General features: G+C 35.1%; 8 protein-coding genes, 3 long non-coding RNA genes, 1 other non-coding gene and 1 pseudogene across 17 annotated transcripts in view; 7 read left to right on the top strand and 6 right to left on the bottom strand.

Moving 5' to 3' along the window:
- Nucleotides 1-499: 499 nt before the first annotated feature.
- Nucleotides 500-1,039, bottom strand: LOC123886549. Its single transcript, XM_045935857.1, has one exon. It carries the CDS (start codon nt 1,037-1,039, stop codon nt 500-502), a length of 540 nt encoding a protein of 179 aa, XP_045791813.1.
- Nucleotides 1,040-2,740: 1,701 nt separating this feature from the next.
- On the top strand, nt 2,741-15,110 carry LOC123886551 (annotated as a pseudogene).
- LOC123883875 lies at nt 11,759-12,269 on the top strand. The gene is made up of 3 exons (XR_006800506.1): nt 11,759-11,995; nt 12,090-12,141; nt 12,259-12,269. It is a non-coding gene; the product is annotated as an uncharacterized LOC123883875 (long non-coding RNA).
- Nucleotides 15,111-16,433: 1,323 nt separating the features above from the next.
- On the bottom strand, nt 16,434-21,431 carry LOC123883876. Of its 2 annotated transcripts, none has more exons than XM_045932820.1 (2): nt 19,989-21,431; nt 16,434-16,611 (listed from the first exon to the last, which is right to left on the bottom strand). In XM_045932820.1, the coding sequence occupies exon 1, from the start codon at nt 21,153-21,155 to the stop codon at nt 20,001-20,003; it is 1,155 nt and encodes a 384-aa protein (XP_045788776.1). In that variant the 5' UTR covers nt 21,156-21,431; the 3' UTR covers nt 16,434-16,611; nt 19,989-20,000. The 2 variants fall into 2 exon arrangements, with proteins under 2 accessions (XP_045788776.1, XP_045788775.1); XM_045932819.1 differs by lacking the exon at nt 16,434-16,611 and adding an exon at nt 19,325-19,685.
- Nucleotides 21,432-29,257: 7,826 nt separating this feature from the next.
- On the top strand, nt 29,258-30,050 carry LOC123883877. Its single transcript, XR_006800507.1, has 3 exons — nt 29,258-29,334; nt 29,443-29,579; nt 29,977-30,050. It is a non-coding gene; the product is annotated as an uncharacterized LOC123883877 (long non-coding RNA).
- A 33,650-nt stretch (nt 30,051-63,700) lies between these two features.
- On the bottom strand, nt 63,701-64,189 carry LOC123886552. Its single transcript, XM_045935858.1, has one exon. It carries the CDS (start codon nt 64,187-64,189, stop codon nt 63,701-63,703), a length of 489 nt encoding a protein of 162 aa, XP_045791814.1.
- A 4,582-nt stretch (nt 64,190-68,771) lies between these two features.
- Nucleotides 68,772-72,720, bottom strand: LOC123883878. 4 transcript variants are annotated; one of them, XR_006800511.1, is made up of 7 exons: nt 72,633-72,717; nt 72,364-72,520; nt 70,678-70,822; nt 70,100-70,212; nt 69,593-69,743; nt 69,390-69,506; nt 68,792-69,053 (listed from the first exon to the last, which is right to left on the bottom strand). It is a non-coding gene; the product is annotated as an uncharacterized LOC123883878 (long non-coding RNA). The 4 variants fall into 4 exon arrangements; XR_006800510.1 differs by having other exon boundaries at nt 68,772-69,053; nt 70,100-70,196; nt 72,364-72,719; XR_006800508.1 differs by having other exon boundaries at nt 72,364-72,720.
- Nucleotides 72,721-75,059: 2,339 nt separating this feature from the next.
- LOC123884197 lies at nt 75,060-82,410 on the top strand. The gene is made up of 3 exons (XM_045933241.1): nt 75,060-75,419; nt 80,935-81,059; nt 81,775-82,410. Exons 1-3 carry the CDS (start codon nt 75,137-75,139, stop codon nt 82,063-82,065), a joined length of 699 nt encoding a protein of 232 aa, XP_045789197.1. The 5' UTR covers nt 75,060-75,136; the 3' UTR covers nt 82,066-82,410.
- Nucleotides 82,411-82,844: 434 nt separating this feature from the next.
- Nucleotides 82,845-100,152, bottom strand: LOC123884196 (mitochondrial thiamine diphosphate carrier 2-like). 2 transcript variants are annotated; one of them, XM_045933240.1, is made up of 9 exons: nt 100,018-100,152; nt 99,737-99,891; nt 99,413-99,604; nt 96,521-96,637; nt 96,183-96,294; nt 95,582-95,709; nt 95,296-95,448; nt 83,330-83,470; nt 82,845-83,191 (listed from the first exon to the last, which is right to left on the bottom strand). In XM_045933240.1, exons 3-9 carry the CDS (start codon nt 99,539-99,541, stop codon nt 82,973-82,975), a joined length of 999 nt encoding a protein of 332 aa, XP_045789196.1. In that variant the 5' UTR covers nt 99,542-99,604; nt 99,737-99,891; nt 100,018-100,152; the 3' UTR covers nt 82,845-82,972. The 2 variants fall into 2 exon arrangements, with proteins under 2 accessions (XP_045789196.1, XP_045789195.1); XM_045933239.1 differs by having other exon boundaries at nt 99,737-99,862; nt 100,018-100,086.
- Nucleotides 100,153-111,086: 10,934 nt separating this feature from the next.
- Nucleotides 111,087-112,399, top strand: LOC123884810 (protein SRC2-like). Its single transcript, XM_045934026.1, has one exon. The coding sequence runs from the start codon at nt 111,260-111,262 to the stop codon at nt 112,241-112,243; it is 984 nt and encodes a 327-aa protein (XP_045789982.1). The 5' UTR covers nt 111,087-111,259; the 3' UTR covers nt 112,244-112,399.
- Nucleotides 112,400-122,671: 10,272 nt separating this feature from the next.
- On the top strand, nt 122,672-124,209 carry LOC123887523. Its single transcript, XM_045936849.1, has 2 exons — nt 122,672-123,795; nt 124,044-124,209. The coding sequence occupies exons 1-2, from the start codon at nt 122,745-122,747 to the stop codon at nt 124,067-124,069; spliced, it is 1,077 nt and encodes a 358-aa protein (XP_045792805.1). The 5' UTR covers nt 122,672-122,744; the 3' UTR covers nt 124,070-124,209.
- A 13,253-nt stretch (nt 124,210-137,462) lies between these two features.
- On the bottom strand, nt 137,463-137,533 carry TRNAG-CCC. Its single transcript has one exon. It is a non-coding gene; the product is annotated as a tRNA-Gly (tRNA).
- Nucleotides 137,534-143,292: 5,759 nt separating this feature from the next.
- Nucleotides 143,293-144,179, top strand: part of LOC123886553 — a 1,762-nt gene continuing 875 nt past the window's right edge. Inside the window, exons 1-2 of the mRNA XM_045935860.1 lie at nt 143,293-143,376; nt 143,455-143,562. Coding sequence (XP_045791816.1) covers nt 143,293-143,376; nt 143,455-143,562 — 192 coding nt within the window. The remainder of the gene's footprint in view (nt 143,377-143,454; nt 143,563-144,179) is intronic.

Below are 144,179 nucleotides of genomic sequence, written 5' to 3' on the forward strand. Positions count from 1 at the left end.
ATGAAGGCGGAATATCCAACACACCCCCTCACGCTCAGGCCCAATGGGCCTGAAGCGTAGACGATGCGGGAAGCCCAACAATAGATCTAGGATAGGCTCTGATACCATGTGAAAACTGAATATATTATTATATTTCAAGTTATGAATAATTTACAATCACTAATGTGTTTATATAGACTATTCTAACCTAATGGGCTCATGGGCCGAATACAAATTACTAATAGAAGATTACTCCTAATAGTAGAATATTTACTATTTATTTAGTAAACACATAAGGATAGACTATGCCATGACATAATCCTAACTGCAAAGTGTTTTGAATGCAGTCTATAACCACAGTTACGGCCTTAATAATAATATTGTTTGAATAAATTTCCAGCCTTGGATTAATTGCTAGCAAGTAACACCTATATATGTCCTCTACAAAGGATGCCTTTAATTATTTAGTCATTTGTTTATATATAATTAGGCTTTATATTTTCTTTTTGGTACAAAATAATTAGGTATTTATCACATAAGATAACATTCTAATAATAATCTCTGCAACCAGATTAACAACATTAACATATTTTGGAAGTACAGAGGTATCCTCATAAGGAGGGTCACTAGGTGACTCTCCTGAAAGACATATAAAAGCATCAAATTGGATAGTTTTCATGCTTTCAACCACAGATTCGTAATCACCCGTCTTGAAGAGTTTATCAACATCCTCAAACGTATGAAGGGCACCCTTTTGGATACCAAAAAGTTCTGAACACATATTGTAATGGTATGTTAGGTTGAAATTACTACCACTATGTGCAATTAAATTGTCGAGTAGCTTGACGGTGTTGGTCACATTGACACGAAGCGCGTCAATGGTGTATTGTGTAAGGCTAACAAGATCGCGACTTGTCCCAGGTTTTGCATTGAGAAGATTTGAACAAAATGTATAATCTGTGACGTTCTTGCAAATGGCATCAACGTTTACAACTTTGACTGCATAACAAGACGTAACACATAGAATGAACACCACTGCATAGGACAATATATGAACCATTTTATTTGCTGATAATGTAGGAATTTCCTTTGGTTTCACTCCTTCATTTAACCACATATATATAGTTCGCATAGGAGAAGAAAAGAGAAGATTTTTTTTTTTTTAAATAAATAACACGAAAGTAGTTATCTTCTTGAACAATTTAATTTATATGTACCGTTAGTATAAAGTTATTTTACACATGCATTCAATAATATACTGACACATTATGTATGGTATTTAAAAACACATGATGTGTCACATTCATTAAATGATGTGGCAACGCATCACTAGATGTATGTGTAAAGAATCTTTACACCGACAGTGCACAACAATTAAACTCTATTTTGAAAGTTTTTGGTCAAAACGTGATAATTATGTTGACTCAATTCAAAGAATTTTCACTCCTTTAATTAATACTCCATCCGTAACACTATATAAGCAAAAATCATTTTTCTAGGTTCATTGTATAATTAATGTATTGGTATATATTATAGACCAAATACATTAGTTATACAATGAACCTATAAATGTTATTTTTGCTTATATAGTGTTACATATTTATTTTGAAAGTTTTTGGTCAAAACGTGATAATTATGTTGACTCAATTCAATAATTATGAATCCATAAAAGCTTATAAATCTGAAATATTGACTTTTATTTCATCTAAAACGGGTAGATATACCAATCGTTAGTTGGTTCAGTGGTGATTGGCGCTGCACTTAGGGTTGGGAATAGGCCAGACAGCCTACAGGCGCTTTCGGCCTGGCCTGTGTAAGCCTGGCCTGGCCTGTTTATTATTAATACTTCAAAAAATCTGTTTACATAAATAGGTCAAACTCATGCTTCTAAAAAAGCCTACAAAGCCTGATATGCCGATCTGTTTATATTTAATTATTATTATTCATATAATATTTTTTTTTTTTTGCCAAAGAAAAAATATATTATTATTTAATCATATTTGTTATTTTATTAACTTTTAATTATTGTGCTATTCATTTTATTAGCTTTTTCTTAATATTGAAGAAATTATAAAAATTTAAATGTGAAATAGGATTTTAAGGCCTGTTTAGCGTATTTAAAAAGACTATATGGATACTTTTATGTAACACAGGCTTTTAAATAGGCTACAAGGTCAGGCCAGGCTTTAAAAAGGCTCAGGCCAGGCCAAAATAAATAACATTTGATAGGTCGTAGGCCAGGCTCAGGCCTGAAGAAAAATTGTAGGCCAGACCCGAGCCTCAAGGCTTGAGCTGGCCTGACCTGTTCCCAACCCTAGCTGCACTTGATAGGAAGGACTACGGTTCGATCCTCGCAACTGCGATAGGGAGAAAGCTGAAATCACTTGATGTCAAAACTGACCATTGAATCATACTAGACGGTCTAGTGGGCCGCATATTAAGCTTTGTATGGCCGAAACAAGCGTAGTATATGTTGTTGGTGTGAGCTGTCAATTATAAAGAAATATCAGATACACTTTATTGTCAATATCTCCCTTTAAATGTCAACCGTGATATTAGCCTTAGAATAAGCATCTAGTCTTACTCTTTGTATATATATATATATATATATATATATATATATGTAGTGTATCAGCAATTGTTCTACACACAATAATACAATAATAAAAAATCATATTATTCCTTTTTGACATGGTATCAGAGCAGAGATCTTAGGGTTTCTATTCTGCTCCTTGCACCAACTCCTACGGCCATTGAAACCATGACTGGAATCGATGAGGAAGTAGAGTCTAGTAGGAATAACGACACAGAAATTAAAGATATGAAATCAATTATGGAAGACTTGACATCAAGGATGACACAAGTCTTGAATCAAAACCAGACGCAGACCCACTCAACAAACAGTGACTCTTCCACGGCGCAGATCGGCATCAAGTTGGATGGCTCTAACTATCCACTATGGTCCCAATTTGTTGAGATGTATATCTCTGGCAAGGACAAGTTGGGGTATATCAATGGAGATCTCCCACAACCATTATCGACAGATCCGGGTTTTCAGAAGTGGAGGACTGAAAACGCAATTATGAAGGGGTGGTTGATCAACTCCATGGACACATCTCTGATTGGCAATTTCATTCGATTTCCAACAGCAAAAATGGTATGGGATTCTATAGCTATAACTTATTTTGATGGTTCTAACACATCTCAAGTATTTGATCTAAAAAGGCAGGTGACCAAAGTTAATCAGGCTGGAGGATCCATAGAAAAATATTACAATGATCTTCAGCACTTATGGAGAGAAATTGATTTTCGTCGTCCCAACCCAATGGTGTGTCCGGTCGATATACAGAAGTATAACTCTATCATACAATAAGATCGGGTGTATGTCTTTCTTGACGGATTAGATGACCGACTAGATAAAATTCGAAGTGATGTACTTCAATTACAACCATTTCCTACTGTTGAACAAGCTTATGCTCATGTGAGAAGAGAAGACATTAGACAGGCGGTAATGATAACAGGAGCAGAGAACAATTCTGGTGTTGTCATGGCCTCTAAAGGAGTCAATATTGGAAAGCAACCACTGCCTTCGCTTCATATATCTCATTCTCTTGAAGGTAGAAAGAAAATTGCAGCCACTAAGACCAAGGCACCATCAGAAGATGGAGGATGCACCCACTGTGGAAAATCGAGACATATTCGGGAAAATTGTTTCAAGTTACATGGATATCCAGAATGGTGGAACGAATACAAGGCTAAGAAACAACATGAAGCTACTACTAGTGGAGGGTCTGGTGGTCGAGCTGCATTAATGAATTCAGAGCCTCAGTTATCTTTCATTTCATCTATAGAATCTCAAAACACTGAAAAGATACATCATGAACAACGTAACTGTGGTTATGCATTTCTTAATTCTAACCAGGGTACTGATAATGGTTGGATAATTGACTCAGGAGCAACTGACCACATGACCTTTGACCCCAATGAGTTTATCAAAATCACTCCACCAAGGCGCACTTGTGTTGCTAATGCTAATGGGGTCATATATCCCGTTACAGAGGCTGGAACCGTTTCTTTATCACCTTCACTTTCTTTGTCCAACACTTTGCTAGTTCCATCACTCTCAAATAAGTTGATGTCTGTAAGTCAAGTCACTGAAGAGTTAAATTGTGTTGCACTAATTTATCCTTTTTTTTGTCTTCTTTAGGATATTCTCACCAAGGAGATCATTGGGCGTGGTACTAAGAGAGGGGGGTTATATTATATGGATGATTTCAGTTCTGGAAGAGCTAATAATATGCATCACATTACCGGTATTAAGGAAAGACAAATTTGGTTGTGGCATCATCGCTTGGGGCATCCATCTTTTGGTTATATGAAGCATTTACTACCTGATTTATTTTAACATGTACACGATATAGACCTAAAATGTAATACTTGTATTTTATCCAAGAGTCATCGTGTATCTTATCCAATAAATTTGAATAAAAGTAATATTCCTTTTGCATTGATCCACTCTGATGTCTGGGGGCCTTCCCCTATAGCTACTTCTTCCGGCATTCGTTGGTTTGTGATATTTGTTGATGATTGCACTCGAATGACTTGGTTATATACATTACACAGTAAAGATGATGTCTTTGGTGTTTTTCAATCATTTCATGCAATGATTCAGACACAACTTTTAGCTAATCTTAAAATTCTTCGCTCTGACAATGGTGGAGAATATATCAACAACAAATTTCAAGCTTATTTCCAACTCCATGGACTTATTCATGAAACTTCTTGTGCTCAAACACCACAACAAAACGGGGTTGCAGAACGGAAGCATCGACATATACTAGAAACAGCTCGTGCTCTCTTGATTGGTGCTTGCATGCCTCGTGGTTATTGGACTGATGCAGTAGCTACCGCGGTACATTTGATAAACCGTATGCCATCTAAATTGCTGGATTTTAAGACTCCAATGCAGGCTCTTTCTGAACTTGTTCCACTGCCTACTGTTTTGATGATCCCTCCACGAGTCTTTGGTTGCGTTGCCTTCGTTCATCTACATAAAAATCAGCGCACTAAACTCGATCCTTGTGTTGTTCGATGTGTCCTTCTAGGATATGGCCCTCATAAGAAGGGATACCGTTGTTACAATCCAACTACAAAACGGACCTACATCACCATGGATGTCACATTTGGGGAATCTGAATACTTTTATTCCTCTTCACCCATATCCAATTCTCCTCTTCAGGGGGAGTTGCAAGATGAAGACCAAAATTGGGTAAATTTACCACCATTTGAAGCTGACACTATGAGTGAAGAAATGAGGCCAGATGCGCCAGCTTTAGAATATGTTGAATCTGACCTTATGATGATAGATGAAGAGCAAAACAAAGGGAATGATAGCAGTACAATACAAGTTGTTGAACCAAAAGTCGAAACTGAAAATGAATCAAATCATGAACCCCCTTACTCCTTAGTACATAACGGCCCGTCTCCTGAGAATTATCCTGAGGTAAGTATTTCTAATCCACTTCCCTGTACAAATGATTTAGATACATCTGTCGGTTATAAATTTCCTGATAGAGACTTGAATGTGAAAGTGGGCCTTGACTTTGGCCCAAGACTAAGGGAGGAAAAAGGGAATAAAAGAATGATGACGTGGCTACAGGGTGTATGCATTTCATGTGATAGTTACTATATATTAGGAAGCAAGCAGGCAGAGGGAAGGAAGGATCGAAGAATTCTGTTGAAAAGAATGGGTCACCATCTTCGTGATTAGGGGAGCCTTTGAGCTCTTGGGGCTGATAGCTATTGTTATCGGTTTGTTGTCTTTGTTATTTTACATTCCACCATTGCAGTACTTGTAATTGTTCACAGATTTCATTAATATATTTGCAATTTCCTTTTCATACTCAATTTTACTCTGTTCTTTGATCTGAAACCCATCAATTGGTCCGACCTGCCGGATCTACATCCCCGGAACCAGTGATCGTAAGATGTCACGACAACAAAAAATGGGAGATCGAATTGGAGCTTTGGAAGAAACAATGAGTGAATTGGAATCAACGATGCAAGAGTTCGCTCACCAACTGCAACAAAGAGGCTTGATTCTAAGTAAATTGTGCAAACAACTTGGCTTGAAGGAGACATCGCTGGAAATTGAGAAATCAATTGAAGATAACTCATATGGTTCACTGAAGAATCCATCAGAGCAATTAGATCGAAAATTGCCGGCGACACCTATGGTGACACCCTCAGTCACGAAAAATCACACGATTGTGGTTGACGTGATAAAAGAGAAAAACGATGGGTCAAAGGATGGTGAGGATGAATCGGTGCTAGAGGTGATGAAAAAGATGGAATTCAAACCAAGGTTAATACCTCAGTCAAAGAAGATCACTGAGAATGAAACGAAGAAAGTAGAACCAGATCAAAACAGATTTGAGGGTCAAAATCTTTGTAACGACATTGCAGGAAAAGAGGTGATAGCGATTACTGAGTTCGTCACAACAAAGAAGTTGGAGAAGAATGAAGAAATACCACAGGATAAAGAGAACGGTGGAGAAGAAGCTTGCATCAAAGGAAAAAAGCTTAGCAAGCCACCGCCGGAGCCGTCGGATGTCAGTCCACCGGCGACGACACTACCACGGCGATCCCCACTTCCACCGGAGCCACCGGATGTTGTACGACATGTGGCTCTTCTACTGTCACTGCAACCGCCGGAACCATCGCACGCGGGTTCACGAGGGGCGCGTTTCACCATTGCTGAAGGACGGAAGGGTCTAGAGAAAGCAAGGGTAAAAGGGGAAATTAATGGTAAGCTGTCCAACACTAGTGTAATCCACGTGTTCCCCTTAATTGGTGAGTTAATTGCTTCTCTTAATCTAATAATAATGGGCCCTATGGATATTAATAATAATATTATTCTTAGTTTGGAAATTGCTTTTTTCGCCCTCCATGTTCCTCTTAAACCCCCCAAAAATCCCAAAATAACCTTGAATTTGGGGGGTTTAGGAAGCTATGGATCCTAGGATCCGAAATATATTATGTGTGGTTCGTGGGATCCGAAACAAGCTAATTATAGATGGGAACACGTTTTGGGGGGGGGGGGGGGGGCGAAAATTGTGCTTATACGTTGGTTTGGAGTCTACAATCGAAAACCAATTATGTTTGGATTCTGCGAACCGAAATGGTCAAGAAAATCACAGGTTTGGATCCTGCGAACCGAAATGGTCACTAAAATTACAGGTTTGGAGTGTACAGTCCAAAATCAAGTTTTCTGCAGAAATTTTTTACAGTTTTACAGGCCAACATTATGCATGTTCGGAATTTGCTCTTTTGCACTAAATTAAAAGTTAAAAATAACCATTGTCATTACATACGATAACTTCAAACATAATCAAATAAATCACAACTTCAAACTCTAAAACGTAAATTACAACTTCAAACTTAAAAAACAATTCAAGCAAAATGAGTTCGTCTTCATTTGGCTCCATCTTCATTTGTCTCTCACAACTACAGGATCATCTTCATGTCACCTTTTTCATTCTTCATGAGTTCGTCAAACTCAACCATCCGGTCCATAAATGTATCCTCCCAAGTCTCAGCCTCTGGCACCCTATGATTTTTCCATTCCTTACAAGTTGGAGGCAGTGGACATCCAACCTTCAATTTAACATACACAAAATGGTTTGGAACCATACCAACACACATAATGCGTGCAGATGGATCCAACGGTGGACGACCGCGCAGTGGAAAATAGGTTTCACAATAACCAATCTCGTGTTTAGTTAATAAAACTACAACGCGGTTGTAGGCCGTTGCAAGGATATGCCCCATATCTGATTTCACAATCACCATAGTAAATCCAGCTTTTATAGCCTCTTTTTTGCACCATTCGATCATCTCATCTCGGACCTTATACTTTTCACACTTAAAAAAATAATTGGTAGTGTTAACCAAAATATTTGCGGGTTCAACTACATTAGGTTGTGCAATGTCGGGTTCATCGATGTTCGGTTTCATTTCAAACGGTGGTTCGGCCATCACAAACCCTACATATCACAATAAATTTCAAAATTTTAAAAAGCTGTCCAGTTTGGCATGTGGGATCCGAAATGGGTTCGGATTGTATGAGCCAAACGCGACTGCAATCATAAAACCATGAAAATTGAAAAAATTAACGGTTTAAAGTGCTTATTACCTCTTGTATGACTCCGATTGAGTATTGCGCCCCTCTTTGAGTGAATAAACGTTGCTTTCAAGTCTCTGATACGCCAAAAAAATCGCCCTAGCTCCGAAGCTCCCAATTGAGTGTCCAAGTGGTTATGAAAGTGCAACTTCTGAAATATAGCCTATATAGACTCTATTCGGATCCTACACACCGAATATGAGCGTTTCCGGTTGGTAGAATCCGAAATGGGGCAAAATTTTAAAAATCAAAGCATTTCGGATTGTACAGTCCAAAATCAAGTTTTCCTGGGCAAATCATCAACGATGTACAAGTCAGGCATAGCCAGCCAATGGCTTGTTTAAACTGGTTTCGGATTGTATGGTCCATATCAAACAAGTTTCGGCTTCCATACTCCAAAACCGTTAAAAATAAGGACGTTCGGATTGTACAGTCCAAACCCAGGTTTTCCAGGGCAAAACATCACGTACAAGGCAGGCATAACCAGCCAATTGCTTGTTTAAACTGATTTCGGATTGTATGGACCATAACAAACAAATTTCGGATTCTAGAGTCCAAACGCATTTATAGGGTCAAAATGGTCACTTTGGGGGGCCTTGGAGGAAACAATGGAGAAAAAAAGCAATTTTCTATTAGTTTGCTGGGAAGGAAGATTGCAATTCAGGCTGAAGAAATATTGAGAAAGAAGGCCCAATTTAAAAATAATATCAGGCTCATGGGTAAAGAATACAGATATTTTTTCTTCGGGCCCCCCATGTATCTTTTATACCCCTAATATTCCAATTTTGCCCTTGATAAAAATTTCGGTTCGCAGAAACCGAAGTTTTTTCTAGTTCAAATTCAGGAAATTTTCGGTTAACAGAAACCAAATTTTTTTTTCAAGGCAAAAAAAATTCGATTCGTAGAAACCGAAGTTTTTATTGAAGGGCAAAAAAGTAAAATCCGGAGGGCGAAAAAGAACCATGGAGGGCCTAAAGAGAAAATATCAAGAATACAAGCTCTTTGATATCCTACTTTAACCTCAATGGTTCCTCTTAGTGAACCTGATCCAATTTCAAATGGTGCATAGCGTTGTTGAGTTGTTCCCCATAGATATAGAAATACGTGAGAAGTGCCAAAAGGTTATTATACTTTCTGAATATGCTTTTCTGTTGGGCAATTGTGCTAGGAGGCAAGTTAAGGGGTTTATTGTTAAATTGGAAGTTGATGTTCATGACAGGGAGGTGATCGAAATTTTTAATACATATTTTATGTGTGTTAATTGGACTTTTCTGTTTGAGATTTTCTATAAAAGAGAAGGATGGAATTTGATAGCTTCCTTCCAATGATGCATGCTCTGATGCGCGTCAATGGATGGAAAGGGAAAAGGTGCCACCAAAATCAACAATTTGGAACTCATGGATTGATGAGTTTGCACAACAAGGGCTGCAAAGGGAATTTATTTGTGCTTTGAAATGGTTAATTGTGATGAAGAGACATTATGGGTTCCAGGTGAGTAATAACTATGATCCTTATTACGCCTTAGCCAAAGTGGAAATGATGTTTTTATATGCATTTGTTTTGAGAATAGCATGGGATCCGGGAAAATTCAATGTTTTTTTGTCAAAGGCTGCTTATGAATTTTGTTGGAGAATTGTCTTCATTTCTCATGGGGCTTGTATCCTTATTGTTGTAGAACTGTATGACCTTGCTTTATGGAATACAGTTATATGGGGGTATGTAAGTGAAAGAAACTGTGTACTTTCTTTCAACATGATGTCTTGGCATTCATCACTTTTGGTGAAGCAACAGTACTTAATAGAATTCAATTTTCCTACTGATTGTGCTTTGATAAAGCCATCAAGAAACCACGTGTTTGGAAATATAACAATTGCAGTATGTTATGTTAGGTGTATTCATAGGCTTATAATGGAAATAAAAGAGCAGGATCAATTAGTAACAAGTACAAGGTCTGTTGTTGTCATCTATTACCTGGTGCCCAAAACCCTTTATCAATGCAGTAATGAAGTGGGGTCACTAGACTTGGAAACTATGTGATTCAAGAAAGGGGTGAATGCAATATACGATACCTGTTTTAGTGTTGTCACCAGAATAATCCATCAGGAGTTTCCATGTGTGGAGATGCATGCTCTAATAGAACATACCATGAATGGTGGTATGATTATAAGTGTTGAAGTGAGTCCAAGAAATGTGGCAAGTCAAGAGGTGTTGATCCGTCAATGGAACCCAGGTCTCTATTTTCCTATGGCAGCTATAATGTGTGACTATTGCTGGAATGGTTTGCTTATTTTTCATGGACTGTTCATCTTTGTATTTGATATAGGCAAAGTTGGATGGATACAAATTTCAACCTTGAGGACAAGGTTGTTTAAAGGGGTGGGTATTGATAGAGACTTGAATGTGAAAGTGGGCCTTGACTTTAGCCCAAGACTAAGGGAGGAAAAAGGGAATAAAAGAATGATGACGTGGCTACAGGGTGTATGCATTTCATGTGATAGTTACTATATATTAGGAAGCAGGCAGAGGGAAGGAAGGATCGAAGAATTCTGTTGAAAAGAATGGGTCACCATCTTGGTGATTAGGGGAGCCTTTGAGCTCTTGGGGCTGATAGCTATTGTTATCAGTTTGTTGTCTTTGTTATTTTACATTCCACCATTGCAGTACTTGTAATTGTTCACAGATTTCATTAATATAATTGCAATTTCCTTTTCATACTCAATTTTACTCTGTTCTTTGATCTGAAACCCATCATTGCCTTACAGAGAAAACCGTGGTAAGCCCCCTAAACGGTACTCTCCGGATTTAGAAAATAAAAGGTCAAAATATTCAATTGCAAATTATGTATCTACTCAAAGGTTATCTGAACCCCTTAAATCATTTGTGCATACTTTGTCCTCTTGTCATGTTCCTAGTGGAATACAAGAAGCCTTAACAGATCCAAAGTGGGTACAAGCTATTAAAGAGGAGATGAATGCCTTACAAAAGAATAATACATGGTGTCTAGTTTCACTGCCAAAAGGAAAAAAAACAGTAGGATGCAGATGGGTTTTCTCTGTTAAGCACAAAGCAGATGGATCCATTGAAAGATATAAGACAAGACTTGTGGCTAGGGGATATACCCAAACATATGGTGTGGATTATCAAGAAACATTCTCACCAGTAGCAAAACTAAATACTGTTCGTGTTTTGTTATCATTAGCAGTGAATTTAGACTGGCCATTGCATCAATTTGATGTGAAAAATGTATTCCTTTATGGAGATCTCGAAGAAGAAGTCTATATGGATATTCCACCAGGATACAACACATCCTCAAAGGCTGAAGTAATGTGTAAGCTACAACGAGCATTGTACGGGCTAAACCAATCACCCCGTGCATGGTTTGGTCGATTTAGTTCAGCTATGAGAAAATATGGTTTTAACCAAAGTAATTCTGATCATACCTTATTTTTGAAACACCGTTTAGGAAAGGTGTAACAACCCGGCTTTAATTACTAGAAGAAAAAAATTAAAAGAGAGAATTATCCGAGTTAAACGAAGAATAATTACCAAAGTATGAAGAAGTAATCGAAGGTCTTGTAGTAGTGAGTGAAGGGCAAAAATGTAAGTGCCAATTAGAAGAGACTATACATGCTCACATGGGCCGTACAACAACTCATGTTTTATTTGTTTCATTTACCCAAGGTCAGGACCTCTTCTTCTTCTCTCCACGCCATCACCACCAACTACCACCATTGTTCTTCTTCTCCATAAAAGAATTTACTATTTCCAATCACCCAAAATCACATGCAAATTCTTGGCTAAACTCCTCACAACCCAAGGATTAAGGCAATTAAGGTAATAGAAAAATAAACTCTTCTTTCCTCACCAATCTCTCTGCCTCTCGTACTCTTTCATTTTCACAAACTCCAATTTCACTCTCAATTCTTAGTTGCATGTGCTGTTCATTCAATCATAAGGATATGGGCCATTGGAATTCTAAGGTAAGAGTAGTAATTTCAGTTTCATTCCTTTTCTCTATGAACCCTAAGACCAATATATGTCCCTACCCATTGGATTGATTGTTTGTACATGATTTTATGTTTTGGAACACTCATGAGAGCTTGAGACCTGCATTGAACAAGAAAATAGGAAAGAAGAACATAAATTGGAAACAAGCAAAAATTGGAATGAGCCTAAGGAAATTCGTGTTTGGGATATGCCTGCAGTAAAACAGTAAGTACTCTCTCCCTGTAACTCAGAATTGAGTGATTTTTGTTTCTATGGAAAGCTGACGCAATTTCCTTCGACTGAGTACCAATTTGGTAATTTTTGGATTAATAATGAAGTCTCAGTCCACGTTTGAATCTAGGGTACTTGATGCTGTCAAATTCTGGGTTTTGGATTGCGAGTTTTACGCGCTCGGATGCTCGAGAGTGTACGGATCAGTTCAGTGATGCTGGATATCTCAGGTGGGTTTGTTTAAGTAGAGACATGGCAACCATAAGTCCAAAGCATAGGAATTTATAATTTCTAAGTTAGAAAAATTGATGAATTAAATTAGAAATGCATACTTTGAAATGCTTGAGTAGTTTCCTTTTCCATGCTCAAATGTGTTGTGAATACGTTTGGATAATTGTAGTTTCATGAGGTATAAGTTAGGAGTCATTGGGCATTGTTAAAAGTGATTCAAGAACTTAATTTTATGAAGAAAAAGAAAACTACATTTGTGCAGTACCGATCAATTGGCATGTTGTACCAATTGATTGTCATCTTTAAAAACACATGAAAAACTAGTTTTGGACTGTACCAGTCGATTGGTCACTGTAAAATGGAGAAAATCTGTTGTTTTAAGTCCGGATGACTCCCGACTCGTACAATAATGATCCTCGATTATTAGACATGTTCACACACCATTTCAACATCAATTTTAGAACAATATAATAACAATTAGAGCTTATGACTTGTGCTGGTTTTCCCATATTTTAGACATGTTAACGCCATATTCGATTGTGGTATTGTATTGTGGTAATAACTTAGAGTTGACTGATTTTCATGACAAATAAATTGTGTTTTGGAGCTCTAAGTGATTAGTACAATGTATGTAAACCCTCGAACGTCTAATGTGAGTTATCATGTATAGACGCATGAGAACATAAGTTGTTTTAGTTCCCCGGGACTGGTTGTTAATTAAGAATGTTAGAATTAGTATAGTTGATCATATTGTGGTTAATCCCAAACCACAATTCAGTATAGCTTATGCTATAAGAGGATTTCTGCATATGAGTAGAAATTCGTTAAGTAATTATTGTGAGTAAGACCAACGTGACATAGCTATGTCACAACGGGTAGTGGAGAACATCATAAGTGGAGAACATCCCAAGAGGAGTACATCCTTAGTGGACCTTTCGAGATATACTCACCTCGGAAGCTTCCTGTAAAATGAACAAGATAATATTTGTGTGATACACTTTTATTTATATTATGTTATTCTTTAATGAATATAAGATTATTAGTGATCAACTATTTTCAGGACCCCGGTGTTAGTACACCAAGTAGAGGGTAGTAAGAAACTCACTAAGGCTTAGTAGTCTCACCCCACGATTTATTGATTATAGATAAACAGGTTGCTCAAGGCATGGAGGCTGTGAGCTAAGTGGAGCAGGAGGCATCTAGAGATATTAATTAGATGTTATCTGTTTCAATTTATGTGTCATAATGGTTGTACAATATTTTATATGTATTAACCTTTTCAGTCCTACCAAGTTAGGCTTGTCTGACGAATAATTACCTCGTAATTTTACCATGTTAGACAAAAGAATTCTGTAATTTTAATGTATCCCGATTCAGTTATGTATACTCTTATTGATATTCTAGATAAATTAATATGGGGTGTTATAAAAGGTAACAGCCTTAATAATATATGTGGATGACATGATCATTATAGGGGATGATATGGAAGAAATCTCAAAACTTCAAGAGCAATTGGTGACTGAATTTGAAATGAAGAATCTTGGAGGACTTAAATATTTTTTGGGCATTGAAGTAGCTAGAACCAAACAAGTTATATCTCTTTCTCAAAGAAGATATGTGCTGGATTTGTTATCTGAAGCTGGAATGTTGGATTGTAAGCCTGTTGATACTCCCATTGTTCAAAATCATAATCTTGGGAAGTGTACAACTCATATTCCGGCTAATAAAGAAAGATATCAGAAACTAGTTGGCAAGTTGATTTACTTATCTCATACTCGTCTAGATATTGCTTATGCAGTGAGCATAGTAAGTCAATTTATGCATTGTCCTAGTGAAGAACACATGGATGCAGTTATCCGAATTCTTCGTTACTTAAAGTCCTCTCCTGGGAAAGGGCTTATATTCTCCAAGAATAATCATTTAAATATTGATGGCTACACTGATGCAGATTGGGCAGGTGATGCTCATGATCGGAGATCCACATCAGGTTACTTTACTTTTGTAGGAGGTAATTTGGTCTCATGGAAGAGCAAGAAGCAAAAAGTAGTGGCATTATCAAGTGCCAAGGCTGAGTTTAGAGGAATGTCTAAGGGTCTTTGTGAACTACTTTGGCTTAGAAGATTACTATCTGAAATTGGCTTCCCTCCTAGTGTTGAAATGAATTTGTTTTGTGATAATAAGGCTGCTATTGCTATTTCCCAAAACCCAGTGCAACACGATCGTACTAAATACGATCGTACTAAACATGTGGAGGTGGATAGGCATTTCATCAAAGAAAACCTTGAAGGCAAAATAGTTAAATTTCCTTTTGTCAAGTCTGAAAGTCAGTTGGCAGACATGCTTACAAAAGCAGTCTCTAGCAAAGTTTTTCATAGCTCACTTGACAAGTTGGGCATAAGTGATATATATGCACCAACTTGAGGGGGAGTGTTGGTGTGAGCTGTCAATTATAAAGAAATATCAGATACACTTTATTGTCAATATCTCTCTTTAAATGTCAACCGTGATATTAGCCTTAGAATAAGCATCTAGTCTTACTCTTTGTACATATATATATATATATATATATATCAGCAATTGTTCTACACACAATAATACAATAATAAAAAATCATATTATTCCTTTTTGACATATGCGTTTCCGCTTCTTCTGCTCAAAATCAGCGGAGTTATAGTAGACCATTCAGACAAGAGCAATCGAGATCTAGCAGCTTTTTTCCTTCATTCGCGAGTGAGGTTGACCGTGGCATTATTGACTACAAATTAATACATATTACTCAGCCATTATTTTCATCAAATTTTGGATTAGTGCTACAATATAATGTTCACAAATTTTTCAAGCGTGGTTACAACTTAGCTGCCACCATCGTCACATTACTCGTTCTTGTCCAAACATGTTACACATTCGTTGCCTATCACTTTCCGAAGTAAACCGCTTTGTATTAGTAGTTTAATAACCAAAAGTTATTAGTTTGATATCTCCAATTACAAAAGAGCATGAATTTCATCCTGTATCTCTGTTATCCTCTGTCATTATACAAAAATTAGGCTAAATTATATATTTATTCCTCAAATTTATTTTATGTTTCACTTTAGTCCCTTAAATTTTCTTTGTTTCATTTTAATTCTATAAATTACAAACACTGGATTATTTGATCCTTTAAGTTTTTTCGTTTTATGGTAGTCTTTAATTTTTTTCGTTTTATGTTGGTCTCTAAATTGTCTAAAGTTGGTATCTGAAAGTATTAAATTGTCCAAAATTCAAAACTTAAGGGACTAAAATGAAATAATATTTTTTTTAAGCAAACAAACTTCAAATTAATTTCAGGTTAGTCATTTCCGTTAGTTTTGTCAGTAACACCGTTTGAACAGTACACGTGTCAGTGTGTCTAAGTGTCACGTGTCAGTCCACATATGCAAATTGATTGCTATGTGACAAAATTGACGGAAATGACTAACTTGAAACCTAAAATAAACGTAAGAGACCAAATTGCTACTTTTTAAACGTAAGGGACCAAATTGAAACCGAAAATAAACGTAAGGGACAAAATATTTAGTTAAGCCTAATTTTTTTTTAGCAACCAAACATTAATTGATACGCATAGGTTAAAGTTAATTGATAGCAAATTTAAGAATTTGAGTCACTCAATAAAAGAGGGAAAAAATGATATAACACCCCAACTATTTTATCTAGAATATTAGCCGAGACATAAATAAAAGGATTGGGATACGTTAAAATTACTGAATTAAACTCGTTGTATATACCCATAAAACATAAAAGCCTTGTCATTATACAAGTATTGACTAAACTGAATTATAACATTCCTGTCATAATGTAACTTAAAACTTACATCAGAGCCATAAATAACCAATCAATACAAATATACTATGACACTAACTTATACAACAACTTAATAGAATATTCAGATAAACAACGCCAATAACATCCAATGCCACTTTACTTCGACCAGTCCATAGTTCTCTGCTCAACAACCTGTTTATCTGTATCAAAAGGGAGTGGGGTGAGACAGTCACTTCGTCTCAATGGTTTCCTCGCTACCCATCTAGGTGCAACTATCCCTTACGAACCATTTTTGGAATCGATCGTTAATTCATTACATTCATAAGAATGGCTTAAACATAATAATTCGCTTAATAGAAACTAAAGATGTATCACACAATAGTTATCTTGATTCATTTTATAGGAAGCTTCCGAGGTGAGTATATCTCGAAAGGTCCACTAAGGATGTACTCCTCTTAGGATGTCCTCCACTTAGGATGTTCTCCACTACCCGTTGTGACATAGCTATGCCACGTTGGTCTTACTCACATTAATTACTAAACGAATTTCCACTAATATACGGAAGTCATCTATAGCTTAAAGCTATACTGAACTGTGATTTGGGATTAACCACTAACTTATCAACTATTCTAATTCTTAATGTTCTTAACTTAGCAGCCCATCCCGGGGGAACTAAATAGAATAGCTGATGCTCTCATGCGTCGATACACATTAACACACATTTAGACAATTTAGGATTTACTTATATTGTGCTAAGCACTTAGAGTTCACGAATAGATTAACAGTTACAAAGTTCAGTCAACTCCAAATGATCTCCACAATATAAACCAAAATCGAATATGATGTTAATGTGTAATCTATGGGACCAAATTGAAACCTAAAATAAACGTAAGGGACCAAATGTGTAGTTAAGCCAAAAAATTATTTGCGTCTATATTAAGCTAACCCACATTCTTAATTTTGCTATCAATTAATCTTAATCTATGCGTATCAATCAATGTTTGGTTGCTAAACTTTTTTATTTGCGCCTATAATAAATCAACCTACATTCTTAATTTATACATGTCAATCAACGTTTGACTGCTAAAAAAATTGTTTTGCGCCTATAATAAGCATAATTTTTGCACCACACATGTTGGAAAATTTTACATTAGAAAATTCTTAGTTAACTAACCTTCATCGATTAAAGAAAAATTTGTTTATTAGTTTTGTAATTATTTTTATAATATTTTTTTCAACCCGCTACCTAATTTTCAACCCTAATTCTTTCGGATACCTTTTCATTTTCCACATTAAACTAAATAAATTTTCACTAGAAACTTCCACTATTTAATTCAATTCCAAATATTTCAAATATACAATTCCAAAATAAATTTAAAAAGATACGAATAAAACTTTCAATGTAATCTATAAGAAAGTATTTCATAATATAACATAATTTCGGTTGTATGAATTTTATCCAAGTATTTTTTATTGTTACATATTATGACTGATTAGACCCGTGCACCGCACGGGTCGAAGTTCTAGTACAAATCAACAATAAGAAGAAATCAAGATAAGATTTTTATCCAAAAAATAAATCGTCAAAAAAGATATTATAAAATAAAAATAAAAATAAAGATATGATAAAGGAATGGAGAGAGAGAGAACGATATTTACGGCAATTGATTTTTATAGAATCTAACTAATAAATACAAAAGTTTTAGTAAAAAAGATATACTCCTTTAAACTTTTGTCAAAAAAAAAAAAAAAAAACTTTTCATAATTAATAAGAAACATTTTTTTTTTTAAGCAAATTAATAAGAAACTTCCCTAAATAGAAATATATAAATATGTGGACACTCATTCATTCCACTGCACACTTTTTATAGAGACAAACTTTGTTATCTTTTTCAGCGGAGCAACAACAATGATAACATATCATATCAAGATCACACTCTTTGTACCATGCAATGAAATCGAAGATGATGTTCCAAGCAAGGCTCTTACAGAAAAAGAGGAAACAATCACTAAAGTTGTTTCACATAATGAACTAATAAAAGATCTTGATGCTCAAAATGGTGCAATGTACTTGGATAAGGGAAGCACTAGTGGAGTCTCCTCTTCTAACACTGCAAATTATCTTCCAAAAGTAAAAGTTGAAGATGATGAAACTATGGTGAATGATGTGGCTGAGATCAAATTTGATGACCATGAGAATCAATTTAGCAATCAAGATGTAGAAACTTTGAGGAAGAGTAGAAGACTCCCAAAACCCTCAATGAAAGCATTAGAAGCTGTTGTTGATAAGTACGAAAAGGAGACACGTTGCAAGAGGAGGCGAGGTGCAAAAACTTTGAGGAAGAGTAGTAAACCCTCAAAACCATCAACGAAAGCACTAGAGGCTGTTGCTGATAAGTACGAAGAGGAGACACGTTCCAAGAGCAGGCGAGGAGTAGAAACTCTGAGGAAGAGTAGAAGACTCCCAAAACCATCGACGAAAGCACTAGAAGCTGTCGTTGATAAGTATGATGAGGAGACAAGTTGCAAGAGGAGGCGAGTGTAAGGTTTACAATGCATAATGAATATGACAAACTGATAAAAGTCATTCTTGTAGTTTTATTTCCTTTTACGTGTTTTTTTTTTTTTTTTTTTCTTTTTGTTGTTACTGGGATTCGATCACATCCGTCGGACAATTTGCAATATGTTACTGGAATTTTCAATTTTTTATTTGGTTTGTTTATGATTTTTCTTATTTGGTTTTGTTACTTAGAATTTGATCACTAACTAATTCCACTTCTCACCGATCCATGTGGTATATCTAATTATCAAGACATGTAAAAAGTCCCAGCTGTTCAATAAAAGATTATATCCATCGACTAATATACAGTTCACTTGTATATGTTGAGCTCTTACACCTTAGTGGCTCAAGAGTCAAGACAACAACAATGTTCAATGCATAATGTAGTCACATAAAATCCATAACATGCAAAAATATGTCAATGACAGTTAATCAAATACCTATGGACAAAAGGTAAAGACAACAAGCAGTAACCACAACCACAATACATAAGGTTAGACTACGCCATAATCCTAACTGCAAGTGTTTTAAATAATTGCAGTCCACAACCACAATTACTGCCTTAACAATGTTGAAAAGTACACAACTACCGTATTTATTTACGACTGCATTTTTCCACAATTGTTTTCACTTTCGGTATTTGAAATGTAACCACAGTTGCAACTGCACCGCTACTTGAAACCATTTTGAATCCAGCAACCTATTCCAGTATAGCTGGAATTCATGCAATAGATTATTAGACTAAACAAACATGGCGAGAGAAATTACTATCACAAAAAAGTATTCATGCCCATAAGTGCAAGCTAAAATCAACTTTCACATGAATTACTAGCCAATTATTAAGACTTATATACATCGTGGTATTGAAAAAGGTTAACAAATTTAAAAACAAAACCAACATTTGTGTAAGTAGGAAATGCAAAACGTTAACTAAACTATCTCAAACTAGCTCCAATCAAGTCCTGAACAAGTATTCAAATCGAATATGGAACACGATAACAAATTAAGGCTAAATACCTGAAAACTTGATCATGACATGCCGGTTTTGTCCATGGTTTGTGCAAGACTCAATTTTTCTTCATAAAGCTTTAATAGATAAGATGTCTCCTCCTTAAAACGTTTTATACACGTATCAAGAAACACCTGCTCAGACACTACAAATGGACAAGTTAAGCTTGCATCCTTTTTTCGCAAACCTTTCTTCAGCAGAAATTGAACAACTGAGGCCCTTGGAATGATACTTTTTTCCAAACTATTCGATAAAACCGACGGTCCTTTTGCAAGGGCAAGCACATCCCAACCCAACTGATTGACCCAAAAGCTCATCACTAAATTAATTTTATTAATGGATACCAACATACAGTGAGGTTTCTTTCTAAATGCTTCATGAGCATCTTCATAAGACCACCCCCACTTCTTAAAAGCATCGACTTTTTCTTTCCACAATGTTTTGTTTACAGTTAGTTTGGCTTCCAACGCTACACCAAAAGTTGTTTTTGAAGGATTAAACCCTAAATTCTTTAATTCCTCCACTAAATTCAGCATCTCACATTTCTGGAATACCCAACTATTCGTCCGAAGCAATTTTGCAATGCTCGAGTCTGCAACTCCATTCTCAACCAAGATTGTGATGTTGTGTGGCACACGATGCTCACAAAGTAAAGCTGGATATCGTATTGCACTAGCAATAATGTCCATGTCTGATTGCAAGAATCTATAAAGCAATTCATAGGTTGGGACTATATGATTCTCCACGCTTGTAGACAAGATTCTGGGTCTCTTACTGACAAGGTTAACAATGTCAGAGTTAGAAGCACCTTTGGAGAGTAAAAATTGAAACTTTGGCAATACCCTTATGGAGGGGTTGCAGGAAAGTAGCCCTGGTAACTTTGCAATGATATCGCGAAGTTGGGAGTTAGAGAATCCATTGGTTCTAAAGAATGTGATAACAGAATCAGGTTTTTGGGCAGTCTTAAAACTAAGATGGTAGGTTGAGCAATGTTTGGATGCAGATTGTGGGGAGAACCCAAAATTGTTTATGAGGTAGGAGACTGCAAAAGTGGTTGAATCTGAAGTGTTGGTGCAAAAATGTGGAGAAAATGGTGATGGGTATTGGTAAGGTTTTGGTGGGAAAGTTAGGTTTTTGAGATAGAGAAAAGTTCTATGAAGATTTGTAGTTAACATTTAAAGGAAGAATCAAACGAATTGAACAATGTGAGAGAGAAATCAAACGAAACAATGCATGAATCAAAGAATAAAACCCTAAACCCTATATGATAGGAACAGGTAAATGAAAGGAAAAGATAATGATTTGAAAAATTTGAACCCTAATTCCGATTGATTTCAAAGTTTATTGCAGAAAATTTGTTACCTGTTAGTTAGTTTAGTGTGAAACCAAATGGAAGCTGGAAGCTGAAGGAAGAATGAAGCTCCTCCTATTTGGAGAAGAATAGCGCAGGTTTTGAAAGTTTAAGGAAAACTTAAGGGTCTGTTTGGTTCGGGGGTTTTGGAGTGGAGGGGAGGTGATATTTTCAATTTTTTATGTTTGGTTCAATTTTTTAGGAGGGAAGGTGACGGAGGAAGGGGAGGGATTCAAAACACATTTTAGACCATTTTTTGCTTCCCCCAAATTGGGGGGATTTGGAGGGGAGGGGAGGGGAGTAGAGTTATCAAAACGGGCGGCCCGGCCAATTTCGGGCCGGGCCGGTCGGGCTTCGGGCTTCGGGTTTCGTCGGGCCGGGCAAAAAAGCCCGGATAAAAAACGGGCTACCAAAATTAGTGCCCGAGCCCGGCCCGGTACGGGTAGTCGGGCTTTCGGGCGGCCCGGTTTATTTTTTTTAATTTTTTTTTACTTCTAGTGCTCAAACTCAACCATGTAAATAATAACATTAATAATTCTCCCGCGTCCTATTTTTTACTCATCCGCTATATATATATATATATATATATATATATATATATATATATATATATATATATATATATATAATAATTCTCGCGCGCCGTATTTTTACTGATCCCCTATCTATGAGTTTCTCGCGCGCTCTATTTTTACTCATCCACTACCTACGAGTTTCTCGTGCGTCATACTTTTACTCATCCGCTACCTAGTACCTACGACTTTCTCGCGCGCCCTATTTTTACTCATCCGCTACGTACGAGTTTCTCGCGCGCCATATTTTTACTCATCCACTACCTACGAGTTTCTCGCGCCCTATTTTTATGCATCCGCTACTTACGAGTTTCTCTTGCGTCATATTTTTACTCATCCGCTACCTACGACTTTCTCGCGCGCCCTATTTTTACTCATCCGCTACGTACTAGTTTCTCGCGCGCCCTATTTTTATTCATCCACTACATACGAGTTTCTCGCGCGTCCTATTTTTACCCATCCACTACCTACGAGTTTCTTGGGTGCCCTATTTTTACTCATCTGCTACTTAAGTAGCGGACGGTGTTTTATAATTTATATTACAAACTAATTTCAAATCATCAAAAATTAAATTATTTATTTTTATATTTAATTTATTTTTTTAATTTTAATTTTTTCGGGCTTGCGGGCCGCTCGCGGCCCATTCTGGCTAGCCCATATTTTAATCGGGCTTTGTCGGGCCGGGCTAAAAAGCCCGGAAATAATTCGGGCTATGATTTTCAAAGCCCGAGCCCGGGAAAAAATCGGGCTTGGCGGGCCGGCCCATTCGGGCTAGCCCATTTTGACAGCTCTAGAGGGGAGGCATTAAATGTTATTACAATTTTAATTATGTTGACATAATTATCCTTATATTTATTTTTAAATACCAAAATTATCCTTACTTGCATTTTTAATGTTGCTAACTTGCTATTTTTTTGTGTCAAAAAAAAGACTTGCTACTTTTTTTTATAAAAAGAGAATTTGCTATTTGTTTAGGTTTTTGCTTACGTTTCTTATTTCCACACAATTTTCAATCTGTTGCATCGAATATACAATTTTGTCATATAATTATTTTGCCTAAGTTTATATTTTATTACATGTGATTAATTTATTTTATATAACTTTTTGCCTTTGCCTTTGCCTATTACGTTAAATGTATATATATAATTTTTTTTATAAGATTAAATTTTAAATTTTTGTGTGCAGTTTAATTTTTATAAATTATTTATTAGATTCAATCAACCATCAAGATAAAAAAAATTAACATCAACAAATAATTACATTTGTGGAGTTTCGAGTCTATTGAGTTCTTATATTTAAATATTTATAAAGTGAATAATTTTAAAATTATGAGACTCTTATAAATTATAAGGATAAAAAAGTAATTTAATTATATCATCCCTCCCCTCCCCTTGTGAACCAAACATATTTGCAATTAAAATCTATCTTCTCCCCCTCCCCTTCCCTCTTTTGAACCAAACACATATGCAATTAAATTTTTTCCCTCCCCTCCCCTTCCCTCCCCTCTCCTCTATAAAAATCCCTCCCCTTCCCTTCTACTCTTTTAAACCAAACAGACCCTAATGGATAGTGTTATTTTTTTTTTTTTTTAATAATGAATTGGGATCGAACTAGAACCTATAATATACTAGTGACTTAGTATCGTGTTTTTTTTTTTTGTTTACAATGAGTTGAGAATCGAACCCATGACCTATAATATACTACCCAAACTCCTCACCACTAGACCAAATCTAGTAGCCTGACTTAGGATCGTGTTATTCTTTAAGAAAACTTAATCTATATAGATTTGATTAAAATAATAATAATAATAATAATAATAATAATAATAATAATAATAATAATAATAATAATAATAATAAAATTGTTGTGGGTCGGGGAATATTTTATGATATTTTATTTTTTTTAGAATTTTAAAAAAAAAATTAATTCTATAAAAAAAATTGTATTACCTCAAAATATTTTTTTGGTACAAGATGAAGAAAAAAGGAAAAGACAAAAAGAAAATTATCTAGAAAAAATAGTCTCACTAGCATCAGTTAGTAGGAGAAGACTCATTCCATCCGGTAGTTTCAGTAGATTTTGGATTGAAAATTGTCAACTTGATAATAAAAATTGCAATCATTTAATTTGGACTCGATTTCAATCATTTATATTTTGGTGAACACTCTGGTACAATGTTCAAAACCTGTTGGCGCCACGTCACTTCTTCCCGCCACGTCATGTTGTCTCACCATCTCGCCTACTGAGTCTTCATGGATCACTTTTGATTCGCTTTGCTAATTTTGGATTTAATGGGCCTAACTATATTTTCTTTCTAGTCCATTGTCCGGTCCACAGCCACCCAAGCACGAAGCTCGGTGAGGTGAAGTGCTTACATGAGAATTGAACGCATGTTCCTATTGCATCTCTGAAGATAAATAATTTAGCATGTTTTTCACATCCTTCTTGCACGTTCTTTCGCGCGCCATTTGAAAAACCACCTCGCGTGCCATTTCTCTCTTTTCTTCAATCATGTCAAGGTTTTCTTCTAGGACTCTGTTATTTTCTTCTAAGGTTATTGTCTCTCTACGCCAACTTGGTGGGTCTATCTCAACTAGGATCATTGCATCTGAACCGTAAACCATTGTAAACGGTGCTTCTCTCGTTGAGGACTGAGGCGTGGTATGGTACGACCATAAAATGGGCGAGATATGAGCTACCCAAGCATCGCCTTTACTAGATAGTCTTCGTTTCAAACCTCTCAATATGACTTTGTTGGCGGATTCTGCTTGACCATTTGCTTGAGGATGTTCAACTGATATAAAAGTGTTTTGGATTACCTTTCCACGACAAAATTCAATGACCTTCTCACTGGCAAATTGAGTGCCATTGTTTGATACTATATATTTTGGCAATTCAAACCTGCAGATGATCTTTTTCCAATAGAACCTCTTAACTTTATCTGCCGAAATACTGGACACTTGTTCCGCCTCTATCCATTTGGTGAAGTAGTCCATAGCAACAATAATCCACCTTGCTTGCTTATAACCATTGGAAATGGACCCACGATATCAACGCCCCACATGAAGAATGACCAAGGAGATAAGACAGATTTCAAAGGTTCTCCAGGAGCGTGATGTAAATCAGCGTGACGCTGGCATTTGTCACAGTTCCTAACATACATGGCGGTGTCGTCATGTAGATTTGGCTAGTAGAAATCTGCCCTTAGGATTTTTCCTGCTAATGATCTTGATCCAATTTGACTTCCATAGGATCCATCATGTACTTCTTCCATAATCCGCTTCACCTCCTCTTCGCCGACACACAACAACATGGGCGAGGCAAATCGTCTTTTGTATAACTTCTCACCAACCATGGAATACCAAGTCGCCATCTTCCTTATTTTGAAAGCCTTTTCTTTCTCGCTTGGAATTCATCTTTCTGTAAGTAGCGGATTATTGGTGACCTCCAATCTTCCTCTTCTATCACCATCATAACCGCTGCTACATCAATGCTAGGGGTTGAAATAGTTTCCTGGATAACAGTTATGTGGCTTCCTGGTCTCTTCGTGCTTGCCAATTTGGACAACAAATCAGCTCTTGTATTTTGCTCTCGAGGAACATAGACCAACTCAAAAGAATTAAAATGTTTGGCTAACCTTTGAACTCCTTCCAAATACTTAATCAATTGTGGTTCTTTGGTTTGAAATTTTCCTGAAACTTGGTTTGTAACTAGCTGGGAATCACTCATGGCTCTTAAGTCCTTAACCTCCATTTCTTTTGCCAATTTCATTCCAGCAATTGACGCCTCGTATTCAGCTTGGTTGTTGTTGGCTTTAAAGGCGAAACGTAACGATTGTTCGATCATTACGCCATCTGGACCCTCTAGTACTACACCAGCCCCACTGCCTCTTATATTTGAGGCTCCGTCCACCGATGAAGTCCATGGCGATGTTTTTTCCGTCATTGGTGGAGTGGACATCTCTAAAACAAAATCAGCTAACATTTGTGATAAATAAAAAACTGTCATGGGTGGGTCTCGAACCCTTGACCCCTTGGTTGGTTAATCATATAATAAAAAAATATATATATTTGTAAAAAAAAAAGAAAAAATAGAATGTAACAAAAAAAAAAGAGGAACCCACGATCCCACAAGGTATTCATTCCCAGCCATCTCCTTTCTTCCTTTCCAAAAAAAAAAAAAAACCAGCAATCTCAAGATGCTTCCTTTCTATCAAATTTACGCGCTCACGATTTTGTTTTCCCGCACTAATTTCCCACTCTCCCAGCAATCTCAAACCCACGATCTTCAACCTCAAACATTGAAATCAAACCGTAAAAACAAAATCAATCTATTTCTGTTTCAGGTGCTCTTTTCTGCAACTTGATCTAAGATGTTGTTTTTGTTCTTTGATTTTGTTTTTCAATTTTCTTTCTTCCCTCATAATCTTGTGACCGTGTATTTTTTCAATATTTATAATTATAGTGTTCATATGTATAATTACAGTGCTCTGCAACTTAGTAATTACAATCTTTTAACATATAAACAGTCATATATCTGATTGGTTAATATTTTTCTTTTCATACATTATTAAGTTCCTACAGTACTAAAAACTACTGATTGGAAATATACATTATTAGAAATATCAGTTTTTGAGCTCTTTGATATAAAGCACCCAATACCCTCTTGTATTTGCACTCCAATTGTAAAGTTCAACATAGAATAATGACCTTCATATTTTTAATTTTTAAGCTGGAAAAAGTCGTATTGGTGAGGTTGTTTATCTCTTGAAAGTGAAGTTTTATTAGTGATAATTAAAGTTAAAGAAAATTATATTAAGTAAGGGAGAATAAATTGCTTACATATACGAGTAGTATTTAGTAAAAAAAAATATACGAGTAGTATTTAGCGAAATTGTTTTGTAACAGAAATTCGATAATGTTTTATAGCACTGACCTTTGCTCTCCCCGAATGGTAGATTATTGTGACTTGTGAGAATGTAAATAAAATTGGAAGTAACATGATACTTATAAGATATTGTAACTAATAAACTCATTTAATATGTAGAATGTAGATATCTTTTTTGCTTCCTTTATGTTGGGCTAACCAATAGAACATAAGCACATGCTCATGATATACAACATGTTTTTTTAAAGTCCATTGAATTTGTTATTTACTTTTTCTGGGTTAGACAAACATCCTTCACTTGGAAAACCATGAACATGAAGACTAATACTCCATTTAATATGAAGCTTAATTTTTTGGTGATATTGAAAAATTATATAAAATGAAATAACGTTTTTATTTATTTGTTTATTTTGGTCAAGTAGTATAGCGGCTAAAAATTCCACCTCTCCCTAGTAAGAAATTTGCCCTTAATAAAAATGGGATTTGGATCCTCTCCAATTTTCCCTTATGTTTTATCTACTTTTTCTTAATTCAAATGTTGATTTTTTCTTCTTTGTAATTTACTAACACTTGGATTAAGAAAAATTGAGAAAGCATGAGTGAAAAATGGAGAGATCCAAATCGATGAAAATGTAAGAAAATCTTTGGACTAAGTAATGTAACTTACTCATAACTCAATTAAGCCACATTCTGGCTGAGGTACTTGAGTTTGCGTTGAATCCAAAGTTTCTAAGTTCAGTAGCTTACCAATGGATCTAGGAATAACGATTAACTTTTGTATGACTCAGGTTCAAGTACCTTAAATGGAAAAGGTTCCCCAAATTATTAGGAACAAAATTCAACATAGATTTCTCAAAATCAAGTACTTTCAAAAGCTTGAACTTGGCAAATGCTCTGCTAATGCAATGTTCATTTAGTTCTCTGTTGTCAAAAACAAAAAGAGCGCGCAGTCTTGAGTTATTAGAGCGTTTTTCAACAATCCAATTTCCTAGTTATTCTAACTGTGACCTGTTCGTCATCTTCACGTATTAAATGGAAAAAGTTTAAATTTTTCATTTTTCTAATGATCACTTCGCGCAATAAATCATGAACTTGACAAGTTTTCACTTTACCATCAAAACCAACTTTGGAAACTTGAACCAAACTTCTATTTATCAACTGTGTCATCATGTGCTCTTCAGCCACTTCCTTCAACAATCTTTTCTCCTCATTCTTAACAACCTAGCTAATAAGTAATAACTACTTAAGTATTTACCTATAAAAGCTAGCTTAAGACTTAACTTGCAATATAACTACTTAAGTATCTATTGTGATTTCTCTACTGATATGGAGTTCAAGTTGTTATTAATCTAAATACATAGTCTTAAATTTCTATGTTGTGTGGTTTTTGTGGTTTATGATTTGTGTGATGTGATTATGATTGAGGACTACTAATTAGGACTCTACTAAATTTTAAGTTCTAAAAATGGTGGTTCAGCTGGTTTACAAAAATTAAAATTCAGCTGGTTTACCCTAAAAATGGTGGTTCAGCTGGTTTACAAAAATTAAAATTCCTTGATGATTATACGAAATATGCCTGGAAGTCGGAAACTGTGATGGAAATAAATACGGGCGATGATATATTCTCTGAGGGATTTTCTGAACATTTGCATTTAGAGCACATAAAAGAGGTTGTTGATCACGACTAGTTAAGTGCCTCTGTTGTCATCGTGTATGCTAGGTACCACTATTATCACCAATATTCTCTAATTTTGACCTACAAATTAATATTTATGTTATTATGTTTGGGAGGTAATATTATCAATATCTGAAATTGTTCTTTTTCATTTCAAGGTATCTCTATGACAAGCTTATTGGTCCTCGTGGATTAACATACAAGATATCATTTTTATCCCCACATGTATCATTTAATGATATTCAAGGAAAAGATATAGCAAGAGTATTGATGAAAACTAAGGTGTTGAAGGATGAAAAGATAATTCTTTGGGTAAGATTTATATTTAAATTACATTTTTTAAGAGATGTGTGTGAATGCGTTAAAAGTAAATTATTTATTGCAATATTCAAATTTGGGTGCAGGATTCATTGGGTTTTGTTTGTCATCAATCCCGATGCTGAGGTTATATATTTTTTGGATCCGCTCGGTGGCGAACCTTCAGATCATGGAAGTATAAAAACAAAGTTTGAAAAGTGAGTATCATTTCTTTTAATTCAACAGTTATATCAATATGATTATTATTTGTAATAATTACTCATTTGAAGTTAATTTAATTTTGTTAGTGAAATTCAAATCTACCGTGCCTGGTGTGAAAATAAAATTTCCAAGTCAAAGAAAGATAAAATCAAATAGAATAAAATAAAGGTATTTTCTAATTATTGTTAATTGTAAATAATAGTTATGTAGTGTAAATTAAAATTGATCTTTGCAAATGTGTTTTTTTTTTCCAGTGTCCTCGTCAAAGAAACACTATTGACTGCGGATATTTTATCATGAGATTTATGAAAGAAGTTATCATGGAATATCCAAATAAGATTCCTGATAATGTACGTTATTTTAATTATTACTATTTCATATTTTTACATATAGATAGGTATATGAAATGTAGTGTAATTCAATTCTGACTCAATTTTGTGTTACTTTTATATTTGAAGTATTTTTCTCGCCATAGACATTCTACATACTCTAAAGAGAAGCTAGATGAGGTGAAGGAGGAGTGGGCTACCCATATGGTTGAAGATGTTATCAATGATGCAAAGAGGCTGCAAAAATAATAGTTGATCATTAATTGGTAAGTTGTATCCTATAAATATTTAATTATCCAAATATATTCTGATATGACTGTTGTGCTTGGTAGAAAATATAGTTGGTATTCTTGAATTTACATATCCATTGTTAAATTTTAGAGTAATGGGGATAATTATAATGTCCCCAAGGTCATACTATTTCTCCTCTTAAAAGGATTATTTGTAAATGGGCTATTGAAACTAGGAAGAATTATGAGCATGCCTAAGCGCGTTAGTGACATGACGCGAGATCCTTAGTTGCAATACTTTAGCAATGTTTTGCTGCTACTTTGAGTTGTATGCTGAATTTGTGTGGTTTCTAAGAGAGAAAGACAATTTGTATGCTGTCAAATGATGTATTATCAAGCAAATGCCTAATTTCTTGTACATCTATATATACAGGTAGTTTGAGGGCTTCCTTTTTCGATGAAGTGGGCGGTTCTCATCAAGTGACAGGTTGCAGAAGAAAGTAGGGCTAGAGTTTGACTATCTTTTGTAGTGGTCTTTGTGTTTTGTACTAAAATTTGTCATTGATTTTCTCATTAGAAGCTATGGCCAAAGTTTGACAATATCTCTTTTGTAGTGGTCTTTGTGTTTGTACTATTCAATTCGGATTTGTCTTGTAGTCGGATTGGTTTTATTTATGAAATGAATGTATTACAAGAGTTTTTATTTTATTAGAGCTTGTGTGGTACAACACTATTTTTTTTAAAAATTTGATAATATATGTTTTGAAAGTATGTATGTATATATATATATATATATATATATATATATATATATATATATATATATATATATTGGTACTATATATTTTAAAAGTTCAAGAGCAAGTTGCCAAACAAAAAAAAAATGCAATTTATTGTTTAAAAAAAGGGTCGGGATTAGGTAAAAAAAAAATCAATACAGGACATACAATAGCATTTTTTACACGGGAGCTATTAAAAGTTAGTCCAGACAAGGAATTATAATAGCGTTTTTTAAATGCGGGCGCTATTATAGATTACATATAACATCGCTTTTACAAAAAAGAGCAATCGAAACCCGTGTCAAAAAGCGTCTTTGGTCCCGTGCAGGCAGATACAACAGCGCTTTTTAGAAAAACCGATATTACAAATACACATTTGATAGCGTTTTCAAACGCTATTATAGGCACCCAGACCTATAATAGCGGATACAGTGATAGCGTTTTTAAGCGATGTTAAAAGTTAAAAAAAATGCTATTAAACACCTATTTTTGTAGTAGTGATTGCTTGGTATTGGGCATGTCAGGATTGGAGGTGACGCCAAAAATTCCTTCAGCTGCTTGAATGCTTCTTCGCATTGAGGAGTCCATGAGAATCTCTCACTTTTCTTCAAAGATGTGAAGAAGTGAAAAGACTTCTCGCCTGCACACGACAAAAATCTGGATAAAGCTGTTCTTTCCTGTAAATTGTTGAACTTCCTTCACAGAGGAAGGGCTTCTCATATCAATTATAGCTTGACATTTCTTAAGATTCGCTTCTATCCCTCTGTTGGTAAGCATAAAACCTAAGAACTTTCCTACTTGTACACCAAAAGAGCATTTTGCAGGATTCAGCCTCATGTAGTATTTTCTAACTGAAATTCTGGTACACAGTAGACAAGTGTTGTCCACGATGTGCCGACACTTGTCGCAACACTTGTCTTAGCAGTAAGAACAATAAAACAGAGCATTAAAAACATATACTGAAAAGCATAAACGACACACATAATTGTTAACCCAGTTCAGCCTAACAGCCTAATCTGGGGGATACCAATCCAGGAGGAAATTCACTATCAGCAGTATTAATTCGGAGCTAAACTCTCCCGTTTACAACTCCTCACTTAATCCCTACCCAATGCAACTTCTACCTAGGAACTCCTAGATATGAGACCCCGTCTCACTCCCCTCAACCTTACAACCAGTAAGGATTTCAATAACAACATAATGGAGACACTCTCCTTGACAAAGATGAAGACACACTTCAATAACATCACCACCTAGCCAACGACTAAGTTCACAATTTGGAGTTGCTTAAAAGCTTCCTCCAATTACAATACTCAACTCATTACCTATAGGTTTCTGAGTGAGGACATAGTGACCATCTCACAACCCGAGTGGTTCACTTTACACCAACTCTCCTAGAGAGTGGCTTAAAGACACGAAACCCTTAAAAGACTACATCTTTGATATTCTATTTTAGCTTCAAGTTTCGGTTGATAATAAGGGTTAGCAGCACCCTTTATATAGCACAGCCTCGTGGGCTTTTCACAATGCTTCAGCTCCAAGAAATCTTCTAGATGCAAAATATATATTTTTACCAAATCTTTCTTTGCATCAAATATTCCTCCCATAAATATATTTGTTGGAAATATATTTTAAAATTAAATCTTCTAATCTTCTTGAAGCACAAAGATTTATTTGAAATAAATCTTTTATATTTTCTGCAGCAATCTTCACAAGATATATTTTTGAAAATAATAGTTCTATTTTTGAAACACAAAAATATATTTTCCAAAAATATAATTCCTTTGGAAAATAGAACTAGGGTTCAGCTGCCTTCTGAAACACATTGATCACGTGCGCCTTGTTGTATAAGAAACCACGAAATAATTCTTCAAACAGATCTTCAAAAGATTGAGTAGAAAATAATAACATCTAGCTGGCGCGCGCAGAACAGAGTCAGGTGTTGTTCCAAAGTGTAACAACATTTGTCACAACACTTGGGGTCAGCACATTTGTCTCAACACTTCAGCACATTTGTCTCAACACTTGGCTAAAATATGTTTTCGCAAAATGTAGCCAATATACAAAAACCCAACAATCTCCCCCTTTGGCAAATTTTGGCTAAAACAATATTAGACCAGTATATGGAGAGATACAGTATTATCTTTCCTTCGATTCAACATGATCACACAATTAGGAAAGAAAGTAACACATAGTAAGACTACTTCCAAGAGAGGTAAGTAGCATCAGAGGCATGCAATAGCAGGAATAAACACATATAGCCTCACAGAGCAGATAAAGAGAAATAAACTCTCATAGTGGATTCAAAGATAGGAGAAATAAACTCCTATAATCAGAGTACATCCATTCAACAAAAGATCACCAGGGAAAAATAAATTCCCACAGACATAGAACTAGGAAAAATAAATTCCCAGCCACCAGAGAATAAAGCCAAGATGTCTCAGCATCTGGCATCACACTTGTCACTTATTCATACTACCACTCCCCCTGAATTTTTGCATGATGGAGCACAAGCATACAATGTAGTCAACCATAGGAACTACAACATCCTTGTAATAGCAGAAGCATTCAATCAGAGTGATTAACACTTAATAGTTGTTGTAGACACACATGTGTGCATTCATAAATAAGCATGTACAAGTTACCCATATTTCTATGAATGTAACTAACTAAGTCACCCATATTGCTATGAATGTGACCTAAATCACCCATATTTCTATGACTGTGATCCTAAGCATAAAAGTCATCCATATTTCTATGATTATGACTAAGCACGATGAATCATCCATATTTCTATGACTATGATTATGATCATGCCCTATGCTACAAATTTAAATGCTTTTTGGAATTCTTGCAACACATCACACAGAGCTGAAGGTAACATTTACTCCACTCAGACATAGGCCTAGAAGATTAACACATCGCAGAAAGAACCGCAACAACATACACACCAGATGTCAGCACATCTGTCCACACATCACGCAGATAGATCTTACATATCACAGACACTACTCCCCCTTTTTAGCCACAAATTCTGACAAATAAAGTCAGTGTGCATTAAACAAAAGAATAGAGGCAAAGAGGTACCATAGCAGTATCAGAAGTGCAAGTTACATAACAGAGAGAAATAAACTCTCACAAAAGAACCACATAGGGAGAAATAAACTCCCACATACTGAGAAAAATAAATTCTCACATCAGATCAGGACGTCTAGATATCAGGCATGACATCACACATTAGGAACATAGCACTCCCACAACCATCAAGCACACTATCAGAGCATAAGCTATCAGAACACATTATCATGCTAGTCACACACTACTACTCCTCCTGAATAGCATTACCCCCCCTCAACACATGCATATATAGATAACTCACACTCCCCCTCAATACGAGCATAGAAGCATAAGAACATCAATACGTGCATAGAAACAGTCACCAGATGTGAGAACATCTGTCCACACACTTGTCACACACACACTACTCCCCCTTTTTAGTCATAATTTTGACAAACATCATACATATCAGAACATAGAGTAGCAGACAAACGCTTCAGAGTGCACACAATACAGACCATAATGCACACAGAGGTGCTAGAAATCCATGGCCTAGCCCACAAAAGATACGGAGAACAAAAGTAGTGGGAAGAGAACATGCGCACTTTCACCCACAATACCATGACCAAACTCCAACAGTATAGCATGAAGATCATAAGTAACAAGGCATAAACCTATACTATCTTCATCACATCAACCACATAGTGCACAGAGCTACTACAACCAAATATAACACCATGGGATACATAGTTCATCAGATATATATCAGAAGTGGAGGAACCATATCATATCCACCACATCAAACTCCATAGTCAACACTCATAAAATAGACATTTTCCCCTTGTTTCCACAACATGACAAGAGCATGAGAAACCATTGTTCTTGGAAACAACATGTACCAATCGGCAGAGAAAGCAATGTTAGGAACATGTGGTCCGACAAAAGAAATCTATAGTCAGAAGTCAAAGACACTCCCTTTTTGGCTTTGGAGTGCTTCTGATCTTTCAATCTCAAAGAGTTGTCTCATAATACTCTTAGAGATTACACCCATAAAGGTTATTGGTAGCTTCACCATAAACGTTGTAACTTGCTTCATAGTTAAAAATATACTTACCAAAAATCCAGCTTCTCATAGCATTATCTCTTTTAAAACATAAATTTCTATTTCTAGACATTTTCTTCAAAATGAATGAAACATTCTCTAAGAGGACAGAAAAGATGTCAACTTTCTTCCTGTCAAGTGACATGATGCCCAGAACATCATCCTCAATATTTGGCTCATAGTCAACCACATTCTGGCATTTGGGTGACAGATGTTGTACACAATGTTGGAACACTTGAGATAACACGATGTTGAGACAGATGTTACAACATCTCGTACCAGAACAGATAAGTTATTCAACACATATGAGTATTATTCAATTTCAATCTCAAGAGACATATACCAAAAGCATCTTCAACAATAGATATATTGTCATCACATAAGAACATCAAACTAGAGGTTTCAGAAACAGGTCTGAAATAATCACTTACCATAGTAGTAATCACCTTTGATCATCACATTATCGCATATGATCATAACACATCTGAACACATATAATACTTCTCAGCAGAATGCACATCCAAACAATCGTACCATGCTAGTTCTCTTTTTAGTCACACTTTGAGCAACAACTTTGGTCAAGTGGAAGATCATCAAGATCAGTTTCTTCTACCACATTCAAAACATCAATACTCCAAACCACCATTAGTTGATCTTCAACCTCATTAGATTGAGGACTCTCAGAACCATATAAGCATCAGTTTGGGGGATTGCAGAACAGGTTTCAACAACACTAACGGGTTGGTCCAGGATGTTTCAACATCCGATATGACATTAGACTTATGTTAGGTTCCTTTGGGGGACTCAACGACAAATTTAGTGAGGGATGACAAAGTGTCAGAACCAACAACCTTGGAAGATGACATATGCACAATTTCAACAACAATGTCATCAACAACAGCAACATTCATACTAGATCGACAGTTTGAGAGGTACATCTGACAGATGTTCCAACACTACCCACAACATTGGAACTGACAGAACCTTTAACATGAGTAATAAAATTTACCCAAGTAAATCTGGAGGAATCATCAACAACTACAAAGACATACTTCTTTCGACCAAGGTTGTCAACTTGCATAGGTTCATCAAATCAGCAATCATCTCTTTTCTTGTCATGAAGCCAGAATTTTCTTGCCAGATGTTGCAACATTATGTGGGACATTTGTCCCTTCAACTAGTCTATAGTGCAATGTGAGAGGAGATTCCCTCTTACAGACAACATTAGAGCTGATCAAAATTCTTGGATGCTGATCAAGAATAATACTACAAAATACATTGGAAATGTTGTTGGCATCTTCACATCCAAAGGCTTAGCATGCTTAGTAGTTTGAAAAATATAAGAGTCAAAATCCCATTTGGTCTTGGTACCAACAGTGTAGATAAGGTTACTCAAGCCTATAGCACTGTCAGAAAGCTCTACCTCAGCTTCAGGTTCTTCACTCCTGCCCAAAAACTTAATAATCACATCAGGTGAAAATTCAACACATCTACCCATGTCAAAAACCTTCATGAATTCTTTGCTCAAAGGATCATCACAGTCTTCAGTTTCCTGGCTTCAAGAGCTGTACTAGACTCAATCAAGTCAGTTATCATTTGCTGCCTAGTGAGAGCACCAGCTTTTGCTGGACAGATGTACCAACACCTGCTGCAACATTTGTCCCTGCAAGCAGCCTTTGCTCAATATTCAGCTTTCCTTTTCTTTTACAATTGACATCAGTGTCCACAAGAATATTTGGATGTTGGTCAAGAACAATACCACACAGTAAAGTAGGAAATGCTATGGGTAGTTGTAGAGCAAAAGATTTAGCATGTTCTAAAGTGGCATAAAAGACATAAGCACCATAATCAAACCTGGCCTTAGTTCCAACAACATAAATGAACCTAGCCAATTCTTTGGCTACATTACTGGAATGAGTGGTAGGAACCCGATTAACAACAACAATCTTATTCAGAACTGCATATAAAGGAGATAGTTGAGATGCAGAAAGTTTCATTTGACAAGGCCATTGCTTCAGCCTATTCCCAGTGATTGTTCTACAAATATTATCTGTGACTTCCAGCTCAGCTACTTCCTCATTACTTCTTCCCAAAAATTTGTTGATTATAGAGGGTGAGAAGTGAACACACCTTCCTCTCACAAAAACCTGCCTATACTCAGGGTTTTTAGGATCATCACAATTGTCACCAACATTCACTACAAATCCCCTTACCAGCTTATCAAAACAGTCACCTAGATCAGACACTGTTCTCATCAGACCTTCATTCCTTTCACACTTCTTCTGAATGTGTCACCAAATGTAGCTACACTTGTCTCCCTTTCAAAGTCTGATTTACTATAAGGGGGTTCTTTCTTTTCAGACTCTTTTTCTTCTCCCAGTAACAGATACATTATTACTCTTTGTCCTTGGTGGACCGTAAAAAGGTTTCTTCCCAACAAATCTTGTCACCTTTCATGATTTAGATTTCTGGACAAGTGTATTGACAGTTGTCACATTTTTACCAGCCCTACTTCTGATTCTTCCTACAACATTAGCACTAGGTGTCTTATCTAGTGACTTGTTACCAGCCACTATATCATTCACAATGACAACATCAGGATCATCACTCACACTTTTGTCAACAGAAGGTTTTTTTTTTTATCAGCAAACAAAGACCTAATACTCTCATCAGATTTATAGTTCACAACACAGTGATCAGCAGAATTATTACCAGTCATAATTACTTTTGTAGTATTCTCTTTCTCAGTAGTATTCATCTGGTAAGAAATATCTGAAACATTATGATCTATTATAGTTTCAGGTGCTGCAGATGTATCAAAATATGTGGCAGTTGCAGGTGCCACAAATGTACCTACACTTGGTACAACATTTGTCTCAGGGATAGTTTCCTTGAGAGTTTCACCAACACAATCACTTGTGGCCTTAGTGGAAGCACCAAAGTCACAATTAACAACAGCAGGGGGACACAAGAGGATCAACCATCAGTAGTTGATTAACCTTCAATACCAGATCATCCACACATGTTTGAACAACACTCTAACCCTTTTACTTAACAAGGACACATCTTGATCACTGTCCTTGCAGAACCACACTCTGTATCATGACCTTTTGAATAGGCAAGATGTCATGCTTAATAAGTGTGAAGTCACTCACAAACTCCAAAACTTCTTAGTTTGCTTAAAAGCTTGACTAAGATTCTGATTATCAGCCCTTTTCTCGAGTGACTTGCAGTAGATAACCAAAGACAATTATCAGACCTCAGTATCTGACAATTTTTTGCTGCCCTTACATCCACTACTAGTGGAATCAATAGTCATGCATTGCTAGAGCATACTATTAAAGAAAGATCAGAACCTCCACATTCTGATTCACATAGGCAGATAAGCTTCTTCTGACCATACAACTTGAGCACTCCTATGCATAATTCCAAGCACCTTACATGCCCAACTGTCATCCAACACGATTCTGCATAATCTGCAGGTCAGATGTACCAACATCTGGGAGCACATCAGTCCCCTTCTCAGGTACCATAATAATAGATCCTTTATCAAGCTTACACAGGAAAAGCAAAACACACATCTGCACTACCACTTACTTGGATCAGAAATAAACTCACCCAAGAAGTCAACCATAAGTTTCTAGTGTCAAAATAAATCCAACAAGATTCTGCATACTGCTGGTCAGATGTAGCAACATCTGGGACGACATCAGTCCCCTTCTCAAGGAACACACCAAGAGATCCTTTATCAAAGCCACTAGAAGTTGGCTTTTAGGGTTAGAAGCAAAAATAAATTGCTCACAACTTCGTTCAGATCTCTCTTCAACAAACTCATATATGAGTGCCTTTATGAGTGGACTTGAGATCACCCTCAAGTATCGTTGGCATCTCCAACAAGTTAGTTGAACCTCACCAGAGGAGAACAGAGTGTAGCACACTCAAAACCACCAGGAGTTTTCCCATCATATATGTATGCAGCGGAATTCAAACCAGAAAACTCCTCAACAAACTTCAGGCACACCATAATGACCTTTGCACAAACTCCACACTTCAGGTGCAACAGGTTAACATAGGTTTGAAAATAAATCAAACCATACAGTAGCTCAAACATCAAAGCTATACATCGTGCCATGAATAGTCCATCCTCCACTTCTAGGGACCATTCAAACAAATATGAACTTCTTCAAGTCCAAACAACTTTTCAGTATTTCTTACTTGTTCATAACCAGAAAGTATCTTCCCTAGGATCTCACCCAGATACAGAACAGGATGCCTGCTCTGATACCAATTGAAATTCTGGTACACAGTAGACAAGTGTTGTCCACGATGTGCCGACACTTGTCGCAACACTTGTCTTAGCAGTAAGAACAATAAAACAGAGCATTAAAAACATATACTGAAAAGCATAAACGACACACATAATTGTTAACCCAGTTCAGCCTAACAGCCTAATCTGGGGGATACCAATCCAGGAGGAAATTCACTATCAGCAGTATTAATTCGGAGCTAAACTCCCCCGTTTACAACTCCTCACTTAATCCCTACCCAATGCAACTTCTACCTAGGAACTCCTAGATATGAGACCCCGTCTCACTCCCCTCAACCTTACAACCAGTAAGGATTTCAATAACAACATAATGGAGACACTCTCCTTGACAAAGATGAAGACACACTTCAATAACATCACCACCTAGCCAACGACTAAGTTCACAATTTGGAGTTGCTTAAAAGCTTCCTCCAATTACAATACTCAACTCATTACCTATAGGTTTCTGAGTGAGGACATAGTGACCATCTCACAACCCGAGTGGTTCACTTTACACCAACTCTCCTAGAGAGTGGCTTAAAGACACGAAACCCTTAAAAGACTACATCTTTGATATTCTATTTTAGCTTCAAGTTTCGGTTGATAATAAGGGTTAGCAGCACCCTTTATATAGCACAGCCTCGTGGGCTTTTCACAATGCTTCAGCTCCAAGAAATCTTCTAGATGCAAAATATATATTTTTACCAAATCTTTCTTTGCATCAAATATTCCTCCCATAAATATATTTGTTGGAAATATATTTTAAAATTAAATCTTCTAATCTTCTTGAAGCACAAAGATTTATTTAAAATAAATCTTTTATATTTTCTGCAGCAATCTTCACAAGATATATTTTTGAAAATAATAGTTCTATTTTTGAAACACAAAAATATATTTTCCAAAAATATAATTCCTTTGGAAAATAGAACTAGGGTTCAGCTGCCTTCTGAAACACATTGATCACGTGCGCCTTGTTGTATAAGAAACCACGAAATAATTCTTCAAACAGATCTTCAAAAGATTGAGTAGAAAATAATAACATCTAGCTGGCGCGCGCAGAACAGAGTCAGGTGTTGTTCCAAAGTGTAACAACATTTGTCACAACACTTGGGGTCAGCACATTTGTCTCAACACTTCAGCACATTTGTCTCAACACTTGGCTAAAATATGTTTTCGCAAAATGTAGCCAATATACAAAAACCCAACAATCTCCCCCTTTGGCAAATTTTGGCTAAAACAATATTAGACCAGTATATGGAGAGATACAGTATTACCTTTCCTTCGATTCAACATGATCACACAATTAGGAAAGAAAGTAACACATAGTAAGACTACTTCCAAGAGAGGTAAGTAGCATCAGAGGCATGCAATAGCAGGAATAAACACATATAGCCTCACAGAGCAGATAAAGAGAAATAAACTCTCATAGTGGATTCAAAGATAGGAGAAATAAACTCCTATAATCAGAGTACATCCATTCAACAAAAGATCACCAGGGAAAAATAAATTCCCACAGACATAGAACTAGGAAAAATAAATTCCCAGCCACCAGAGAATAAAGCCAAGATGTCTCAGCATCTGGCATCACACTTGTCACTTATTCATACTACCACTCCCCCTGAATTTTTGCATGATGGAGCACAAGCATACAATGTAGTCAACCATAGGAACTACAACATCCTTGTAATAGCAGAAGCATTCAATCAGAGTGATTAACACTTAATAGTTGTTGTAGACACACATGTGTGCATTCATAAATAAGCATGTACAAGTTACCCATATTTCTATGAATGTAACTAACTAAGTCACCCATATTGCTATGAATGTGACCTAAATCACCCATATTTCTATGACTGTGATCCTAAGCATAAAAGTCATCCATATTTCTATGATTATGACTAAGCACGATGAATCATCCATATTTCTATGACTATGATTATGATCATGCCCTATGCTACAAATTTAAATGCTTTTTGGAATTCTTGCAACACATCACACAGAGCTGAAGGTAACATTTACTCCACTCAGACATAGGCCTAGAAGATTAACACATCGCAGAAAGAACCGCAACAACATACACACCAGATGTCAGCACATCTGTCCACACATCACGCAGATAGATCTTACATATCACAGACACTACTCCCCCTTTTTAGCCACAAATTCTGACAAATAAAGTCAGTGTGCATTAAACAAAAGAATAGAGGCAAAGAGGTACCATAGCAGTATCAGAAGTGCAAGTTACATAACAGAGAGAAATAAACTCTCACAAAAGAACCACATAGGGAGAAATAAACTCCCACATACTGAGAAAAATAAATTCTCACATCAGATCAGGACGTCTAGATATCAGGCATGACATCACACATTAGGAACATAGCACTCCCACAACCATCAAGCACACTATCAGAGCATAAGCTATCAGAACACATTATCATGCTAGTCACACACTACTACTCCTCCTGAATAGTATTACCCCCCCTCAACACATGCATATATAGATAACTCACACTCCCCCTCAATACGAGCATAGAAGCATAAGAACATCAATACGTGCATAGAAACAGTCACCAGATGTGAGAACATCTGTCCACACACTTGTCACACACACACTACTCCCCCTTTTTAGTCATAATTTTGACAAACATCATACATATCAGAACATAGAGTAGCAGACAAACGCTTCAGAGTGCACACAATACAGACCATAATGCACACAGAGGTGCTAGAAATCCATGGCCTAGCCCACAAAAGATACGGAGAACAAAAGTAGTGGGAAGAGAACATGCGCACTTTCACCCACAATACCATGACCAAACTCCAACAGTATAGCATGAAGATCATAAGTAACAAGGCATAAACCTATACTATCTTCATCACATCAACCACATAGTGCACAGAGCTACTACAACCAAATATAACACCATGGGATACATAGTTCATCAGATATATATCAGAAGTGGAGGAACCATATCATATCCACCACATCAAACTCCATAGTCAACACTCATAAAATAGACATTTTCCCCTTGTTTCCACAACATGACAAGAGCATGAGAAACCATTGTTCTTGGAAACAACATGTACCAATCGGCAGAGAAAGCAATGTTAGGAACATGTGGTCCGACAAAAGAAATCTATAGTCAGAAGTCAAAGACACTCCCTTTTTGGCTTTGGAGTGCTTCTGATCTTTCAATCTCAAAGAGTTGTCTCATAATACTCTTAGAGATTACACCCATAAAGGTTATTGGTAGCTTCACCATAAACGTTGTAACTTGCTTCATAGTTAAAAATATACTTACCAAAAATCCAGCTTCTCATAGCATTATCTCTTTTAAAACATAAATTTCTATTTCTAGACATTTTCTTCAAAATGAATGAAACATTCTCTAAGAGGACAGAAAAGATGTCAACTTTCTTCCTGTCAAGTGACATGATGCCCAGAACATCATCCTCAATATTTGGCTCATAGTCAACCACATTCTGGCATTTGGGTGACAGATGTTGTACACAATGTTGGAACACTTGAGATAACACGATGTTGAGACAGATGTTACAACATCTCGTACCAGAACAGATAAGTTATTCAACACATATGAGTATTATTCAATTTCAATCTCAAGAGACATATACCAAAAGCATCTTCAACAATAGATATATTGTCATCACATAAGAACATCAAACTAGAGGTTTCAGAAACAGGTCTGAAATAATCACTTACCATAGTAGTAATCACCTTTGATCATCACATTATCGCATATGATCATAACACATCTGAACACATATAATACTTCTCAGCAGAATGCACATCCAAACAATCGTACCATGCTAGTTCTCTTTTTAGTCACACTTTGAGCAACAACTTTGGTCAAGTGGAAGATCATCAAGATCAGTTTCTTCTACCACATTCAAAACATCAATACTCCAAACCACCATTAGTTGATCTTCAACCTCATTAGATTGAGGACTCTCAGAACCATATAAGCATCAGTTTGGGGGATTGCAGAACAGGTTTCAACAACACTAACGGGTTGGTCCAGGATGTTTCAACATCCGATATGACATTAGACTTATGTTAGGTTCCTTTGGGGGACTCAACGACAAATTTAGTGAGGGATGACAAAGTGTCAGAACCAACAACCTTGGAAGATGACATATGCACAATTTCAACAACAATGTCATCAACAACAGCAACATTCATACTAGATCGACAGTTTGAGAGGTACATCTGACAGATGTTCCAACACTACCCACAACATTGGAACTGACAGAACCTTTAACATGAGTAATAAAATTTACCCAAGTAAATCTGGAGGAATCATCAACAACTACAAAGACATACTTCTTTCGACCAAGGTTGTCAACTTGCATAGGTTCATCAAATCAGCAATCATCTCTTTTCTTGTCATGAAGCCAGAATTTTCTTGCCAGATGTTGCAACATTATGTGGGACATTTGTCCCTTCAACTAGTCTATAGTGCAATGTGAGAGGAGATTCCCTCTTACAGACAACATCAGAGCTGATCAAAATTCTTGGATGCTGATCAAGAATAATACTACAAAATACATTGGAAATGTTGTTGGCATCTTCACATCCAAAGGCTTAGCATGCTTAGTAGTTTGAAAAATATAAGAGTCAAAATCCCATTTGGTCTTGGTACCAACAGTGTAGATAAGGTTACTCAAGCCTATAGCACTGTCAGAAAGCTCTACCTCAGCTTCAGGTTCTTCACTCCTGCCCAAAAACTTAATAATCACATCAGGTGAAAATTCAACACATCTACCCATGTCAAAAACCTTCATGAATTCTTTGCTCAAAGGATCATCACAGTCTTCAGTTTCCTGGCTTCAAGAGCTGTACTAGACTCAATCAAGTCAGTTATCATTTGCTGCCTAGTGAGAGCACCAGCTTTTGCTGGACAGATGTACCAACACCTGCTGCAACATTTGTCCCTGCAAGCAGCCTTTGCTCAATATTCAGCTTTCCTTTTCTTTTACAAGGGACATCAGTGTCCACAAGAATATTTGGATGTTGGTCAAGAACAATACCACACAGTAAAGTAGGAAATGCTATGGGTAGTTGTAGAGCAAAAGATTTAGCATGTTCTAAAGTGGCATAAAAGACATAAGCACCATAATCAAACCTGGCCTTAGTTCCAACAACATAAATGAACCTAGCCAATTCTTTGGCTACATTACTGGAATGAGTGGTAGGAACCCGATTAACAACAACAATCTTATTCAGAACTGCATATAAAGGAGATAGTTGAGATGCAGAAAGTTTCATTTGACAAGGCCATTGCTTCAGCCTATTCCCAGTGATTGTTCTACAAATATTATCTGTGACTTCCAGCTCAGCTACTTCCTCATTACTTCTTCCCAAAAATTTGTTGATTATAGAGGGTGAGAAGTGAACACACCTTCCTCTCACAAAAACCTGCCTATACTCAGGGTTTTTAGGATCATCACAATTGTCACCAACATTCACTACAAATCCCCTTACCAGCTTATCAAAACAGTCACCTAGATCAGACACTGTTCTCATCAGACCTTCATTCCTTTCACACTTCTTCTGAATGTGTCACCAAATGTAGCTACACTTGTCTCCCTTTCAAAGTCTGATTTACTATAAGGGGGTTCTTTCTTTTCAGACTCTTTTTCTTCTCCCAGTAACAGATACATTATTACTCTTTGTCCTTGGTGGACCGTAAAAAGGTTTCTTCCCAACAAATCTTGTCACCTTTCATGATTTAGATTTCTGGACAAGTGTATTGACAGTTGTCACATTTTTACCAGCCCTACTTCTGATTCTTCCTACAACATTAGCACTAGGTGTCTTATCTAGTGACTTGTTACCAGCCACTATATCATTCACAATGACAACATCAGGATCATCACTCACACTTTTGTCAACAGAAGGTTTTTTTTTTTATCAGTAAACAAAGACCTAATACTCTCATCAGATTTATAGTTCACAACACAGTGATCAGCAGAATTATTACCAGTCATAATTACTTTTGTAGTATTCTCTTTCTCAGTAGTATTCATCTGGTAAGAAATATCTGAAACATTATGATCTATTATAGTTTCAGGTGCTGCAGATGTATCAAAATATGTGGCAGTTGCAGGTGCCACAAATGTACCTACACTTGGTACAACATTTGTCTCAGGGATAGTTTCCTTGAGAGTTTCACCAACACAATCACTTGTGGCCTTAGTGGAAGCACCAAAGTCACAATTAACAACAGCAGGGGGACACAAGAGGATCAACCATCAGTAGTTGATTAACCTTCAATACCAGATCATCCACACATGTTTGAACAACACTCTAACCCTTTTACTTAACAAGGACACATCTTGATCACTGTCCTTGCAGAACCACACTCTGTATCATGACCTTTTGAATAGGCAAGATGTCATGCTTAATAAGTGTGAAGTCACTCACAAACTCCAAAACTTCTTAGTTTGCTTAAAAGCTTGACTAAGATTCTGATTATCAGCCCTTTTCTCGAGTGACTTGCAGTAGATAACCAAAGACAATTATCAGACCTCAGTATCTGACAATTTTTTGCTGCCCTTACATCCACTACTAGTGGAATCAATAGTCATGCATTGCTAGAGCATACTATTAAAGAAAGATCAGAACCTCCACATTCTGATTCACATAGGCAGATAAGCTTCTTCTGACCATACAACTTGAGCACTCCTATGCATAATTCCAAGCACCTTACATGCCCAACTGTCATCCAACACGATTCTGCATAATCTGCAGGTCAGATGTACCAACATCTGGGAGCACATCAGTCCCCTTCTCAGGTACCATAATAATAGATCCTTTATCAAGCTTACACAGGAAAAGCAAAACACACATCTGCACTACCACTTACTTGGATCAGAAATAAACTCACCCAAGAAGTCAACCATAAGTTTCTAGTGTCAAAATAAATCCAACAAGATTCTGCATACTGCTGGTCAGATGTAGCAACATCTGGGACGACATCAGTCCCCTTCTCAAGGAACACACCAAGAGATCCTTTATCAAAGCCACTAGAAGTTGGCTTTTAGGGTTAGAAGCAAAAATAAATTGCTCACAACTTCGTTCAGATCTCTCTTCAACAAACTCATATATGAGTGCCTTTATGAGTGGACTTGAGATCACCCTCAAGTATCGTTGGCATCTCCAACAAGTTAGTTGAACCTCACCAGAGGAGAACAGAGTGTAGCACACTCAAAACCACCAGGAGTTTTCCCATCATATATGTATGCAGCGGAATTCAAACCAGAAAACTCCTCAACAAACTTCAGGCACACCATAATGACCTTTGCACAAACTCCACACTTCAGGTGCAACAGGTTAACATAGGTTTGAAAATAAATCAAACCATACAGTAGCTCAAACATCAAAGCTATACATCGTGCCATGAATAGTCCATCCTCCACTTCTAGGGACCATTCAAACAAATATGAACTTCTTCAAGTCCAAACAACTTTTCAGTATTTCTTACTTGTTCATAACCAGAAAGTATCTTCCCTAGGATCTCACCCAGATACAGAACAGGATGCCTGCTCTGATACCAATTGAAATTCTGGTACACAGTAGACAAGTGTTGTCCACGATGTGCCGACACTTGTCGCAACACTTGTCTTAGCAGTAAGAACAATAAAACAGAGCATTAAAAACATATACTGAAAAGCATAAACGACACACATAATTGTTAACCCAGTTCAGCCTAACAGCCTAATCTGGGGGATACCAATCCAGGAGGAAATTCACTATCAGCAGTATTAATTCGGAGCTAAACTCCCCCGTTTACAACTCCTCACTTAATCCCTACCCAATGCAACTTCTACCTAGGAACTCCTAGATATGAGACCCCGTCTCACTCCCCTCAACCTTACAACCAGTAAGGATTTCAATAACAACATAATGGAGACACTCTCCTTGACAAAGATGAAGACACACTTCAATAACATCACCACCTAGCCAACGACTAAGTTCACAATTTGGAGTTGCTTAAAAGCTTCCTCCAATTACAATACTCAACTCATTACCTATAGGTTTCTGAGTGAGGACATAGTGACCATCTCACAACCCGAGTGGTTCACTTTACACCAACTCTCCTAGAGAGTGGCTTAAAGACACGAAACCCTTAAAAGACTACATCTTTGATATTCTATTTTAGCTTCAAGTTTCGGTTGATAATAAGGGTTAGCAGCACCCTTTATATAGCACAGCCTCGTGGGCTTTTCACAATGCTTCAGCTCCAAGAAATCTTCTAGATGCAAAATATATATTTTTACCAAATCTTTCTTTGCATCAAATATTCCTCCCATAAATATATTTGTTGGAAATATATTTTAAAATTAAATCTTCTAATCTTCTTGAAGCACAAAGATTTATTTGAAATAAATCTTTTATATTTTCTGCAGCAATCTTCACAAGATATATTTTTGAAAATAATAGTTCTATTTTTGAAACACAAAAATATATTTTCCAAAAATATAATTCCTTTGGAAAATAGAACTAGGGTTCAGCTGCCTTCTGAAACACATTGATCACGTGCGCCTTGTTGTATAAGAAACCACGAAATAATTCTTCAAACAGATCTTCAAAAGATTGAGTAGAAAATAATAACATCTAGCTGGCGCGCGCAGAACAGAGTCAGGTGTTGTTCCAAAGTGTAACAACATTTGTCACAACACTTGGGGTCAGCACATTTGTCTCAACACTTCAGCACATTTGTCTCAACACTTGGCTAAAATATGTTTTCGCAAAATGTAGCCAATATACAAAAACCCAACACTAACTAAGTTCAAAATGTCAGCCAGATCTTGGTCGTGCTCGCCCTCTTCCATTGTTTTCACCACCATGTCCTCAATGTAAACTTCTAGATTTTTTCCTATTTGCTCGGCAAAGACTCTATCCATCAACCGTTGGTCTGTCGCCCATGCATTTTTCAATCCAAAAGGCATGACATTATAGTAATAATTGCAAGTATCGGACATGAAGGTTGTATGAGGGGCGTCCATGGGGTTCATTCTGATTTGATTGTAACCATAATAAGCATCCGTGAAACTTGGCATGTTGCACCCAGAAGCGCCATCTATTAGTCTGTCAATGTTAGGCAACGGGTATGGGTCTTTTGGACACGCCTTGTTCAAATCCGTGAAATCCACGCACATTCTCCACTTCCCGTTAACGTTGGATACAGCATCCAGTGGGCCGGGCTTTGCATTTTCTTAATCTCAGGTGGAGTTCTATTTATGGAATCTCGCCTTTTTACTTTTGCACCAAGTAGCACGCCTTTCCTGATGTTCTAGAAGGCGGCCATGACCTAGTTTTATTCCTTAAGGTTGAAACATTTAAGGAAACATGATATTTAGTTCAAGAATATGGGTGTTGGATATTCCTTTGACCAGCTGTTTTATCTAAAGCCTGGATTGCTCAACATGCCTATGCTGCAGATACTATATAAGGAAGACTCAAAGGCATGGCAATGAGGCGGGGTGGGGACAGGTTTTGCCCTCCCCAAACCCAAACCCATAAAGTTCGGGTTTCCCCAAACCCATCCCAAATTCGAGCGGGGATAAAAATGATAACCTCAAACCCATACCCAACGGGGATCGGGTATCCAGTGGCGGAGCTAGCCTAAAAAATGGGGGCGGGCCGCGATAAATATAAATCGAATATCCAAAAAAAATTACTAAAAAAACAGTATATATATATATATATATATATATATATATATATATATATATATATATATATATATATAAATAAAAGCATATCATATTTAAGGGTGTATCTAATTTGAATATCTAAAAATAGTCAAAAGATGAACCATTACAATTTTTAATAAATAAATTTTAAAAATATATTATGAAATATATTTTATGTCAATTCATGTGTAAAATTGATTCTTTTTAATTAACTTTTGTATTTATGTTTATAGTATTATATGAATCTCTTTAAAAACAAAGTTTAACAAAAGATTGATCAAACATGAATTTTTATACACTAAAACTCTATTTTAAATAAAAATTTAAGAACTTTATTACAAAATATATTACAGATTTTTTAAAACATATATAAATTATCTAACAATTCCAAATATATGGGGTTTATAATCCCCGCAAATTGTTAAATAATTTTGGGTTGTCCAAAAATGGAGAGAGAAACCCCATCAAAACTGGAGGAAAACAAACTACACGTACTATCGCGGGGGTTTAAAACCCCTGCTAAATAGTATCAAAACCGCCGCTAGAACACATGTATATGAAAAAAAAAATTAAAAATGTTGGGGCGGGCCATGGCCCTATCCAGCCCATGAGGGGCTCCGCCCCTGCGGGTATCCCCATTGGGTTTCGGGTATCCCCATTACGCCTCTTTCCATATGAATTTAGATTATATTTTAGAATTTTTTTTTATTAAAAAAAAGTTAAATGTCCAAAATTATTTTTTCTCAACAATATTTTTTTAAATAAAGAAAAAAAAATAGAGAAAATGGTTTGTTTAATACTCAAATTAAAATAAAAAATAAATATATGAACCTAATTTAAGAGATTGTTTAAGCGTTTCTAATTTAAAATAGGTGAAATCTAATTTTTAGTATAAGCGGGACGGGTTCGGGATGGGTATCAATGTACCCATTACCCGCCCCAAACCCATCTTTTGAAATCGGGGAAAACCCAAACCCGAACCCAAACCCAGTCAACTCGGGTATTCCCCGTCAAAGCGGTTATGGTTTGGGTGGGTACCCGCGGGTATGGGTTTTATTGCTATGCCGCGGGTATGGTTTGTGTTGGCCTCATTTTGCTAAAACAAATATTCAAGCTAGATGTTGGACTGAATGTTTCAACATCAGTTACAAGCAAGATGTTGGATAGAATGCTTCAACATTGGATACAACATCCAGTGGGTCGGGCTTTGCATTTTCTTAATCTCACGTGGAGTTCTAGTTATGGAATCTCGCATTTTTACTTATGCACCAAGTAGCACGTCTTTCCTGATGTTCCAGAAGGTTGCCATGACCTAGTTTTATTCCTTAAGGTTGAAACATTTAAGGAAACAATCTATTTAAGGAAAGATGATATTTGGTTCAAGAATATGTGTGCTGGATATTCCTTTGACCAGTTGTTCTATTTGAAGTCTGGATTGCTTAACAAGCCTATGCTGCAGATACTATATAAGGAAGACTCAAGACCTAGTTTTCATCACTGAAACCGAAATCAATATTTTATAAAAGGAGTCTTTTAGGGTTTTAGTCTTTTGTTGTTCCTTGTTAATTGTATACCTCTCTAGTTGCTACTATTGATTACCAAAGCACAGAGGTGGTTTGTTTTTAGTCGAGTGAACCATTCCTAAGCTTTGAAGTACGGAATTGGTCTGTATTAGAAGTGTGTCTTCATTATAAATCTGTGACGTTTACGAAATCCTTGCTGGTTGTAAGGTTAAGAGGAGGTCAGGTGGGACCTCATATCTAGGACTAGGAGTTCCTAGGTAGAGTATAGCACGGGTAGTGATTAGGTGATAAGTCATAAACGGGGCGTTTATTGAGGGCTTTGAACTAATACTATCATAGTGGATTCACTCCTGGATTAGTATCCCCCAGAGTAGGTTGTTATGCTGAACTAGGTTAACAAATAACAGTGTTATTTAGTTTCTTGTTATTTACGTTTCCTCATTGTTCATCTAGTACTCTGTTGACCTAGTGTTGGATCATCGGATCAAACATCGCAATCTAATTATAGTGTTGGAGCATCGCGTTCAACATCGTTATACTAGTGTGCTATAATTTCAGAAGTCATATGCCTTATTTTCAAGCTGGACTCGTAACATCGTTTGGCTAATAATTGATCGCCTCTAACAGTCGCCACTCCCCCATTATCCAAGGGATACTTTATTTCCAAATACAATGTTGACACGACGGCACCTAAAGCATTGAATAATGCCCTTCCAATAATGATGTTATAAGAGGTGAATGGGGTTTTGACTACTAAATAACGGACCTTGATAGTCTTGGCGTTATCCTTGTCTCCGAAAGTTGTGAGTAAGGAAGCATATCCCATCACATCCACTTGTTCCTCTGCTAATTGCATGGCCTTAAAGGCTTCCCAATACATGATGTCCTCAGAACTGCCAAAATCTATTAGGACCCTTTTCACATCACAATTTAGGATTTGAACTTGTATAACTAGAGGATCATCATCATGTGGCGCTATTCCTTGATTGTCCTCTGCCGTGAAAGAAAAATGAGGAATAGATGGGAAATGTGGGTGCCTTATAAGGTATGTTTCAGAGATGGCGCGTCGAACATACCGCTTCCTAGCAGAATTTGATTCGCCTCCTCCTTAAAATCCTCTGGCAATAGTGTTGACGGAGAATCTCGCTTTGGGCGGTTCTTCTCTACCCTCAGATAAATCCCGCGGTTCTCGCCTAGGAACTTTTGGCACAAGGACTCGCCCTTGTGCCGTATCCTCGATAAACTTTCTCAAGTGACCGCTTTTAATAAACTCCTCGATAAGATCTCTTTGTCGAAAACACTTCTCCGTCGAGTGCCCTCTACAACGATGATAGGCGCACCAAGCATCACCGTCAGGTCCCATAAAAGCACCTCTATCCCTATAGGGAGGAAGGTTAGCTAAACCGGTGGTGAGAATTTCCTTCGATACATGCACTTTGGCTTTGTTCAAAGACGTGTACTCCCTGAAGGCGGGATAGTCTTTGACTTCGCGCCTTGGTGGTTTGTAATAAGGGTTTCCCTAGCGTCTTTGCCATGACGCCTCTTGTTGGCCTCCATACCTTTGTCGCTGATGGTCGTTATGGTTGACGTATTCTTTTTCCTTGGCATCTCTCTGCCTCTTCTCTGTGTTACTTTCTTCTCCCTTGATATAACATTCTGCTCTCTTGTTTATTTCTTGCATTGAAGATGCAGGCTTTTGGGCTAAGGATTCATTGAAGTGTCCCACCCTTAGCCCGTTGTGAAAAGCCGCTACGAACATTTCTTGGTTAGGATTCGAAACCTTTATGGTGGCTTCACTAAATCTAGCCAAGTAATCACGCAATGACTCTGCGTGGTTTTGGCAAATTGAAAAGAGGCTAGTTGATATGACTTTCACGTGTTTTGATCCAGCAAATTGATGAATGAATTTCTTGTGGAAGTCAGCATAACTTTCAATAGATTTTTTTGGAAGATTCATGTACCAGCGTAACGCTACGTCTTTGAATGTTCCAGACAGCAATTTGCACTTTAAATGCTCTGGGGCATTTATCATGGCAGTTTGCGTGCCTACCGCTATTAGGTGTTCTAATATATCTGTTTTTCCATCGAAGGAAGGAGGAAGGTGAGGGACCTTGATTCCTTCTAGGACTTGAGTGTCCCATAGGTGTTGCGCTAAAGGTTGAGAGTCAACAACACCTTCTCCTTCTTCCTCCTCCGAAGCTCTTTTTGCTCTCTCAAGCTCTTTTTGTTCGTCTTTTTGTCTAGATTGATGTGGTAGGCTGGGAAAAACGTTTTTACCTCAGCCCTACGGTGGGCGCCAAAATGTTCTGGTGAACACTCAAGGGGGTTATATTATTAATAATGTGATTATAAATTTACATCAATTGATCAATAATGGACTGATAAAAAATGTGATCATTTTTACAATGAATATATGAAGCTATTTATAAGTTGCGAGTTCCTTTTTCTCCAAGTTTAGTCTCTTGATTCTTCGGCCACCACCGTCTTCTCCGGCGAGCCAGCGCAAGAATAGGGGTGGTTATTCTTTCCTTCGTCCCTAAGCTATGGAAGGTCATGTGGGTGATGATTTCTTCCACGTGAAGCTAAGCAGTTGATAGTTTGGGAGAAGAAGATATTTTGGGCGCGACACAGTGTTCAAAACCTGTTGGCGCCACGTCACTTCTTCTCGCGACGTCATGTTGCCTCGCCATCTCACCTACTGAGTCTTCATGGATCACTTTTGATTAGGCTTTGCTAATTTTGGATTTTTTGGGCTTAATTAAATTTCCTTCTAGTCCATTGCCCGATCCAAAAACTATCATGAATAAACAAAGGGACCTGATGCCAATAATTGAACACACTTAAAGATAAACCATGATTTGCAAGAGAATCAGCCACCTTGTTTCCTTCTCTAAAAATATGAGTGATTATGCCATTTATCTGTTTAAGTAACTCCATAGCATTCTGCCATCTATTTCTCAAGGACCAAGTTACATCCTTATTAGGATTAGAAACTGCCAAAACCACTGCTGCAGAATCTGTTTGAACTCTATATTGGGGGGACCAATTCATATCACAAATTTTCCAAATATCATCCATAGATGTAAATTGCAGAACTAAATTAATGCAGTTAGCAAACCAAGACCAAATTTTGACCGCAAAATCACATTCAAAAAAGAGATGAAAAGAGGATTCAACATTATTGTTGCAAAGATTGCACATTGAAGGAAGGGAGCATCATCTAAGCTTGAGATTTTCATCTGTGAGAACCTTTTCATGCATGAGCCTCCAAGCTAAAAGAGACTTAGATGGTGGAATGTCAGGACTCCAAATGATTTTGGCCCAAAGCAGATCCTGGTATTGTTGATGTTTGAACTGATAAGCTTCCTTGAGTTGTAAGTCACCAGTGTCGAGTGCTTCCATATTAGCTTATCCTAAGTAGCTGAGATTGGAATTGGAATTTGTTGAACATGACAAATCAAATTGTTATAATTAAGCTGCATCCGAGGAGGAAAGTTCCAATGGCCATTAAAAATGTAGTCATTCATTGTGGAAGAGAGAAATCGTCTAGTGTTATCTGGGACATTACATAAATCAGCAAGGATGATTCCAAACACAATTGTCTTTCCAAAAGTAAATGTCCTCACCATTACCTAGAAGCCAAATGGTGTTTTCTTTGATATCTGTAAACTCTTCTTTGATGCTACTCCAAATCGAAGATGAAATATGGTGCTGAATTGTTTTACCATTCAAAAATCACTCTATCTTTCAACAAATTGGCCCAAGAATTCTGAGAATTGATAAGATTCCAGCAAAGCTTCAAGTTGGTGGCATTGTTTAAACTAGAAAGAGACCTTATATTCAAACCCCCTTGAGAAAAAGGCCAGCAGATCTTCTTCCATGAAACAGTAACCATCTTTCTTTTTTGAGAGTCTCCACTCCAAACAAAGTTTCTAACACTCCTTTCCACCTCTTTGATCAGAGTAACAGGCCAGGAATAAAGAGAAATGTTATACATCATCATACTTTGAATCACAGATCTAACCAATTGAACTCTTCCTGCCATAGAGAGCAAAGAAGCTTTCCATGCAGAAAGTTTCATTTTAATCTTATCAGCAATTGGTTGAAGATGAATGACTTTAGGCTTACCTTTAAAAATTGGCATCCCTAGATAGTTGAAAGGAAGATATCCAAAAGTAGAAAATAAGTAGGGTCAAACGGGACTCAAAAAATGGTATAGTACATTTAAACCAAATTAATGTTCTTTGATGATAAAAATGTATCCCGTAGAAATAGAAAGTGGAGTATTAGATAATATTAAAGAAATATATATAATATAAACTTGAAATTGAAAACGATGAAAAAAGAAAAGTTGATAGAGAAAAGAAAGTAATAAAAAAATAGAAAAGTTAAAAAGAGATAAAGGGTGGAAAAATAAATAAGAATGAATGAAAAAGAAAAAGAGAAAAAATAAGTCAAAAGAGAGAAGAAATTAGAAAAATAATAAGAAAAATATGCATAATTAAGATTGGAAATAATGAAAAAAAGGAAAAAGAAGTCAAAAGAGAAAAAAAATTAAAAAAGTAAGAGAGAGATATATAATTAAGAATGAAAAATTAAAGTAAATTTATCAAAAAAAATTAATGTAAAATATAAAATGGTTATTTTATCCTTAAGAAAAATTGATTTAAAGAAAAAAATATGAATATAATTACATAGGTAATTAATGTTCTTTGCGTCAAAAAAAGGTAATTAATGTTTTTTTTTTGTTGTTAGGTAGCCTAGTGGATAGAAATTCTACCATTAAAGTGATAAGTGGAGTGTCGGGGTTCGAACTCCGACCCTTGCATATATTATGCAATATCGCAACCAACTGAACTAAGCTCACGGAAACGGTAATTAACGTTCTTATATAGATAGTAGATGTTGTTGGGAAAAACACACATAGAGAAGATAAAAGAATGCAATCACAACATAAAAATATACTGTTGAAACTCCAAAATCGGAGAAAAAATCACAGATATTGTCAAAATCGATAACCAAAGAATAAACACCATGTCAAAATTGTTACAACACCAACCAATTTTGGGGTTGGTCTAGTGTGTTGGCTTGGGTCGTTGGAGTATGCTCTTTTCAATGTCTCAGGTTCGATTCCCCCTGATGCCAATTTCAGTGGGCTAAGTCCTTACAGAGCAAAAAAAACTCTGGCTTTAAATGGGGCCCCCGCAAGTGGGCGGTGGGATTGGTCTTATTGGATTAGTCGGTCTTAGAGCCGGATACAAAGTTTTCAAAAAAAAAATAAAAAATTGTTACAACACATATATATATATATACTTCACACTCAACCACCCCATGACCCTTAGTACATCCACACTCTCCAAAGTAAATATTTGAACTACATCTCACAATACTCTAAAACAAGAGCATAAGAGAAAAACAAGAAACACAAATATATACTTAACGTGTTTTCAGATGCTAGTGTTGTTTGATGTGTTGAAACAAGGAACTTGAGGTCTCTATATATAGAATTGAGCTCCCCCAACCTTTACTTCTCTAAACAATGTGAAATTTATCCGATATAATTTCCTTAACCCTTTTTTCTTCATTAATAATGTGATACTTACATTACAATCACTTCAACAGATATTATTTGGAACTAAGTTAGACAACAATTTGTATGAATTTCGTAAAAAAAAAAAAAAAAAAAACAATTTGTATGCCAATACATTTCAAAATACTTCTTTAACTACGTACATTTAATAAGTAGTTAAAAAATATATTAAGATGTCGTAACTTATTAATTATTAAAGCCACTAAGTTTGGTCTAGTGGTGAGGGATTTGAGTATTATAAGCCACACTAAATATCCATATTAGTAAAATTATGCTTAATAATTATTGTGACGTCATTCATGCGGAGCAAATATAATTCGTAATCTTAAATCTAAAAACCCCTTTTCTATATTTTTATTATATATATATCATAAACGTTGTCTGCCCATTACAATATCGATCCCTCCCTCGCCCCCGTCTCTCTCTCTCTCTCAGTCTCGTTTGCAGACGATTTGACCGATCCTACTCCTGCCACGACATTTGCACATTACGCAGGTATCAATCTCTCCTTATTTGTACTTTGTGTATGTGTGTTCACTCATAGACTTTGTTTGTTTACATTTTTCATTTGTCTGTAATTCAAGCTAGCTTATTCATGCAGGTTTAAGGCTTTTTCATCTTCGTTTGCTGCTTCTACCATGAAGGTAACACTGTAGATCTCCTAGTTTTTTTTTCTTTTATGATTTTTCTCCTGCAGTTATTTAGCTTCACCATCGTGTTTTGATTGATGTTATACAATTTAGCGTAGTAGAGATATGTCATCAATTTTATAATATTTTTGACTGAATAATCAAAATCTTCATGGATCGCATTTGATTTTGTTTTATTTTTTTGCATTGGAAAATCTAGTGGGGCTATGTCGTTTTGATGTGTATTTTATTATTTTTCTTAAAAATTCAATATGGTTGTTACTCGATTTTAATTTTTGTTGTAAATTAATCTGAATTTGTTGAAAATTCATAGACTTTGGATCAAAGTTTGTGCTATTTCGTTTTCTATTTTACCTTTCTGCTACTCAAAGAAATGAATTTAATTTATTGGTTAGATTTGGGTTATGGTTTGGCTTTGGGTTAGAATTATCATGTTGTAACATTTTGCTTTATGTTCATATGAAATTTTTGTGAACCTTGTCGGTTTAATTATATTTTTTGGAGAAAATAATATGAAGATGATTATAATTATTTTAATTTTTGTTTTTTCAAAATTCTTTATTACTTCAATTTTATCTGTTTTTGCGTAATGACAAGTATTAGGAAATTAAAATACGATTATCTGTGTGTAAAATAGCATATCCTATATCCTTTTTGTAAGAAACTAATTGAGATAGAAATTCAGAAACAACCGTTAAGTATATATTTTGAGTTACTTATACGTGCTTGCAAGTATCTTTTGAGTTGAGTTTTGAGATGAGATTACATTTTGAAAGGGTAACCTACACCTCATTTAGGAGTGTGACCTAAGCTGACTCATTTACTGTGTGAATCGATTAATGTTGGTATCAAGCAAATGCAATATTTTTCAATTGTGTATAGTCTAAAATACTTTTTTGTTTTATTTTATGTTTTCTTGAAATTTATTTAACTTTTCTTTTACAGAAAATCGCCAAAAAAATCAAAGGGAAAAGAAAGCAAAGGTACAAGAAATCAGCTGAAAAAAAGGGTCCTCGAACCGGTGAGGCATACCAAGCAGAAATTTCACCTTTAACATCGAATTATGATTGCAACTATTCTCTAGAGATTCCAAATGAAACTTTAGAGACAAATAACTTCTACAAATATTCAAATGATACTTGGAATAAAATTGAAGAAGCAAGTTTAATGCTTGGCTTGTATATTTTTGGAAAGAACTTTGCTCAAGTGAAAAGATTTATTGGTAGCAAAACCATAGGTGATATCCAAACTTTCTACTATACAAAATTCTACAAGTCTGAGGATCACAAAAGGTGGAAAGTCTATAGGAAAGCAAGAGAGGAGGAATATGTTTATAGGCAAACACTTTTTACAACACCAACACATCAATACCTTTTATCTCGTTTACTCAACAAGGATTATGCGGAATGCTGCGAAAAATTACTCCAGGTATTTACTTAATTAAATTTTTTTGAACAAGCCAATTTACTTAATTAAATTAGTTCTAAGTTCAAGTTATTTCATCTAGGGATTTGATATGTAAATGGGGATTCCCGTAAGAATTGTCCCATTTGGGGACTTGATGATGGGGAATTTTTCCCCGTGGGAATGGGAATGGAGGAGAAAGTCTCTCCGAGAGAGATTTGGAGATGGGGATGGAAATTTATCCCCTGTTGGATCTGCAGGGATGTGGATAGGGGAAGAATACTCACTGAAATGGGAAATGGGGATAGGAATGGAAAACATTTTAGATAGTGGAAAAGGGAGTGATAAATTACTCCCCACTCAATTCCCGCTCTGTTGACATCCTTTCATCATTTCATGCATCATAAACAATACAAACACATTACTCGTAAATCATTTCTACCCTCTCCCATGGTACAATGGGGAAACGGATTTCCTGTTGTTACAACATGACGCTATAACAAGTAAGGGACCGTCTGATCACAATCATGTGGCTGATATCATTTTCGGTAATTTTATAAATGAATTATTCTGATTGGTCCGATATGATAATCAATGGCTGAGATGCAAAACAGTGTAAAACTGTGTGGTTTCCTACAGCAGGAAATCCAGATCCGTGCAATGGTATCGCATGCAATGGTCAATCTAATTAAAACTTTTAATGTTCACCATTTTATCTAAAAAAAACTTATAGCTACACCATTATACATCTTCAAATGTTTTTGGATTATGCACCATTATTTAAATTTAATTTAATTTCATTGAAATTTGTAGGATTTCAAGAATTTTCAGGAAAACAAATGGTCTCTAGAAGATTATGTTATTGCTTTGAAGGATTTGGTTGGACTTGAAGCTCTTGTCAATGTAGTTGGAATTGGAAAAGAAGATGATCTTTCAAATCTTACCGGAGATTCTATGAAAGATCTCCTTGCTAAAGTTGTTACACATCCTGAACTAATAAAAGATCTTGCTTCTCAAAATGGTTCAAATGAATCAAATTATGTTGGCGCCATGTACTTGGATAAGGGGAGCACTACGGTGAATGATTTTGCTGAGATCAAATTTGATGACGATGAGAATCAATTTAGTGATCGACATGTAGAAACTTTGAGAAAGAGTAGAAGACTCCCAAAACCATCAACGAAAGCATTAGAAGCTGTTGTTGATAAGTACAAAGAGAAGACAAGTTGCAAAGGGAGACGAGATGTAGAAACTTTGAAGAAGAGTAGAAGACCTGCAAAACCATCAACGAAAGCATTAGAAGCTGCTGTTGATAAGTACAAAGAGGAGACAAGTTGCAAGAGCAGGCGAGGTGTAGAAACTCTGAGGAAGAGTAGAAGATCCCCAAAACCATCAACAAAAGCACTAGAAGCTCTTGTTGATAAGTACGAAAAGGAGACAAGTTGCAAGAGGAGGCAAGATGTAGAAACTTTGAGGAAGAGCAGACGATCCCGAAAACCATCGATGAAAGCACTAGAAGCTGTTGTTGATAAGTATGAAGAGGAGGCAAGTTGCAAGAGGAGGCGAGATGCAGAAACTTTGAGGAAGAGTAGTAAACCCTCAAAACCATCAATGAAAGCACTAGAAGCTGCTGTTGATAAGTACGAAGAGGAGACAAGTTGCAAAAAGAGGAGAGATGCAGAAACTTTGAGGAAGAGTAGAAGACCACCAAAACCATCGACGAAAGCACTAGAAGCTGTTGTTGATAAGTATGAAGAGGAGGCAAGTTGCAAGAGGAGGCGAGTGTAAGGTTTACAATGCATAATGAATATGGCAAACTGATAAAAGTCATTGTTGTAGTTTTATTTCCTTTATCATCATCATCATCATCATCATCAGTATTAGAACTGTCATTGAGGATCATATATTTATCACATTGTTAAGTTTATTTTTGAATAACTATATCTATCTTTAAATGAATTATTTTTTGTAGGCTAAACATTATATTTTCTTTTAAGCAAGCAAACTTAGTACATTTCATTTATAATAAAAGTTTCAATATAAGGTGGACAATAATCAAAGATTTGGGGACTAACATTAAAACGAGTTGCCTGCGCAAGATCATGAGCTACTCGATTAGCTTGTCTTATTTATAGAATTCTTATTTATAGCTTGTACCACTTGGAGGCAATTAGTTTCAATTTGAACATTTGACATATTAGCATTTTGTAATCATTGAAGTGCTTCCAGAACACCTAGTGCTTCCGCGCCTCTGGTATCTCCGATTTTCCATCAAGTCTTCTTGTGTATGGACGCACAAATTTCCCTTGATCATCACGCACACATGCCCCTATACAATATATGTTCAGCTCCGTATAGCATGTTGTGTCTATATTGCATTTTAGTGCTCCCACCGAAGGTTTGGTCCAAGTATGCCTCGTCGTGACTGCATTACTACTGCTATTGTTTGTCTTTAGCAGTTGCGCCAATTCCCAATCATAAAGTGTGTCTTTTGTTCTTCTAATTACCGAAACATTATAATTTTATAAATAGTTTATGTGGGAAAAAAAAAAGCTCAAAATTTGATATTTAGGTCCAGATTTTTATTACTTTTATCTTAAAGTTTTGTTGTTTTATAATATTCATATTTTCATGTTAAAGAAATCTAATTTTATATAAAAGAACTTTTCATAATGTTCAAAACATGCCAACAAAAAATTATTCCAAAATTTAAAAGTTTAGGGATAATTAGAAGAAAAAAAAGATTATTTTTTGGGAAATAAAGAGGGCGAAAGCCAAAAGAAACAACTATAAAGCAACAATACGAGGATGTAACATCCCAACTGAATCAGAAAAAAGTAAAGAATTTATATGAACTGGAGGTTGCTCGTAAACAATTAATTAAGAGCCATGACTGCAACCCAACGCTGGTAACTCATCAGCACAAGCGTTGGCTTTACGATACGTATGACAAACCTTAACCTCCCAGTCCAATTCTAATAATTGGCGGATTCTTTTGAACCAAACGGATCCCTGCTACCCCAACCTCATTATTACTGCATAAATTCCTCACCACCACCATAGAATCAACATGCGTCTCTACCTTGCTAAAACCGTACCTCCGAGCCAACTTCAAACTCTCCAAAAGACCCCATAACTCTGCAACATATGCACTACAGTTACCCAAAAAGCTAGAAAAACCACATAACCACTCCCCTGCATCTTTTCAAATCAAATGCCAAACCCTGCTCGCAAGCCACATTGACACGCCCCATCCGAGTTAATTTTAACCCAACCCGACAAAGGTGCATTCCAACCAACCATGATTTGTTGTTTAGCATGGACAACTTCATGATTGGCAGCCCTCACTGCCTTGTACAACATGGCAAAATTTGCAATATGTCGCCATGGATGTTGAGGTCTCTCAAAACCAACACAATGCTCTTCCTTATTGCTCCACATCCAAAGAGAGTGACAAGCAGTAGAGCACAGCTCTGGCCACTTCCCAACCCCGCGGTTGCACTTTCCAAAAAATTCAAATTAAGATGCAGCCAACTGTCAAAATTAACAGTAAAAAATTGCACTCTAATATCCTCTTCAACCACCCGAACCTATACCATCATAGCCATAGAACAACCCCACAACACAAGCAAGGTAGTCTCAGGAGTGTCGCCGCAATGATGACAATTTGCATTACCAAAATGCATTTTATGTTTCCTATAATTTGTTAACAGTCTGTTGTGTTTAACTATCCACATAAAATGTCGAATTTTCTCCGGAACCTCCAAAGACCAAATTCTCTCCCAACCCTCATCCACAACCAAACTGTCAAAATCACATAGAAGCTTAGAAGTAGCTGACACTGTATAAGTACCATAATATATAACAAGCTATTAGGAATAACAACATCTAACTCTGCAATTATCAAACCAGGTTCCAGCCAACTATTATTCCATGTGTGAATACTATTGCCATGTCCCACCGACCAAAATTCAAAATTCTTCAACAGTGGCCAAAGCTTAACCGATTTTTTTTCCATAAACTAAGAATCATCAACCTTTACTTCAACACTGTCTAAACTAGAATTATTAGGCTTATATTTACCTAGCAAAATATCGCACCACAAGGCTTCTTTACCACACATGAGCTTCCAACCAATTTTCATGAGGCAAGCTTGATTCATTTCATTAAGTCTTCTAATACCAAGCCCTCCAACCTTCTTCGGACGAGCCACAACCTCCCGGTTGATAAGACGAATTTTCGAAATTTTCTTTTTTTGATCTTCATCACCCCAAATAAAAGCAGGTTGTAACTTTTGAATCTCATGCAAACACGCTTTCGGCATCATAGTGGTCATCATTGGATAAATAGGTTGTAACTTTTGAATCTCATGCAAACATTTAGACCTTGGTCAGTTTTGTGCCATGCTCAAGGTTGCACCATTTATATCTCAAGAATTCCTCTATTTATAGATGATAGACTCACAAGTGCACGGTTTTATCGTCATAATATAAAAAAGTATTGATCCACAAATTCTATTGAAGAAATAAGACAAAGGTGTCTACTATGTGTACAGGTTTAGTTAAAGATTACAGAATATAAATTGGTCGATTTGGTTTGTTTCTGCCGTGACTTTCATCAAAACACACTACGCCTATTCCAAAGGGATATGCACTCACATAACAGCCATGTATGCAGGCCACACCACACCATCACAATCCACACAGTAAAAAGTCTCAGCTGTACAATAAAAGATTATAGCCATTCCCATTGACTAATATACAGTTCGCTTCTAAATCATATGTTGAGCTCTTCCACCTTTTAGTGGCTCAAGAGACAAAACAACAACAATGCTCAATCTCATTGTATATATCAGTAACAGAAACAACACAGAATCTTTAGAAGAATACCAGTTCCCTTAAAACAACGTGTAGAGAACCAAAGGAAAGTACTCGGAAGAATTACTTACCAACCTAAAGCAGAAGTCTTTGACAGGATAGCGTGTGAAGCTTATATACATTTATGTGCTTATTTGGTATCATGGTATTTAGTAAGATCATAGTGAGTCGCCGTGATTTTGCAAAGTGCTTCAACAAAATCACAGTGCCACCATGATTTTTGTCCAATCCACCGTGATATCAAACATGCCCTATACTAATAGTTGGAATAGCAAAATAAAACACACACAGAAAAAGATAAGTTCAACAAATCAAATAACTAAGCAGAGAAAATTTAAATAATTTAAATCTTATTTGCCATACATCAAATAAAACATATAAATTATTATTCTCCCATATCCTTTTCAATTTAAAGCACTTCTCAAAATCTTATCTGCATAATTAGAAAAGTGAGTTTATTTCATCCCAAAGTCTAATATAAATCAACGCAGCAGTCCATATTTTCTTCATCGAACAAGGCAAAGGGTAAAACTGAATCAGGAAGTAAAGTTATTGATCCCTGATGATTATTTTCTTAGATGCACTTATCTGAACACAAAAATTACAACAAGAAATGGTTCCATAGAAAGCAGCTGAATCAGTCACTCAATACATTTCCCAGCTGAACATCTAAGAAATCAAATTCCTCAAAAGTAGGCATGGCAACAGAACCCACCCCAAGTTTATGCCCCCGTTAGGGATCGGGGTGGGTATGGAGATACCGGAAGCCCATCGGGTTCTGACATGGGGAAGGCAAAACCCCGTCCCTACTCTGTTGCCATGCCTACTCAAAGGTCAAACGAGCTTTGATATCTTCGCCAATTCTTTTTTATATATAAGCACAATACTCAAAACACGTTGAAAATATTGCAAGTCACAAGCCAAATAATTTTAAATCCCTTCAAAATATACCTAATAACTAAAGATCCACCCTAGTGCATACTCAAAATACAAGGATGAAGAATGGTAATTAGCATTTCTAGCATAGGAAGCAACAACAACATGAACATTCAACTAGGTTACAAATAAGGACGTTGAATTACACGAAATTTGGGCTTACAATTTCGGCATTCAATGGCTTTCAGATGCTACACCATCCTCCCTGATTTATCAAACATTCATTTTTTCCTGGTATAGCTTTAACAAATTCTGTCTTTCCTCCTTAAAACAGTGCAGATACTTTTCAAGAAATACCTTTTTGTTAACACCAAATGGGGTAGACAGTTCAACATTCTTTTCTATCAAACCTTTAGAGAACAAATACGAGACAACACTAGCCCTTGGAATGATCCTATTCTCCAAACTATACAAAAAGACCTCCGGCCTTTTCACAAGTGCCGAAGAGTTCCAATCCAACTCATTCACCCAAAATCTCATCACCTTATCAATTTTCTCCACAGATGATAGCATACACAAGGGCCGCTTCCTAAACGCTTCAAGAACCATTTCTTCCGACCAACCCCATCTCTTAAAAACAACAACTTTCGCATCCCACCAAGATTTCGACATGGCCCCTTTGGCTACCAATGCCATAACAAAATTTACATTAGAAGGATCATTAAATCCCATTTCCTTAACCACATTCAAAGCATCCCTCATATAATTATACAATAACATAGACGGTCTTTTAAGCAACAAATATCTGATATTCGAATCAGTGACCCCTTCATCAAGCAACAAATTAACATTCTTAATAATAGAATAATGACCAAAGAAAAATTTACATAGAAGTATACGTTCAATAACTTTCTCATTAGAAGGAAGGAACCTTCTTACCAATTCAAATGTGGGAATTATATTGTTCTCAAGACTTGAATAAAGAATTCTAGGGCTTCTACAAACAATCTCCACAATCTCTGAATTTGAAGCACCTTTTGAGATTAAAAATTCAAACTTTCGCAAAATCCTTTTGTTGGGGTCACAATTAACAACATTGGGTGCTTGTCTAATGAGTTTGTTTATCTGGGTATCAGAAAAACCGTAGTTTTTGAAGATATCGATTACTGAATTGGGCTTTTGGGAAGTGTCGATTTGAACGAGTTTTGAAGCTTTGAATTGGGTTTTTTGTGAATTGATTGAGGAATTGTGGTTCAAAGAGAGGATTGATAGAGAAGAATTGAATTGGGTTTTGAATTGATGGAGGGTTTATAGTCGATTTTTGGAATTGTGGCCGATTTTAGGTTTTTCTGTCGATTTTTTGAGTTTTCGGCCGATTTTAGGATTTATAGTCGATTTTTGGGCTTTTGGCCGATTTTAGGTATTTTTTGCCGATTTTTTTTATTTTCGGCCAATTTAGCATTTAGCGTCAATTTTAGGTTTTTTGGTTAATTTTAGGTTTTACGATCAATTAGTAATTTTTAAAAGTTTACAAAGAAGAAAAAATTTCAAATTCTTTAATTTTAGGTGTCAAACACACTCTTAGGGTTTTGAAGGGTATTGTTGTGATTTGATTTAGGTTGAAAAAGAGGGGTTTGGAGGGTACGGTTTTCAGCATTGTAGAATTCCATGAATTGTTGTGTGTTAGATACATATCAGAAGAAGAGGAGGATGAGTGTAAGTGAAACATCTTCAAAGAAGAGGAATAGTGCAAGTGAACATATTCAAAAATAAATCTTAAATGCATTTCTTTTTTTCTTTTTTTTGACTAAGCATTTCATTTTTTGTTTTTTACTAGTTTGTGATTTTTTATCTCGATATTCAAAATTTACATCTTCCGAAAACTTAAGTCAATTGATAAACACATCACATTATATATAATGATCGTAGTTTGAATCTCAATTACGACTCATGATATCCTTCTTAACAATTTCATAAACAACTTTTTTAGTTGAGATATGATTTATTTATGTTCATAAGATTTTCTCCTTCAAAATTATATATAATAAATTTGATTAGAAATTCAAAATACAATGAAAAATTCGAAGGTTTTTAGAAAGTGAAAAAATGGAAGTCTAGATTTTCATATATTCAATCCCAAAATTGAATCCTAAATCTCATTTGTGGTGTGTTTGATGAATGTTTTTGCATTTTGAGAAATTTGATTTAGGACATTTTGCGTTTCATAAAGCTTGTGTTTGGTGGTCATGTTTGTCTTCATCAACTATGTTTGTGTTCTATGTTGATAGTTGTTGCGGAAAAACATGTGTAAGTATACAAGTGATAAATAAGATATGTGTACCCATGAGAATCGTTTAAGGGAACTATTTCATTCAATACATAAAATAACTTTTCAGTATACGAGCAAAAAGATAACTAAAAAAACATTTTAGTGCTTCAAAAAGTTAAAATAAAATTAATTGAAAAGGTTGGATCAAAGTTGGAAGCGTGTAGAAATAGTGATTCATTAAACTACAATATAAGGTCTATGATCGACGTGTGGTTTTCTGCCATCTATGAGCTAAGAGTATCTTTAATTGGAGTAATTAAAGTCGGTAAATTAAGTTATTTTTTGTGGGGTTAAATTGTGGTAGGATTTATGTGAAGAAGATTTCTTTATTAAACTTGGCTGGGTTTTGATGATAACAAACTCACATCATAAAAGAAAAAAGCTTATGGAGGCTCAACATGAAGACCAAGTATTAGACTTAGTATTTAAGTTATTTGTAAGTATAGTTCTTATCTTTGATTTATTACTTTTAATAAATATATAATTTAGAATGCTCAGAAATTATTTTAAAATTAATTACGCATAAATTTTTAAGTTAAATATAAAAGTTCATATGAAGCAAGCTTTTAAAATTATAAAAAGCTGAGTTTGGAAAATAGGTGTCAGTACCTTTTAAATCTGTCCGGTCGTTAACCGAGTTAAAAAGATCTGTTGCTTTTGTAATCCCAAACTGTGCAACGATTGAATTTTGAAAACAGAACTTTTTAAATCGCCTGTCCTTAACAACCGATTTAATATATCCTGGACAGAATACAGCTTTTGTGAACCATTGTGATTTTTAAACATAACTTTTTATTATAAGATATTTTTGAAGAGTTGTCTTGCTTTATGGATATTTTCTAAAGTCTTTATAAATATATTTGTGATCATTACAATCGTGGATAACAACTTTCACATTCACAATATTTCTAAGTTATTAATATCACTTTTTCTCATAAACCTTCAAACATATATCTTGTGAAACTTTGTCTATATTTTCATATCCATAAAAGTTTATGAGCACTAAGATATATACATTATTAAAGTGATATTGATTTGATAACAACCATACATAGTTTTCTTCATTGTAACTTTGTATTGTTTCTTGTTTTCCAAGTTTGTGGAAACAAGTGTGTTTGAGAGAAAGTGAGGTGCTTTCTCCTTGTGTTGTATGAGAATTTCACCATAGGGTTTGGTGAAGATTCTTGTGGTTAAAGATAGTGGGGTGCTATCTTGTGTATGTTAGAAAGATTGTTAGGGGGTCTTGGGGTAAGATTGCTTGTAACAAAGATTCTAACATAGTGAATTCCTTCGCGGGGTGTGAAGGGAGTAGACGTACCAATAGGGGAACCACTATAATTCTCTTGTGTCGATTTTCTCTTTCCCTTCTCTCTTTTATTTTTCAGCATATTGTTATTACCTTCATAACTTTCAAGAAAAATAAAAGGAATCCAAAACATCTCTAAAATAACCAAAAAGTCTTAAAACCTAATTCACCCACCCTATTAGGTTGCACTCTTAAATTTACAATTTAAACAATTTATAGCTAATTTGAGTAGTTTTAAATTTAAGGGTAGGTGTTTATAAAGAACTCAAATTTGACCCACATGTTTAAAATAATAATTTTTTTGGCTTAATTAGTCTTTTGATCCTTAAAGATATTTTAGGTTTCACAATAATCCCTTAAAGAAAAAAATGTCAGGATTGGTCCCTTAAAGACACATCCGTTTCTCAATTGGTCTTTTCCGTCAATTTTTTACAAAAAACGTTAGTTTTAGTAGACTGAATTGTAAATTTCATTAAATGTAAGTGGTCCACCAAAAACCTTATTAATTTTTAAAATTTTAACCATTGGAATTTTTTATTATATTTGGAGTTAAAATTTAACGGAAAGGACCAATATGGCAAAAATATACGTCTTTAAGGGACCAATCCGGGCCTTTTTTTCTTTAAGGGACCAATCCAGAACTTTTTTCTTTAAGGGACCATTGTAAAACCTAAAATGTGTTTAAGGGACCAATAGACTAATTAAGCCTAATTTTTTAGCCTTTGAAATTTGTAGTTGCGATTCCTTATGAAGTTGCCGTGAACTAGTTTTAATTCACACACTTGTCAAGTCATATATATACTAAACGCAGGTTCTCTATAGTTTACACATCAAATAGAGTTGAGAAATGTAAACGGTAAACCTAATGAACACAACAAGTAAAGGCTAATCTTTCAATAGCCACTAATCAACCGAGTTGTGCCACCGATAGCCAGAATCGCAAGTAGGAAATGGATTTTGTGGTGAGGATATGGTAATAGAGGCACAACCAACTTCAATCAATGCAAGGTTCGAGAATGAATGCTAAACTAGGATTCGATGACTCCATAAATAGGCAGCTTCTTTGATCTTAAGCCATCTTAAGCCAATCCTAATTGGACAATGATAGTCAAATAAAATAAGACATATTCCTTTTGATTTGTACTAGGACAATCCACTATAAGTACGGGGCGTCGTCGATTGTCCATGACAGAAATCATTTGTTCTTATTAGGATGGCAGAAAAACTCAAACTCGAGAAACCCACCCGAACCCACACCAAAGTCAACGGGCAAAATCCGATCACTACTAGAAAAACTAACTTCAGAGAGGGACGAAATCCGTCACTAATGTGCCAAATTTCCGTCGCAAACACATTTAGTGACGGATTTAGCGACAAATCAAAATCCGTAAACATTTTCAACGTCGCAAACGCTTAGTGAGGGAATTTTTAATCCATCACAATTTGCGACGGAAAAATTTGTCACAACCGATATAGATCCGTCACAAATAACTGACTACTATTTCCGTCGCTAGATGGTGACGGGTTTTAGTTCCCTCACTAATCTATGACGGATTTCAAATTCCCACACAAATATTTGTGACAGACATGAGGTTCCCTCACTAACATTTGTGACGGATTTCAAATTCCCTCACTAATTCTAATTTCCTCAATTTTAATTTTAAAATGGTTTCATATAAATCATTTTCTAAACCATTTTATGCGAAGCATTTTTTTAATTGAATCCATAAGTATTGATGCATTAAAATCAGCAAAAATTATAACAAACTATACAAAAAAGTGTAAATAAATCATGAATGTAACTAGCAATTAAAGAACATTGAAATATACTAAACAAAGAATGAAAGATCAAAATAATCTACTAATAGATATAGACACAATCAAGCCTACATCATAATAGAATTACAAACAAATTACTAATAGATCCATATCATTCCCTTGGCTCCGACAAGATCCACAACAATTGGTTCCTTCTTTCACTACTATCTTCCCTGAAAATAGCCAGCATCCATCCATAAATTAAATCCAAAAAGTATTGACTATTTGTAATAATTATATGCATGGAAACAAAAATCAATCTATGTTCCTCAATTCATTACTGAAAACTTGACACTAAGCTTTTCTAAGTTCAAAACCCTACTTGAGCCTCAAATGAAGCCTAATTTAAATACATTTAAACACATTTATGTGAATCATGGAGAAACAGATACTCCATATCCTATATATGTCAGAACTACTTATGGCTAAATAATAGTCACTAAATATTTGTAACATCATATATTAAGTGGGGGGGGGGGGGGGGGGGATATGTAGATAAGACTACTTACGATTTTAAGTGATTGAGTGAACTTTCTCTATCCTCTCCCTGTTTTATTGGAAACTTTATTCGGGGGTAGCAACTTAGTTCTCGACAGTATTGATATGTCCTGCAACAAACATGAAAGCTGAAGAAAAGTTATTATTATATAGTTAAGCTCATACAATTCAGAACATAATAAGTTAGAGCCTAAATGTCAATAATAAATTATACCCTTGAAGATATTGGAGATTTGAACATAATGATCTTGTGTAGCCTTACAAGCACTGAATTTATGCTTCGAAACTTGATACCAAACTGAAAGTATCATATTTATCCAAAACAAACAGTTGCAAGTATATGTCTTTGTATCAACCTATACGCTCTGCAAAAATTAAACATAAAAAAGGTTGGAATTGTATGAAGAAAATAAACTACATTTATGAATATAAATGAGAGTAATTTAAATAGTCTGAGGACTATATAGTATGGTCCTTCATTCCATTACCAATCTTTATTATTGCTGAAATACTGTATGAATAAAGAAAATGAAGGAAAAGAATAAGAGTAAGATGAAACCACTTCCAGTAGCTACAATATTTTACATCTATTGTGGTGGTGAGACAAACTCACTGGTAGTCATAGATAACATAACATATCAAATTTTACATTATATAGACATTATTATCAAACCTAACTTTTATAAGTTATTGGACATAAGAGGAGTATTTGAGTTTATACCTTAGACTAGATGGATATCAATAACTTGAACCTTTGTGTGGATTTTCTATGTTTGAGAATGAAGAGAGTGAGAGATGTGCCAAACCTCAGTTTAATCCTGTAGCACACAAACGCTGCACAACATTAACACATCAGTTTAGTATATTTTGCAACCAAACTAAAAGAATAGGAGAAGACAAGAAACAAGGGGAATCAAAAGTCATTGAATAAATAGGAGAAGAAACGAGAAAAGAACATAAGTAACTAGTTGCCGAAGCACTTACCGCTGCCTACACATCCCAATGAAACTACATAAGTAACTAACGCAACTCAGACAAATAAGAGACAAACCATGCCACCATACACAAATGAATAATTCTAGTAAGTCTTAGCTTATAGATCAGTAGGATCAGTTTACTACTTTAAGTATTTTGTATATTTTCAATTAATAGTCAATTACTAGCTCTTCTAATTCTATCCACATCAAGCTTATGAACAATGAAATATTCATCTTTTTCATTGTCATTTATCTTATTCATATTTTTCTTAGGTTATGAAAATCAATGTAATTGACTAATAAATCAAAGTGAAATTAATACCTATCAAAAAATTCTAGAGCAGACAATGCAGCACTGTGAGGCAACTACAATGATTATATCTTGAGGAAATCTTTGTAGTGATCGTGACATCTTACGACAAACTTGCATGTTTGGCAATTATGTAGGAATATCGAGAAGTAGAAACCTGCCAATAAGTAAAGTAAGCATCTCAATATTCATTTAATATACAATTTGGCATCCCTTCATAAGGTAAGGCATGTTCTGTCAAAGTAACACAGTTTGTCAGTTATAGCCAAATCAACATGTCAGTTCTCTCAATGAGCTCAACTTTAATAGTTTGCACTTTGCAGTCACCTTACAACAGATAAAAACACACATATACAAGTATTAAACATCTGTTTTTTGCATTTAAACCATACCTTCTCCATAAATTTAAAAACCAGGTCTCACTAATTTTCATAGTTCATTCTTGAAACTAGTCTTAGATTAACCAAATCACATCACAGATCACCTAATCCTAAACATAACAAAGGCCTACTTCTATAAACTACAACTTCCTAATCTCTGTTCAGAAACTATCACCAAAGCATGTAATATAACAAGAGGTCACAAAAGCATAACAGACATAGACATCATAATTTAAAAAATTCATAATATGCATCCATGTGCAATTCATCATTTGAATCAAAAATTCAAAATTATTTAGGCTATATTTCAAGTCAAAACAGTTCAACCAGAACACTTAACCCTAATTTCTTAATTAACCTTTACTAATATTAGAAACCACATTTGCAAAAATCACTTAATCAAACACCAATCACAGAAAAATGTCAGCAACTAAAATCATCACCACGCAATTAGACAACAGAATGAAAATCGAAAATGAACACAAATCCTATATCAGACTTCATGATTTTCAACACAGAAAAATCTTAGCAACGATTTAATTAGGGGTGATCGTATCCGAACCAATCCAAAAGTAAAACCGCAAATCGAACCAAACCAAACCGAAAACCGCAAAAACCGCATTTGGTTTGGATGTATTTGGATGGCTTTCTTACTGAACCGCAAACCGCAAAACCGCAAACCGCAAAAACCGCAAAAACCGCGGATAACCGCAAAAACCGCATTAAGTTACTATTATATATTTATATTCCAATATCGTAAAAGAAAATATATTTATATTCCAATATACATGCCCAATTACCAAGTCAGTCGACCAAATTAATCGAACTTCAAGTTGTTTTTATTTTTTGTACTGAAATTTTATTTTGGTGTTGTAATGTTATTTTAAATAAACAAATTTTATCGGTACCGTGATGTTATTTTGAAAATTCAATTTTTTTATATATTTAAAATTGTAAGTTACTATAATGTTATTTTGGATAAATAATTTTTGTTGGTACTACAATGTTATTTTGAAACTTCAATTTTTTATTTTTTTTTTATGCTTAAAATTGTTCGGTACAATCGTTATGTTTTAAACCGCACCAACCGAACCGATCCAAACCGCATTGGTTTGGTTTGGTTTGGTTTGGATGACTTTTTAAAAATCAACCGAACCAAACCGAACCGCATGCATTTTTATCTCGCGGTTAGGATGACTTTTATGCTCAAAACCGAACCAAACCGCACCGCGATCACCCCTAGATTTAATCTCAGGGAAGTACAAAATGGAGAGAGAGAGAGAGAGAGGGAGAGAGAGAGAGAGAGATTTTCACTTACAGTGATGAAATCTTCAGCGTCATTCAGTTCCAAAGAACCGAAGAAGAAGAGAACAAAGTGGAAACGAAAATTGTGTGGTGATTCATCGTAATTCACTCCGGTGTAAACTCAACATGCTCCGATTTCTATCCAGCGTAATTTAGCTCCAATTTTTCTCCTGCGTGATTTTGCTCTGATTCAACGATTTTGGGATTTTACTGAAAATAACATTAATCTGAGATAAACAACGCTCATAATCGGAAAGTTCGATGAACCTTCGTCGTGCTTACACTGTATCGCAACACGAATCGGCCGCGGTGGAGAACGAATAGAGAATAAGGGTTTAAGTAATTCTGGGTTTTGCGAATATTGATTATGGTTTCACGCTTTTGAGTGTTTTTATTTTGGTTTGTCTATTACTTTTCCTTTTTTTTTAATAATAATTACTTTTTTTAAGCATATTAATATTAATACTAAGAAGTATATATTTTGAATATTTAAAAAAAAAACAGATATATTTTGAATAAAAATAGTTATAGTTATTATTAAAATTATCAATCATATTTTATTGATAATATTAAATAATAATTAATCTTATCAAAGTAAATATATAATAATAAGTAAGATTTTAGAAAAAAAAAAAAAAAAGATTTCATAATTTTCATAAATATTGTTTGTGAGGGAATATTTTCCTCACAAAATTAATGTCATATGTATTTGTGATGGAATTTGTGACGGAATAATTAATGAGGGATAAATTATGTCACAACATCCCTCACTATATTTAATCTCATCAAATTTGTGACGGAATTGGTGACAGATATTTTGTGACGGATTTATCCACCACAGATTCCCTCACTGATGTAAAATTACAATATTTCGTAATTAATTCCGTCACAATTAGTGAGAGATTTGGTTCCCTCACAAATTTCTGTCACTAATTTGCATTTTTTTAGTAGTTCGAGTTGACTGGGTTTGAGTTTGGGTTCGGGTGACACCCGATAATATGGGTGTGGGTTTGGTATTAGTCAAATCCACACGTGAAACCCATACACCCATCAGAAATATTTTATAATCACCTAATTACCCTCATACTCTCCCTCAATTTCCTTGGAAGACCTTAATTTTAGTTGTACATTAATTTCTTGAAAGTCTATGTTGTAATTTCTTGAAAGTCTATGTTTGAATTTCCTTTGAAGACCTTAATTTTAGTTGTAATTTAATTCAAGTCTACGTTTAAATTTAATTTCTTAAATTTGTAAATTATTTTCAAATGTACTGCAGGATTGTGTGGAAAAAACCTGAACCCAATGGGTGTGGGCGTGAGTGTTGTTTTGCTACCCGAACAACCTTTGAATTTAGGTTTGAGTGATGATTTCGAGTGTGAATTTAGTAAGTGTCAAACTCGCACTCATGGACGCTCGTTGCCATCCCTAGTTCTTATTCTCCTGCCGGTTTAAAACTATTTATAAATCTATCAGAGTTATCCTTATCCACCTCATCTATATTTTATAAAAAAAATAAGGGTAAATGATCATTTACACCCCTGCAAAATAAGGAAATTTTCGTTTACCCCCCTGCACAGATTTTTTTTCTGTTTACCCCCCTGCAAAAAATAGATTCTCTCATTTCGCCCCCTGGGTGTACAGCAGGACAAGTGACTGTGCAAATTTGCTGACGTGGCTTGTACACATGGAAAAAAATCATTTATATTTATTTTTAAATTCCACGTCAAATAATATTTTTTTAAAAAAATTAAAATTAAAATTATTTTTCCTACAAAATTTAGAAAACGAATTTTTTTTTTTCAAAATTTTAAAAAACATTTCCAAGAAATAACTTTTTTTTTCATACAAAATTATTGAGTATTTTTTTCCTAAAATAAAATAAAAAACGAATTTTCTTATTTTACTCCAAAAATAAAGATTTATTTTCAAATCTTTTTGAATTAAAAAAAACAGAATCTTCGCCGTAATCGTTTGCTTCCACCGTCATGATTGTATTCGTCGTCGTCTTCTTCAGTCGCCGAAATCATCTTCTACTTCATTATTGTCTTCTGCTTCTTTATATTTTTCTAGTTTTAGGGCAAATGGTTTTGATAGAAGAAGAAAACACCAATAAAACTTGTTTTTCTATTTTATATTTTTTTTGAAAATCTTTTTCTATTTTTTTTAATTCAAAGAGAATAACAAAAAATAAAGTTTTGTTTTTAAAAAATAAAGATTATGTTTTTTTTAATTCAAAAAGTTTGAAAATAAATCTTTAAAATTTTTATTTCGGAAATAAACTTTATTTCGGAGTAAATCTTTATTTTGGGAGCAAAATAAGAAAATTCTTTTTTTATTTTTTATTTTGGGAGGAAATATTTTTTTTGTAGGAATTTTTTTAAAAAAATTTGGGGAAACAAAACAGATTTTTTTTTTATTTTGTAGGAAAAAAGTATTTTTTATTTTTTTAAAAAATATTATCTGACGTGGAATTTAAAAAATAAATATAAATGATTTTTTCCACATGTACAAGCCACGTCAATAGGTTTGCATAGTCATTTGTCCGGCTGTACACCCAGGGGGCGAAATGAGGGAATCTATTTTTTGCAAGGGGGTAAACAGAAAAAAAATATGTGCAGGGGGGTAAACGAAAATTTGCTTATTTTGCAGGGGGGTAAATGATCATTTACCCAAAAAATAAAAAAAACTCATTTGTGAACCGAAAGAATTAAATAAAAAATAAAATAAAAAACTCAAAATTGTGTTTTGAAACTTGGGTTCTTGCGTGACCACGTCAGTCTCGGTGGATGCTTCTCTTCTCTACTACAAACTTTCTTTCATCCTTTTCAAAATGGTGTTTCAATGAATTAATCAATCAAACTTCGCGGCAAACAAGATTAATAACAACAACAACAACAATGGGTCAGGCATTTCGTCGAGCATCTGGAAGAATACGAGCAGCATCTGAAACTGACACGTCATCATTCTCCAAACCCAAGATCGCCGTCGACCACCGACCTCCGTCCAAGGTTGCCACCGATAAGCCGGTTGAGACCTCAAAAGCCGCCAAACTAGAATCATTCAACGACGGTTAGTTAACCTCTCTTTCTTTCAGTTTTTGGTTAATTCGTTAGGTTATGCCATTTTTTTTAAAAAAAAGTTTAATTTTGTTGTTACAAATTCGAAAATGTTAGTGGGTACCTCAGAGATTAAGGTAGCTAATTAGGGTTATTTTGAGATGGTGTTGTTCTTTGTTGAGGAATTTGTAAATTAAGGCCCCGAACAATGTGGTAGTTTTTGTGAATATCTATATTTAGTTGAAAGTTTTGATTTTGGAATTTACTATTTTGCATAAACAAATTAATTAATGAGCCCCCCCTGGGATGAATGGTTCGGATTCGATTCATGGTGGGAACAATTTTTGGCCACACTTTACTTAACTCGCGGCCGAGCTCTGGATTACTAGGTCCCCTTACCCTGGGAACCAGTTAGTACCAACAAAAAAAATTGTTTATAAGCAAAATATAATGGAGAGTATAAATGATACTCCAACTCATAATAATATACAACAATATCAAATTAACCGCTTTCCACATGCTAAAGGGTGACGACACCAAATGGGAAAAACCAACATAATTTCTACAAACTTTGCCAATGAACCAAGTCCAACAAATGGTTTTAATGGAGTTCTAAACCATACCAAGATCACAAATTTCACCTCTAAATAATACATTATCTCGCATCAACCATAAGAATTTTAGCAAAGCCGAATCAGATTTTTATCCTTTTTAGCCGACCTCCCTTTCACTAAAGCTGGATGATCAGCTACGCCCGTCCAACTCCAACCAAATAACTTATGCCAAATAGACTTGGCAGAAGGACATGCAAAAAAATGTGAATAAGTTTCAACTTCTTATGAACAAAACACACACACGATAAATTGAAGTTACTGTCTATAACTCCTCTTGCGTGTGGTGCATCCCAAGTTGGTAAAGTGCGACAGATAAAGCCTTCTTAATAAACGGATCATTTTAAATATGGGCAGATTCCTAATAAAATACTACCTTATAGCATGATTTGACACTGAAACCATTGACACTATCATGAACCCACTTCCAAGAATCCAACATATTAGCATCAGGCTGAAAACCCATAAGCATTCCTCTTAATTCACCCGCTTGCAATCTAGTATCAGCATTCACAAGACCATCCAACCCAAAATTCCAATGCCACATACCATGGCACCACAACCCCATTCAGCAACTGAACCTTCTTAAGCACTAGACGCATCAAACAGCAGTGGAAACATATTTATAGGGATGATCCCAAACCACCTATCTCCAAAAATCAACATATTTCTCATTACCAAATTTAGTGTAAATATTTTTAGGAAACCTAACTGATACATCATATTTATTTCCTATACACAATAATCCCCACCATCATTATGAAACCTTCGTGCAAGAACCAATAACATCTTGGTATAAAATTTTAGAAGGTAGATAACCATACTTGTGGGTCAAGAGGTCATACCAAATCAGTTTGTATCTATTAGAAATCACCACTTCCAAGCTTAAAAGAGCTATGTTAAAAATCTCCAAATTCTTTTCACAACCAACCTACCATCCTCCTTTGATTTGCAAACATTGTCCTAATTAACCCTCCAAATTTTCTTTCTGAATAATAATCAAAAGTATGCAAAGTTCTGTTTGGAACTTTAAAGAAAGACAAGAAAAACAAGGGGATACTATTCAATGCTGAATTTATCAAAATCACCCGACCACCAATTGATAAATTGCGACTTTCTAACCTGACAACCTTTTTCGCATATTCTCAAGTCTCAACAATAGGCAACCAAGTGGCATATCTCCTCAGATTGGATCGAGCCGGGAGACCTAAAAACTTAAAAGGAATGGAATGAACAACACAATACAAGAATGTAGAACCTATAAACTTATCCTCTGTTTATGTATATGTTATTTCTATAACAAAGAATAAAATAAAGTCAAACTATTTTCATATAAGCTATGCTGTTTTCATAATATCTTGGAGAGCTTATGGACATGTCATGAGTTGTTTCTATAAGCTCTTGCAAATCCAAACAGTTTCACAAGTGCTTATACCAGTACATAAGCTCAAATAAGTCAATCCAAAAATGCTCTATATCTTTTCACCAGCTTAAAGGGAAAGAGAAGGGATTTAATCCTTGCCCTAGGACATGGGGAAGTGAAAATTTTGGTCAAACTATAATTTACACTGTTTCAAATTTCAATCAAACTGTGGAATAGTTATAACTTATAACTGAAGCACCGAGCATTTTGAGCCAGTTTGAATTAACTTTCCATCAAGCACTTATGGTCTTCGCAACAGCCAATGAACATCAAAATCTTCCACCCTATTGCATTTTCATTCCTATTTCCACATTGCCTGCAGAACATATCATACCACTATTGTCACAGGAAATTAAGTATATGATATTATTATTTATTTTAAATAATAGTTTATTTTATGTCATTTTACTATTTTAGCCCTGAGGGTTGTATTTAAAGGCATGGTGCCTCATTTTGACAATCAATCAATATTCAACAAATTATCTTCTCTAAAAAACTCTCTCATTCAATATTATGCTTTGCATAATCTCTCTTTGGTACCGGATTCTATTCTAGATCATTGGAATCCCTACTTTGAGAACTTGATTCTACCGGTTTGTCCCTAGAATCTATTTTATCGGTTACAATTGGTATCACGAGCCTTCGATTCGGCGCATAAGATGGGTTCAAAACATAATTTGGTGAAAATTTTGAGTGCTCTCGATGTGGAAGAGAAGATGGAATTGGGTTTATGTTTTGTATGTGATGAGCCTTTTACTGTTGATCATGCATTGAAGCATAAAAGCATCCGATTCAAAGTGATAGAGATGGACGAGGAAGTTGATACAAAATTTTCTCAGAAACAATCAAATCCCAAATAGCAATATGCTGTCTACCCCTATGTGTGTACCTAGACAGGGTTGTTCATCAATGAACAGCATCGAAGCACCACAACCTTCGAAACTTGAAGAAGTTAAAGGGATTGATGAAGATTTCCAGCAATCTTCCAGTGTTAAGTTGCAAACCCCAATCTTAATATCCACATTCATGAACCAGGAGATTGCCACTGATTCAAATCCTTCTATCTTCGATCCATCATTCTCCGGTGATGACGCCACATATAAGGCACCGGTTGAAGACAAAGTCGCCACAAATCCAGACTCATCTTTCTTAACCGACCTTAGCATTGTTCCATCGCCGTCACTCTCTCTGTCGGTTACTACAAAGGAAGATTTCACAGTAACTCAATATCCAACTATTGCTTCTTGTAGGTTACTACAACATACCCTCCAAGTGTTTGATCAAATGCCCACAAAGCATTTGAAACCCACATCGTTGAACCAACAAGCAAATATGAAAGCATATGTTCTAGTTATGGTACTGCAACTAAAAGTTCCTCTAAGCTCTCACAATCTCCAATGTTTCGATCCCGGTGGGTTGTTGTCGCTCTCGTTTCTGTCGAGGTGTTTCCTTTCGTTTCTGTTTCTAATGAGAACGTCACCGTCAAGTGCTTGTCTGTTCTCTTGAATTCCGTCACAAACATCTCCGACGATAACCCAGTTGCAAACGATGCTATCGTCGCTGGGACAAGCTTCAGGCAGGCCATTGGTACCAAAGATCATCATAATCCAAAACAAATGTAGGATTTTCGGTGAAAGGTATAAAAACACAGTGCAAAAGTTTTCTGTTGAGAGGAAGGGTTTATCGGATACAATTTTCCTTTCATTTTTTGTGGATTGGAGAAAGAACAAATCAATTGGAAAGGCTTGCTCACACCATGCTGAGGAAGGTGTCTCGACCTTGAGTATCCCACTTGTAAAGAATGGCAACATCATACACATTCACTCGGGTATGTTTTATTTGATGGAAGGCATTTATGCAAATACACTTTTCACTATGTTTACTGAAAAAGAACGGATAGTTTTTGCCAAATCGTTTATCCTTGCGTTAAAGCTATGGAGTTCACTGTCCGTGTTCAGAATATATACATATGAAGAGGATATTTTTATTACTCAAATATATAGAATAATTAAGGAAGTTGCTATCACATTTGATGATTGGTCAAAAGTCTTTGAAGATATCACTTTATCATACCTTTTTATGATGAATTATCACTATAAGTTCTACAAATTGAATGGTACTGTACTTCGAAATATGTTGGGAGATTCTTGGTTAAAAGCACTCGGACAATATCAAGAATTTTGTTATGAAAAGGGCAAACTAGTTTTTGATCATACTTTTACTATGAGAGAAACAATGGTGGTATCTTCTATTGGGATTAATTATGCCACAATCTTTGAAGTCTTAGGAACACATGGAAATGGAAATTGTGTGGCACTAGTATTATATGAGGCCTTGTTGCATAAAAAAATTGAGTTCTCTACTAGTATTGCACAAAAACTAGTGCTACTGTTGTCTGCACCTATGAAACAAGTTGTTGGAGCAATATTTGTTTTATTAATGCATAATAAGTGTTATTCCATGCGGAGGCAGGAGCTGAATTTAAAAAGTGTTCTAATGTGGACAATGTTTTGAAGAACCTTGGTACACTAGTTATGAGTGCTGCTGCTATTGTTTATGAACAAGAAGCCAATCATTACCATCCTTGGTTTTTATGGAAGATGGATAAGTTTATTCACTATGTCAACTGTGATGTATGTGTAAAGGCAACTCTTTCTACTGATAAACCACTTCGTGATATTGAAACTGTCTATTTCACATCTGCCACTACCCAAAGATTTTTGCTAGCCCATCAAAGAAGAAAATATGTACTTGTTTTACACAGGAAGATGGTCTACAAGGGTATTTTTCATGCTCCTAAAGTTTTAACCAAGTTGAAAAATTGGCTTCCAAAGTATAAGTGTAGATTTCGAAAGTTGGCTGATAATGTTGATCTTATTGTGGCTATTCTACATAGGAAAATGATCGAAAGGGGAAGTGTTCATGTTCCTTTAGTTGTGCTCAAATGGAAGACTTTACCTCCTAAGTAAGCATGGTACTTAAAAATTTTCATCCTTGAGGACAAGGATGTTTGAAGGGGAGGGTATTGTCACAGGAAATTAAGTATATGATATTATTATTTATTTTAAATAATAGTTTATTTTATGTCATTTTACTATTTTAGCCCTGAGGGCTGTATTTAAAGGCATGGTGCCTCATTTTGACAATCAATCAATATTCAACAAATTATCTTCTCTAAAAAACTCTCATTCAATATTATGCTTTGCATAATCTCTCTTTGGTACCGGATTCTATTCTAGATCATTGGAATCCCTAGTTTGAGAACTTGATTCTACCGGTTTGTCCCTAGAATCTATTTTATCGGTTACAACTACATGTTGGGGTCTTGCCCTCTTACTAGCTGTAGCTTATTTTTGACTGTGAAGGCTTTCCTTCATCATAATTTGTGTGTTTGCAATATGCCTGCATAGGTATACTGTTTATTTATTTGAGGTTTTGTAATACTACTTTCATATTTCATGGTTGTTGATAGTGTTTTCATCTGTTGGCTTAAGATGATCGTCCTAAAGCTAATTTGGACAACATCCTGGAAGAAAGAGATCCCAAATTTGATGCTATGCTTGGTCAAATGCTTGGTAGGATTACATCAAAGCCTGGGGGAAAACTTGAAATGGGGGAGGTGAGTTTGTGCAAGTTACATTTACTCCTGTTGTGTAGTTGAAGTTGATGCAGAAAGTATTTGATGTTGCATGTAATGTAGGCTTGCTAATTTTGATATTTACACCATTGAACTATACCATTTTATAATTTTTTATAGATACATTTTATAGTTTTCTTATTCACCCTTTTATGATGGAATAGTATTAAATCTTGATCTCTGTATGCTGGCTTAGAAGGTGGTATTATTGGCATTTAAGACTGTTAGATGAAAGGAACAAACACAATAAACTACCAAACCTTGGTGGGGTTGGTTACATAGTTTGGAGTCCAATGCCGTAATTCTCTATATTGTATTAAGTTCAAAGGTAATTCTGATGAAAATAAATCTGCCAAAGTAATCCTACATCTGATTGTATGTTATGAATTAATGTTTGCTTAAAATACTTTATTGTTGTATGCTTTATGTTTATAATATATTAATATTCCAATACATGTAGACACTGTTTATCATAGTAAATGTTGAGTTTATGTTTTCTGTCATTGTTTATTTGTGGTACTAGGACAAATACTATAGTACATAACAAATTTGTCAAACCTTTGCAGCACAGTTGTTCTTTGTTTGGTTCATGCTTATTTTACTGAGAAATAAACCTTTTTGAAAGTTTCTTCCAAACTTTCTTTAGTGCATAGTTTACTGAGACGCATTTTACGATTTGATAATATTATTATTACAGGCATCTCTGGTTGAGAAGTATAATAGGCCCATGCCAAAGTTGCGAAATACAAAACCAAATTCTGCTCAATATGAGGAAAGGCCAGTTGCAGCAGGCACTTTGAATGTAGCTCAGGTGCGCCATATCATCCTCTTGCATGAAGGCAAGGCTGATGATCACAATGGCCCTATGGATGTACACCAGATTGCAGAAAGATTCCGGGTTGATGTTGGTCAGATTCAGAAAATCTTGCAATTCCTGTCTCATCCTCCAGAAGGAAGAAGTGAAGATAAGAACAAAACGCCGAGATAAACAGATTTACCAGCATTGCTAATTGCTTCCTATCTGACTAAAGGATGTTCTAAATAGATTTAAAGTGTGCACTAAGTTTTGCCCATTGAAAAGTATACTTAGATATCTTCAACAGAAAAGTGAATGCCAAATACTAGCCTCAGGTCTTTATTGAGCTGTAATCACTGTATTAAGTGCTAGTGAGGCCAAGAACTTGGTTTTTTCAAGACTTTTGTAATATCAAAAATTAAATTTGTCTTATGATGGAAATTAACTTGAGAAGGAGTTGTAATAATAAGGGTTTGTAACCCAACGGTTGAGATTGTGTTCATTTTTCTGTGTTTCACATCAATCTGCTTTATTCAAGTATCTTATCTCTAATAAAACAGGAGCATATGGAGATTTTGGTTTGCAACATATAGTATAGGTTTATGTTCTTTCCTTGTGTGATTATATCCCTGATGTATTGAGCTTGAATTTTATCCGGAAAAGCGACGATATCAAATACAAAATCCATTTGGTGGACTCCAAAAGAGGAATATTAACCATGTTTGATTTAAGCATTGCAGAACCCATTGTATCCTAAATCTTTGAACCCTGATTTCGTCCCAGAGAAAGTTGAAAGGGAATGCTGTGGAAATTTAGGATACATTTGAAATTTAAAATCACATTAAACAAGACTAATAACCATCGATCAATAGCTGAAGTACACCATTTAGAAAATGGAAAAAAGGTGTCGCTGTAAATATCTTGGCTTTTATTTTAAACTGTTTTCCATATTAAAAAAATAAATTCAATCCTATCAGATAATGCTGTATATTTGAATTAAATCATTGTGTACCTCATAATTCGAGGTAATTAAATGTGAAAGCACGAGGAGAAAAAAAATCATTAAAACCTCTCCCTTTTCTTGGAGTATAAAAGAAAATCAAGTCAAAATAGACTCCAGCCAATCTGATGTCAATTCATATGCAACAAAAGTTACAGCACCAGCTGGTGCAGCTTTAACAGTAGATGGAACTATCCCCTTATACAGACCAGCCCAACCCTCCTTCTGTAATATTCGTCTCAAGGCGTCAAACATATTACTATACGCACGATGTTCAACCCGAGCTCCATATCTTGGATGCCTTTGCAAACCTTCAATCTGCAGCAAACAAATAATGAAGATCCATATGTATATCCACATGAAGACATGATAAAAACTTCGACAACATTTAACCAGCATGAGGACAACACAAGTTTACTTAGTTTTATGATTTTGTATTCCACATTCTAAATCTACCTGAAATCTTTTCTTGACTACATCAAGTGGATGACAGACGAGTTTGGCGCATGTTCCTGCTGCTAGCCCACATAAGAAAAGCTGAAAGCTAGAGAGGCTCTCTTCTGCAACTGTGTTTGAATATTGAACATGGTTCCACGCCTATATACAATATTAAAGAACAGGTATGAGATAATTCATAGCTAGAAAGTAAAATTAAAGCATTCATCAACCCTGTGATGGAATGCAACTCTATCTATATGGATGTTGCAATTTATGAATGAACCAAATTTGTATTAAGTTATTAACAGTTCCATGTGTTTTAATCACGCAGAAATGCAGACCTAGAAGTCTGAATCTAGGTGTGAGGCGTGAACACGAATAATGGCTTAGCTTAGAGTTTCAGACACAGATTTAATAAGAATAAAAAATGCTGTATAGGTTTGCTAATGCAAAATAAATAGCTAGTGCAAGGGATCAGATTCCTCTAAAATTAAATGAGCTATATGTAGATATCATACAAGAAATGAAACAATATTATGCCATCCTTTGATCCATGTGATCGATCCCATGTAGTATGAAAAGACCTTGGTTGCGGTAAGATTCAACCATGCGACCATAATATGAGAAACATAAAGCAACCCTTGTAAACAAACAATAACTTATCATTGCAAAAAAGGATTGCATATAACTAACTGGTGCATCTTGTGACATTATAGTTCTACTAGAATCATTTACATCAATAAACATTCTACTATTAATATGATGGTACAAGACATGGAAAAGTAGGCTAGAATGTTGAGCACTACACAATATAAGAAGAACTTATAGTTGTTTTGCAACAGCCACAAATGACATCTGATAGTTATGACAGATTTATAAAAGGAAACGTGGGCAAAAGGATACAGCTAATCATTCCCTTATAGGATTGTTTCCTTATAGCAGAATGTTCCATGCCATTGTTTTTTATGCATGATTTGAGTGGTGAATTTTAACCTAGGAGAGCTAAGGCCTCTCGAAGTGCCTCCTTTATCATTTACAGCTTATTTCATTTCATTTTAGTCTTCTGTTTGTATTGTGAGCTAGATCCCACATGAACTCTAGCTATTTCCAGCAATAAGATTTCTATTCACTACTATATTCTACTATTTTATTTTATTTTATTGATCAATGTTTAGTCGTAATCGAGATCGAGTCCTATCAATTGGTATCCAGAGCCTTGGTTACAATCTAAAATCCAACCATCAAATAGAGAAACGTGTTGATGCATTAGAACAGAGGATGAGCAAAGCTGAAGTTGCAGCTGAGCAGCTTCGTCAGTTGGTTCTAGAGCAACAAGCACGGCCTCAGGTCACGTTGGAGCAGATTAGACAGTTGGTTCAGGAGGAATTTCCTCGTCATAACCGTCCTCGGGGTCGCCCACGGAGAAGAGTACACCACTATAGCGAAGAGGACGATTGGAGCGATAATAGCACGTGGTCGTGCAACTCACGATCTCAACCAAAACAAACTGATGATGGTAACAATCAAAGTTTCTACGGTGTCAAAGAACGAACTCACCTGAACAAATCTGAGTTTCAGCCTGAAACAGTAGTGATGAAGGTGTCTGAAACTACAGTTAAGGTTGAGACTGAGAAGATGAGGGTCCTAAGTACGATGGTGGAGAACAATTGTGTACCTAGACCAGCTTTGCAGCCTCCAGCACCATCGCAGAACGCCGCTCGATCTACGGCGACGCTAGTACGGCGAGATTCGCCGGCCAAACCGCCGAACTCTGATTTGCATGAACGAATCTCTGCAAACACCGATATTCAAGGAAGAAAAGAGCAAGCGATTGTTGTCAAACCACCAACGGAACCGCCAGACTTGGATCAACTGAGGTCAGTTCCACCACGGCGAGAACCACCGGAAATGGGAGTAGAGATTTCGTTAATGGAGAACGGGGAAGGTTTTCTCTTGTTGAAGAAAGAGAAAAGGGTAGTTTTGATATCTTACATGGTGGGTCTAGCTTTTAACTCGGATGATTTGACTTGGAATAGAAAAGAAGTTCAAAGGGCAAATGGGTTAATTGGCAAGGTTGGTATCTCTTTTAACATAATGGGTCAGACCCAAATTAAATTTTGTTTGATTTTGAAGGAATTAGCAATGTGGGTGGGAATAGAGTTATTGAGCTTAGTTCAATTTAATGATAACAATTGGATTATGAAAAAGGAGGAGGTGGGTACGGTTGATTATATGAATCTGAAGGTGATGGAAACAGGTCAGTGCTTCGTTTTAGGTGAGTTGGGTCAAACTCTTGATCTCATGGACCTAGTCCAATGTTATCATATAATTAGTGATGGGTTAAAACACACAGATAGTAAAAGGAAAGGGAATAGATGTAATTTTATTGATATAGAATTGTAATTGCAAACAGAAAGATCCACAATTACAGGGAAATACTCAATAACAGAAAAGCTGGAAATAACAAATTGGTAAGAGATACCAATCCCAAGAGCACAAGTGCTCCCAAGCCACTATGACAGCGACCTTCTCAAAACTCACAGAATACGTGAATCCTTATTCTCTTTTTACTAGTACTATATATAACCTAATTCTTTGCCACGTCATCATTGATTATTCCTTTTGCTTTCTTTCTAGAATAAAACTTCCATACTCTTGGCTTAGGCCCAAAGTCTTCAAGGCCCACATCTTCAATTATATTTCTATCAACTCCCACCTCCTTAAGTAAAACCTTGTCCTCAAGGTTGAATTCAGGGAACTGGCCACGCAAAAACTCAGTGTCTTCCCAGGTCACATCATCTGCAGCTTTGTTCCTCCACTGGATTAGACTTTGATGAACTTCAGTATTTCCTTGCAAAATAACTCTGGAGCCTAACACTTTCTCTGGATACACATCACTTTCCACAGCAATTTCCAAATCCTTAGGCAACTCTCCTTGCACTTGATAATTGCCCACAGCACGCTTCAATAAAGAAATGTGAAAAACAGGGTGAATCTTAGAATCAGGAGGCAATTGTAACTTGTAAGCCACTGCACCAACTCTTGCTATAATCTGAAAAGGTCCAAAAAACCTTGCAGCCAATTTCTGATGCATCCTTCTGACAACTGACTGTTGCCTATGAGGTCTTAATTTGAGAAAGACCCATTCTCCAACTTCAAAACACAAATCCCTTCTTTTCTTGTTGGCATATCTTGCCATCTGATCTTGAGCACGCAACAAGTGATCTTTGAGTTGTTTTAGAGCCTCATCTCTGTTAGTCAATTCCACTGCAACTGCAGCTACCTTAGTTTCATTAGATAAAAACCTCAATAAAGGAGGAGGTTTCCTCCCATACACTACCTCAAAAGGAGTTGTTCCTATAGATACATGGAAGGTCGTATTATACCAAAACTCTGCCCATGCTACCCACAAAGACCAAGTCTTAGGGTGATCAGATGCAAAGCACCTAAGATAGCTTTCCAAACACCTATTTATCACTTCCGTCTGCCCATCTGTTTCAGGGTGGTATGCTGAACTCATTTTTAATTTTGTCCCTTGTAATTTAAACAACTCCATCCAAAAATGACTCACAAACAAAGGATCCCTGTCACTAATTATAGAATTAGGAATGCCATGCAGTCTCACCACTTCCTTCATAAAGAGTTCAGCAATTGTTTTAGCAGTATATGGATGTTTCAATAGAATGAAATGACTGTATTTGGACAGTCTGTCCACGACCACCAGTACAGCCTCATATCCTTTTGACTTTGGCAAACCAGTAATAAAGTCTAAGGATAAATCTTCCCACACCCTATTGGGAATCGGTAACGGCTGTAACAAACCACCAGGAGTAGTAGCACTGTACTTTTGCCTCTGGCAAACATCACAAGATCTGACATAATCCCTTACACTTTTCTGCATCCCCACCCAATATAAAGAATCAGCCATTCTCCTGTATGTCCTCAGAAACCCTGAGTGCCCTCCACTAGGGGTGCTATGGTATTCTGACGCAGTACGGAAGCGCTAGGTTAGCAAAACGCTAAACCTAATTGATAAAGACAAGCCGCAAGCACAAACTTGTCAAAATAGGGTTTCGGAGTCCACCGAAAGTTGAGATAAAACTCGAATAATTTTATTGAATCAAAAAAACTGCCTTCAAGGCTACAATAATTTAGCTTAAATAGGAGTGAAAAATAAAATTAACAAATCTCCTAAAAGATTGTAAAAATAAAAATAACAAACCTAGCTAAATAAAAATTACAAATCTACCTAAAATATAAAAATAACTAACCTAGGTGAAATATAAAAATAAGGAATCAACCTAAAATATAATAAAACTAAATCTAACTAAAATAATAAAATACAGAAGAAATCCTCCTACATCAGACTCCTCTACCTCAAAAGAACTCGACCCCGAGTTCTCGTCTTGATAAAGAGCTTCCTTTGCAGGTTGACTCCTCCAATGAACAAGAGACCACCCTCCTGGATCCCATTGAATTAAGTGAGAGGACCTGTCTCGTGTCAACACATCCAAATAACCACCGGGGTTCCATTGCTCAAAGATAGAACACAGAATTTGAAATTTATCACAAAAGGGTATTTGACCCAACTCAGTTAACATGTTTGAGCTAGTGCCTAAACCATAAGATTTAAGGTAAAATCCGAATTGAACCCGATCTATAAGCAAATCCTTGAGTTCAATGTGACGGCTGTGATGCGGAGGTTTTGCTGAGATGGAAGTCGCCGCCTGCATCCTAGTGTCCGGAGGTTCTAGTGGCGGTGAGGTTGTTGCCGGATTTCGCCCAAATACATCTGGCCTAAACGGAGCCGCCACAGGTAGGTCGACATCAAGTTGTGGATCACCAGACTTGCACAAGACAATTTTTTTTATCCTAGTTCGATTCTCTTCACCTCCCTCTTCGGACACAACTTCCTCATCCTCAGAACTCGAGTCATCAGTAGATGGGTTGTTGCGGTTGTTGTCGCCGTTTCTGTTGTTGTTATTGTTTCTATTGCTGTTGTAGTTTCGGTTGTTGTTGGATAACGTTGTCACCTGTGTTGTCAGAGCTGTGATGGCCGCGGTTAAAGCCGTCATGGCACCGTAAAACTCTGCTTTCGTCACCGGTTGATCTCCCATCTGTTCACGTTAGAAAAGAACAGGAGAAACCTGCTCTGATACCAACTGACGCAGTACGGAAGCGCTAGGTTAGCAAAACGCTAAACCTAATTGATAAAGACAAGCCGCAAGCACAAACTTGTCAAAATAGGGTTTCGGAGTCCACCGAAAGTTGAGATAAAACTCGAATAATTTTATTGAATCAAAAAAACTGCCTTCAAGGCTACAATAATTTAACTTAAATAGGAGTGAAAAATAAAATTAACAAATCTCCTAAAAGATTGTAAAAATAAAAATAACAAACCTAGCTAAATAAAAATTACAAATCTACCTAAAATATAAAAATAACTAACCTAGGTGAAATATAAAAATAAGGAATCAACCTAAAATATAATAAAACTAAATCTAACTAAAATAATAAAATACAGAAGAAATCCTCCTACATCATATTCTTACAATAACCAAGGAATAGAAGGTGAGTGAGGAGATAACACCATGGTAGTCAATCCCGGGAGATCCCAGTGGGATCCCGGTGGAGCAGAGCGGAGCGGAGCTCTGCCGGGACGGGATGGGATGGAGCGGCGCAGCTAAGCTTCTCGGTGGGATCCCAGCAGGTTCCCAGTGGACCGGAGCAGAGCGGGTCCCGGGTTGCCATCCCGGGTTAGGACTGAGATTTTGTTTTCATGGGTTTTAAAGGCCATTTTTGAAATCTCACTCATTTTAGTAAGGGTAAAATTGGTTTTTTACCTTTAAAACTGTTACTTACTCCTAACTAAACCCTAGCCGCAATTCATTCTTTCTCTCACGCTATCGTACTATCTTCTCTCACTCTCAAGATCCAAACTTCTTCAACCTTCATCTGTTGTTTCTTCTTCAACCTTCATCTGTTGTTTCTTCTTCAACCTCGGATGATTAGACTTAGACTTTGATGATGAACTCGAGTTTTAATTTTTAGTTACTTTATTAATCTAAGTGTTGGAGACTTGACTTTTGCTTATTTATTTTGCTTGACTTTTGTTGGTAATTTTTAGTTACTTTATGATGAAGGTGTTTTTTTTTTTGACAAAGATGAAGAAGGTGTTGTAGACTTGAGATTTGTGTTTTTAATTTTTAATTTATGAATGTTTTATGGATTTTGAGATGTTTGTTTAATTTTACATTAATTATATGTTTATAGTATTATTTATGTAATTTATAAATAAATAAAAAATAATAGCGGCATCCCGGCCATCCCGCTCCCCGGGATGCCGCTATCCCAGTTTTGGGGCTGGCCGCTCCGCTCCGGGATCCGGGATTAACTACTATGGATAACACCAGTCTATCATGATAAAGTAGCACTCCCTGTTTCACCTCAAAACCAGGCTTTGTTTCTGGAGACTCTTGAACTTCCAGCATTAATTTTTTAATGTAAGAATCATTGGTTAATTCATCCAATAATTTCTGTCTATCAGCCCATAAGGGAAATGAAATGATTGTATTCATTTCTCCCTCATCAAAACACCTCGACAGTGCATCAGCTGCTCGATTTTCTGATCCTGGTTTGTACTTCACTTCAAATTGATACCCTAACAATTTTGCTACCCAACATTGTTGATCAGGAGATGAAACTCTTTGCTGCAAAAAATGCTTCAAGCTTTTGTGATCTGTGTATACAATAAACTCTCTGCCCAGCAAATAATGTCTCCAATGTTGGATACTCAACACAAGGGCCATCAATTCCTTCTCATAAACAGACTTTGCAAGATTACCATCAGATAATGCTTTACTAAAGAAAGCAACAGGTTGTCTCTTCTGCATCAACACAGCCCCTATACCTCTGCCTGCAGCATCACACTCGACCTCAAATGGTATCTCAAAGTTAGGCAAAATTAAAACAGGAGAAGAAGTCATGATCTCCTTCATTTCAGCAAAGGCTTGATCAGCCTCCAAACCCCACTTGAAATTGTCTTTCTTAGTTAACTCAGTGAGGGGCTTGGCTATCTTTCCATAGTTCTTGATAAACTTTCTATAATATCCAGTCAATCCCAAAAAACCACGAACTCCCTTAACATTTCTTGGTTTAGGCCAGTCAATAACACATTTAATCTTCTCAGGATCTACTGCCACACCTGCTCCAGAGATGATATGACCAAGATAGTCAACCTGGGTACTTCCAAATTTACATTTGGCCTCATTAGCCATAAAACAATTATCGAGTAAAACCGACATCACCAACCGTAAATGAGTTTGATGTTCACTAATATTCTTGCTGTAAACTAGAATATCATCAAAAAACACCAAAACAAATTTCCTTAAGTAAGGCCTAAACATGTCATTCATAGTAGCTTGAAATGTGGCTGGTGCATTCATTAACCCAAAAGGCATGACTAAATATTCATAATGGCCATTGTGTGTTCTAAAGGCCGTTTTGGAAATATCATTTTCATGCATTCTTATTTGGTGGTATCCAGATTTGAGGTCAATTTTTGAAAACACAGTAGAACCATATAGCTCATCTAATAGCTCATCAACTATAGGAATAGGATACTTATCTGGAATTGTAGCTTTATTTAAGGCACGATAATCCACACACATCCTCCAACTATTATCCTTTTTCTTCACCAATATGACAGGACTTGAGAATGAACTCATGCTTGGTCTCACAACCCCTGCTTTCAGCAATTCAGCCACTTGTCTTTCAATTTCCCCTTTTTGATGATGTGGGTATCTGTAGGGCCTGACATTAATGTCTCCATGATCATGGTACAGTTTAATCTGATGCACTTGACTCCTTTCAGGAGGTAACTGAATACTGTTGCTGAACACCTCTTTAAAGTCTTCCAAAATCGAACTCAGCTCTTTGGGAATTTCTGCCTTACTTGTTTCCATTGATTGCAATTGAGTCCACAACCACCCTAGCCCTTCTCTTCTCTGATCGTTATCCAAATAAGAGTTAAGATAACCTTGTTTGATAACTTTGTTACCCAAACCTTGCAATTTCACCAATCTATTGTCACAAGAAAATTGCATAGTTAGGGCCTTCCAATCCATCACAACTTTCCCCAAAGTGCTCAACCAAGATACTCCTAACACCATGTCCATTCCTCCTAATTCCAGTACAAACGCATCCACCACTATCTCACACTCCCCCATCTTCATCTTCAACCCTTCACATACTCCTTCCGTCCACACTTTGTGTCCATCACCGAGTTTGATGTTCCTAGCTTTTGTAGGGGTAATGGCAAGACCTAAAGCAGATGTTACTTTAGGTGAGATAAAATTATGACTTGCACCACTGTCTATCAGCACCAGCAATTCCACATTATGTATTATGCCTTCAACCTTCATGGTGTGGGATTCACCCATACTACCCAACACACCCATAAGTTTGCACTCCACCTCTTCTTCTTCTCCTTCACTTTCAAGAGAAATTTCCTCCAAATTGACAATCTCACCTTCTTCGTTCATCACTTCCCCATCTCCCAAAATCAAAACCCTTAAAGATTTCTCAGGACATTTATGCAAAGTTGGATGATACTTACCACCACATTTGAAACATAAACCCTTGACTCTCCTTTCCTCCATCTCTTCACTGTGGAAACTTCGAACACCCCTCCACCGCTCACCAGAACGTTGTCCACCATCTTTTTTTCGCGCAGAAGAAAGCAACGACGCGTTCGAATTGGTGTTTGATCCAGTTGACCCTGTTTTTGAGTTCGGGTTTGACCCACCCGCTTGAAACAGACGGTTAGAGTCTTTGAGTTGAGACCCATTTTTGTTATTTAATGACCCGGCCCAATCTCTTTGGCCCAAACCGTAACTTCCCTTCCTTACATAACGACGTTCAACATCGTCTTCTTCTTTCAGTTCTCCTTCCACATCTTTAGCAATACGCATCATCTCCATGCGACTGCGAGGATTGAGAGTTCGCACCCTTCTCCGAATCTGGGGTTTTAACCCACTCATGAAATAACCCAGATATTGTTCTTCTGGTAAGCGACCCACTTGAGAAGACAAGAGCTCAAAAGACTCAACGAATTCTTCAACAGTCCCACTCTGTTTCAGTGTTGCTAATTCCTCAAAAGGATTTTCCAATCTTCTACCTCCGTATCGTGCAATTAACGCTTTCTTCAACTTCTCCCATGACAAATCATCCTCTGTCTCCATCAAGAGATTAAACCAATGAATGGTTGATCCCTCCATGCTCAGCCGAGCAAGCTTAACGCGCATATCATCCAACGTTCCTTGTACATCAAAGTAGATCTCAGCACGCGTGATCCACGCAACTGGATCTTCTCCCTCAAACAAAGGAAGTTTCACCTTCTTACCAGCCAATCGAGATTCACTTTGTGACGAATCTCCAACAGATGTTTCTCCTTCTGGGCTTGGTGCTCTCTTGCCTGCTTGCTTGCTCAATTCAGCAAGAATCACGCTCTGTTGCTGCATTTGACGAACGAGTTCATCGAGTGTGGTATTAACGGCAACCATCTGAGTCTCCAAAGCATCGACACGATCACCCATCTTAGGCTTAGTAACTCTCGGTGGCATCAACAAACCCTAATTAGGGTGTAGCAGATCCGGTAGGTCGGACCAATTGATGGGTTAAAACACACAGATAGTAAAAGGAAAGGGAATAGATGTAATTTTATTGATATAGAATTGTAATTGCAAACAGAAAGATCCACAATTACAGGGAAATACTCAATAACAGAAAAGCTGGAAATAACAAATTGGTAAGAGATACCAATCCCAAGAGCACAAGTGCTCCCAAGCCACTATGACAGCGACCTTCTCAAAACTCACAGAATACGTGAATCCTTATTCTCTTTTTACTAGTACTATATATAACCTAATTCTTTGCCACGTCATCATTGATTATTCCTTTTGCTTTCTTTCTAGAATAAAACTTCCATACTCTTGGCTTAGGCCCAAAGTCTTCAAGGCCCACATCTTCAATTATATTTCTATCAATTAGTGTTCAGGAGAAAAGGTTTTGTGATGGTATGACTTTGTGTTGGACAATTTTGACTCATCTTTTATCACCAAATGATGATTATTTGGTGCTGCAAGGTGGGGGAAAATTACATGGGAATGCTCACTATGCTGAGAGAATGTATGAATACATGGTTATGCTAACTATCCAAGTAGACGATGATCTGGTAAGAGGGTACACAAAGGAGGTTGAAATTATGCTCCATGAACAATTTCTCTTTGATAACCTGCTTGAATTCATTCGAAGTCTTAAAGAATTTGTGGATCCTAGGAATACTACCAAATTTTTGAAGTTCATCATTCTCGTTTTGAATGGAAGGAATATGAAAGAAGAAACAATATCAGTACACTTATTCATTCATACAATGAATTGTTACATGGAAGATATAGAAAGTGGTTTTCTTATGTTGTTGGAAAAGCCTATAGCATATGCCCTTGATCCTTTAGATACTTCAATGGAGGTTTTTATTTTCTTAGCTGGACCTATGATTGATTATGTCCGAGCTTCAGTGATTTTGAAAGAGAGCAACTGCAGGTCACCTAGAGACAGAGTGAGTGAAGTTGTCCTACAGATTCGATTGTTTGAGGCTGACTCGACAAGTTTTCAACAGTGGGACCCTACGAAGGAACCAATTTTGGGAAGTGAATATGGAATAGATCAGTGGCCTTTCTGCATTGCATATGCACTTGTTCTTTGTTATATTTTAAGGCTCTCAAAGCATGAAAACTATAAGTTCTCAAAGATAATTGGAGGGTTAGGGGACATGTTGATCACTACCTTTGAATTCCAAGAAGGGGTCAACTTTTGCAATCAGAGTTGTCTCCAGAAATTTCTGGAAATAATAATATTCAGTTCAATATTTAAATCTTCAAAGAACACTACCCAAGTCACGGTTTCAAAGGAGGTACGAAGGTCACTAGCTTCAATCATAATTTGGAAGGATAAGTTTGTGCTTAAATTCCTTGATTTCTTGCAAGCTGTTCATGCCATGTTCATGAAATCCACTACAAGTGACAAATTTCTGACAACATTCTTAATGTTTACTTGGAATCTCAGTGTTTGCTACCTAGAGGGGTTGTTTCATTTAGCCATTGTGAAAATGGTGGTATTAAATTCATCAGTGAGGATAATACCATGGGACCTAGGAAAATTCAATGTTTTTATGGCTAAAGTTGCTTGTGAATGCTATTGGAGAAATTATCTTTCAATATATTGTTTGCTTGATTGGGTCTACGGAAGAAGGAATCATTTCCAACCTTTCCCAATTGGTTTGAATGAAGAGTCGCAACTGGAACCAGAACCTGAAGAAGCGTTAGTATATTATGGGAAGGACCAAGGAGAAGTGAAAGTTTCAGTCAAATGGGAAGGATTGCCTGAATTTGAAAACTCTTGGGAGATAGCCGACAAGATGAGAAAATAGTTTCCCAGATTCCTCCTTGAGGTCAAGGAGAATTTTGAAGGGGGAGGTATTGATAGTTATGACAGATTTATAAAAGGAAACGTGGGCAAAAGGATACAGCTAATCATTCCCTTATAGGATTGTTTCCTTATTCAGCGAGGGAAGAGAAAGTAGATCAGGATCTGATTGATTAAATAGCAGAATGTTCCATGCCATTGTTTTTTATGCATGATTTGAGTGGTGAATTTTACCCTAGGAGAGCTAAGGCCTCTCGAAGTGCCTCCTTTATCATTTACAGCTTATTTCCTTTCATTTTAGTCTTCTGTTTGTATTGTGAGCTAGATCCCACATGAACTCTAGCTATTTCCAGCAATAAGATTTCTATTCACTACTATATTCTACTATTTTATTTTATTTTATTGATCAATGTTTAGTCGTAATCGAGATCGAGTCCTATCAACATCCAATACATGCAAAGTATATTATGTCAACTAAAATTTAAGGACTGAAATTTTACCATGGCCCATCGTTTGAATGTATCATAAGTGCCAAATTGTAGGCCTGCATAAGGTATAATCTCAACTAGTGTTGGTGACAATCCCGAATACAAGCCTCGAAACCCACGGGTCCGGAGAATATCAATGGCTGCTGACCTCATGTTTGGATAAACCTATGCTAGGGAAATATTAGCATAACATAAATACAAAAAAAAAAAAATATCCACAACGACCATAACGGCCTCAGACTATGCACTCAAAGCTATATTTCCAGGGCTAGGAGATGATATTTTTTAGTTCTCGTACCTTTGGTTCACCCTGAGAAGCTAATATAGTTCGAAGAAGATCAAATGGATATGACCCTACAGTAGCTGCACACCCAGCTAATGCTCCACTTACATAGGATAGATAAGGGCTCAGATTAATGTGATTCTCTACAGCAACAGGAAGTAAAACAATGAACAACATAATCTAGAACAGAAAACACAGTAGTAATTAATTAATCACTAATATCTCAAAATAAATAAATTATTAAGCTGTACCAAAATAAATAAATTATTGAAATAAATTTTACCTTTCATCCATGTGTATCTTGGAGATATATATATATATATATATATATATATATATATATATATATATATATATATATATATATATATATATATATATATATATATATATATATATATATATATATATATATAATAGTACCATTTTCATTTAGTATTATACCGTAAAGAACATGAAGAACTTATGGACCTAAATATTTAAAGTAATAGCATTTCAACAAATCCAACCAAATTCGCAAACTTAAAACTTAGTAGACAGACATCTAGTGTTTACATTGCTCATCAAGCTAATATGTTACACTACAGAACGACAATTGAAATGCAAAATAGGATACCTGTCTTGGATGAACCAGAGGCAAAAGTCTTGAATTTGTGTAAAACAGTAAACTGTATAGCCGTATATGGCATGACCATGAGCAAAGCTGGCACATTACCCCGCCAAAAACCCTATAATATGTCAGATAAAAAGGGTAAATACACATTTTTCCACAGAAAAAAGGTCGACATAAATCTTCCACAACATATTTTTCACAATTCAAGCATTGTTACATATGCTAATGTTGCCATCAGCCAAAATCTTTTCAATGGATATGAGAACATAGACAGGTTATTTAAGGAGAAAGTAGAGTATCGGGGAAATTAAACAAAAATTATAGAAGCCGAATTATTCTACCCGTAAGCCTTCTTCTCTAAAAATATCTTTAGTTGCTTGAAACATGCCAGTATATTTTGAGGGTGTAGACAAATCCCTGCGCAGTGACGGCCATGAGGAAGTGGGCTCTAGTTGAACCTGTCAATCATGCGAACAACAATTTATAACATAATACTGCTCACATTGATATTAGAGCAAGCAACAACAAAAAGTTATGAACCAAAGATCCTAAAATCTCATGCAAAACTTCAAGACATTAACATGCATCATGCAGCCCCATGTCAATGCAATCCTTGAGAAATATTTGATATGTAAAGCAAATTGAAAATCTTTTGATCACCGACGAACGAATATCAACTTTTTAATAGTCAATAGACACTCTTTAATCTAATAAAGGATACATGGAAATGAAAGAAGAAAAAAACGACATTAGCCCTATTCCCAATCAAACATGTACGAAAAAACGTAGCTTGAAAGTCAGATTCCCTTGTCTAGACTCCAGGCAGAGAAAGTACATCATTTACTCCCTCCATCCCATAATATTTGTCACATTTGTAAGAAAAATTTGTCCCAAAATAATTTTCATTTTCACTTTTCAATGTCACTAATTACTTTTTTCCAACTATACCCTCCAATTAATACCATGTGCATCACTGCCAGGTTATTCTTTTCAACTTTGCATTTATGATAACCAATAGTTGATGAGGTTAATTTGGTAAAATAGTTATTCTCTTTTCTTCATTTATAACTTCTTCTTAATATGTGTGAAATCACCAACTACGACAATTTTTGTGGGACGGAGAGAATATTTCACAACAGATTGTGTAAATTGTGAGATCCAAGATTGCATCCAAGCTAGTGCTGGATAGTCACACTCCTTCAATATACCAATACACGTTAAACTGTAAGCAAAGCCCGGCATGTCAGGTAATACTGGCTCTTCTAACCATAAAAATATCAGTTTTCATAGACAGACACATTGCTGCACCAGAGATGTCGTTGATTCCAGTATATGTTATCCATTAAGTAAACATTGAAAGTTATTTTCATGTAAAAGTTACAGTCAATGGCTACAATACTTTCCAAAGTAAGATTTGCCTCTCAAAAATACTGGGATGGTAGAAAATACATGATACCATATTTTGAACCTGCCTGCCTTTGCGTATTTTCTTTTCATCTCCTTAAATTCAATACAACCCCATTTTCCCCCTAAAACAAACAACAGCCCCAGAGTAAATGGTGAAGTGCACATCTGAATTTGTGGTGAGTTTGAAGAAATTTCGGTAGTACCGTGATTTTCTTGAAGTTGTGCAGTTTTTACTAAAATCACAGTGGCGCATGATTCTTCCAAACTCTCCGTCAATCCAAATTTGCTCAAAGTTGGCTTATTTAGATTTTAGATAGGCTTATTTCAACTTGTTAGATTGTTTTGGGAGAGTTTATGAAAAACAACTAAGCACTTATTTGGATTGACTTATTTGAGCTTATCTAGTGACATAAATATTGTGAGACTGTTTTGGCAGTACCTGTAAAAACATCTTCAGACATTTTTCATATGCTTATTTCAGCTTTATATGTGTGAAATCACCAACTACGACAATTTTTGGATTGAGTATAAGCGCTTATCATGATGCTATAAAAATAGCTTATGTAATCTTATACATAAGCGCTTATCATGATATGCACTCGTGCTATAAGCTGCAAATAAGTTGTTTATCCAAACACTCAGGGCCTTAGTGTATGTATGTATGTCATAGTAGTTAATCCCGGATCCCGGAGCGGAGCGGCCAGCCCCAAAACTGGGATAGCGGCATCCCGGGGAGCGGGATGGCCGGGATGCCGCTATTATTTTTTATTTATTTATAAATTACATAAATAATACTAATAAACATATAATTAATGTAAAATTAAACAAACATCTCAAAATCCATAAAACATTCATAAATTAAAAATTAAAAACACAAATCTCAAGTCTACAACACCTTCTTCATCTTTGTCAAAAAAAAAAAAAACACCTTCTTCATCATAAAGTAACTAAAAATTACCAACAAAAGTCAAGCAAAATAAATAAGCAAAAGTCAAGTCTCCAACACTTAGATTAATAAAGTAACTAAAAATTAAAACTCGAGTTCATCATCAAAGTCTAAGTCTAATCATCCAAGGTTGAAGAAGAAACAACAGATGAAGGTTGAAGAAGAAACAGCAGATGAAGGTTGAAGAAGTTTGGATCTTGAGAGTGAGAGAAGATAGTACGATAGCGTGAGAGAAAGAATGAATTGCGGCTAGGGTTTAGTTAGGAGTAGGTAACAGTTTTTAAGGTAAAAAACCAATTTTACCCTTACTAAAATGAGTGAGATTTCAAAAATGCCCTTTAAAACCCATGAAAACAAAATCTCAGTCCTAACCCGGGATGGCAACCCGGGACCCGCTCCGCTCCGGTCCACTGGGAACCTGCTGGGATCCCACCGAGAAGCTTAGCTGCGCCGCTCCATCCCATCCCATCCCGGCAGAGCTCCGCTCCGCTCTGCTCCACCGGGATCCCACTGGGATCGCCCGGGATTGACTACCATGATGTATGTATGTATGTATGTATTCTAGATATCTAGTTTCAGCTTATTTCTATATCTTAGAAGTCAGAGTTCAGTCTAACCCAACCCTGCAAAACCGACTTGTAAGGTGAGGATTGCCCTCACTTATAAACATATATTCAGACCATCTCCCAACCAGTATGAGACTCTTAACACTATAAATTCACCCAGATAGCTTACGAAAACAACTTATAACTTATGTGAAAACATTTTATCTTTTGTTATAGAAATAACTTATCATCCGCGCTTCTTAATTAAGTTGTTTATCCAAACAAAGACTTAACAAGAAATATAAAATTGTGATGAGTAGAAAGTAGAAACATACTTGGAATCTAATCTTAATAACATCAAGAGGTGATGTGACTGTCCTTGATATACCACCAGAAATAGCTCCAGCTGTGGAATTAATCATGGCTTGTTTCCACTGGCTTGTCTCCTCCTCCTCCTCCTCCATTGCCACTAACTAACACCTCCTTCCCTTCCTTATCCTTTCCTTATCCTTTCCAACTACAACTTGCTACATAAAAACCAAAAAATGAATAGTTAACCAATAATGGTTAAGAGAAATTAGGGTTTTAGTTGAAATTGGAAGAAATAGTAATGGAGAAAGTGGATGAATTGGAAGAGGAAAATGGTTAAGGGAACGTACCAGAAATTGAGGATGGAGAAAGCAGCAATGGAGAAGAGTGAAGACATTAAAGAGAGAGCGGACGTTGAAATGGCTGCTGACTTGCCGCCTTATTTGATGGTGGCGAGGTGGCTGCTCCTCCTCCGACTGAGGATTTACAGGAATTTAGCAGAAGTCTGATAAAGACGACAATTAATTACGTTTATGTATAATAAATAAATTAATACTATAGTATATAGTGTGTATATATATATATATATAATAAAATTAAAAACATGTATATACGAGTTTGGGCGTCTCACAAGTTGTTAGCAATTGGTCGGAGTGATCCAAAGGGTAGAAGAAACTGAGGTGATGCTTTTGCTCTGTTTCGTTCATGACCTTTCGAATGATGTTGGGGATTTTATTTTATTAATTTTTTGCTAATAATGTAGCCTATTTTATGATTTGGATAAAGTTTATCTATAGTATTTTAATATAAAAAATTATGTACGAAAGAGTACTTAAATGAGATGGTACGGATCTCTTCTAGCTTAATAAAGGTTATGTGTTCGATCCCTGACTTAGGCGCAGCAGTGTTAAAACTTTTAGGGAAAGAAACTTTTAGCTTTTAGGAAGAGTTTGTCATCCATTTGGATCTACAAAACTCGAGGGATTAGTCTCTGTAATTGCACACATACGATACCCATTTACATAAAAAATATAAAATATTATGTGCACTCACCAACAATAAATTTGTATAAATGACAAAGGTGTTTGATAAGTAAGTGGTCACATATTCAAATTTTCAATTACTCCCTCCGTTCCAAATTATAATGAAAAAAAAAAAAATCGCACTTATTATGAAAAAGTAAAACATGATATTTTGAAATATGTTTTGTGGGTTTTCCTTCGAATAAATTGCATGAGAATATGTAAAAACAATCCTTATTGGTTGTTGTTTATTGAAAAAAGAGGAGAGAAAAAAATTAAATGCAATTTGCATTAAATTTTATGAGATTAAGGGGAAAAAATTCTTGAAAATGATTTTTCCTTTATAATTTGGGACAAAAAAAGAATTTTTTCCCTAATAATTTGGGACGAAGGGAGTATTTAGTTAAAAGAGAAGAACATATTTCCATAACTTACCCAACTAAACTGAACGACAACTTTTATACTCTACACAATTTTAGTTAAAAAATCAAAAATAACTCTTTGTCCACCAAATATCACACAAACAAAATTTGTTCAAAACAAAAAATTTTAATCCTCGCTATTATGTGTTGGAGAATTTTCAAAATATACTTGAAAGGATGCAATGATCAGTTCAAAATAAAGTGTCTTTTAGTTTAATCTTGGAACCTTTAAAGAACAAGAGTAAATCATAGCATTGTTTCATATTAACATTACATGATATCTTTCAAGGATTGCTTCCCATCATCAAAATATATAAATCTCTCTATAAATAGAGATACTCGTGAGGCAGAAAAAATATACAAGAATCATGTACACATGAGTCTAAATTTTGCCATAAATATTTTGTGCAAACCGATGCGAGAAGCGGAGGTAAACCTGACATCTCGAGACCTGCAGATCTCAACAGACTTGGAACATCAGAGAAATAAAGAGCACAGGAGCACCAACACAACCCAAGCCAAGAACAGACGAAATCAAACTCAGATCGAGGGATGAGTCCAACACGTTAAATAGAACCAAGAACAGACGTAATCAAACCCAGATCGTGGGATGAGTTCAACACGTTAGAATATCCAATAGCCCTTGCAAACTAAAAAAACCAAACCCTTCCAAGTTTATGAAACCAAATGCAACCACACAGTCTCTGAGAACAAGAACAAAAAAGAACAGAGCAGCAAACAAAACATACATAAACATGAACGAAAAACAGGACTTAAATAAACAAGAACAAATAGACAAAAATAAATAAAATAAATAAACAAGACCAAAGCGACAGTACAAACACGACCACTGAACACCACCGCAAGGGAGGCGGTGATGGCTGAACAGAACGAAACCACAAAAAGAGAACGGACAGATACCAAAACCCACATCTACCTTCTGAAACCACCACCAAACTACTGAAACCTCTACCACCCACCGTGAGCCAAGAAAAACGCGACGACAAAGGAAGGAAGCTCGCTGGAACAGCAACAGCGCCGGAAGGAACCTCTACACACTTTGAAATTTATGTGTAATATTCGAACCAGGATTCAGTGCAGTCAAAATATTCATGCACACGTATCTTGGACACCTTTAGATTAAGTGTTGATGGACCCGGATTTAAAAATGGTTGGCTGAGATTCGCCTGCAGTCAAATAGTGACTGCAAGGAATCCATTTCAGTAATATTCATCATCTTCTTCTTGTTTCTGTATTTGCACCAGACCCCAATACAATATGTAACATTATGTTCTATATTATTTTGTCTCATACTTACCTTTTTGCGAATTATTCTTACTCAAAATAACTTTCTAAAATCATAATAATGATTGGTTCTAATTTTATTTTTTGAAAAGGCAAAAAAGAAAAAAAAAATTATTAATTAACATAATACTACCACACACAAGTTGTACAAAAGTAGCAAAGTACAAACTGAAAAATTAAAGAAACATAAAAAGTACACCCGTCAAACAAAACACAATCCACACAATCAAACTGAAAAAACCATTAACATGTTGCAAAATTATGCAGATACAGCCTGCAGGACCGATGACCATACCCCCACAATACACCAAATATAGGAACGTTTCACATGATGATTACATATCATTACTCCACTATATACCCAATTTAGTAAAATATTGAAAGTGATTGGTTTGTTCTTTTTATTTTTATTTTAGCAAAGGAAGTGATTATTGTTTTTTTTTAAACGGTTAAAATTAATAATTAGTTGTTAGTATTAATTTTGTTCATCTCATAAAACTTAACCTTGAATTTTTACTCCTCAAGTCATTTCACCTTTAGCTCAAACTAATTACGTATCAAAATTAAATAGAGTAAATGACACTCTCCTTTTTTGTTTTTATAAAGAAGCTTCAATTACACTTCTTATCTCTCTTATGTTAAAAATTAAAATATACATTTTAGTTTATTTTAACATAAATATATATTTTTGTGATAATAATTAACTTGAGCAACTATTTTGTGGGATATAAATAATTTTAGGAAAAGTCTCTATTTGTTACCACACTTGATGAAAAAATCGTATCAATATCCTTATATAAACAAAAACATATGGATGTGAATCTTCTATGCAAGTAGCTACTATAGTATTTATTTTTTAAACCCATATTTTTCATTTAATTAATATCTATCCTTATATAAACAAAAATAAATACTATAGTATTTATTTTTTAAATCCATATTTTTCATTTAATTAATATCCTTTGTCAATGTTAAATTGTTTCTTTTGTTTTTGGTAAAGTGTTAAATTGTTTCTTTATCAACCAAACAAACCATGAATGGAGAGAGATACATTTCCTCTCATCCAAAACTTTGAAAAAGGGAACGTGGGGTTCTTTTTAGAATCTTAAAAATCATGATTTATCTTCATGTGATTCATATTAAAAGAAGCAAAGATATTGGTTATCTAGTCACACAGAATTTTGAAAATTTTAAGCAATCTGGAATGCCTTCTAGAGGAGAGGTATGGTTTGAGAAACCGGCATCCTGTGAGACTCTAAGCTTGGCGAAAAATTCGTGCATTAGTTTCCTTATCTGAGAGTGTGACAAAAAGAAATATTATTTTGGCGAAAAATTTCAGTTGTTGAAAGGGGATAATTTATCATGAGTATACCAACATAGTGTGGCACAAGTGGTAGATACTTGGGTCTCTTAACTATTTGGTCCTTGGTTCGATCCCTGGCCGGTGTGTATGAAAAATATTTGTTGGGAGAGGTCAACCCCTTAAATGGATTTCAGTTATCTCGAGGGGATTAGTCTCTGCAGTTGCGCGCGAAGGATACCTTTGATTTACCAAAAAATTTATCATATGTATTTTATAGATTTTCTGACGAAGATTAATCACGCTAAAAAACACGGGTGAAAACTTTGTAACATGATAAAAATAAAACATGTCATGTGGATGTGGGTAGGAAATTAGTGGTATAATATCCAGGACCATATGAAATAATTTGAGCACTAACTTACGCTTGTAAGCATTAAAAGGTTTTGCAAACTTTCTTCGCCACTATAAGTGCAGGTCCAAAACAAACAAGATAAGTAGTGCATGCATGATGCATGTGAAAACAAAATTTTAAGTGTCCTTGCTTTGGTGACTTTCTAGTGTGTTAAGAATAATGGTGATTAGTTAGTAGTTTCTATTAGTTAGTTAGAGTTTCTATGAGTTTGTTATAGTTTGTTATTAGGTGGTTAGTTAGTTAGTTAACCCCTAAATTGCTCTATATAAGAGCCATCATTGTACTATTTTCATCATCTTTTATCAAATATGAATCCTTATGATTTTTACTATCTTGAAGACTTTCTAAAGTTTTCTCCATTTTCTCCAAACCATGGAAATCTTAACATGGTATCATCGCCTCGGTTTCGATCACCGAGAATCCGTCCCGCTTCCGCCATTGTACCGGTACCGGAGAATTCCTCCATTGCTTATCACAAAGAAGTTTACACTGTACTTTTTGATCCACCTTCATTTCTAATGGTTCACTCCATTTTTTGTCACCTATGGAAGAAATCAAAGATGGAAAAGAAGTTTTCGCCATTGCCGCCACTTCTTAAGCCACTGCAACAACTTCCGATGAATTTTGCAATTACTTCAACCATGGATGAGGATCTTGATTCTGAAATCTTGGAGAAGAACAATTCTGAGTTCACCTTTGACAGCTTCAGTTTCGGCAATTTTCGTTCTGAAATTGTTCCGATCAAGTCGATTAAGCCCGTTAAACCAAGATTCAATGGATGCATAATCAAGATCAGGGAGATATCTTGTTTCTTGAACAACTTCACACCAGAAGAACATCATGATTCCGCACCATCATTTTCGTTCCCAATTTCAGAGATCAAAGATGAATTGATGAAATTTCCAAATGCGAGTAACGCTTCTTCAACTACAAATCTTGAATCCGTGTTCGTTGTTTCTGAATCCGTCACGGAATTGAACGGGTCTTTTCAAGAATCAATGGATCTAGTGGTGCAGAATCCTCATCGCGGTTATTTTGGAATCGCCGTGAAAAATCACTCTATCTCCTCCTTCGCTGGTCACCTTCTAGAAGGTACAGTTCTCCTTGATCTAGATTTGGTTTCGATACAAATGTGTAGCTTGCTTCACCGCATCAACAACACCATTTTCGCCGTCGAAACTGTTTTCGATCCCGGCGGTGTAGTCAAGCCTCTCCCCGACATGATAACCTTGATATCGTTCTCACCGTCAACTTTTTGTTTGATCATGGTGTTCGTTGTTGAATTTTTGGGTGAATTCGCCGTCATTGTGTTTGATCCTGGCGGGAATCGTCACCACTCGCAGTTGAAGTCTCTAACTGCCATCTTTATTTCAGAAGAAAAGCACACAAAGGTCAAGGATTCAAAATCTTCTTTGTTCATCATTGACTCTGAACTCAATTTGGCCTCTGAACACAACTTACCTTCTGAACTCAATCTGGCTTCTGGTACAAATTCTGATACATCCTTGTTCCTCATACAACTTCACACCTTTGCATCTATCTCATCTGTTATTGGATTTTATTGTAGTCTTGAGTTTGGAATTTCATCCATCATTTTGGAGTTTTTTGGGAGCAACTCTAAGAATTGAAATAGTTGATGATATTTGTTGAAGTTGATTAATCAGTTTTGGTTTTGTTTTCCAAACTCATACTAAAAATTCTCTTACTATGAGTTTGAGGGAGGCTATTACAATATAGAAGCCAATTCTACAATACTGTTCTTCAATGCTGCTTGTATGAAGATTGATGAGAGAATTTGGTTTCAATTACTTGCCATGAAGTAACTTGTGAAGGTTACTGAGATATACCCATACCTTGTTACTGCTATTTGGTGCCTATCGACTGAAGGCCTTAGTAGTTAGTGCAATTTGCTTCCTACAAGTATTGAAATTTGGTCTTGTGGGTGTCTGGAGCATGAAAATTAGCTTATGTCAATGATTGATCTAGTTGTGTTTGATACTCATTGGTCACTGAAGGTTTCGGAGAAGGCTTAAGCTTGGATTCTTTTCTTGTTTTAGCCCTGGATCGCATGCTTGTATTCCTATTGGACTTGGGTCACATGTTATTTGCTGCAATGCAATTTTAGATTGCATTTTTTTTCACAATAAATGTTGAGAATCATTGTAATTCAAACTCAAATTGGAAAATTTTCCAATGTTGAGTTTGAGGGAGGATGTTAAGAATAATGGTGATTAGTTAGTAGTTTCTATTAGTTAGTTAGAGTTTATATGAGTTTGTTATAGTTTGTTATTAGGTGGTTAGTTAGTTAGTTAACCCCTAAATTGCTCTATATAAGAGCCATCATTGTACTATTTTCATCATCTTTTATCAAATATGAATCCTTATGATTTTTACTATCTTGAAGACTTTCTAAAGTTTTCTCCATTTTCTCCAAACCATGGAAATCTTAACATAGTGGCTCCCCTGGTGTTGAGTTTGAGGCCTATGCATTCTACTTGTTTTCTTTTGAGGCATATCTTATGTCTATAGTCTTAAAATATTGCCTTTAGCTTCTTCTTTTTTTAAAAAGTACCAATTCTCATAAAAAAAAATTACAAGCAAAAGATGATTATATATATATATATATATATATATATATATATATATATATATATATATATATATATATATATATTAGAATAAAACGAAAAAGATAGAAGAGATATTCACCCTACTGAAATAAGAATAATACATTTAGTAGTACTTAAACAAAACAAAAAAACCACCCCAAACATTATCTAACTATACAATCAATCGGATACACATTCCATTCGTAGAGTAAGCATGGAGAACTTTTCTTCTCAGCTAACAACCAATTCTCATAAGATTCATTTTCATATATATGCTTAATTAGGACCGGATTCATGAGTCCAACCAATACTCTAATTTTCCTTCGTTCATTTTGTTGTCCCTTGATTGCATGTTTAATTAGTTTATGTTTAGGACAACCTGTAATCCCTCAAAACAGGAGTGGTAATTACTAATTAGACAAAACTCCAGCTTTGAGTCTTGTTATTAATGATTTATATTATAGACAAAACAAACTACTTCACATGCTTTGAATATTTGAAAATAGTGTTCATGTCTAACTTATTGAAGGCGCTAGACTCATGTATAATTTTATTAATTTAAACCATTTTCTGAAATTCATTTTCATGATAATAAATAAACTAAGATAACCGAGTTTGAATTCATCACCTATAACCCCGATAGAGGTGGGAACAGGCCAGGCCGGCCTACATGGCCTTAAGGCCTAGCCTACATAGGCTCAGGCCAGGCCAGCCTATTTCTTTAAATAGAGCAGGCCAATGCTTTTTTATAAGCCTATTTAGCTAAAAAGGCCAGGCCGCAGGCCATTAAAAAAGCCTTTGAGGCCTACTAGGCCGGCCTATTTAAGTTAACATGAATAATATTTTTATTACGATTATTATTTATATATTAAAATTTATACTTTGATTAAATTATAAATCTATTAACTTTTTAAGTAATTTAAGTTTATTAATCTACATTAGTTTTTAACATATATAAATGTATTATTATAAACTAGAATTGAAATATGATGACATATATAGTCAAATTCTCTAAAATATCAAATGGAACATTATTTTATTAGTTCATAAGTATATTTCAAAATAAATATAATTATTTATTTAAATATGTTCATATGAAATAGGCTTTTAAACAGGCTAACAGGCCACATCAGACTTTCAAAAGGCCAGACTCAGGCCTAGAATTTAAGCCTATGATAGGCCACAGGCCAGGCTCAGACCTTCGATTTTTTGACAGGCCAGGCTCAGGCTTGGCAAAGCCTAGCTCGGCCTAGCCTATTCCCACCTCTAAACCCCGAGAAACTATTTTTTTACGTAATACTCCTCCGTCCTGAAATATAAGAAAAAATTGATCAACAAAAATTAATATATTTGGTTAAAAATTTGGACTAAATACATTAATTTTCGATGACTCATTTTCTCTTATATTTTGGGACGGAGAGAATATATTGATTAATTGTGTCTTTGTCTTTAAATATGGCTAAGGAAATATATCATACACACGTTTGACATTAGGCATCATCATATCACTTGACATTGAGTATGTGGGGCTACTTGTGACCCGGCTGGTGTGAGTTGGAATTCTCTCCGTTTCCATTTGTTTTATTATTAAAGTTTTTAAATATTTTAGAGTGTATAAAAGATATTAAGACCCATCTTTTGCATTTATATTCTAAAACTATATAATATTGGAGGAAATATGGAAAGAATAGAAATTGAAATCGATCTTAACTCGAGCGGTCTAGCTCTAGTTAAAAGTCTGAGACTCATTTTTTGGTAGAATTTATCTTGGCGCCTCCTGAGTTTTCTAACGCGCTCTACTAATTTTTATATTTTTACTCTTATGCTATTTAAGTATTGAACCTTATAAAAATGAAAAATTTGACACTCATTGTATTTCTCTACTTAGTAGCGGACGTGTAAAATCTTGAAATATTTTTAGGATTTTACATTGTTTTTTACTTAAGTAGTGAACTGCGTTAAGCCGTTAACTACCAATTAAGCCATCTTACGGAGATATAAAAAACACCAACATTATTGGTCAAAGATGAACTAAATTTAGATCTCTTAAATAAAGTCACGAATTTAAATCTTGTAGATACGAAAAAATATAATTGGAAGAGAATATCACACCAATCTGACTGTCATATTTTTCGATAAAGATTAATGATAAAAAAGCCAATAATTTTTTTGTATCAATTAGAAAAATTAAGCACAAAACATTTGAGGTGAATGTCATATATTGAGTCAGTTGTTTTCAGCCATGAAAGGTGGTTGCTTGGATCGGATGCTATTGCAAAGAAACAAGAACAGGAATTAATCTGATATGGATTCCCAATTTCCCATAGCATAGCTTGACCACTTTTCAAATTTTTGGAATGGAAAATAAAATTTTAAAATGACAAATCTACTGTTTATATATAATATACTCGTAACATTTATAACTTTATAAAATAAAATTAAAACTCGTACCAAAAAAAAAACAATTTTTATAAAAAATTATGCAATTTTTAATTTCTCAAAATTTTAAAATATTGGATAGAGTTTGTTAAACACCATTCTCATGAGTGTCCTTAAAATTTGAGTTGACAAAATTTCATTTCTTTCTTAAAGTTTAAGAATTCTCAACCGTGTTTTTGTGTTTAAAAATTATAGAATATGAAAATGGGATAGTAAGTAAGTAGTATACTATATGGCCCAACGTCATCAAATGCGCGTGAAAGTCGTGTTGTGGGCAGCGTTGTCAATACACACCTCACACATGACATGACTTAGTGAAGTTTTTTTTTTTTTTTTTTAAGCAGTGAATTAGTGAAGTTATTTCAATCATGTTTGATAATTTAGAAGTCTCTCAAATATATCTTTTTCATCTCAATTTTTATTTTACAAATCTCAAATTTTATTATGGGAGAAAATTTAAGTGATTTCGTTCTACGAAGCTCATTAACGTATTGTCTATCAACGAGTCATAATATTGATAGTAAGAGTTCAACTCAAATCATTGGTACGTATTAGTCAATTGCTTACTGACCGAATCAATTTATGTTGGCAATTTTGATTTTTTTTTAGATGAAGTGTTAAATATTATTGAAACTCTCACACATACAACTATAAGCTTTGGAGTTTAAACTTGAACGTAGATGTTTAGTCTAATAATTTTGATATCAACAATTGAGCTACATTTTTAGTGACAACAATCTCCAACAATTAGCTGTTCCTTTTTTTTTAACCCTAGTATTCTCTTTTTCATTAGCTTAAAAGGGTGTTTTAGGGCCAATGTTTGACCCAACATCATCTTTCTTGCGGTCCAACAGTGATATCTAAGTCGATGTTTGAACTGGATTATAGTGTTGGAAGTCTTCCTGTAAAGGTGTTTAGGTGGTGTGTCATGTTGATAGATTCCCAACGGCAATGCAAGTGGATGAAAAAGATTCTGTTTGAGGGGAGTCTCACTAGGTTGGATTGACAAATTAGGCCTTTAGCAACAACACAAGTGACTTTTGACACAACCCTTTCACAAAAAATATTAAGCCATTAGATTTATTGGTCTTGTCACCTATGTGTTGCTCAACATCAACTTTTTCAACCAATGTGAGAGTTGTAACTCACACTATACACCCATCAATATCCCCTAAGTGTGAGTTCTTACATCCTATAGATGATTCAATACTATGATTCACTCTCACTCCCTCACTACGCCGAACCACAACTCTCCCTCAAACATAAGCTTCTATTTGAGGGGGAGCATACTCGAGCTCTCCTCCCATCAACTGTGAGTCTCTGTCACGAATCACTTATTGCTACCGCGAACCAGACTCTGATACCATTTGTTGGGGGTGGGGGGAGCTCAGGAGAAACAATGTGTCAAATGCTCCAGGATTACAAGAGATACAAACACCACATTTCCACTCAAAATCTAATGACATTAAGTTTATAGGTCATCTCACTTATATATCATTAAGTTTCTAATTTATTGTACCATTACTCTTTCAGTTAATCTCCTCCAACAATGTGTCTTTTACATCAGAATATTCACTATGGTGGAAGTTAACGTTAACTGCCACAATGTAAGAAGATAACCAGAAGGATAACAATGCAAATTTTTGTAATAAACGATAACTGAAAGGGTAAAGTCCAACAAATTAGAAACTTAAAATGACCTATATTTACTACTTAAAAAATTTAAAAACTAACCTTTATCTAAAAAACGGATATACCTGTTATAAAGATAAAATTTAAAGACTCTAAATGCATTTCGTTAGATATAAATTTAATTTGTTAAGATATTTATTTACATATCTTTATTTTTATTCCAAAAAGGTTAGATATAATATATTTAATTTGTTAAGATATTTATTTACATACCTTTATTTTTATTCTAAAAAATTTCAAAACATAAATAAAATAAACAACCGCCTCTCACTCTATACGTGGAGTATATATATGAATATGAAAAAAAGAAAAAAGATAACTATGTCTCACCCAAAAAAACAGGATATTATCCACAAGTTGTACTATTAAAATTTTAGTCAACAAAAAAAAAACTATTAATTAAAATTAAAAATACTTCTTCAAAAAAAATTAAAATTAAAAAATAGCATCAAATTACTAGAAGATTGTTACCAAAAAATAACAAAAATACTATAAGATTACGCGTGAAAAACAAAAAAGTACCCACCTGGAAGTTTCCTTCACAATTATATAAATATATATCCAATCAATTCACAAACCTTATATTATACACACAAATCAAATCATTCATCAAAACCTAACAAAAAATCTCTCAAAAATCTCAAAAATCAAATTTCTCTGTTCATTACCATGGAATACAGAATCTTAGAACTCAACATAATTTCTGCAAAAGATCTCAAAGATGTTAACGTCTTCTCCAAAATGGACGTATACGCTGTCGTTTCAATCTCCGGCGATCCAGTTAATCCACAAACCGCCCCAACTAACATCCACCGTGACGGTGGAAAAAACCCTACATGGAATTTCCCTATCAAATTCACAATCAATGAATCTCTCGCTAACCAGAATCGTCTTTCTCTTGAAATCAAACTTCTTTCCAATCGTACCCTTGCCGGAGATACTATAATAGGTACCGTTCATATTCCTCTCAAGGAGCTTCTTGATAATCCTGCTGGTGATTCTTTTCGGCAACTTAGTTATCAGGTTAGAACATCTTCAGGAAAAGCTAAAGGGAATTTGAATCTTTCTTATAAATTGGGGGAGCATGTTGCAGCTCCGGCGTCGTTAAAGTCGAAGAAATCGGAGAAACATGAGGCGGTGAAAGGGAAACAGGAACCGGTGATGGCTTATCCTCCACCTGGAGTGGCGGTGGGGTCTAGTTCGGTGCCTTATGGTACACCATATCCTCCACCGCCACAACACGCTGCTGGTGGTGATGCTGGTCATGGATACCCACCTCCAGCAGCTGCTTATGGTGGATATCCACCTGCTCAGTCTGGTGGATACCCACCTGCCCAAGGGTATCCACCTGCTCAGTCTAGTGGATACCCACACCCTCAAGGAGGGTATCCACATGCTCAACCAGGTTATGGGTATCCACCTCAAGCAGGTTATGGATATCCACCACAACAAGCGGGATATGGGTATCCACCACAGCAACAATCAGGGTATGGATATTCGGGGGCACAGAAACCTAAGAAGAATAAATTTGGAATGGGATTGGGAGCAGGGTTGCTTGGAGGTGCTTTAGGTGGGATGTTGATTGGAGATATGGTTTCTGATGATGCTGGATATGATGCTGGCTTTGATGATGGTGGTGGTTTTGATTTTTAGCTTTTAATGAATGTTTCTTGTTTATGGATTATTTTACATTTGGTTTTTTATTTTGAGGATATATGCTATTTGGTGTTTACTGTGTATATTGAAGCTAACTTGAATTTTATATTTAGCTTGATATATAAATGTAACTTTTATGCTCGTGACATCTAATTTGGTCTTGTGTGATTGTGTGTTTTTTTTTTTTTAAGTAATGCATCATATTCTATGAGAAGTGTAGTTTATATTGATGATGATGATGATTCTTGAGAAATTTTAGAACAGCATAAACAATTGATTAATCAAATCAACCAAAGATACTTTTACAAAACTTGGTCTGAACTTTTGATTGCTAGTATGATTTTAAATTGAACTAATAGTTAGTTAGTTACGCCATGAATCTTTATATGGCGGATTTGAGTCTTTTCGGATTGACTTAAAAATAGACAAATACATAGCTTTTTTAACTTGGCGAATTCGAGTCTTTTTGGATTGTCTTATTTTTATATTATGAAAAATAGCTTGCAAACAAATAGCTTTTTAACTTGATTCATAAGTTGTGGCTTTGCATAAATTGAAAAATATGCGCGTATGGTTTCAATTGTGTTAAGAGTCGCACATCGGTTGAGAGATAGCCTGACTAAGTGTTTATATACTAGAGGCAATCCTCACCTTACAAGCCGATTTTGTAAGGATGAGTTAGGCCTAATACCCATTTCTAAGATGGTATCAGAGCCTTTTCACGATCCGTTGGGCCACTTGTTATCAGGTTTTTGCTATCGGGCCACCTACCGTTTATATCCACGCACCAAGCCCAATAGTGCTGGCGTGAGGGGGTGTGTTAAGAGTCCCACATCGGTTGAGAGATGACCTGATTAAGTGTTTATATACTAGAGACAATTCTCATCTTATAAGTCGGTTTTGTAAGATTAGTTAGACCCAATACCCATTTCTAAGAAATTGCATTGCAAACACTCCTAAAGTTGCTATATGCTCCAATTGTAGAACTCTGAACATCTATCGCAGGACAAAAACTATATTACCAACAAGCAGAGATTATTCTTATTATCAATAAAATTCACGCATTAAAATCAATAGTATATATGATTATGGAAGTTCAATTAGTTATATTGTCAATACATTTTATTTATTTGAAACATATTAAAATGGAGATCATGCCCTGGATGATTAGTTTTTGAGGTATAATCCATGAGTAAATTTTGATTGTCATGCAAAACAACAAAATTGCCGGTAAAATCTAAATGGATTTTTGGTACAAGAAGCAGACAAATTATATATACCCTTTAATCTGAAGAAGTCAGTTTCTTGTTGAACTACTATATTGAAGTCTTGTTACTAGACTCAGAGAGCTAATTTTGCCACCCTTCTAGTTACTCGTGCGTCTTATTTTTACACATCCGCGACTTAAGTAATAGATATGTAGAAATAGGGTTTTTTTTGGAAAAAAAAGTCGTCAGCTATTTAAGTAACTCCCTTAAACTAATCTTTACTGTGCAAATTGGCACCTCTGCTTTATAACATGTCACATAGGTTTTTGTTTTCTGGATTTTTGAATGATAGTTATTTAATTTGGGCTATAGCACTCTTAGAATAGCCTCTAATCTTGGAGGATTCTGTGATTATGAATTTCACTATTATGTCTAAGCCTATCTTTTTTTTTTGACTATATCTAAGCCTATCTCTTCATTGCTATTGCCAACAAGGTTTTACAACAGATATGCAATCCTAATTTGAGTGTCATATGGTGATGTTAAGAGCGTTATATGTTCGATAAGCTAAAAGTCTGATGTGTTTATAAATGAGGATAATTCTTATATTATAAAACGATTTTATAGAATTAAGTTAAGACTTATTCAAAAGAAAGAATAACTCAAATGAATAAATTTACCATATTAAAAATCATACAGGTATTTATCACTATTGATTTATTTTTTTGGAAGATTAAGAAGAAAAATTGTTTTAAAAAGAAACATTTTGCTGAAAGTAAATAAGTCTAGCTGATTTAGGATGCGTTTGTTTTAGAATTTTGAGGATCGAACCCAAACCTCATGCATACCACTAAAACTCCTCACCGCTAAATCAAACCTAATGACTTTCATCATTTTAATAGTGTGTGTTATACATTTTTAACCCTAAAATAAAAAGCTAGTCCTAATAGCTTTTCTAAAATCTATTTTTTCTTAAAACTAAGAAATCTAAACATAGGAGTTCTACATTTTAAAAAAATGATAATAAACAAACGGAAGGTTGGTTTTGATTTTTTTTTTTAATTATAAATCTCTAAAAAAGAATCTCAATTAAACAAACACACCATTACTCAAATTCCCTTAATTAATCCCTTTGTTGGATGTTTGTTGGTGAGATGAGAACAGATCTGCCACAAATTTTGTATATGGTCCAAACCCATTGTAAATTTTGTATCTGGACCAAGCTAATTTTTTATTTTTATTTTTTTGAACAAATTTTTTTAATTTTTTTTTTAATTCATGTTTCTTGTTTATGGATTATTTTACTTTTGATATTTTATTTTAAGGATGCTTTTTGGTGTTTATATTGAAGCTAACTTGAATTTTATATTTTGCTTGATATATAAATATAACTTTTATGCTTGTGACATCTAATTTGGTCTTGTGTGATTGTGTGCTTTTTTTTTGTAAGTAATGCATCATATTCTATTGCCAAAATGAAAAATAATGTTTCATGAGAAGTGTAGTTTATATTGATGATGATGATGATTCTTGAGAAATTTTAGAGCAGCATAAACAATTGATTAATCAAATCAACCAAAGATACTTTTACAAAACTTTTGTCTTAACTTTTTATTGCTAGCATGATTTTAAATTGTTGTCATAGTTAGTTAGTTACACCGTGAATCTTTATACGCGGATTTGAGTTTTTTGAATTCACTTATTTTAAGCCATAAAAAATAACTTTGAAAAGAAATAACTTTTTAACTTAATCCACAAGTTTTCAATAACGGAAATTGTATCTTAATAAGTTGTTCTTTTGTATAAATTGAAAAATAAGTCGATTCAAATAGGCCCCTATAATCTCAATTGCTCTTGAGATGTTGTTGCAAACTCTTCTGAAGTTGTTATATGCTCTAATTGTAGTTGGAGACAGTAATTTAGAACTTTGAACATCTCTATAGCAGGACAAAAACTATATTACCAAGAAGCAGAGGTTATTCTTTTATGTTTTTACCTCAAATCAAGAAGGGATAGATGCTCATTATCAATCAAATTCATGCATGAAAAACAATACTAATATATTGGTATGTAAGAAAAGTAAAACAAAGAGATATAATCAATAGAAAAAAGAAAAAAAAAATTCGATGGTACATCCGTACATCTATCAAATTTCAATGTACCGGTACATTAGATCAAATAATTACTAAATAAATGAATATTTTTTCGAAAGAAATCATTTTTCTATATTTAAAATATTATAATAACTAAATACTATTTATCAAAATTGTAAAAACATAAAATTTTATATTTTTTTGAATTTTTTATCACTCATAATAGTTATTATTGAATTTTTTTATGAAAAAAAATCTAAAAATGTTATCATAATGCTTATAAAACAACGAAAATGTGTTTTTTTCTTATGAAATACAATAAGCGACAAATAGTATTTTGATACATAAAATAATCGTTAATTTAGTAATTATTTGATCTAATGTACCGGTACATTAAAATTTGATAGATGTACCGTAGAAGCTCAAAAAAAATCTTAAATTGTTATAAACTATTCCTAGATAATAGCAAGAATAGAGAAGAAGAGATGAAGGAGAGAAAGAGAAGAGAGAATAGACTCTTGTATTATTCTATTCAAGTTGTGTGTTTATATGGCAATACAAGTCCTATTTATAGGACAATATAATGGGCCAGAGGAATGGGCCAATGCTTAATGGACATCCACCAAATTATTCATAACACTCCCCCTTGGATGTCCATCGAGGATATATGCCTCGTTAAAACCTTACTAGAGAAAACTCATTGGAAAAAAATCCTAGTGAAAGAAAAAGAGTACATCATCCTTTGTGTGTGAACTGCCTCATTAAAAACCTTACCAGGAAAACCTAGTGGGACAAAACATGGTTAAGGGAAAAAGAGTGCAGAACATATTTATATCTCTCCCTCATAAAGACAATTGTATATGAGACGAAGAGACTCAAATAATCTTATGTAGTTGTAGTAGTTGCTCAAAAGTTTTACTTGAAGTTGACTTTGTTGAAAGACCTGTCTTATCTTCTTTATCATATACTCTTCTCCAAATATGTAGTTTGTGCGACATTATATTCATGTTGAATCGTTGCAAGAACCCTTTAGAAGAAAACTCACAAATTCTTGTATCTGATGTATCATATACTTCAACCAAATCACATTCTTGATTTATCTTCTATAGTGCTCATCTTTCCTCATCATTTTGTTTCATGAGATTGTTATTGTTGTTTGTTTCACAGATCTCCATGAATAATTGTACTTCTTCATATGAACATATAGTGAAATTCTGGTATCACTAGAATGATGTTGCCTAAGATGTCCCAACAACTACTTTGTGAATAATGTTGTTTTCTATTGTTGGCACATCTTATATAACATATAAAAACTGACAGAAAATAAATAAATGACACAAGTAATTGTTAACCCAGTTCAGCCAACTGCCTACTCTGGGGGATACCAATCCAGGAAGGAAATCCACTAATAGCTCTAGTTACTAAGACCTCCAGCAAACCCTAGGATTTACGCCTTAAACTAAGACCTCCAGCAAACCCTTGGTTTACGCCTTATAACCTCGACACTACTCATGCAACTTCTGCCTAGGAACTTCCTAGACATGAGATCCCATCTCACTTCCACTCACACAACACAACCTGTGTTGATTATACAATGTTGGGAAAGATGTGGCGACAACTTGCCAAGACAACACTTCACTTTTGCTTAAAAGCTTCAAGTGAATCACACACGGTAAACTCCGTACTTCAAAGCTTAGGAGTAACCTTAAACTAATAAACTTACTTCTTAGCTCGTGTTATAGAATCCACAAGCAAGAATTACAATCAAATAATAAAAGACTCAACAAAGACTCAACAAAGACTCAATATGTGTAACTGATATTTTTCAATGAGATACCTAGTCTTGAACTTGGTCTTCGTATATATAATGATTAGGCACGCTCCTCTTTCTTCACAAATGCTCAGACGCTCCTTGAGAATCATAAAGGATGATCTGATACTTTTTCAATCTTCATTAAGGACATATCAAGACTTTCCAAAAGTGTTTAAAGGTCTTTATATGATAGGATAAGTCATCCAGCTATTCCATTAAGTTTGTCTTATCCTTAAAGCTCCTGATCAGATCAAATCTCCATTAAGCGTGCTCTTTAAGTGGATTTCCATAAATAGCAGATGCTCTCATAAATGCGCGAGATTTCCTTGAATAAATATGATGTTGTAACATGTTTTCCAACATCTTGTTAGTATATTTGTTTTAGCAAAATTAAGCCAATTCAAATATCCAACATATAGTTTGTTTGTGATCTATACCTTTACAAGGATTAAACAAATTACATGCATATCTAAAATAGCAAAGTATATACTTGATAATATATTGACAACAAATAATAGGTTAACAATGTATTTGTCCCCATTAGAACCAAAATGTGGTGCTTCAGGACCAATTAGTTCTTCACCATTTACTCGAACTCTAAAATGGCATTTGTTTACATCGGCGATCTTACAAAAATTAGGGTACGTAATTGATCTTATAGAATCATTTTAGAACCTTTTGTATATAAGCTTCATGATTCACAAAATATTCTTCAAATACTTATTTTGTAATAAATGACAATATCTCAAGCTCTTCGGGAGTCTCTTGATGATACAATCTTAAACAAATTTATTGCCAAATATTTTCTTAAAATGAACAAATTGTCATTTTCATATTTCTCACTTGCAAATATTCAACAAGAATACTATACAACATGCATATAGATGTTGCTCGAGTATATAAAGGAGACTTATTCATCTTTATTAAGTCATCTCTCCAATATATATGTGTCTTACGAAAATTAAATCCTTCTGGGATATTCATATAATCATCATTATCAAGTGAGCCAGTCAAATACTTTAAAACACATATTTCACATCAATTGAGTATTTCATATGCTACTCAACTTAATTAATTACAAAGAAGTTTTGAAATTCACTTTAGGTGAATATGCTTCTTGAAAATCAATGATAGACATTTATCAATATACTTGAATAACAATTCAAACTCTAAATATTTGATTTTCATTATTTTTCTCTTGAAAATTTATTCATATCGAATTATTTCCATCTGCAGATGGAATGGACTATTGGTCCAAAAACATTCCGCTTTGCAAAGCTAGTTTAATTTTGTATCAATTGCGTCTATCTATTTAGTCAATCATTTCATTGTCTATAATCCTTAATAGACTTTGATTTATGATCCTCATTATATTTCTTATCATATATAGCGCTATATTATATAAATAAACATCGTCAACGTTGATTTTCTTTCGGTTTCACCGTATTCCATTCATGACATAATTCGTCGAGATAAATTTCAGGTACCTGATAAGTTCTTATAGAACTAGAAAATTAATTATGTCAAATAATCTTTTCATATCCTCACTTGGGTCATCTTTCTTTTTAACTCCTTTTCTTATTTGAGGATTTTTATCTTTGGAACCGACTGACCTACCACGCTACAGAGTGGTTAAAATTCATTTGCAATATAAGATTGTCCAACAGGGATATCCATTTTGATTGGAGCATTAACAGTTGATAGTTGATTTCATAAACTTTGCAAATGATATATCTTTTGAACATTTGGTTCAATCTATTTTATATGAGGATCAAGATGAAATAATAATAACTATTAGGCTATGTTTGGATTGATGGTACATAACGGAATGGAGCGGAATGGAATAAGATGGAATGGAGCGGAGCGGGATGGAATGGAGCATAAAATGTATTCCATTGTTTGGACATTTTGTATTCCATCCCATACACCCCAAATTGGAGGGGAAGAAAAATAAGAGAAAATGATGGAATGGGATGGAATCCATACCATCACATACCACTCCATTCCATTCATTTTTAAAGAATCCAAACAATGGAACTTCACTTCATACCACCACATACCACTCCATTCCATCTCATACCACCAATCCAAACAAAGCCTTAATTTCAAGCGATTCATTTGAACTTCTGGTTCATATTTTTTAGTTGCTTATTCCCTCCCCCTAATATTGGGAAAACTAATTTATCATCACTTGAAAATTATCCTTCTGGGCTATAAACAAGTCCCTAATTATTGGCTCAATATAATTTATAAGGGACGAATAGTCAAATCAAATATATTTTCGCAATATTCTTTAATAATTCATCGTATTGCATTATATTGGAGCAATTAGAACATACCAACACATCCAAAAATGCTTATATGAAAAATATTAGAGTATAAAACTAAACTTAATTGCAAGTTAAGGGGAAGACTTTCGTATAATAACTTATTGGCTTGAGCGAATCAATATCTCAACATATATATTTAAATGTTCCCAAAATATAAAATAGAACTTAGAAGTATTGATCTCATAAGTATAGATCATGTAATTAACTTTAGACGTCTAAAGAATGGATCTTCAAGTCCATTATTATTTTTGTTTCTATATGTTGGATATTTGAGATATTTCAAAGTTATTTATTTTTATAACTTATTAATTTAATTTGGAGTAATGCTATTTATCGCGAAATAGTGCATCGCGAATTTTCACGAATACCACTGTTTTATTTATATGTATTTCCCTATAAAATATCTATAAAAAACAGAACCATGATAACATTCCAAAAACTCCTTTTCCACCATCATCACCGCTTGCTCTGGTGAGTGGAAGGCTATGTTGCTCATTCTTTGAAATTTTTTCTACTTTAGCATCTAATTAAGTTTTAAATTGGGTCTAATTCTCTTATGAGAGAATCTCGGGGTACTTGCAAAACTGGAGCACAATACCACTCTATTCATGATTCGTTGATAAAGAGGAGTTACTAGCAGTAGCAGATCTGTTATCAAATGAGGAATTTGCCAAACCTCAGTTTTACCGATGACAGCACAGCTGAACCGTAGATCTCCTTTTCAAATTAATCTAATTGAAAAAAACAAGGAGAGAGAAACATGAATCACATGCGCTTATTGGTACACGTCATTCGTGATGTTGTCGTGAAACTCAAATTCGCTGTATTAAGCATTTTCCTTTAATTTGACTTGAGAATTATTTTAATTACTTATTTGATAAGGTATCATTTAACCTATTAAATAGGAGATATATATACATCTTATTAGTTTTGGTACGTTGCATCATGTATAATAAATACCATTTTTTAGTGGAACCTTAAACCTATTCACATCACATGTTCCTATTTTATAGCAACTAATTAGCCTATTTATTTTGATAACCGTTTTGAAAATACTAATTAAAAAAGAATTGATTTGTTTTAATTACATGAAAAGAATGCTTTATAACTTGGTCAATATATATGTATGCTTTATATAAAAACAGAGAAGAAAGTACTAAGAGATAATACATCCCTAAATTCATTGTGTTTCATATATCTAATTATCAAAACAAAGTATTTTCTAATAAGTGCCTGAGTTACCAATCTTGTTAATATTCTCATGTCTTGATAGCCTCGGTATGTTTATCACCGAGAAGAACCGGTTGTATTCTGAGGGAGTTGCGCAATATATGCAGATAATTCCTTAGTTCAGTGATTACACGCCTCCGGTTAAATAGTTTCCAGCCATCCGCGACAACAATCTAAGGAATTATGGCTGAATATGGTTAGGACAATGACAATAAGGTTGAGGTTGATGGCCTCCAGTTTTGCATTTAACACACTCTGATGGTGTTGGTTTTATTTTCTCTCTATTTTGGTTGACGTCAAAATGTGGGGATTTGCCCTCTTTGCCTACGATAGGAACCAGAGCATGTAGAATTGTAAGGTAATATTTTTACTCCCCTTGAAATCAACCACAAGGGAACAGGTACATGTTCTAAGCTTAAACCTGGCAAGTAAATGTTTTGAATTTTGATTGTGTTGAATTTGCCTTAGAAATATAGTGATTATTATTATGTGGTACAATTGAAAATGATAAACTTTACTCGTTTTTAGGATGAGAATACTATGTTTATCCTTATGATTAATTTTTTTAAGACGTGTTAATTTTCTCTCGAAATTTTTTGTTGTGAATGAGAAAAAAAAAAAAAAAAATTATTCAGGAACTATGGTTTTCATATGTATAGTGCTGTGAATTAGTTTTTGTTTAATCAGAATGAGACTATAAATTATACTAGGCAGAGTTTGATTATTTAAAATAAATGGTTTCTTTGTATTTGAAAATGACCTATAATCTCATTGGTATATGCATATTTTGCGTGAGAAAGTGTATAGTTTATTAAGTGGTATATTACACTTTGATTACAGTAAATATTTTATTTTGAAATATGGTTGATAACTAATTTTTATGGTTGCTATATTTGAGTAGTAATTATTGTTGATGCTTGGTGTATGTCTGTGTTTTGATAATTTGATAAACTATTATTTAGAAACTTTTGACTATCATGCTTATGATTCTAGTCTTGGTCGAATAAATTTGAAGTGATATAAATTTTAAATGTGTAGAATAAAGAGATATTATTAATCGTGTATGAGTTAATTTATATGCTTCATAGGGCAATACTATAGACTGTGTTTGAGCATGATAAGATGAACTAAATAATTGTTTTGGTATAAATCAAATTAGTTTATTTAATTTGAGTTGTTAGGAGACTCGTGGTAATTTGAAGATCGTCATGTATAGTCCAACGCCATTTTATATTGGATTTATTTTGATGGCATAAGCATATCGGTATTGATTAAAATTGTGAAAACATGAATACTTATATTTGAAAATCATTTGGTATATGCATTGAGTTTATGATATTTGATTCGGGTTGCACTGAAATTTTCTTTACCTGTGCATTTTGTTTGTTGATGGACTAGAATATTTGTTAGAATATTCTTGTAATTAAATCTGTATCTCTTCCATTCATAGAATAGTCAATACCTTCCTAAACTATTTTAAGCAATTCATTGATGTATAGTTAATAGGCTTCTATGTTGGTCACACATGATCATTGTATTTATATTGATACAGATTAATGAAAAAGACACGGGAAAACAATTCCTTTCATGGTATCAAGAGACCTAGGTTACAGAATTTAGCCTCTCAACCTTCTGTTACACGATTTTCTTTCTGATTCTTTTTCTCCATCCACTATCATGTCAATCCCAACCCCTGACCCCACTATGTCAACCCCAAACCATGCTGCTATTCCTACATCGCAACCCTCTTCTTCACCAAAGAACCCCTTCCATCCGGCTCTCGCCGTAACCAACATCAAGAACCACATCCCCATTGTTCTTGAGATGGAAAACGTTCAATTTGGTACTTGGGTTGAACTTTTCAAAATTCATGCTCGCTCTCATAAGGTCCTTCATCACATCATTCCTCCCGCACCAGGCAAGGAAACGAAGACACCTGAAACTGATGATGAGCAAGAGCTGTGGGCAACTCTTGATGCAACAGTTCTACAGTGGATTTATTCCACTATCTCCAGCGATCTGTTGGCTACCATCATTGAACCAGACTCCACTGCCATGGAGGCCTGGAATCGATTGACCAACATCTTCCAGGACAATCAAAACGCTCGCGCAGTCACTCTCGAGCAGGAGTTTTCCTCCGTTCGCATGGAAGATTTTCCCACTGCTTCCGCCTACTGTCAGCGACTCAAAACGCTGTCTGTCCAATTGAAGAATGTTGGAGCCCCTGTCTCCAAACAGCGACTCGTTCTCCAACTTGTCTCCGGACTCACCGATGCATACAAAGGGGTCGGTACACTTATTCGGCAAAGCAAAACTCTTCCAGAATTTTATCAGGCCCGCTCTATGCTTATCCTTGAGGAAGCCGGTCTAATTAAGATGGCGGCTACCGGCGCACAGGCTGCGATGGTTGCGACACAACCAAAGGACCTTGTTGAACCATCCTCCTACAATGATAACCGCGGCGGTAAGAAGAATAACAGCCGGAATTCTGCTCATAAAAACCGCAGCAATTACGGTAGAAACGGCGGACGTGGTCAACGTGGCGGCGGACGTGGCGGTGGTCAACCGTCCCAACAAGCCAACACCTCACCATGGCAGTCTCCTCCCGCTCCCTGGCAGCAGTATCAATGGGGTTGGATGTCACCACCATGGGCACTTCCTCCTTGCCCATATCCTTCTTCTCAATGGACTCGCCCAAGTGGTCCTCCAAAGCAACCAGGGCTATTAGGTCCACGTCCGCAAGCCTATGCAGCCAGCACTCCTTCTCTAGCACCCACGGATATTGAAGCTGCCTTGCACACCATGTCCCTCAATTCTCCCGATGGCCAATGGTATATGGATACTGGAGCAACCTCTCATATGACGGCATCACAAGGTAATCTCTCGTCTTATTCTAATATGAGTAATTCAAATCAAAATATTATTGTTGGCAGTGGACAACAAATTCCAATTCGTGGTTATGGACAATCAACCCTTTCCACATCTACAAAACCTTTAAAACTACAAAATGTCCTACATGCCCCGCAAATTATTAAAAATTTAATTTCTGTGCGACGTCTTACTATTGACAATAATGTTTCTATTACTTTTGACCCTTTTGGATTCTCTGTGAATGATTTTCAGACGGGGATGCCACTAATGAGGTGTGATAGTATTGGGGATCTTTATCCCATCACGAATAATTATGCAGTTTCCCTTCCATCTACTTTTGCAGCTCTTACGTCCAGTTTATGGCACCATCGCCTCGGACACCCGGGTTCATCTGTTTTGCGATCTCTTAGCAAAAATAAGTTAATTGATTGTAACAATTTCATTTCCAATTCTGTTTGTGACTCCTGTATTTTTGGGAAACATGTTAAATTGCCATTTTATGCATCTCAATCTCATACTTTAATGCCATTTGATATTATGCATAGCGATTTATGGACTTCTCCTATTTTAAGCACCGCTGGGCATAAATATTATGTTTTATTCTTGGATGATTACTCTAATTTTTTGTGGACTTTTCCTATTAGCAAAAAATCACAAGTCTACTCTATTTTTTCATCCCTGGGTTCTCTCATTAAAACCCAATTTGATAAAACCATCAAATGTTTTCAATGTGACAATGGACGTGAATTTGACAATGAGTCTTTTAGAAAATACTGCGATGCTAACGGTCTTATTTTTCGTTTCTCTTGCCCGCACACTTCTTCTCAGAATGGTAAAGCGGAACGAAAAATACGCACCATAAATAACATGATTCGCACTCTTCTTGTCAATTCTTCAATGCCCACTTCTTTTTGGCATCATGCTCTTCAAATGGCAACTTATCTGTTAAACATTCTCCCACATAAAACTCTAAATCACAAGTCACCTACTCAGATCTTGTATCACCGGGATCCCACTTATACACACCTCCGAGTTTTTGGTTGTTTATGCTATCCATTGTTTCCTTCTACCAGTATCCATAAATTACAAGCTCGCTCTACCCCATGTGTTTTCTTGGGCTACCCGTCCAATCACAGAGGATACAAATGTTATGATTTGTCAAACAGAAAAATAATTATTTCACGGCATGTAGTATTTGATGAAACACAATTTCCCTTTAGCAAGTTACATTTACCCTCTAATACTGCATATGATTTTTTAGATGATACTCTACATCCTTCCCGCATACATCACTGGCAAAATCAAATTTCCCAGCCCATTGCAGCCAACCCTCCAGTCCTAGCCCAAACTACTTACCCCAACAATAACCATGTTTCACATCCCATCAGTCCCACTGCCCCCCCTCCATCAAATGACCAGCCAACTCACCAACCCGCAAGGACCATAACGACACGCAGCATGCATGGCATTTCAAAACCCAAACGCATGTTCAACCTATCTACCTCGGCCAATCACCTTTTACCTTCTCCCATTCCAAAAATCCATATTTAGCCTTGTCCGACCCACATTGGAAATCTGCCATGCAAGAAGAATTTGATGCTCTTATTAAAAATAAGACGTGGGATTTGGTCCCACGACCTTGTGATGTTAATATTATTCGCTCAATGTGGATTTTTCGTCATAAAATGAAATCTAACGGTTCATTTGAGCGTTATAAGGCTCGTCTTGTTGGTGATGGCAGGTCTCAAAAAGCTGGAGTAGATTGCGATGAAACATTCAGCCCTGTGGTGAAACCAGCCACGATCCGGACGGTTCTCAGCATTGCCTTATCAAACTCATGGCCCATTCATCAGTTAGATGTCCAGAATGCCTTTTTACATGGCAATCTTCATGAGACAGTGTATATGCATCAACCCATGGGTTTCCGGGATCCTGCTCATCCAGACTATGTATGTCTTTTGAAAAAATCACTATACGGCCTCAAACAGGCTCCTCGAGCGTGGTACCAACGATTTGCTGACTATGTCTCCACTATAGGCTTTCATCACAGCAAAACCGACCATTCCTTATTCATCTACCGCAAAGGCACAGACATGGCATACATTCTTCTCTATGTAGATGACATCATTCTCACCACATCCACCGATGATCTTCGGAAGTCCATCATGATGCTCCTTGCTTCTGAATTTGCCATGAAGGATTTGGGCCCTCTCAGCTATTTTTTAGGCATTGCAGTAACCAGACATACAGGTGGTCTATTTCTTTGTCAGAAAAATTATGCAGCAGAGATCATTGATCGGGCCGGCATGTCATCTTGCAAACCGTCCGCCACACCTGTTGACACCAAACAAAAACTCAGTGCCTCATCAGGTGTTCCATTTGAGGACCCTACTCTTTATCGGAGCCTTGCAGGTGCTTTGCAGTATCTCACATTCACTCGACCAGACATTTCATATGCTGTCCAGCAGATATGCCTCCACATGCATGCTCCGAAAACAGAACACATAAATGCTCTAAAATGCATTCTGCGCTATCTACAAGGTACGCTGCATTTCGGCTTACATATGTACCCTTCATCCATCTCTAGTCTTACTTCCTACACTGATGCTGATTGGGGTGGCTGTCCTGACACAAGGCGCTCAACATCTGGTTATTGTGTCTTCCTTGGTGATAATCTTATCTCATGGTCATCTAAACGGCAACCCACTCTCTCTCGCTCTAGTGCTGAAGCTGAATATAGAGGGGTAGCCAACGTCGTGTCCGAGTCATGCTGGATTCGAAATCTTCTCCTGGAACTACATTTTCCGATCCCAAAAGCCACATTGGTGTATTGTGACAATGTCAGTGCCATATACCTCTCCGGAAACCCCGTTCAACACCAACGCACGAAGCACATCGAGATGGATATTCACTTTGTTCGCGAGAAGGTCGCTCGCGGTCAAGCTCGAGTTCTTCATGTCCCATCCCGTCATCAGATTGCTGACATATTTACTAAAGGACTGTCGCGCATACTTTATGATGATTTTCGGGCCAGTCTCAGCGTTCGGGAACCTCCCGCTTCCACTGCGGAGGTGTGATGGACTAGAATATTTGTTAGAATATTCTTGTAATTAAATCTGTATCTCTTCCATTCATAGAATAGTCAATACCTTCCTAAACTATTTTAAGCAATTCATTGATGTATAGTTAATAGGCTTCTATGTTGGTCACACATGATCATTGTATTTATATTGATACAGATTAATGAAAAAGACACGGGAAAACAATTCCTTTCATTTGTGATATAGTTTCATTGACTATATGTTATGATACTAACACTTATGTAAAGGAAAATGAAACATCTAAGCTGATGTGAAGCATAAGAGGATCAAGTATGAATTGTAGCGCAAACTTACAAGGATGTGTGACATTTATAATTCTATCATAAATATAGTATGTTGAGAAAATTTTAGGAAGTTTAACTATCATGGAGTTAGAATATTGAGTATCCTTTATGGTCCTAATGCTACTTGAGTAAAAATATACGAGATATACCATAACAGATTGGTAGATACAATGTGTATTAGAACAATACAATGATGTATCATGAGATTTGTTTGAGTTAAAATATATATTTGAGATTTATTTCTCTATTGTGAGAGTCTTATCACTTGAAAATTATTCAAGTAAGCTTGTATAATAAATCCACAAATGAAGTCACATTTATCTAATGTGGGGGTGTCGCTTAGAAAGTATTCTAAGTAGACTTGTATAATAAATTTATGATGATTGGATATGGGCCAATGAGATAAATCTATAAGTAGATTTATTTTATTGATGAATAAGTTGTCGCTTAGTAGCCATCTAAGTAGACTTGTATAAACTTATTGTGAAAATTGAGTTTACTTTATAGACTCAAAAAATTGTGAGATGAATTGACTTTGAGACGTCTTAGTCAATATTAGTGAATTGATCGGATCCGTTGAATTAACCCCTGGGAAGAAAATTGATAGGAATGGACTATGCCACTGAAAAACGACAAGTAATGGGAACCCAACCTTTGTGATTGGAGATCCCATGAAGAAGGTTCATATGGGTAAAAACAAGTTACTTGTTAGTTATGTTAGCACTAAAATTTTGTCCATTTCCTATGTGTTATGATAATGGCTATGAGAAGTGCTAAATTAAAAATAAATTTGAGGGGTAAGCTTTAAAGGCTTTTAATGATTACCATAAGCCCTTATGGGTGGTGTATGGTTGTAGCATACACTAGATGGAATCACCTATATGAGTGTCAAGTGGGGCCGCTTGCATGAGACCGTGGCGGGTCTCTAGAGCACTCATGAAAACCAGACACGCGCACGTCCTAAATGCGCAACACCGCGTAACACGAGAATTGTGGGGGTGTGATGCGGGTGGTAAACCTCTAACACACGTCAAGTGTCTTTGGTTTATATAGCTTGCTACACCAATTTCATTGTGTGTTACGTTTATCATCCTAGCACTGGTTCATATAGCTTGCTACACCAGTTTGATGCATCACACTCAAAAGTAACTCAGGCAATGTTTTCGAAACAATTTTAAGTTATTATTTAGTTGAAAAACTTTTGAAATATGTGGGGGATTGTTGGATATTTGAGATATTTCAAAAGTTATTTATTTTTATAACTTATTAATTTAATTTGACTTGAGAATTATTTTAATTACTTATTTGATAAGGTATCATTTAACCTATTAAATAGGAGATATATATACATCTTATTAGTTTTGGTACGTTGCATCATGTATAATAAATACCATTTTTTAGTGGAACCTTAAACCTATTCACATCACATGTTCCTATTTTATAGCAACTAATTAGCCTATTTATTTTGATAACCGTTTTGAAAATACTAATTAAAAAAGAATTGATTTGTTTTAATTACATGAAAAGAATGCTTTATAACTTGGTCAATATATATGTATGCTTTATATAAAAACAGAGAAGAAAGTACTAAGAGATAATACATCCCTAAATTCATTGTGTTTCATATATCTAATTCTCAAAACAAAGTATTTTCTAATAAGTGCCTGAGTTACCAACCTTGTTAATATTCTTATGTCTTGATAGCCTCGGTATGTTTATCACCGAGAAGAACCGGTTGTATTCTGGGGGAGTTGCGCAATATATGCGGATAATTCCTTAGTTCAGTGATTACACGCCTCCGGTTAAATAGTTTCCAGCCATCCGCGACAACAGTATGAACATATTCTACAAGATGTTCGGTATAAATTTCAATTAACATATGATACTTATCAAATACTTTCTAGAATAATATATATATAATGAGCTCTCAAAAATAATCTCACAAACTTTTGGTTGTGAGTTGATAACTAACATACATGTGACCATTTAGTTGATGCATCAATTAAAATTATAGAAATTTAATTGGTCCACATGATCGGTGTATTGATTTATAAATATCACCTTATATATAAAATAAAAGACGCTTGTTTACTAAATTTATCAATTTTCTTCGGGAACTAGTAATACACAAAAAGTGTTAGATTGAATGAACTTCTGGCCATTCAATACATATTCATAGAAATTTTTCGCTTCATAATAGACCAGAAATGACCCAACTAATCTTGCCAATGATAAAATTAATATGATTTATTTGTAAACTTCTGGTTTACTTGAACATGTGCTTAAATTGCACTAATATCATAAGTACACCACAAACTAGAGACAAAAGTTGATAATATGTCTCGTAATATAGAGATAAAATATTTCCGTCGTTTCTTGTTTCAATATGATATTCATTTATGTGAATATCCTTCGGTAACAAATTTCTTTAAGACTTAAAATATAAAATACATTAGCAAAGTGCAATTTTGTTTCTCGATATAACAATGCATTGACTCTTCTGGAGCCTTCAATAATTTTCGTACTACCAAATATAAAATTTAATTTTTCATGAATAGTAGTATCGATGAATATTTTCAAGCTAAACAAATATATTTCTACAAAAAAATCTTTTCGGTGGAACACAATAAAAAAATAGTAATAATTTATTTGTATGAGAATTAAAAGAGTAAAAATAAAGTATAACAAAATAATGTTTATGTGGATTTCAGTAGAATTAGAAATTAAAATATAGTAACAATTAAAAGATTTTAAAATTAAAATCAATCAATTAATTTAAATATGTAACCGAATAATTAAAATCAATTTATGTTTGCAAAGAATAATTTGTTTTTTTTTTTTAAGAGCAAAGAATAATCATTATTGAGTTGAGATAAGCTCCATTAGTATATCCTCCTTTTCCTCCATTAGTTGCCTATATCTGTGACATGTGGCAATAAAACAAATCAACGGTTCAGGTTAAAAAAAGAAAAAAATTGAAAGAAACATGTAAACTCTTTGCTAATCATTCACCACTATCATCTCCTTATTCCTTGCTAATCACGTCCCTCTTCTTCTTCTTCTTCCCTTACACAATTTCACTATTAGGATTCCTTGCTAATCATTCACCGCCGTCATCTCCTTGCAACTCGCCGCTGAAATCAACTCTCCGTCTGTCTCAACACCATTCTCCGCCATCACCTCTGTTTGTCAGTACCAGCACCGTTCGCTGTCACCCTCTCTATCCGTTTCGCCGTCGTCGCCGTCATTTTCACAGTCAGTGTTACGGTAAATGGTGATTTGATACATTAAAATGTTAATAATTTGATACATTAGTTTCACTATAATAATTTGATACATTAGTTTCACTATAATATTTTGTTCTTCTTCACATTCTTAGTTAAAATGTTAATAATATGTTTACAAATGTTATTAAGATGTACATGTTTAAAATATTGGTTTCACTATAATATTGGTTTCTGCTATAATATTGGTTTCACTATAATATTAGTTTCACTATATACTAACATGAAGAAGACTATACTTTTACAGATAACATGAATTCATCGTCAATTCCGGTAGTCGATTCCGTTCTCTCTCTTTTCGATCTGCAATCTTCCACTGTTCTCTCTCTTTTTCATCTGCAATTTTTCAATCCACACTTAAGAAAATCTAGACGACATAGCATGAAGAAATTTCAACAACATTAAAAATTTGCAGCAAGAGAGCAAGAAAAAGACACGGTTACTAAGCCGCCGCCGACTTTTACTTCGATTTGTTCGCCGCCAAAGTTTTGATACCACATGGTTTGCTCGTTGTTCCTCTTCATCGCACGATGCAGCGCTCACTCTTTCTCTCCATCGCAGCTCGCCATCATTTTCACCATTATTACCAACTTCAGTTTTAGGACAAACGAGTGCCATGAGCGATTAGGTTTCAACTTTAGGATCGTTTTGTTGTAATAATCAATTGTAGCTGTAATTTTAACTTTTAATTTTAGACTGTAATTTTAGCTTTCAATTTTAGCTTGTAATATTTCTCTTTTGGTTATGTTGAAGATTCTGCATTTTTTTATGCAGAAAAAAAATATTGTACTACTACATTGTTATAATAAAGAAAAATTAACAATTGTTATTTTTACAGTATTTTTGCTTTTGGTTTTGCTGTGCCAGGTTATTCTGGCTTGTACATATTCTAGTTTCCCTTTGTACTGTGTGTTGATGGCTTTGTGTTGATGGTGTTTTAGCATATCTTATTCTGGATCAGTGTCCTTCTTTCATTTATATATAATTTTAGCAAATTTCAAACAAAAAAAAATGGTACTGTCTTCCAACAAAAACTCAGTTGAGACAGCACTATGTACAATATCCTTTAGTCTGCGAGTTGTGTAGCAGAGAAAGTGAGGATACTTGGCACGTGCTTTTCGATTGTGAGATGAGTCGAAATTGCCGGGATGCTGCAGGATTACATGTTGTTATCACACTTCGGTTGTTATCAAAAGTTTAATAATAATATACCAGATGATGTACAGGAACACAGTATCATACAAGAATTGATACAAGTTGTATTGAATTGTAATCACTATAAAGCTATTAAGTGTCTAGCTATTGGTTTGCGAAGGGCTGCTGCATATGAGGTTTTGGCATGGGACAGAGCTTTGTGCGCAAAACTCGGCATTACTTAGTAACAACATTATAAAGTAACAAAAATCTGCATTATAAAGTAACACAAATCTGCTACAAAATCTGGATTATAAAGTAACAAAAGTCTGCATTATAAAGTAACACAAATCTGCTACAAAATCTGGATTATAAAGTAATAAAACTCAGCTACATCAAAAGCCATACAAAATAAGTCTAAAAGAAATTGCGAAGTCCTAATGTGACAACTGAACTTGATTGTGTCAACATGCCTTGAAATCCCAATGTGCCAAATTGACTTGTTGCTTGATGTTGAAGACCCAATGTGTCAACTTGGCTTGATGGTGTCAACAAGCCTTGAAATCCCAATGTGCCAAATTGACTTGTTGCTTGATGTTGAAGACCCAATGTGTCAACTTGGCTTGATGGTGTCAACAAGCCTTGAAATCCCAATGTGCCAAATTGACTTGTTGCTTGATGTTGAAGACCCAATGTGTCAACTTGGTTTGATGGTGTCAACATAGCTTCAAGTCTCGACGTATCAACTTGACTGGATTGTGGTAACATTGCTTGCTGCTGCATCATAATATAAGAAAAGTTAAATAAATGATAAATATGTCTAAAATTATATAAATTGATGATAAACTTACATGCGATGGCTGTCTTTTTTTGTTTGATGATAAGCATGTCTTTCGCCATTGCGGCATCTTGATCTGTTAGAACTGTTTTAGGCTTTGCTCCACCCATTGCTTTGAGAAAAGTTTCAAATAACCACTGAAAAGAAGGGATTGTTTCATCATATAACAATGCTGCCCCAAAAATGATTGTTTGCCTGTGATTATTAAGTCCTACAAATACTCCCAATGGCCTATAATCCTTATTTGTCTTATACGTGGTATCAAAAGTGATGACATCACCAAAATACCCATAATCATTTATCATTTGTGCATCCGCCCAAAGTATATTTGTTATTTCATCATCAACATCCATTTGAAAGTCATAAAAGAATGAGGGATTTTCACTTTCATGTTTGAAATACTTAATCAAGGCACCCACTTCACCAAACTTTAGTGAATGCATCCTTTTGGTTCGAAGGTAATTCTTAAGGTCTTGTTTTGTAAAACCAACTATCTTTAACCCACCAGCTTGCTTTGATATATATTCATGTAAACCTTTTGGTCTTAATCCAGATTGATCCCCCAATACAATTTGTGATGCTTGTGCCTCAGATATGCGCCGATGAGAGCGAATCATGTGAACATACTTTTGTGGCTGAAGAGGGTGGTTGTGTTTAGCTACAAAGTCAACAACCTTATATTTCCCTATCTTCCGATCAGTCGAATAACCATACGCGCTTGGCAGTCCGTTCTAGTTTTTGCTCTATTGCGCTCCCCTGTCGGCTGACGTCTTTTGTCAACACCTCGTATGCCCTCTTTGAAGCATGTGAATTTTCTTGAAGTTAAGACTCCATCCTTTTTGCTTTTGTTTACATATTCTCTGAGAATACCGAATCCAAGTTTTTTACTGTACTCATTATAAAAATCATAAGCAGCTGCCTCAGAGTCAAACTTCATTTCCAAGTGTGGTTCGCTATCGACAATACTGTCTTGCCCAAGTTGCACATTTTGTTCATGGATATTGTTCACCCATTTATCGACACAATCGACTACCGGAATTGATGATGAATTCATGTTATCTGTAAAAGTATAGTCTTCTTCATGTTAGTATATAGTAGAAACCAATATTATTCTTATAGTGAAACTAATGTTATAGCAGAAACCAATATTATAGTGAAACCAATATTTTAAACATGTACATGTAATAACATATTATACCAACATTTGTAAACATATTATTAACATTTTAACTAAGAATGTGAAGAAGAACAAAATATTATAGTGAAACTAATGTATCAAATTATTATAGTGAAACTAATGTATCAAATTATTAACATTTTAATGTATCAAATCACTAATGTATCAAATCACCATTTACGGTAACACTGACTGTGAAAATGACGGCGACGACGGCGAAACGGATAGAGAGGGTGACAGCGAGCGGTGCTGGTACTGACAATTTCACTGTTCAGATTCTTTGGTAATCTCCTAGGAAAGAAGAAGAAGAAGAAGAAGAGGAGACAGTGAAATTATTAACATTTTAATGTATCAAATCACTAAGAATGTGAAGAAGAACAAAATATTATAGTGAAACTAATGTATCAAATTATTAACATTTTAATGTATCAAATCACTAATGTATCAAATCACCATTTACCGTAACACTGACTGTGAAAATGACGGCGACGACGGCGAAACGGATAGAGAGGGTGACAGCGAGCGGTGTTGGTACTGACAAAGAGAGGTGATGGCGGAGAATGGTGTTGAGACAGACGGAGAGTTGATTTCAGCGGCGAGTTGCAAGGAGATGACGGCGGTGAATGATTAGCAAGGAATCCTAATAGTGAAATTGTGTAAGGGAAGAAGAAGAAGAGGGACGTGATTAGTAAGGAATAAGGAGATGATAGTGGTGAATGATTAACAAAGAGTTTACATGTTTCTTTCAATTTTTTTCTTTTTTAACCTGAACCGTTGATTTGTTTTATTGCCACATGTCACAGATCTAGGCAACTAATGGAGGAAAATGAGGATATACTAATGGAGCTGATCTAAACTCATCATTATTAGGAGAGGAAAAAAAACGTTTGAACCATGCATTCAATCACGAGTTTAATATATTAATAATATCCATCCAATGTATGTACAACAATGGATATACAAAATATTCTTGAACCTTTTTTTTTTTAAAGTTGCTACTTCAAGAGCATATTCAAAAGACATAAGTAATTATTCCTTTTAATTTTGGTTCATCTTATACCAAGATCAAATATATCATATAGATTGTAATCATGTTGTAAAATTTTATAAGTTCTTCAGGAACTTAACAATATATCTCTATCAACAATGGCTATGGAAAATTACAATTTTCCAATCTTTCTAGAATACTTGATATTAAATTTTTGCTTATTCAAGAACTATATCTTTAGGGATATTATATTAAAATATTAGTTCTTCAAGAATTATAACACCAATATTCATAAACATTGATTATGAAAAATTGTTCTTGAGCGATACTACAAGAAATGCTTTAATATTGAATTTTAAGTTCTTCAAGAACTATACAAATAATTTTTCATTAACAATAGTTCGGGAAATTCACATTCTTTGAGTAATCCATCGGAGATCATTATTATTAAAGCATTAGTTCTTCAAGAACTATATCACAAATGATCTTCATAATGATTAAGAAAAATTTATTCCTTGTGCATTCAATTGGATTTTCCCTTTTTCTTCTTTAGTTCTTCGGGAACTAATTTGCCCACTTTTTACTCTTTTTTTTCATTATTTTTTTCACTTAGTGAGAAGCCAAAATTTTAAAATTAACACAGTCATGACTATTACCACGACCATGACCACAATTTTTTTCATGGTAATCGTGTGTTACTACATTCACTTTTGGGAATGGAGTAACATCAGTGGGTCAGATTTCATTCACTTATGGGAATGATTTTTCATTCATTTATCATTGATATATACTATAATCAAATAATAAAATTAAGCAAATAATTAGATAAGCATAGTAAACACAGTCTAATAAAAGATAATTACAATTATTTTTATTAATACTAATATAATGTAACGTACTAAAATTTTATAATGCAAATTAAATAGTAAAATGATGAAATTAATAATAATTATAATGTAACATATGCTATGAATGAGATTAATTAGTAACTTATTGAAAATAAATTGGAATATTTTTATGCTTTAAGCTTTACAATATGATGATACATATCAAATTATTATTATTATTATTTATTTATTTTTAATCAGCATGATATGCATAGATTATACACTATTATTATTATTATTATTATTATTATTATTATTATTATTATTATTATTATTATTATTATTATAACAATAAATAAAAATAAATTCAATAAAAATTATAAATAGCCAAAACTCTAAAAAAATTTGATAAAGCTATCCTTCAGGGATGCATGTATATGTATTTTGAATTCTTCTAAAATTCATAAGAAATAATTTATAGGAAGTTCTTCAAGAACTTATATAACATCATTATAATGTAAAATTAATCATTTATGCAATTCTTCAGGAATGCATACAACATCGAGTTCTTCAAGAACTGTATAACATATATTATAATCTAAGAGGAATATATATATATTGGTGCAATCCTTCAGGGATGCATAAATATATTGAATTATTCATGAGTTATTCAAAAACTCTATAAATATAATAGATGTTATCAATTATTTTGTACATCCTTCAGGGATGTGTCCCAATTGAATTCATCAAGATTTCATGGAGAACAAAATTTGGATTTTTAAGTTCTTTAAGAACTATATAATAGATCAAATCAGTTATATTTTCAATCCCTCAGGGATTGATATTTTAGAAGCGTAGGCTTATGAATTTTCAGGATTCATATTTTAAAATTTCATCATCCTATGAATCTTCAGGATTCATATTTTAAAAATTTCACTACGATATTTCTGGATCGTAGGCTGTGAATCAATATGAAAAAAATGAAAAAAAATAGAATAAAAAAATACAAGAAATAAAATTATCACCTCTCATGGTTGCTATACCTTTCTAGAGAGGGGAAAGAGACTATCGTGCTGATAACGTGTTATAAACTATTCCTAGATAATAGCAAGAATAGAGAAGAATAGATGAATGAGAGAAAGAGAAGAGATAATCGACTCTTGTATTATTCTATTCAAGGTGTGTGTTTACATGACAATACAAGTCCTACTTATAGGACAATATAATGGGTCAGAGGAATGAGCCAATGCTTAATGAGCATCCACCAAATTATTCATAACATAAATATTATTGTAATTGAGAATGATATGATAGATTTCTAGAAGAAAGAAAAGTAACACGTAGAAAAATGAAGAAAAGTCAGATCATATCATCTTTCTTTCCACATAAAACAATGAAAGTTTAAAGAAGTGAAGAGGACATTATAATTATTTATGAGGAAGAGGCCAAATAAATATATTATGTCATCTCTTTACAAATATGAGAATTACTTTTTCCGTCCTATCGGTTACTCGCGTGTCCTACGACTTTCCCGTTTTACCTTTCCTCTACTTAAGTAGCGGACATTATAAAAATGTTTTTTTTTTTGAAAAATGTCGTCCTCTACTTAAGTAGGGTGTTGGTAGGGTGTCCAATACTTAGCGGACATTATAAAAATGAAAATTTTTGAAAAATGTCGTCCGCTATTTAAGAAGGACGTTATAAAGGTAGGGTGTTTTTTGAGGTGTCCGCTATTAAGTAGTGAACGTTATAAAGGTAGAGTGTTTTTTTGAGGTGTCCGCTATTAAGTAGCGAACGGAAGTATTTTGGTAAATTCGTAGGGCGCGTCTGTAAATCAGTAGGGTGGCAAAAGTAAACCTCTACAAATTATGTATACTGGACCAAATCCGATTGCATATTTGGGCTAAAAAGAGAGGCCCAATAAATATAATTGTCAATTTTCATTTATACAATAAAAAAAGAGGCCCAATAAATATAATTGTCAATTTTCATTTATACAATAAAAAAAAAACGTAGGATACAATATAAATTAAAAAAATGCGCATCCAGGGAATCGAACCCTGGTCAGTACCGTGGGAGGGTACTATGATACCACTACACCAGATGCGCTAGTTGAAGTAAATCTCGTTTAAATGATTTATTACTGTTACTGAATGTGCACCATTTATAAATCATATTAATCAATAATTATCTTATGACTAACATAATTATAATGGACTTTATGTTTGATGCAATCAAGATATCAAGGTTTTTTACAAACACAATATTGTATTTCCATTCTTCTCTACATTAATCCTCATATATATTGTATTTCTCTGTTGTGATCGAACACCTTAAACAAGTTCAGAGCCACCATTTGTGTGTATTTTAAATCGATCACAAAAGTATCTTTCAATCTTTTGTATTATAAGAAAAATGTGTTGCCATTTCAAAGTCTGTATACTTGTGAGTTGTGCTTAATTTGAAAATCACCAAATTCATGATTTTTTACTTCATAGAAGTTTGCTTCTTGATTGTGTCAAAAAAAAAAAAAGAAGTCTGCTTCTTGATCATCTTGATAATTTTCTTAACTTGATAAATAAATCACTGATTTAAAATCAGAGAGCTATCTCCCACACATTTCTACCTGTTCTCTCGCAACTACTGCTGCAGTAATACTGCAGATTTCGAAATTTGAACACTAGTTTTTACATTACATCTTAGTATCTTACTAAAGGGCATTACACCAAATCTTTAATATATTAAGATCAATAAAAAGAAATTGGTGCAAATAAATGACTTAGTAACAAAACATAATTTAATTGTTTATTGGGTTAATTATAATTTTGATCCATCTATTTTCAATTTTCACTCGCTTAGGAAATTGGTTCCTTTATTATAAAATCACCCGGTACTTAAAAATATTGACCAAAACTGTAACCCAGCTTTATTTATTTAATTGAAGCACCATCTATTGGAATATGAGAGGAGTCTGAAAATCATTCATATATTGGGTTTAAAAGTAACTTTACAAGTAAGTTAGACAACACATATTTATCAAAAACGACGTTAGGTTTATGGGTCATCAAATTTTTAAAACACATTTATAAAACACCTCAATTTTTTTCAAACAATGTGAGACTTAACTCACTCACACTTGTCACAATAATCTCCCCCTCAAGTGTGAGTCATCATTATCAATTGATTATGTTCCCCCTTAAGGAAAAGTTTTTTTTTATCATCCATACACTTGCGCAGTTACACTCAACAGACCACTTTTGTCAAGATAGACTTTCAGTACAAGAAGTCATTAGAACCCATCGTTGAACTGTCGATTTTGATACCTCTTTCGGGTCATTCACGAGGGGGCAGTCTGAGGATTGTCCACATTGAATTTAAGAGAAATCAAATAAGTAAGTAGAAAACTACTTTTTTTTACCCTAAATATTAGGTTTATGAGTCTTCTTATTTATAAAATATACCAACCTCCACTTTTCGAAATAATGCAAAACTTAATTCACTTCACAGTTAACAAACCAATCCTTTCAAGTTGGGTTTTACACTATGGATGAAAAGAAAGATTATGTTTTATACATCACTAAAGAAAAGCAATTAATTCCAAGCGTTTATATATTTTAAATTCAAAAGATAATTTATACCGTCGCTTCATCCCAAATTTTATGCAATAAAATAACTAAATTCTTCAACAAAGATTAATACTAGTGGGAGTGGTTATGGTGCATAAGTTTTTTTCATATGCACTATGCATAAATAATGAAAATTGCTTAACGCACCCCCTAAATTACTTAGCGCCCCCTATACTTAGCGCCTATGTTGCATGGGTACTCCATTTTAGACCGAGTACCGGTACCGGGTACGTACCGGGTACCGGTAGGCGTATGGTACTCCCCCGATACGCACCGACGCCGTACCTAATTATTTTATTTTTTTTTGCAATGGGTACACGCATGGTACACCTGTGGTACACGCGTGGTACACCAATCCAAAAAAACACGGTTTTTTTTCTCCTTTTTCTTTTATTATTAGTTTTTTTTTATAGGAAGATTTACGTTTTTTATTTGTTTATAGGCAAAATTACACTACAGGTCCTTTATCTTATTTTTTTGTAACACTTTGGTCCTTTATCATTTTTTTGTAACACTTTGGTCCTTTATCTTTTATTTGTAACACTTTAGTCCTTTATTTTTTTTATTTGTAACATTTTAGTCACTTTTTTTGTAACAGTTTGGTCCTTTATCTTGTTTTTTTTTTACACTTTGGTCCTTTATTTTTATAAATAAATAAGATACGAATCAAAGTGTTACGAAAAAAAAAAGATAAAGGATCAAATTGTTACAAAAACAAGATAAGGGACCAAAGTGTTACAAAAAAAAAAGATAAAGGACCTGTAGTGTAAATTTGCCTTGTTTATAATATAAAGTAGCAACTATTGCTAAAAAACAATAGCAAAGTAGCCGCCGAAATTATTCACCCATTCATTGAAAAGGAATAGACTAAATTCAAAGAGAGATGAAGATCTAGTTTTTATTCATACCAATCTTCGTCTTCTCCCAAGAGAGAGAAATATTAATACTTATAATGAAAGTGCAACAAAAATGTGGGATATTTGTAGAGATGAATGAGATTTATTTAATATATAGTCGATATTCTTGAAATTGCTAGTCTTTCTCGCGGTGAACCTAACTAGAGGTCATTCTTTTTAGTGATGATGAAGAGAGAAATAATTGACTCTTTTTGAGCTAATTGGTTTTTAATTTCATATTTTGATGTTTCAAACAATTTAAATTACATTTAAAGTGTGGTGTGATCTTTTTTATGTTTAATTATTTGTTTTAACAATATAACTATATTATTTGATATATATAATTATATTTTAAAAAAAATTATAGGGACGTACCCGTACCTTAGTTTTTCTAAAAATGACGTACCCCGTACCGGTACCGGGTACCGGTACCGTACCCGCACCCGGGCAACATAGCTTAGCGCACCCCAGATTTTCTCGCGCGCCCCCAATTTTTTCTTACGCAACCCCCAAATTTTCTCGCGCGCCCCCAAAACAATTTTTGTTGTGGAATGGTTTCACATTAGATGTACTTATAATGTCAAAACAATTTTTACTATGGAATGGTTTTAGAGGGTTGTAATCCAAAATCATTCTGGTTGTGGAATGGTTTTGTGTGTTATTTATGTTGGGGTGGGGGGGGGGGGGCGCAAAGCAATATGAGGGGCGCACTAAGTAATTTGGGGGCGTGCTAAGTAAATTAGGGGGCGATAAACAATCTGGGGAGGTGCGCTAAGCAATATGAGGGGCGCATTAAGCAAACTGGGGGGCGCGCTAAGCAATCTGGGGTACCATAACTTATGCCAATACTAGTTATCAACAAAATCGATAAATATTCCGCATCAATAATATGAAAATTTCTCATCCCACCTACCCACTTTCTCACCACACCCCTGAAAATTCCATTTTTGCCCTTGGTCAAAAAATTCGGAACGCGTTTTCCGAATTTTTTTTGCCTTTAAAAACAACTTCGGAATGTGTTTTCCGAATTTTTTCCAAATTTGAACTTAAAACATTCGGAAAACGCGTTCCGAATTTTTTGACCAAAGACAAAAATGGAATTTCCAGGGGTGTGGTGAGAAAGTGGATAGTGGGATGAGAAATTTTCCAATAATATCATAAGTTAAAAAATTTGAGCAACCAATTTTGTGGGACTGGGTGGTGTCATTCAATGAATGAAGTCATACCCTCCCTTCACTCCACTCCACTCCACTCCACTCCACTCCACTCCATCCTAACATGTCCCCGGTAGAGGATAGATCCCACATTCCTTATGTTTAGCACTTTATTATAAAAATAAATATGTAAATCACCAAGTTTATTCTTTTTTAAGCAAAGTTTGGTACGAATCTTACAAATACAGTAAATCATTCTCGGTTAACGTTAATCACATTGTTTGCTTCAAAAAACCCCCACCGTTCATTTTGAACCCCATTTAGAAAATATCTAATTTAATCTTTTTCTTTGATTATTTTAAGTCTTAGTAGAATGCAGAATATATTCATGAGAGTTTCTATGATGCACTCTCTTTTGGATTTTTTTGGTGTAGTCCTTTTAATTAACCAATAAAAAATCGATTAATTTTACATCAGCGCAAGTCTATGACACTACTAGAAATTTGCGAATTAGTGAGGGAATTTAGGGAGGGAAACAAATCCCTCACAAATTGCCACGAAATTTTTATTTTTAGTGATGGAAAGTCATGTTTTTTTTTTAAATCAAATTTCTTAATGTTAGTGACGGAATTTGTGACAATTTTTTTCCCTCATAAATATTCCGTCACAGAATCCGTCATAAAGATGGAAAATTTGTACCATGGTTTATTCTTTCTCAAGTGATGGATGTTAATTTTATTAAAAAATTTGAATTATAAAGTTTGTGAGGGATTTTTTCCATCACAAACAAATCATTTTTTAATTATTTAAAATACATATATTTTATTAAACCCTTTCTCCATCAAAACATTTCGCAAACCCTTTCTCAGAATCGCAAACCCTTTCTCTCCACCATGGTTCGCAAAACTCTCTCAGAATCGCAGAATCCTTTCGCAAAACTCTCTCTCAGAATCGCAAAACCACCATCGTTTCACAATTGAAAAACTCCATCATCAAAAAAACACCATCGTTTCACAATCGCAAAACCACCATCGTCTCTGAATCGTTTCGCAAAACCAACGGAGCTAAATCGGAAGTCTAAATCTACGCCGGAGCTAAATCGGAACTCTCTGAATCACGCCGGAGCTACAATTTTCGTTTCTAGATTTTGCTTCACTCCTTCTTCTTCTTCGAAGCTTGTAAGTGAAAATCTCTCTCTCTCTCTCTCTCTCTCTCTCTCTCTCTCTCTCTCTCTCTCTCTCGTTTCTATTTTTCTGGAATATAGTTTGATTAAGTGATTGTTGTGTTTGATTAAGTGATTTTTGCAAATGTGGTTTGATTAAGTGATTTTTGCAAATGTGGTTTGATTAAGTGATTTTTCTGGAATATAGTTCGATTATGTGATTGTTGTGTTTGAAAATTATGAAGTCATTGTTGTGTTTGATTAAGTGATTTTTGCAAATGTGGTTTGAGATATTAGTAAAAACTCTTAAGTCAAAGTTGTTTGATTAAGTCATTGTTGTGTTTCATTAAGTGATATTTGATTAAGTGATTTTTGCAAATATGGTTGATTAAGTCATTGTTGTGTTTGATTAAGTAGGTATATCAGAGTTTCACTTTAATTTTCCAATACAAGTTTAAGTGATTTAGCTCAATTGGTTAATAAGCTTTAAGTCCGAATCAATCGGGTGTATACAAGTTCTAACCCTGGCTGAATCAATCTTTGTGTATTTCTAATAATCACATAAATGTTGCCTCTGACTCTTTAGTTCATAAATGTTGCCTCTGACTTAAGCAATTATTTCTCTCATTAGTAATTTTAGTCTTGAAAATAGGCAATTAATTCAGGGCTCAACTTTCTCCCTTCTTACAAATTGGAATAATAGGGTTCTGTATCATATCCAAAACAAGTCTTGATGGATCTGATGATTCTAGCATATTAACTAAAATATCGTTGTAAAGTGATTCAACTCCATCAGTCTTCTCACTTGTATCCAACTACAAACTTGTTCCACCAATGGTACAACTTAATTTATCATTCATGTAGGATGTAACTGCATATTTAGACATCAGATATTTAAGCACCCTCATATTTATGAAGCATCAGTAAAAATTTTGACAAATGAAGCATTAGTAAATGATAGTGACTAAGAATTTTTTTAAAAAAATATGGGTGACAGAAGATAGAAGCATTGTACTAGCAGTTACAATCAATGTCAACATTGAACCTTAACCGAACTGAGGGTCCACTACACACCGGGGGATCAATTCCAACAACTGAGCATTACAAGAGATTGGTAAGCAATTTAATTTAATTTTTTTTAATTGCCATAAACTACAAGAGGAAACAATGATTTATCTATTTTTCTTTGTAGAAAAAAGCCTCAGATATAAGTCCAACCTGCTGGAAGTTATTTCAAACGACACACAAATTTAAAGGTGATCCAAACAAGTGGGTTAACTCAAAATCAGAGATAGTTGCTGTAAGTTAATCCAAACGACATGAAATTATGCAGTCTGAATGTTGATTTATAGCTTGTTGGTACATTGCTACATTAAGAGTATGGTTTATATAAAGGCTGTTGTATGATGAGATTTATAGCTTGTTAGAGAATGCATTGGCTTCTTAAATGATCTATATTTGGCATGAACACAGTGCGTGGTTTATGTAAGCATAGGTCTAATCTGAGAGTTACAAAGGACTTGGTATGCAAAATATTCTGGTGGTGACTAAAAACTAGTGACATATTTTCTATACAAAACCTTGTTTGGCTAATAATAATAATCAAGAATTTATGAATGAAATTTTGATAAGTTAGCTTGTAGCTAGTGGTTAATCATAGAAGCCACTTTTGCATTTCTTAGCTACTTATCTGATCCTAAGCATCAATGTAATACAAGCATGATCTAGTAAAATGATGAACAATGAGTACTAAGTACTAACCAACATGAATTTCTCAAAGTAGAGTAATTACAAACAAAATCTATAAACATGTGATTCAATGGACATTACAATGTATTGCTGATTCTGTTGATTATTATTTTAGATTACTTTGGCAGCTGATTCTGTTGTTATTATTTTAGCTTCAGAATTATGTTT

Source organism: Trifolium pratense, linkage group LG5 (genome assembly GCF_020283565.1).
Source record: "Trifolium pratense cultivar HEN17-A07 linkage group LG5, ARS_RC_1.1, whole genome shotgun sequence".
Lineage (NCBI taxonomy): Eukaryota > Viridiplantae > Streptophyta > Magnoliopsida > Fabales > Fabaceae > Trifolium > Trifolium pratense.

Excerpts from the sequence above, each read along its gene's own strand:
- LOC123886549 (XM_045935857.1), bottom strand. The coding sequence starts at position 1,039 with ATGGTTCATATATTGTCCTATGCAGTGGTGTTCATTCTATGTGTTACG.
- LOC123883876 (XM_045932820.1), bottom strand. The coding sequence starts at position 21,155 with ATGTTAACTACAAATCTTCATAGAACTTTTCTCTATCTCAAAAACCTA.
- LOC123886552 (XM_045935858.1), bottom strand. The coding sequence starts at position 64,189 with ATGAGGGATGCTTTGAATGTGGTTAAGGAAATGGGATTTAATGATCCT.
- LOC123884197 (XM_045933241.1), top strand. The coding sequence starts at position 75,137 with ATGCTTCTCTTCTCTACTACAAACTTTCTTTCATCCTTTTCAAAATGG. Across the intron at positions 75,420-80,934 it reads ACTAGAATCATTCAACGACG|ATGATCGTCCTAAAGCTAAT; the intron begins GTTAGTTAACCT and ends TGTTGGCTTAAG. Across the intron at positions 81,060-81,774 it reads GAAAACTTGAAATGGGGGAG|GCATCTCTGGTTGAGAAGTA; the intron begins GTGAGTTTGTGC and ends TTATTATTACAG.
- LOC123884196 (XM_045933240.1), bottom strand. The coding sequence starts at position 99,541 with ATGGAGGAGGAGGAGGAGGAGACAAGCCAGTGGAAACAAGCCATGATT. Across the intron at positions 95,710-96,182 it reads CTCTGGTTCATCCAAGACAG|AGAATCACATTAATCTGAGC; the intron begins GTATCCTATTTT and ends CTGTTGCTGTAG. Across the intron at positions 83,192-83,329 it reads TAGTCAAGAAAAGATTTCAG|ATTGAAGGTTTGCAAAGGCA; the intron begins GTAGATTTAGAA and ends TGTTTGCTGCAG.
- LOC123884810 (XM_045934026.1), top strand. The coding sequence starts at position 111,260 with ATGGAATACAGAATCTTAGAACTCAACATAATTTCTGCAAAAGATCTC.
- LOC123887523 (XM_045936849.1), top strand. The coding sequence starts at position 122,745 with ATGGAAAACGTTCAATTTGGTACTTGGGTTGAACTTTTCAAAATTCAT. Across the intron at positions 123,796-124,043 it reads TCATATGACGGCATCACAAG|ACGGGGATGCCACTAATGAG; the intron begins GTAATCTCTCGT and ends AATGATTTTCAG.